At 38.1% G+C, this 144,179-nt stretch overlaps 1 protein-coding gene, 1 non-coding gene and 1 pseudogene across 3 annotated transcripts; all 3 read left to right on the top strand.

Annotated features, from left to right (window-relative positions):
* The first annotated feature begins 23,915 nt into the window (after positions 1-23,915).
* Positions 23,916-25,278, top strand: LOC101004772 (annotated as a pseudogene).
* A 30,343-nt stretch (positions 25,279-55,621) lies between these two features.
* Positions 55,622-134,017, top strand: IBTK (inhibitor of Bruton tyrosine kinase). 2 transcript variants are annotated; one of them, XM_003897844.5, is made up of 29 exons: positions 55,622-55,817; positions 62,702-63,381; positions 68,792-68,888; positions 71,131-71,255; positions 75,635-75,745; positions 77,301-77,471; positions 78,766-78,883; positions 79,326-79,506; positions 82,179-82,299; positions 84,723-84,900; positions 86,607-86,781; positions 88,326-88,928; positions 90,178-90,264; positions 91,716-91,798; positions 91,891-91,928; positions 92,391-92,487; positions 98,272-98,373; positions 100,567-100,684; positions 101,723-101,783; positions 102,498-102,619; positions 102,964-103,076; positions 106,757-106,905; positions 108,557-108,720; positions 111,346-111,438; positions 112,010-112,153; positions 122,742-122,891; positions 130,880-130,951; positions 131,796-131,928; positions 132,728-134,017. In XM_003897844.5, exons 2-29 carry the CDS (start codon positions 63,061-63,063, stop codon positions 132,857-132,859), a joined length of 4,059 nt encoding a protein of 1,352 aa, XP_003897893.2. In that variant the 5' UTR covers positions 55,622-55,817; positions 62,702-63,060; the 3' UTR covers positions 132,860-134,017. The 2 variants fall into 2 exon arrangements, with proteins under 2 accessions (XP_003897893.2, NP_001289033.1); NM_001302104.1 differs by lacking the exon at positions 55,622-55,817 and having other exon boundaries at positions 63,061-63,381; positions 132,728-132,859.
* Positions 92,864-92,966, top strand: LOC116275527. The gene has a single exon (XR_004184652.1). It is a non-coding gene; the product is annotated as a U6 spliceosomal RNA (small nuclear RNA).
* Positions 134,018-144,179: the final 10,162 nt, after the last annotated feature.

The following is a 144,179-nucleotide window of genomic DNA, read 5'->3' as shown; positions in this document are numbered from 1 at the left end:
TCCCTCCTTGCTCTTCCCCTTCCTCAGAACCAAGAAATATTTGAATTCAATACAAGGATTCTTGCTACAGACTTATATTAAAAGATTTAATTAACAGAAAATCCTGCATAGCATATCTATCAAATACAGAGATTGTTCTCCATAAAGATCTCAGGGATTCCTGAGCAACCTTGGTCTGTAGAGTTCATTCACTTTAATCAGAATCACTGACACATTGTCTTCCTGAGAAGCTGTGAGAGACCTTGGTTTGCATTCACTTTTTTTTAAAATTATTTTACTTTAAGTTCTGGGATACAAGTGCAGAACATGTAGGTTTGTTACACACACACACACACACACACACATATGTGTGTGTTGTTTGCTGCACCTATCAATCCATCATCTAGATTTTAAGACTCTCATGTATTAGTTATTTGCCCTAATGCTCTCCCTCCCCTCACCCCCCACCCCCGACTGACCCTGGTGTGTGTTGTTCCCCTCCCTGTGTCCATGTGTTCTCATTGTTCAACTCCCACTTATGAGTGAGAACATGCGGTGTTTGATTTTCTGTTTCTGTGTTAGTTTTCTGAAGATGCTGGTTTCCAGCTTCATAGATGTCCCCGCAAAGGACATGATCTCATTCATTTTTATGGCTGCATAATATAGTATTCTACGGTGTGTATGCACCACATTTTCTTTATCCAGTCTATCATTGATGGGCATTTGGTTGGTTCCATGTCTTTGCTATTGTAAATAGTGGTGCAATAAACATATGTGTGCATGTGTCTTTATAGTAGAATGATTTATAATCCTTTGGGTATATACCCAGTAATGGGATTGCTGGGTCAAATGGTATTTCTGGTTCTAGATCCTTGAGGAATCGCCACAGTATCTTCCACAATGGTTGAACTAATTTACATTCTCACCAACAGTGTAAAAGCGTTCCTATTTCTCCACATCCTCTCCAGCACCTATTGTTTCCTGACTTTTTAATGATCGCCATTATGCGAGATGGTATCTTATTGTGGTTTTGATTTGCATTTCTCTAATGATCAGTGATGTTGAGCTTTTTTCGTATATGTGTTGGCCACATAAATATTGCAATCACTTTTGTATTCAACTTTCTAGGACTTTTTGGAACTCTCCTTCATGTTATGAATTTTGAAAGTAAACAAGACTTTCCCTTTAGCTCTTAGCCTATGGAATCATCTTCTCTACTCTCTAGAAGTCCTTGCTTAATTTCTCTGAGTGTTATCTATTATTCACTTATCACCTTCTGAGAAGCCATTGAACAAGAAAAACCTGGAGAGTCATGAGAACTCTCTGCTGTTTCTAAGGGGAAGCGAACTTGAACTCTTTGCTAATGATCACCATCTTATTTCTATTATAATTTTGTTGGGCAGAATAATGTTTCCTCTCTACTGTATCTTCCAGTGGACTTACTAGTACCACCTTTCTCATTCTTCCAATGCTTTTTTATAGTATATCCCTGCATGAGAGTCTCATTTTGGGAGATGTGTTAAATCATGCACAAATGGGAAGAAAAAACTTAGCCTATTGGCTAATAATAACCTGATGTTAGTGAAGAAAGAAAGTTACACAATCCAGTCAATGTTGAATATCAATGGGGCACAAATGAATTGACCAACAACCAATCTCTGTTCTCAGCTTTCCTGGGGAGATTTCTGTCTTTGCTGTTTTCGTTGAATCCCTCTTTGTTTTCTTCCCTTTCAGGCAGCCATTTTGCTTCATTGGCCTAATCAGTTCTTAGCATCTGTGGGTTCCATATCCCTGGATTCAATCAGCTGGAGACAGAAAACATATAAAAAACAATTAAATACATACATAATGACAATATGGACTGGGCGCAGCGGCTCACACCTATAATCCCAACACTTTGGGAGGCCAAGGTGAGTGGATCCCCTGAGGTCAGGAGTTCAAGACCAGCCTGGCCAACATGGTGAAACCCCATCTCTACAAAAATACAAAAATTAGCTGGGTGTGGTGACAGATGCCTGTAACCCCAGCTACTCTGGAGGTTGAGGTAGGAGAATCGCTTGAACCTGGGAGGCAGAGGTTGAGTGAGCCAAGATCGTGCCTTTGCACCCCAGCCTGGGTGACAGAGCGAGACTCCGTCTCAAAAAAATAAAAATAAATAAATAAATAGATAAATAAATAAAGTAGGCCAGGTGCGGTGGCTCACCCCTGTAATCCCAGCACTTTGGAAGGCCGAGGCAGGCAGATCACGAAGTCAGGAGTTTGAGACCAGCCTGACCAACATAGTGAAACTCCATCTCTACTAAAAATACAAAAAAATTAGCCGGGCATGGCAGCGGGCACCTGTAATCCCAGCTACCAGGAGGCTGAGGCAAAGGGAATCTCTTGAACCTGGGAGGCGGAGGTTGCAGTGAGCTGAGATTGCACCACTGCACTCCAGTCCAGGTGACAGTGTGAGACTCCATCCCAAAAACGTAAATAAAAATAAAACAAGAATGACAATAAACAATAAAAAAAATGAATAACAACCATTTTCATAGGATTTACATTGTATTAGATATTATAATAGAAATAATGTAGAGATAACAAAGCATATGGGAAGATGTACACAGGCAATATGCAAATACTATGCCATTTTCTATAAGAGACTTGAGCATCCTTAGACGTTGGTCTCCAAAAGGGTCCTGGAACCAACTGCCTGTGCATACCAAGGGATAACTGTATTTTTTGTTGAAAGAGAAGCCATTTAATGATTGTAGGGACAAAAAACCCCTTCCTTCCTGTCCCACCTTCTAACAAGGCACTTCCTTCAAGAGTACATTTTCTCCATCAGATTTAATTTTATTATTTGAGAATATTCTTACGTATATATGTGTGGTGTGTGGATGCACATGTGTGTGTACACATCTGCATATATAGGTATATGTGGATTATAGGTATAATAGGGGTATTAGTTCGGTGAATATAAGTACTACACCATTTACTAGTTTTTTGATTTTTAACAATTTACCATGCTGTTCCTCATTTTTTAAATCTGTAAAACAGGAATAATGATAGTACTTCCCTCAGGATGGGATTGTGAAAATTCAATAAAACTTGTTAGAAAGTGCCTGATACATGGAAATACTCATTGAATCTTAGCTTAGCTATTATCATTGCCTAAAATTTCTTCTTTTACAATTTTACTAGGGAACATACAACACAATCTTAGGTCTTGAAAGATCTCAATTCTAGATGCCAACACTATTTATGCTTACCTGTAATATGCACCCTCCATTCATGTTACAGCACCCCGGTGGGTTATTTTTTATTTTATCCCAACCCCATAAGACCATTTATCTTGCTGCCTTCTGCCCATTCCACACCTTCCTTGACTGTAGGAAATAAAGATCAATATTTAGAAAAATATAAAAGAAGGTAAAGGTCTCTATAATTTCTCAAAGTTTGTGTTCAATATATATTGATCCATGAGCCTAAAATAGATTTGAAAAGGATGAGGGACTTTGCCCCCTTTTCTGTGGTCTGTTGTAAAGTGACTAAGGTCAGGCAGAGAATGTGAGGAAGTAGAGGAACACTTAAGCTCTTTGATACAGATTAATTTGAAATTGACAGGCAACTACCATAAAAATTCATCTAGTTCTTAGAAAGTTGCACTGCCCATTTCCTTACCTGATTGGTACTCTACTTGAATAAGGATAAAACAAACAAGTTAAATAAAAATGATGTATTAACCATACCAGCAGCAAAATAAATCAGAGCAACCAGGAGAAAATGCATAAGGTTAAGACAATGTTCCAGTTAACGTTTGTTCCATTCAATTTGGTTTGGTGTAGCTGGGGTTAACTATGTCTTTGTATTTTCAGTTCTTTTCAGATGAATTCTTTCTATTAGAACTCATGTTCTTTCTATCATCTTTTGATTTTTTCCTTTTCCATATTAAAAGACTTCTGGAAAACCGAAAATATAAATGTCGTTTGTAAAAATTGTTCTTGTCCTGGTATTAATGAAAATTAAACAGCTATGCCTGAGATATCAATGTCCAACTAATCTCAATACTAAAAACTCAGTCATTGTGCAGTTTTAATTAAATTGATAGCTATCTTTGGTTAACACGATTTCATTCCAGAAAAGACAAAAATGTCAAAAGTGGATATTAAACATTAAGAGAGCTTTTATTCTTAATATACTTAATACAGTATATATCAGTATGTAATTATCAAATATAGAAGGCTAATAATTTTTAAAAACCTTAGAACATAATGAATTCATTGTCAACGAAAACTCTCATGGAAATTTCTGAAGGCAAAGACTCAAAATATAATTGAATATTCTTTTTGAAATGAACAAAACTTCCATAATTATTCTATAGACTAGCGAGGTAAAATGTGTCCCTTGCCTTTCAAAAGTTTTTCTTACAGAAGTAAAGAACATGTAATCTATGGTTCTGAATCAAAACCTACAGACTTACTTATAGCCTTCCATTGCTTCTCTGGTTAAAACAAAGTCAAAAGTAGGAGCATCACATGTTATTTAAAGTCAAATTGTGTGTCCCCGATTTCCTAAATCTTTTTCTTGGACATATAGCCAACAAGCTGCATGGCAAGCACATAGAAGAGACCCATTAAATATTTACATAAATGAATTGTTTTGCTTCAGTTCATTTTCTGAAAAAAAAAAAAAAAAGAATGGGTTCCTACTCTTTTTTAAGATTGAATTTAGTGGGGGTTTGGCCAAGATGTCTGAATGGGAACAGCTCCGGTCTGCAGCTCCCAGTGAGATTGACGCAGAAAGCGGGTGATTTCTGCATTTCCAACTGAGGTACCCAGTTCATCTCATTGGGACTGGTTTGACAGTGGGTGCAGGCAGCCCACGGAGGGCGAGCTGAAACAGGGTAGGGTATCACCTCATCCAGGAAGCACAAGGGGTCAGGGATTTCATTCCCCTAGCCAAGGGAAGCCATGAGAAACTATACCCAGAGGAATGGTGAACTCTGGCCCAGATACTGCACTTTTCTCAGGGCCTTCACAATCGGCAGACCAGGCAATACCCTCCAGTGCCTGGCTCAGCCGGTCCCACCTCCATGGAGCCCAGCAAGATAGGATCCACTGGCTTGAAATTCTCGCTGACAGCACAGCAGCAGTCTGAGATCCACCTGGGACGCTGGAGCTTGGTGGGGGGAGGGGCATCCGCCAATACTGAGGCTTGAGTACCTGGTTTTATCCTCACAGTGTAAGCAAAGCCGCTGGGAACTTCAAACTGGGCAGAGCCCAGGGCAGCTCAGCAAGGCTGCTGTGACCAGACTGCCAGATTTCTCCTCTCTGGGCAGGGCATCTCTGAAAAACAGGTAGCAGCCCAATTCAGGAACTTATAGATAGAACCCCCATCTTGCCGGGACAGAGCATCTGGGGAAAGGGGCGGTTGTGGGCACAGGTTCAGCAGACTAAACGTACCTCCCTGACAGCTCTGAAGAGAGCAGCAGACTTCCCAGCACAGTGTTTGAGCTCTGCTAAGGGTCAGACTGCCTCCTCAAGTGGGTCCCTGACCCCGATGTATCCTGACTGGGAGACACTTCCCAGTAGGGGCCAACAGACACCTCATACAGGAGAGCTCTGGCTGACATCTGACAGGTGCCCCTCTGGGAGGAAGCTTCCAGAGGAAAGAACAGGCAGCAATCTTTGCTGTTCTGCAGCCTTCGCTGGTGATACCCAGGCAAACGGTCTGGAGTGGACCTCCAGCAAACTCCAGCAGACCTGCGGCAGACGGGCCTGACTATTAGAAGGAAAACTAACAAATAGAAAAAAAAATAGCTTGTCCACTCAGAGATCCCATCCAAAGGTTACCAACATCAAATACTAAAGGTAGATAAAACCATAAAGATGGGGAGAAACCGGCACAAAAAGGCTGAAAATTCCAAAAATCACTATGCCTCTTCTCCAACAAAGGATCACAACTCCTCGCCAGTAAGGGAACAAAACTGGATGGAGAATGAGTTTGACAAATTGACAGAAGTAGGCTTCAGAAGGTGAGTAATAACCAACTCCTCCAAGCTACAGGAGCATGTTCTAACACAATGCAAGGAAGCTAAGAACCTTGAAAAAAGGTTAAACAAATTGCTAACTAAAATAACCAATTTAAAGAAGAACATAAATGACCTGATGGAGCTGAAAAACACAGCACGTGAACTTCGTGAAGCACACACAAGTATCAATAGCCGAATCGATCAAGTGGAAGAAAGGATATCAGAGATTGAAGATGAACTTAATGAAATAAAAAGAGAAGAAACATAAGGGAAAAAAAAGAATAAAAAGGAACGAACAAAGCCTCCAAGAAATATGGGACTATGTGAAAGATCAAATCTACGTCTGATTGGTGTACTTGAAAGTGACGGGGAGAATGGAACCAAGTTGGAAAACACTCTTCAGGTGATTGTCCAGGAGAACTTCCCCAACCTAGCAAGACAGGCCAACATTCAAATTCAGGAAATACAGAGAACACCACAAAGATGCTCCTCGAGAAGAGCAACCCCAAGACAAATAATCGTCAGATTCACCAAGGTTAAAATTAAGGAAAAAACGTTAAGGGCAGTCAGAGAGAAAGGTCAGGTTACCTACAAAGGGAAGCCCATGAGACTAACAGCAGACCACTCTGCAAAACCCTACAAGCCAGAAGAGAATGGGGACCAATATTCAACATTCTTAAAGAAAAGAAGTTTCAACCGAGACTGAGCTTCATAAGTGAGGGAGAAATAAAATCTTCTAAATACTGAGAGATTTTGTCACCACCAGACCTGCCTTACAAGAGCTCCTGAAGGGAGCACTAATAATGGAAAGGAACAACTGGTACCAGCCACTGCAAAAACATACCAAATTGTAAAGACCATCGACACTATGAAGAAACTACATCAAGTAACGGGCAAAACAACCAGCTAGCAACATAATGACAGGATCAAATTCACACATAACAATATTAACCTTAAATGTAGAAGAGCTAAATGCCCCAATTACAAAACACAGACTGGCAAATTGGATAAAGAGTCAAGACCTATCAGTGGGCTAAATTCAGGAGACCCATCTCTCATGCAAAGACACACATAGGTTCAAAATAAAGGGATGGAGGAATATTTACCAAGCAATGGAAAGCAAAATAAAGCAGGAGTTGCAATCCTAATCTCTGATAAAGTAGACTTTAAATGAGCAAAGATCAAAAGAGACAAAGAAGGGTATTACGTAATGGTAAGGGATCAATGCATCAAGAAGAGCTAACTATCCTAAGTATATATGCACCTAATACAGGAGCACCCAGATTTATAAAGCAAGTCCTTAGAGACCTACAAAGAGACTTAGACTCTCACACAATAACATTGGGAGACTTTAACACCCCACTGTCAACATTAGAGAGATCAACAAGACAGAAAATTAACAAGGATATTCGGGACTTGAACTCAGCTCTGGACCAAGCAGACCCAAAAGACATCTACAGAACTCTCCACCCTAAATCAATAGAATATACATTCTTCTCAGCACCTCGTTGCACTTATTCTAAAATTGAAAGTAAAATTGGAGGTAAAACACTCTTCAGCAAATGAGTAAGAACGGAAATCATAACAAACAGTCTCTCAGACCACAGTGCAATCAAATTAGAACTCAAGATTAAGAAACTCCCTCAAAACCACACAATTACATGAAAACTGGACAACCTGTTCCTGAATGACTACTGCATACATAATGAAATTAAAGCAGAAATAAAGATATTCTTTGAAACCAATGAGAACAAAGACACAACATACCAGAATCTCTGAGACACATTTAAAGCAGTGTGTAGAGGGAAATTTATAGCACTAAATGCCCACAAGAGAAAGCAGGAAAGATCTAAAATTGACGCCCTAACATCACAATTAAAAGAACTGGAGAAGCAAGAGCAAACAAATTCAAAAGCTAGCAGAAGACAAGAAATAACTAAGATCAGAGCAGAACTGAAGGAGATAGAGACACACACAAAAAAAAAACCCTTCAAAAAAATCAATGAATCCAGGACTTGGTTTTTGGAAAGATCAACAAAACTGATAGACCACTAGCAAGACTAATAAAGAAGAAAAGAGAGAAGAATCAAATAGATGCAATAAAAAGTGATAAAGAAGAGATCACCACTGATCCCACAGAAATACAAACTACCATCAAAGAATACTATAAACACCTCTACGCAAATAAACTAGAAAATCTAGAAGAAATGGATGAATTCCTGGATGCATATACCCACCCAAGTCTAAAGCAGGAAGAAATTGAATCCCTGAATGGACCAATAACAAGATCTGAAATTGAGGCAGTAATTAATAGCCTAGCAACCAAAAAAATTCCAGGATTAGACAGATTTACAGCCAAATTCTACCAGAGGTACAAAGAGGAGCTAGTACCATTCCTTCTGAAACTATTCCAAACAATAGAAAAAGACAGAATCCTCCCTAACTCATTTTATGAGGCCAGCATCATCTTAATACCAAAACCTGGCAGAGACACAACAAAAAAAGAAAATTTCATGCCAATATCCTTGATGAACATTGATGTAAAAATCCTCAATAAAATACTGGCAAACCAAATCCAGCAGCACATCAAAAAGCTTATCCACCACGATGAAGTCAGCTTCATCCCTGGGATGCAAGGCTGGTTCAATATACACAATTCAATAAAAATAATCCATCACATAAACAGAATCAATGATGAAAACCACATGATTATCTCAATAGATGTAGAAAAGGTCTTTAACAAAATTCAACACAACTTCATGCTAAAAACTTTCAATAAACTAGGTATTGATGGGATGTATCTCAAAATAATAAGAGCTATTTATGACAAACCCACAGCCAATATCATACTGAATGGGCAAAAACTGGAAGCATTCCCTTTGAAAACCGGTAAAAGACAAGGATGCCCTCTCTCACCACTCCTATTTAACATGATATTGGAAGTTCTGGCCAGGGAAATCAGGCAAGAGAAAGAAATAAAGGGTATTCAAATAGGAAAATAGGAAGTCAAATTGTCTCTGTTTGCAGATGACATGATCGTATATTTAGAAAACCCCATTATCTCAGCCCTAAATCTCCTTAAGCTGATAAGCAACTTCAGCAAAGTCTTAGGATACAAAATCAATGTGCAAAAGTCACAGGCATTCCTATACACAGAGAGCCAATAAACAGAGAGCCAAATCATGAGTGAACTCCCATTCACAATTGCTACAAAGAGAATAAAATACCTAGCAATACAATTTACAAGGGATTTGAAGGACCTCTTCAAGGAGAAATACAAACCACTGCTCAAGCAAATAAGAGAGGACACAAACAATTGGAAAAATACTCCATGTTCTTGATAGGAAGAATCAATATCATGAAAATGGCCATACTGCCCGAAGTAATTTATAGATTCAATGTTATCCCCATCAAGCTACCATTGACTTTCTTTACAGAATTGGAAAAAACTACTTTAAACTTCATGTGGAACCAGAAAAGAGCCTGCATAGCCAAAACAATCCTAAGCAAAAAGAATAAAGCTGGAGGCATCACACTACCAGACTTCAAACTATACTACAAGGCTACAGTAACCAAAACAGCATGGTACTGGTACCAAAACAGATATACAGACCAAGGAACAGAACAGAGTCCTCATAAATAACACCACAACCGTCTGATCTTTGACAAACCTGACAAAAACAAGCAATGGGGAAAGGATTCCCTATTTAATAAATGGTGTTTGGAAAACTGGCTAGCCATATGCAGAAAACTGAAATGGGATCTTTTCCTTACAACTTAAACAAAAATTAACTCAAGATGAATTAAAGACTTAAATATAAGACCTAAAACCATAAAAATCCTAGAAGGAAACCTAGGCAATACCATTCAGGACATAGGCGTGGGCAAAGACTTCATGTCTAAAACACCAAAAGCAATGGCAACAAAAGTCAAAATAGACAAATGGGATCTAATTATACTAAAGAGCTTCTGCACCACAAAAGAAACTATCATCAAAGTGAACAGGCAACCCACAGAATGGGAGAAAATTTTTGCTATCTATCTATCTGACAAATGGCTAATATCCAGAATCTACATGGAACTTAAACAAATTTACAAGAAAAAAAAAAAACATCAAAAGTGGGCAAAGCATATGAACAGACACTTCTCAGAAGAAGAAATTTATGCAGCCAACAAACATGAAAAAATACTCATCATCACTGGTCATTAGAGAAATGCAGATCAAAACCTCAATGAGATACCATCTCACACCAGTTAGAATGGCGACCATTAAAAAGTCAGGAAACAACAGATGCTGGAGAGGATGTGGAGAAATAGGAACACTTTTACAGTGTTGGTGGGAGTGTAAATTAGTTCAACCATTGTGGAAGAGAGTGTGGCAATTCCTCAAGTATCTAGAACTAGAAATACCACTTGACCCAGCAATCCCATTACTGGGTATATACCCAAAGGATTATAAATTATTCTACTATAAAGACACATGCACACATATGTTTACTGCGGCACTATTAACAATAGCAAAGACTTGGAACCAACCCAAATGTCCATTAGTGATAGACTGGATAAAGAAAATGTGGCACATATACACCATGTAATACTATGCAACCATAAAAAAGGATGAGTTCATGTCCTTTGCAGGGACATGGATGAAGCTTGAAACCATCATTCTCAGCAAACTAACACAAGAACAGAAAACCAAACACCGCATGTTCTCACTCATAAGTGGGAGTTGAACAATGAGACCACATGGACACAGGGAGGGGAACATTGCACACCGGGGCCTGTTTGGGGGTAGGGGCCACAGGAGCGACAGTAGGTGATGTGTTGATGGGTGCAGCCAACCACTGTGGCACGTGTATAACTATGTAATAAAATGGCACATTCTGCACATGTGTCCCAGAACTTAAAGTATAAAAATATAAAAACAAAAAGATTGAATTTAGATAAAATCTAGTGAAGATGTTTAACAATCACTGATCTAAGGTTTTTAATTTCAAAGTTTTATTTATATATGTGACAAGAGTAATATTTTGTTTGGTCCACAGTAATTCCTCTTTTTAAGGCGCCCTTATCAAGAGCAATACCTGGCAAACGCAAATCAGTTTATTTCAACATGTGGAGAAGATAACTCATCTACCATTAAGGCTGAGCCATTCTGCTTAGTGCTACCAGGAAAAAGAAGGATATGATATAAAGGAAGTATTTTCCAGAGAGAAAGAAAACAATGTCTCTCCCCTTCCAGAAAAATATAGTCAGAAGTTGGATGTGCCACTCTTAGGGTGGAGCATTGAGGAAGGATGCTGGTAGAAACAGCCAGAGAGGCAAAATGGACTTTCCAGTTACACTTCAGTGGATACTAGTCTAGAGACCCCTTCTAACTATCCACCAGGTCACAAAGACCAATAGAAAATCATTTATGAATGCTCAGTGCCTGCACTGCTGAGAGAACTTCCCCTGCAAATGCTAACTTGAGTAGATAAACAAAGAGGGGACGAACATCCCCAGTACGGAGCTTATATGGTTTGGCTCTGTGTCCCCACACAAATCCCATCTCAAATTGTAATCCCCAAGTGTGGAGGGAGGGACCTGGTGGGAGACAATTGAATCACAGAGACAATTTCCCCATTTTGTTCTCCTGATAGTGAAGGAGTTCTCACAAGATCTGATGGTTTAAAAGTGGCCGTTTCCACTGCACTCACGCTCTCTCTCTCCTGCCACCTTGTGAAGAAGATACTTGCTTCTCCTTCGCCTTCTGCCGTGATTGTGAGTTTCCTGAGGCCTCACCAGCCATGTGGAACTGTGAGTCAATTAACCCTTTTTTGTTTATAAATTGCCCAGTCTCAGGTAGTATCTTCATAGCAGTGTGAAAATGGACTAATACAAGAGATGACCCTGGAATTGACGAAATATTTATCAGAACACAATTGTTTAATCCAGAAGTTACTTGAATTGGCAAGTTAAAGTCTTTGTTGTTCTGTCATTGAAATGTATACACTTAAAGATGGTTAAGGTGTTACATGTATATTAGCAAAATTTAAAAAAATAAGTGTCTCTTGTTTCTTCACTTTCCTCTAACACCACTGCAGGTATAGGAAGTAAAGAAGGTTTTGAAGGTTTTTGGTTTTTTTTTTTGCACATCTAATATATCTAAATCTAATCTTGAACACCTCCCCACCTACACACACACACACACACACACACTTTCTGTGAAAATTTATGACTTTCAGCCCTAGGATCCTTTTCAAACTTTCCTTTCTTTTAAGGATTCTCCTTTTCATAAGTGGCATTCCTCCAGGGTTTTGGGTTTTGGGTTTCAGATGTGATCTAAGACTGAATTTTGCGTCCCCTGAAGATCACATAATCATATTCAGTCACATCGCACTCATAAATATAAAATTACAAGCCCTGCGCATTAACTTGTCCTCCTCCAAATCTCAAAATCTATAGTACTTGAGGAAGTGAGAGCTTTGAGGAAGTCATGTGTTCTTATCATATTCCAAAGGGAATTTTGGGAGTGAGTCATTCCACCACTCTTTTAAAATAGTATTAGTAATATCCTCCTCAGTATTTCCTGCCCATCCCCTCTCTATCTCTAATGTAGGCTTGGAGCTGCTTTCCCAAACTCCTTAAAACAAGTCAAATGAAATGGAATATGAAACTAGCTTGGTCTGTGCCACTTATGAAGTATGTGACCCGTGACTGTTATTTAAGCTTTCTGATCTTTAGTGTCCTCCTTTATAAAATAAGGATAACTTGAATGTTCAGAGGTTTGTTGTTAGGATTAAATGAAATAATGAATGCAAACTGCTTACTCAATCTAAGTTGCTGTGATGAAAGTCTTCTTAAATTTAGCCCTTTCATTTGTTTCTTTCTTTCTTTTTATTTTTTGTTTTTTGTTTTCTTTGTTTTGTTGTGTTTTGTTGAGACAGGGTTTCACTCCATCCACTCAGGCTGGAGTGCAGTGGCTGATCTAGGCTCACTGCAACTTCCACCTCCTGGGATCAAGAGATTCTCCTATCTCAGCTTCCCCAGTAGCTGGGGCCACAGGTGCATGTGCCACCACGTCTGACTCATTTTTAGTATTTTTGGTAGAGACAGGACTTCACCATGTTGCCCAGGCTGGTCTCAAATTCCTGAGCTCAAGCGATCCACCGGCCTCTGCCTCCCAAAGTGCTGGGATTACAGATGTGAGCCACAGGTGCCTGGCCTCTTGTTTTATGTTTTCCCCAACTCAGTTCAGTGAAGCTCCTCTCATTTCTACCTCTGTCTTATGGAACACTTGTGAATAAATTTCCCTGTGCTTTCAACATTTTCTTTTATTCATTTAACAAGCACCTACTATAGACCAGATATAATGCCAGCTTCTGGTGATCCAAAAATGAATAAGGAACAGATGGTTCAAGATGCCCTCAGAGTAGCAGAGAAGACAGATGCTATAGAAGCCCAGAGTGGGAAGTAAATGACTCTGTCCAGAGTGGGAGGAGGGTGAAAGAAGCCTTCTCAAAAGAGAAAACATTTGAGTTGCACAAGAGAGGAGGGAGCAGGCTACTCGTGGTATGTCTCTTGGGCCTCTTCCTTATGAAGAGGATGCCAAGGTTTACCATGAACCTCTGGGCTTTAGTTTGAAACTCTGCTTTCTTCACATTGCCCTATTTTTCTGAAAACCCTCTACAATAGGATTGAGACACAGAAAGGATACATTTCTTGTCCTTGTGGGGAAATAAAGAGGAAAAATTGTAGTTGCTTTTTTTTTTTTCTTTCTTTGAGACAGGGCCTCATTCTGTCACCCAGTCTGGAGTGTGGAGTGTAGTGGTGCAATCATGGCTCACTGCAGCCTTTCTACTTCTTCTTCATGCACATATTCTTTCATTCTTTATCCACTCCACAACCATTTATAGGGTACCAGTTTGGTACTAGGCACTGTGCTAGATGCTAGAGATACAGAGATAAAAGAAACTTAGTCTAGTGAGAGACACAAACAAGAAAATCAAACATTACTCTACATTTATGAGAACTCTAACAGAAGAATATTAGAATATTCAGGGGGCTGGGGAGCAATGTTAGGGTGACCAACCATCCCAGTTTACCTGGTACTGTCTCCAATTTAGCACTGAAAAATCCCACATCCTGGAAAACTCCTTAGTTCTGCACAAATTGGGACAATTGGTCATCACAGCTCTGGGACACAGAGCAGGCTCTCCTAATGCAGCCTGGCATGGGGGCAAGAGTATAATCATGTTAGAAATGATTCCCAGCATAAATTTAATAAAATACTGATGGATGAAGACATTAGAAACATTCATCAAGTGAATGCATTTAGCACATGTGAACTAGATTACATTGGTTGATGGGGAAAATCCTAGTAATGTGCCCACAGTTCACGTGGAACGTTACTCCTAGAGCTGTATGAAGATTAAGTGATTGAAATATATTTGGGTGTCTGTTACCTGAAAAGGTATTTCTGACAAAGTCACTGCCTGCAAGGAGCTTATATTTCAATGAAGAATAAAGCTATATATACAAATTATTATGAAGTAAGTTATAGAACAACCTGAAAGCAATTCAGATAAAGGACAGTGGGATTCAGAGGATGTTATTATTCTGGCCTGGGAGCAGGGGTGTCTTAGAGGGTCCAGGAATGACTTCACGGAATAACAGTGTGGGAGAACAAAGGAGAATTACAGGAAGGATGAGAAAGAAGGTGCTCAGGTGGAGAAGCAAGAGCTCCTGCACAGAAGCAAAGCCAAAAAAACCTCTGGCACCTCGGGCTCTGGACAGAACTGTTGAAGTTGTGGGATGGAGTGACTCATTCCAAGCTTTCCTGACTTTTTCTCCCTGAAATTTTTTTTTTTTTTTTTTTTAGACAGAGTCTCGCACTGTCACCCAGGCCGGAGTGCAGTGGTGCAATCTCGGCTCACTGCAACCTCTGCCTCCCAGATTCAAGTGATTTTCCTACTTCAGCCTCCCAAGTAGCTGGGATTACAGGCGCTGGCCTCACACTTGGCTAATTTTTTGTATTTTTAGTAGAGACGGAGTTTCACTATGTTGGCCAGTCTGGTCTTGAATGCCTGACCTCATGATACGCCTGCCTCACCCTCCCAAAGTGTTGAGATTACAGGCATGAGCCACCTCACCAGGCCTCTCCCTCAAAACCCTACTTCCACAAAATATTTCCCAGGGACTCTGCAATAATGTGCCCATTTGGAGTTAGTCGGACTGTGGCTATACATTTTTTGTAATTAGAGTCAATATATCAATATTTTGTTTTCCAAAAGCTTTCTTCACAATGCTAACAGTTTAGTTGAGCAGGATGTAGACACTTCAGTGACTACTCCAATGTGCTTATTCACCACAGAGTTCATTTTTCAAGCTGAAACTGAACGATAATTGATAGCGTTGGGGCTCAGAACACAATACTCCAAAGTATGGTGCTTTGGCATGCTGAGCACATAAAACTAAAGGAGATTGCAAGGCTTCAGAAATAGCCTCAGAAGCAAAGCCTCTCTCTGACTGTCTCCCACCCTACTTTCTCTTGTCCTTTTCTCTCCCCTGAAGCGAGTCATAGAAACCAGAATTCTTCTTCTTCAAGGTGAGTCATAAAAACTAGAACCCTTCTCCCTCAAAGCAAGCCATAACACCTAGAAAGGTTACTGTCTCCCTTCTCTTTCCTTCCTTGAAGATCCTCATTTCAGAAGGGGTCCTGCCCTGTTGGCAGGGAGGAAATTTTACTACACAGTGAGGCCAAGATGAAGCTGGACAGGCCTTGCTGAGCTTTCCATCTTCATCTGTTACCATTGGGTTATACCCCTTTGTCCAGTTACCTATATATGTAGCTGTTCATTCTTCATAGAACCTAAGCATAAAAACAGACAGTTTCCCCTATGTCTTTGGGTCTTCATTTCTGAAGGCTCTTGTGTCATGTAAAACTTGGATTTTAAAAATGTGTTATGCTTTTCTCTTGTTAACCTGCCTTTTTGTTAGGAGTATCAAGTGTCGGCCGTGACCTTTATGATGAGCGAGGAAAGTATCACACCTTTCCACTCCTACAATAGCAAAATTCAAATTTCAGAATTTCGTTTTTCCATTGCTGGTGCCTCCCAGTCTCTCATTCTGAACTCCCATAAATTCACTCACACTGTTCATCCTTGTTTCTCTCTCTGCTCCCCTCCTCCAGCTCTTGGGACTATAACATGCAGTGTTCATGTCTCATTTCTCAGCAAAATTATGAAGTGTGTTGAATGAATTCACATTAATAATCTTTTAGCTAACAACACTTGGAAGAGTCTACAGATCATTTACCAAGGAAACTAAATTATTTCAAATACTTGTGTCAAAATAAATGAACCAAGCCTTCTCTGATGTAGTAGCTTAACATTTTATTGTGGGTGTAAACACAACTCCCTAATCTCCAAAATTCAGCAATCCTTATTGGGTTCTTTCTTCATTAGTGAGAGTAAAAAATGTTCTGCTATAGATTTCCCCATAACTTGTAGTGGTAGAATAAGGCATTTCTTTTCTAAGTAATTCAAACTAATATGAAACTCTTTTCTAATACAAAAGTGTCTTTAGAACACCTTGGAATTATTGCAAACGATAAGTAGAATTTATTAACGTTATGAATCAAAGAGAAATGTTGTGTGTTTTTGTTGTCCTTAAAATTTAGAGGTGAATCTTTTCTCTTTTTTTTTGGGGGGGGGGCGCTTAATAATGACTCTGTTTTTTCTCTCTCCTAGTAGGTTATCTTCCAAGGTATTCCCAGCTGCTGAGAGTCACAAATTCTGTCTGCAAAGCAGGGTGACCTTTTCAGAGAGGAGCCAATGTTTGTAAGTTAAAATACAGAGGAAGGGAGAACGTTTACTGAATGACTGTGTGCTGGAAGAGGAGAGCTCATTTAACCAGCCCTCTTCCACTTCACTCATCCCCAACCCCACCCCTACCCACATATTCCAACTCCTGCATCTCTCCATTCCTCCCTAACCTTACGGGACAAGCAGGACCGCCAGCTATAGGACTGCCAGCTACAGGGATGTGGTAGTCCACTCGGGCTCTTTGAAGTCTTTAAAATTCTCCCGCAGTGTCTGCTTCTTTCCTGGGGGCAGGAAGCAGCATATGGCACCTCAGATCCTTGGAACACGGCCCACCACTCCTGGGAAGCAGAGTCAAGGAGCAGCTGACCTGACTTGGAAGGCAGGCTAGCTGGGTTACCCCTGCCCACTGCCAGTCACACAGATGAAACATTTTGTCCGGATATGACCAGATGTCCTCAATTCCCCAGGCTTGAACACACTTACCCTTGCTTTTCCAAATTGCTTTGCATGCCTTACCCACCCCCTCATCCCCTCCATTCTTAGAAAAAAAAAAAAAAAAAAAAAAAGGTGCTGCAGTTATCATCCATCTTCTGACTTTTTATCATAGCTTTGCATACTCTTTTCAAATAGTCTTTTGTTTTCTCCCTCTTCTTTCTAACCTCACAATTTTTCTTTTTGGAGACCAATCAAAGATTTCTATGTGTGACTTCAAAGAAATATTACAAGACAAACCCTCTCCTGGTACAAGAGCTACAGAATTATTTGCATATATAATCTCTTCTTGTGCCTCCTGCTAGCATGGGCCTTTTTGTCTTCAATCCTCATGGTGTAACAAAAGAATAAATTATGGTACTACTGATAGAACATTAAACTGACAGTCTTCTGAGGCACCGGCAGTTTAATGGAAACCAAAGAAAATTCAAGATGATACATTTTATTGTAAATGTATTTCTTTTTCCTGTCTTCTCTTTCACATATTATCAGTTTTCTTGCCTTCTTGTTATTCAGTTTCCTATCTGTCAAATAGCAAACCCAAAGCTGCCTTTGAGCCAATCTCCTGTCAATGGAACTGTACTTGCTGATAGAGGATTAAGGTATTGGCAAATCTGTTTCAAGGTGTTTAGGTTTATAATTAAAGATTTAGTTAAATTAATAAACAGCAGCAATTTCATGAAGACTAAAAGGATTGCCTTACCTGATATTTTGCCTCCTTCCTGACTACTTTGGGAAGATGTGAAAAGTGAAAATGAAGGTGTTTATATAGTGCCATCTAGCGACAGATACCTAAAAAAGCTCTGCATCATTTAGTGATTGCACTTAACCACAGAAAACAAAATCTTGCTACTGGGGTCTGCTTTGGAATCTCTAGGTTTAATTCTAGTTTTTGGTTTTTGGGGTTTTTTTTTTTGTTTAACCTTCTATGGGGATAATTCAATCCTGGGGTCTCTTTGTTTTTGTTGAAAGTTTTAAGCTTAAATCTGCTTTTTGGAGAGCCAAAAACGATGAAAACTCAGTATCCAGAGGAATTGCTGCATTGGTATTTTAACTTTGAACTTTTTCTTGCTATCCCAGTTCTGTCTGTCACACTAAAATAAAACATTGATTCCTCTAGGTATAGGAAAATGTTAATAATCTAAGAAAATGGAAATGATCACGTCATCTAAACCACAATACTGCTCCCATCTTCCAAGTCTTCTCACTCAAATTTATCTTTCTCAAATTTTAAATATATGGACATGAAAAAACAAAGATGTCTTCAATTATGCATATTAAAAATATACATCTATGAGAACAATAACCATAGTTTTAGAAGTTGGCCCACTGTTAGCAAAGTTCAGAATGAATAAACAACCCCTACATATATGGAAAGAAACAAAAATTTACAAAACCATCGCTAAATCAGAAACTGCTGTCTAACTTAAATGAGTCATGTTTCCCAGAATCAGCTTGTCCTTTTAAAGGCTGATCTCTAGCTTGAGACTGGCTTTGCTCTGACTGTGAGATACTTCCAAGATCAGGTCTCCATTCTGATCCCACTCACCGGCTGCTCTATTTCCAAAGCACTTCTGTCTTCCCTAGGGGGCTCTCCTCCTGTACAGGCACTGACAAGCTGATCAAACCTGCATGTGTCAATCATTGCCTGCTTCCCAGCTGGTGACAGAGATAGATTCCTACCAAATTTACTCAGAGGACTTGACTTTCTCAGGACCTCTTCCTGTTGTGCATTGTCATGATCTTGCAGCTAAACTAATAGATGTGAAAGTGAACTGAAATGTAAAACATGCTGGGTAAGTCTAAAATGCTTTGAATGATAGGAGGTAATTAAATGAATGACTTTCAAACCTCACTTGATGTCTGCTGAGATATCATATATCTGCTGATTCAAGGGTCAAATCTCTGATTTCCCAATATCACCCATCACTTGGAAGATTCCCTTCAATACATTGATCTTCTCATGGTTGCCTGATGCTTAGTTATGAAAGGGTTTCTTTGGTCTTGATCTTTTCACCATTAAGATAGGAAAGGCTGGGCATGGTGGCTCACGCCTGTAATTCCAGCACTTTGGGAGGCCGAGGCAGGTGAATCACTTGAGGTCAGGAGTTTGAGGCCAGCCTGGCCAACATGGTGAAACCCCCGTCTCTACTAAAAGTACAAAAAGTTAGCCGGATGTGGTGGTAGGCACCTGTAGTCCCAGCTACTCCAGAGGCTGAGGCCCAAGAATAGAACTCAGGAGGCGGAGGTTGCAGTGAGCTGAGATTGCGCCACTGCACTCCAGCCTGGGTGACAGAGCAAGATTTGGTTTCAAAAAAAAAAAAAAAAGAAAAGAAAAAAAGAAACAAAAATAAACACTTTTTCAGGATGGTAGATTTTAGGACACTATACTTTCATCGTGTTAATAAGAATAAGAGTAACTGAGTGAGATGTACCTGCCTAAAGCAGTTTTAGTTAAAAAGGACTTACAACTTTTTTTTTTTTTTTTTTTTTTTTGAGATAGAGTCTTGTTCTGTCGCCCAGGCTGGAGTTCAGTGGTGCCATCTCGGCTCACTGCAATTGCCACCTCCCGATTTCAAGTGATTCTCCTGCCTCACCCTCCTGAGTAGCTGGAATTACAGGTGCCCACCACTACACCTGGCGAATTTTTGTATGTTTAGTAGAGATGGAGTTTCACCGTGTTGGTCAGGCTGGTCTCGAACTCCTGACCTTGTGATCTACCCTCCTCGGCCTCCCAAAGTGTTGGGATTACAGGTGTGAGCCACTGCGCCTGGCCAACACCTCTGATCTTAATTTCAGCTAAATTACTACAGAATTTTCTTTAAGAAACGAGATAGTGATCTCCTAATCTGTATGTTTCAGTACTCTCCCCTCATCCCCAATTCAAAGGCTCCTATTTTATTGACGGCATTAGCAGTGATTTAATAATTGTTAGTTACAATTGGCATGCAGTGAAGTTTAAGCAGTTGTTGGGATCTTTGTTGATTAAAGAGTTTTAAATTAAATACTAGTTTAGTACTTGATGTTATCTGAAAGGGCCAATCTTCCACAGCAGGAATTTTTGTGGAAGAATGCCAAGCAATGCTCACTTTATGTCTCACTTCCAATGCTCTCTAGGGGTGCCAAGTTTATTGTGGGTTAGAAACTGAACAGGATTAAGTGGCTCATTTCTAAAATGTAATCATTGAATTTTCATATAATTTTATGAAGGCAATTTAATTATTTTATAATTACCTAACTAGAACATAATATGATATAAAGTCGTGATGAATACACTCTCTTGTAACTTTAAGTATGGCAAAAAACAAAAAACAAAAAAAAACAAAAACAAAAACAAAAAACCTTAATCAAATCAAATACAGAGATTCAGTTAAAGTAACACATAATCTGTTTTGGCATCTCTCTTTTTCCTTCCTTTCTGAGTAGGTATTAACCCAGAGTTTTCCTGGGAATATGGTGTTTTTAATAAAGCCTTCCTTTTATTTATTCTGGCTTTCTAGTAGCCTGTAAGACACTATTTTGCATTGCTCTTAAGTGGCATGAGACCCAACAGTAAGACAGGAGAGTAGCTGTACGTGAGAGGAACCTCCTCTTGGAATCTGTCCACTGATGTCTGGCCTCTGCTCTTGTCAATGTCATGCAGGTAGAGCAGGCATAAATGTTGGAGGTTGGGCTTTATTCTCTGCCCCACTTAGAAACAAACAAGCAAATATGTCTGTGATGTCCAAAACCTATTTATGGAATCTAGATTGCTTATTAAAGTTTCATTCGTTTTATGGACATAATTAAGAGACCAAAGGACATTCCATCTTATAAGATAAACTCAAATGCTGCCGAGAGCTCTAAGAGACTAATGACCTCTCATATTAGAGTTCTCCTTATTTTTAAAGAAATTTTTTATGCTTCAGGTACTAAAGAGAAGGTAACTAATAGGGATGAACATAAACAGATATTTGTATTTTATCATCTAGAATTCAGGTCTATAGAAGCAATAAACCTATGTGTTCAAACATAGGGGCAGAATGATTCCTGCGTGTTAGGGACAGGGGTGAGAGGTACATTGATAGGAACTGAGAAGGACAGATATTATGGGTTCCACCAGGAAAAAGACCTGAGCCTGCTTGGACATCACACCTCTACAAGGAGAAAACTCAGTGTGGAAATGTTAGTGCTGCTGACAAACTGGGCACCAGAGCTGTGGTATGGGGAATCTAATTGAACTGTCTGAGCTGAACATAGGTAGTGGGGAGAAACTAGACTGCTAGCAGACAGTGGTCTGAGGGAAGATGTATGTAAAGGCTTGAACAGGAGCTGGACCAGAAGAGTCCATAAACTTATGTAGTGTCAATGGCAGAACAGCAGAGGACTAGCAGTGACAAATGGGTCACATGACATCAAAGAAAAATGCAGCAGCTGCAACTGTAGACTAAAACATCAAAGATGTTCTCTACTCAGAATGTGGCCACCCTCAGCAGTGAGGGTCCTGGCACAGTGGAAGAGGTATTTGAATGATAAGTAAGACTTATGCCCTAATGGGATATGTAAAAATAAACAGAGAAGTATATAGATAGATCTATACATACATATATTTATCTTTTTATATTTACATATAAAGATATTTATACATATAAAATACTTAGTTATAGAAAATTTAAAATATGGCCAGGCACAGTGGCTCACATCTGTAATCCCAGCACTTTGGGAGGCCGAGGCGGGTGGATCACCTGAGGTCAGAAGTTTAAGACCAGCCTGGTCAACGTGATGAAACTCTGTCTCTACTAAAAATACAAAAATTAGCCAGGCATGGTGGCATATGCCTGTAATCCCAGCTACTAGGGAGGCTGAGGAAAGAGAATCACTTGAACCCAGGAGGTGGAAGTTGCAGTGAGCCGAGATTGTGCCACTGCACTCCAGCTTGTGCAACAGAGTAAGACTCTGTCTCAAAAAAAAAAAAAGAAAGAAAGAAAGAAAGAAAAGAAAAAAAGAAAAAGAAAAAGAAAAAAGGAGTTCCAGACCAGCCTGGCCAACATGGTGAAACCCCATCTCTACAAAAAATACAAAAATTAGCCAAGCGTGGTGGCATGCACCTGTGATCCCATCTATTCAGGAGGCTGAAGGAAGAGAATCCCTTGAACCCAGGAGGCAGAGGTTGCAGTAAGTCAAGATTGCACCACTGCGCTCCAGCCTGGGCAACAGAGTGAGACTCCATCTCAAAAAGAAAAGAAAAGAAAAGAATAAGAAAATATAAAATATTTATACATTCTACATTTAATATGTATTTTTCAAGTAAAGGCTTTATTTTCATATAGAACCAAGGACTACAGAACAGCCTCCAGATTCAAAACTTCTGTTTCAGTAATCCTTGGTTTGCATATGAGGTAGGAAAAATTCTAGGAGTGCTAGATTTTTACAAGAAAAATTCTTAATATCATCCTTTACTTCTACCTTCATAATCCCATACATACAATATACAGTTTTAGGTCTGTATTAAGCTGTTCAAAGAGGACGGGCTCAGTGGTTCATGTCTGTAATTCCAGCGCTTCGGGAGGCTGAGGCAGGTGGATCACCTAAGGTCAGGAGTTCAAGACCAGCCTGACCAACATGGTGAAACCCCTTCTCTAATAAAAATATAAAAATTAGCCAGGCTTGGTGGCGTATGCCTATAATCCCAGCTACTCAGGAGGCTGAGGCAGGAGAATTGCTTAAATCCAGGAGGCAGAGGTTGCAGTGAGCCCAGATCATGACGCTGCACTCCAGCCTGGCCCACAGAGCCAGACTGCATTTCAAAAAGTAAATTAATTAAAAAAATAAAAAATAAATAAGGCTGGGCACAGTGGCTTATGCCTGTAATCCCAGTACTTTGGGAGGCTAAGGTCAGGGGTTCAAGACCAGCCTGGCCAACATGGTGAAACCTTGTCTCTACTAAAAATACAAAAATTAGCCAGGCATTGTGGCGGGCGCCTGTAATCCCAGCTACTCGGGAGGTTCGGGCAGGAGAATCACTTGAACCTGGGAGGTGGAGGTTGCGGTGAGCCAAGATTGTGCCACTACGTTCCAGCCTGGGTGACAGAGTAAGACTCCATCTCAAAAAATAAAATAAAACAAAATAATTAAAGTGGTCAAAGAAAGGGAAAAATGAAAAAGGTATATTAATAAAGAGTTACTCAAAATTATATGTAGATGAAATGTGTTAGTCTTAAAACATAATTTTTGGCTAGGCACGGTGGCTTACACCTGTAATTCCAACACTTTGGGAGGCCTAGGTGGGTGGCTCACAAGGTCAGGAGCTCTAGACAATCTTGGCCAAGATGGTGAAACCCCGTCTCTACTAAATATACAAAAATTAGCCAGGTGCGGTGGTGGGCGCCTGTAATCCTAGCTACTCAGGAGGCTGAGGCAGAAGAATCACTTGAACCCGGGAGGCAGAGGTTGCAGTGAGCCAGGATCACGCCACTGCACTCTAGCCTAGGTGACAGAGCAAGACTCCGTCTCAAAAAAAAGAAAGAAAAGAGAATAATTTTAAAAGTAGGATACAATCATAACTTTTATACATACATAAAATTCACACATGTCAAAGATTTTATATAGTTTTTAATTAATGAGGGAAGCAGTAACATGCTACAATTGATTCACAGGAAAATTAAAAATATCTCATATATAATAAGCAATGAGGAAACAAATGTATAAACAAATGCAAAAGGCGTTGATGTGGGGCAGCCAATAGTGAAGGTGGCTACATGGGTCGCCATGGGGACAGGGCTGTTTCTGGGGAGGCTATGAGGGGGTAACAGGTGCATGACAGTGGGAGTTACTCTCAGCACAAGCATGTACAGCAAAGGTAAGAGTAACAGCAGCATTAACCCATGTGACAGCCACACCTTGTTGAAGTTAGCACTTTACATGTATGAATATCTGCTCCATGTAGGAGTTCAGAAATCACCCCGAACATTTTTATCAGAGATAAGATGGGGGAAAAAATCACATTGGGAGAACCACCAGGCTTTTTACATTCCTGGTGTTGTGTATTTTGGGATCTCTACTCTGCAGCTCCAGAGACAAGGGAAACATGTGAACGCTCAAATGAAACAAAAAACATCCATGATTATCCTTTTATGTCACCTCGGTACCCTGGAGGTCCAAGGTTCCCATTGAGGATACCTAAACAGGCACTTAGAAGTGTCCTAGGAAGTCAGCCATTACTCCCCTGTGGAATCCAACTTGACAACAAGGACATTTAAGTATGGGTGGGCCAATTCCTCCAAGAGGAATGGTGTCCGGAGGGCCACAGTCTGACCCTTGGTTGTCAGTACAGAATGATGAAGGAGAAATGAGATGCCCAGTGAATGCTTTAGGTGGCTCTGCAATGCCTAGAATGAACATGGGTCTGGAGGGTGGCAGATCTTGGCCAAACCCAACAAATGCCAATTCAGTACCATACTCCTCAACATCTCCTGGGCTCTCCAGGAGGTGAGGTCCACAGGAACACCCGTCATGTCTAGTCTAGCAGATTTAACCAACTCTGGAAATATGAATGAATGCAGTATGTCCTAGACCTAACAGACCTAATTTTCCAGTGGGACCGGGGTCAGATGGTCCCACGGATAGATTGGGAAGAATGGAGTCACATCACATGAATGGCCTTTATGCTCAGGAAATATGGACAGTATTTCTAAAAATTCTTCTGATAAAATGAGCCTGAGTAATCAACTGGGCTCAGGGATGATGGCAAAATTTGGGAAAAATTTTTAAATCCTTTTCAGAGAGTTACTCCCCTTTCATAACAGTGAGTGTGTGATTCATTACCAAGTCCCCTCATGTAAACCACAGTGAGCCAGCCCATCACAGAATTACCACAAAGGAAAATGATTCACCACAGCGTACATTTAAACAAAGAGATCAGTCTGGGTGCGGTGGCTCACACCTGTAATCCCAGCACTTTGGGAGGCCAAGGTGGGTGAATCACTTGAGGTCAGGAGTTTGATACCAGCCTGGCAAACATGGCAAAATCCCGTCTGTACTGAAAATATAAAAGTTAGCCAGGCGTTGTGGCACATGCCTGTAATGCCAGCTACTCGGGAGGCTGAGGCAGGAGAATCGCTTGAACCCAGGAGGCAGAGGTTGCAATGAGCACAGATCGCACCACTGCATTCCAGCCTGGGCAACAGAGCGAGAATCCATCTCACAAAAATAAAATAACATAAAAATTAAAAAAAAAAAAAAACACAAGGACTCTCAATCATACCAAACCAACCTTTTGATTTCTCACCCTCTCCCCTGTTGTGTGAAGAAAGCAGGTCCAAACATAATTGGAAAAACTGTGCAAAGTGGCCTGGCCTAGTGGTTCACCTCTGTAATCCCAGCAGTTTGAAAGGCTGAGGTGGGAGGATTACTTGAGCCCAGGAGTTCAGGACCAGCCTGGGCAAAAAAGTGAGACCCTGTCTAGTACCAGCTAGTCAGGAGGCTGAAGCATGAAAATCGCTTCAACTGGAAGGCAGAGATTGCAGTGAGCCAAGATTGCACCACTGCACTCCAGCCTTGGTGACAGAGTGAGACTCTGTCCCCGACCCCAAAAGAAAAGAAAAGAAAAAGTACAAAGTGGCATATTAAAGTTGCCCTAAATTGAACTGCAAATAATTATGTTTGTATGTATATGTGTGGGAAGAAGAATGTACTGTATCTATGTGTATTACATGGACATATGCACAAACATGCATTGACCCTCAGGACATTGTAAAATATTATTACCTAACATCTTAGGTAGAAATAAGTAGGGATATTTATTCCATCCTTGTATTCACGTTAACATTTCAATTACTAAAAGTTGCTTCTGCATCCTCCCTGAACTATTTTGTGCTATCTATATCCCTGTTTTATGCAAGTTCTTTTCCTCTTTCTTTCTTTTTCTTTCTTTCTTTCTTCCTTCTTTCTTTCTTTCTCTCTTTCTCTCTTTCTTTCCTTCTTTCTTCTTTCTTTCTTTCTTTTTTTGGCAGAGTCTCACTGTCCCCCAGGCTGAAGTGCAGTGGGACAATCTGGGCACACTGCAATCTGTGCCTCCTGGGTTCAAGTGATTCTCCTGCCTCAACCTCCCAAGTAGTTGGGACTACAGGCATGAGCCACCATGCCCAGCTGAGCTCTTAAGGTGAACTCAGATGTTATGTTTTTGTAAGTGTCTGCAATCATGGACAGGAATAAAATCACTTATTTGAGAGTTTATATTAAATAAATAAATAAATACAAAACTTGCTTATTACAGGAATAGAAGTAAAGAAATCAGTTGTATTTCCACCTGACAAAATTAATTTGCATGTTTGTGAATAAAAGCTATTTGCACTGCTATTCGTTTTCTACAATTTGCAGAGTTGTAAAATATCTCAGAGACAATGAAAGGTGTAATGACCCCAGCTAAACCACCTAATTTTCTATCGAAGTCATCAGCAATCTTTTTGATGCATTTCAAAGTCTTTCATAATTTTAGCAATCATGGAAAAAATAGATTCCCTTCAGATGTTCCTATTTATCCCTCAGTTCTTTCACAAATAACTCCACTAGAAGCTTTCAATTAGCCAGGTGTGGTGGCAGGCGCCTTAATCCCAGCTACTCGGGAGTTTGAGGCAGGAGAATCCCTGAACCAGGGAGGTAGATGTTGCAGTGAGCCGAGGTCGCACCATTGCACTCTAGCCTGGGCAACAAGAGGGAAACTCCGTCTCAAAAAAAAAAAAAAAGAAGCTTTCCCTGATCCTTTCAACTGATTGTAGTCTCTCTCTCTTTTTGTAGTTCCACAATCCTGTTGTCTCTTTTATAGCAGTGTCTCACTTTACCATCAGTTATAGTTATGTATGTACCTTATTCTCCATACTAGATTTTAAATTGCTTTTCTTGAATCCTCTGCATTAACTAACAGAGTGTCTACATATATAATATGCTCAATAGATATGTTTAATTGGATTTAATGTAATTCTTATATGCATTCAACTAGTCTTAATCAGCTTCGCTTATTATAGGTAGAGATAGCATCTTCCTGGAAAGTAAGATCTGAGGAGCAATCTTTATTTGAAACAGGTCTCAGTCAATTTAGGAAGCTTATTTTACCAAAGTTAAGAATATATGCCCATGACACAGCTTCAGGAAGTCCTGAGGACATGTGCCCAAGGTGGTCGGGGCACAGCTTGATTTTTTTTTTTTTTTTTTTTTTTTGAGACGGAGTCTCGCTCTGTAGCCCAGGCTGGAGTGCAGTGGCCAGATCTCAGCTCACTGCAAGCTCCGCCTCCCGGGTTCACGCCATTCTCCGGCCTCGGCCTCCCGAGTAGCTGGGACTACAGGCGCCTGCCACCTCGCCCGGCTATTTTTTGTATTTCTTAGTAGAGACGGGGTTTCACTGTGTTAGCCAGGATGGTCTCGATCTCCTGACCTCGTGATCCGCCCATCTCGGCCTCCCAAAGTGCTGGGATTACAGGCTTGAGCCACCGCGCCCGGCCACAGCTTGATTTTATACATTTTAGAGAGACACAAGACATCAATTAATATATATAAGATGTATCTTGGTTCTGTGTGGAAAGGCGGGACAACTCAACGCGGGGAGGAGGCTTCCGGGTCATAAGTAGGAAAGAGACAAAGGGTTGCATTCTTTTGAGTTGCTGATTAGCCTTTCCAATGGAGGCAATTAGATATGCACTTATCTCAGTGAGCAGAGAGATGACCCAGTTCTCTCTGTCCTTTCTCTACAAGGAAATTTCTTGTGAGAGAGGTATGTACCTTTTTCTCTTAGTAGCTGTCTTCTTTAGGAATAGAATGGAAGGCAGGTTTGCCCTAAGCAGTTCGTAGTTTGACTTTTGCCTTTGGCTTAGTGATTTGGGGAGAAGGGGGTGGGGTCCCAAAATTTATTTTCCTTTCACAGAATCATATTCCACAGCATTAATATAAATTGAAGAACTCCAGGCAATATTTGCTTTAGATCTGGTCTGTTTCCAAATCTCTCTCTCTTGAACTACTATGAGTGCCTGCAAACATTTCCAGTACTAGATTTAATAATGAATTTAGTGAATTAATGCATCATCACTAAAAGGTAGTTACAGTGCCTCACTAGCCATTAGTTGCTATTAATAGATCAGTATGGAGTAGTTTACCTGTTTGATAGGTCTCAAAAGAATGGTAAAGAAAAGGAAGTGAGTTTTTTTCCTTTCTTTTAAATAGGAAATGAGGAAGTAGAACACTTGTAGTTGGGGATGTGTTGGGTCTACATTTAATAAAGATGAACGGAAGTCCTTCATGAAGGTCATCCTTACAAGAAGACGTTACTGGTATTTTCTCTAGTGCAATTAGAAGTTTAGAAAAAGATTTCCTTGAAAAGTGTCAGTAAAATATTTTGAAACCCTTTTAATGGATGCCTCTTATTTTTTTGAAATACAGTTTAGATCATGATCATCAGCTAATATTTATGGGTTGGCATTACATTGAAATATTTATGTTGCTGGATGTGGAAACAGATTGAAGAAGTTTAAAACACTGTCTTTAAAACTGGCAATGATTGCTGTGGCACCCAGAGACAGTTGGCATCCTTGCATAAAAGACACTCAATGTCAATTATTTATGCACTAAATGGGTCTAAAATTCCAGATTAAATTGTCCACAGTTTTGATTCAATTAGCTTTTGATTCAGTGCCTATGTCTTTAATAACAAAGCTATTCCACGAAAAGTTGCGCCCTGGAAAAGTTTTATCTAGCTAAGATCCCCCTGAAGGGAGGATGTGAGTCACACTGTACTTACACTGGCAAATAAAACCATAGTGCCTGTCTGCTCCCTGTGGATTTTAATTTGCAGCAACAATAAACTTCAAGTAATGGGCCTTAGGTTAAGTGACTGAATATCAAATTCAAGTCACAACTGGAAGGTCTTGTCTTAAAAATGGTGAGGTAGATGTCATAGGCCAAATGGTCTCAGAGGCCTTGTAGAAATGCCTCCCCCTCACAGTGAGATAGCCTGATTTTTCCTCCACCCCAGATATTGTCATGTGGTCTTTTCACTTTAATTAGTTCTGTTGTTTGTTTGTTTTCAGACAGAGTCTTGCCCTGTTGACCAGGCTGGAGTGCAGTGGTACAATCTCAGTTCACTGCAACCTCCACACACTGGATTCAAGCGATTCTCATGCCTCAGCCTCCCGAGCAGCTGGGATTACAGGTGTCTACAACCATGCCTAGCTAATTTTTGTATTTTTAATACAGACAGAGTTGCACCATGTTGGCCAGGCTGGTCTCGAACTCCTGACCTCAAGTGATTCGCCCACCTTGGTCTCTCCAAATGCTGGGATTACAGGCGTAAGCCACCACGCCCAACCTCACTTTAATTAGTTCTTTCACTTCAGATTGCACCTTGCACTCACAGCTCTAGGGGGAAAGGCTAAGAATATAACGAAGACAAAATTTTAAGTTGTCAAGGCATGAATTTCCCATCGGTGTCTCTCCTTAGGGTACACTTTAATCTGTAAATGGTCAGGCTGCTTTTCCCCTTTTGGTTATTCATTAATGTATTCTTTCATTTTTACTTTATTTTACTTATTCATTTACATTCATTTATTCATTCCTAAGGAAACACTTATTGAAAACCTATGGTGTTTCTTAATGGATGTACTATTGGCATTTTGGGTGAGATAATTCTTTGTGCAGAGCTGTCCAGTATATTGCAAAACATTTATTATTTCTGGGCTTCACCCACAAAGCAGTCCTCAATCCCTAAGCATCCTAACTCCCAACCCCCACTTCCATTTCCGGGAATAGCAGAAGAATGTCTCACATCACAGTTTATGTTCTCAAACATTGCAGGAGAAGAACTTTGAGTAGAGTCCGCTGCCAGAGAACATCGGGATGAATAACAAAATTCTAGACCTCAAGAAATTGATAACCTCATAACAAAAACAAATAAGTAAATACAGTGCAATGTGAGTATCACACACAAACTAGTGACTTCTGGGAATATTCTAGAAGGCTTCTCAATGCTTGAGTGAGAAATGCTTGAGGTTAAGTCTTTAAGAACAAGTAAAAGTTAGCTAGATGAAATTTTCTAGGCATCAGGAGAGGTCCAAAGGACATTCTAGAGTTCAGACAAATGTTTTGGAAGGGCTGCAAGCAAGTTCATCAAGGCTGGTGCATGGAACTGGAGTTAGGGAGGTGGTGGTGATTGTTAAGACTGCTGTGGCTGAGAAACTAGATCAAGGAGAATGTCACAGGCCAGGTTATTGTATCTGGACCTTATTCTTAGGAATATGGGGGCGATGAGTGACATAATCAGATCTGAGTTTTGAAAAGATCACTTTAGCAAGGAGTCTGGGAATCAATTGGAGAAAATAAGACTAGTGACAGGGAAAACCATTTGGAGGATGCTGGAATAATTCAAAGAGAAATGAAGGATACTTCAATGGATTTAAATGGATACTGCGACAAATACAGTGAGGACTGCAAACGCCCTCTAGCCAAAGACCACCGGGAATACACCTTTGGTTGAACAAGTTGGTTTTATTACTGTTGTAAATGGGAAAAACTCTTATCATGGGGAACTGAGAGGCATTTCAGTTAGAAGATGTTAGAACCTATTTAAAGGGTTTGACCTTCCATTGGATAATTTTGGGGACAGTCTGAGGAAACAGAGTTACTCACTATCAAAAAGTGAAGGCAATTCTATGATTTAGTATTTCAATAAATCTTATCTATAGAAAAGGGAGACTAAAGGAAGGATTATTAAAGAAAGTACCAGTCACTTACATTAGCTGGGAGAGAAGGTTGTTCAATGCTTTGTGGGTTGCACAGTGATCTTATTTTTGTCTCACTTTAACATGGTTTACATTGTATATAGAATGCAAGGGCTTGGCTGTGAGGTGAAGTAAACAGGATAGCAGTTAAATGGCATTGGTGACCAGGCACAGTGGCTCATGCCTGTAATCCCAGCATTTTGGGAGGCCGAGGCGGATGGATCAGCTGAGGTCAAAAGTTGGAGATCATCCCGGCCAACATTGTGAAACCTCATCTCTACTAAAAATACAAAAATCAACCGGGCATGGGGGCACACATCTGTAATCCTAGCTACTGAGGAGGCTGAGGTAGGAGAATCACTTAAACCTGGGAAGCAGAGGTTGCAGAGAGCTGAGATCACGCCACGGCACTCTAGCCTGGACAACAGAGCAAGACTCCGTCTCAAAAAAAAAAAAAAAAAAAAAAAGGCATTGGTTTTAGTGACCTTTATTTTTCATTTTTATGAAGAGAAATGCTTGATCGAGTTAATAAACTGAGGAAAAATACCTTGCAGAGAGTGAAAAGTGAGTGAGGGAAGAGTAATTAGTGTAATAATGCTGCAGACAATGGAGATCATAAACTTTCATTGGTGAATTCTACAGAGTTATTTGATTTTTTCTATTAACACCTACCAGCCAAGCTAAATAAAAATGGAGGGCATGTGTTAATTATATCTATTTCCTCCTTACCAGTAGTTACCAGTAGCTAATTTCCATTTGAAGATCCATGTGATTCTAGGGAAATTGATTCAATTTCCAGCTTTAATGTGAGACACAGAACCGAGTTTAAGCTTATCAGTTTATCCCATTTACCTGGCCTAAGGAATCAGGAAAATGGTGGGCCCATGACTTAGGGTTTTTACTGTGAATACTGGGTCACATTTTTGCTTTTCCTTTCTGGAAATGAAAGCAAAAGGATTGGGTAGCAGGCCTCTTAGGATAGTCAGGGCTTGACCTGAGAATGAAGCCAAGCCTGAAAAAAGCAGAGTGAAAAGACAAAAAGAAACTTTCTTTTACATCATTTGAGCTGCAAGATCAAGATTCATTTGAAGCCAGTTTTACCTTTGGACTTTCCAGTTCAAATATGCTTTATTATTTAAGCAAGTGTAAGTTCCATTGCTTGTAACCTTCCTTCCTTCCTTCCTTCCTTCCTTCCTTCCTTCCTTCCTTCCTTCCTTCCTTCTTGCTTGTGTGCTTGCTTGCTTGTAACCTTGTCCCTCCCTCCCTCCCTCTCTCCCTTCTTTCTTTCTTTCCCTTCCTCTCTCTCTCTTCCCTTCTTTCTCTTTCTTTCTCTCTCTCTCTTTCGCTTCCTTCTTTTCCTTCCTTTCCTTCCTTTCCTTCCTTCCTTCCTTCTTTCAACTTTCACTCTTGTTGCCCAGGCTGGAGTACAGTGGCATGATCATGGCTCACTGCAACCTCCACCTCCCGGGTTAAAGCAATTCTCCCACCTCAGCCTCCCAAGTAGCTGGGATTACAGGCGCCCACCACCATCCCCAGCTAATTTGTTGTATTTTTAATAGAGATGGGGTTTCGCCATGTTGGTCAGGATGGTCACGAACTCCTGATCTCAAGTGATCCACCCGTCTTGGCCTCCCAAAGTGCCAGGATTACAGGTGTGAGCCACCGCACCCAGTCTTGCTTGTAACCTTGTGTCTAGACTAACAAACGTAAGGAGAGAAGAAGGCTGACTTTAAGGTTGATCCAGGGTTATGGTTGAGGTGGGCATGTACAACAAGAAGAACGAGGTGTGCCAAGTGTGTTGGCAAAAGAATGGTTAAAATAATAGTGATCGACTCAATAGGCAAGAAAGTACCTGGCCTACTTCTACTAAAATTGTCCTTTTCTCTATACCTTCTTAGGGTCTATGTCTGTATTTTCCATGCTATTCTCTAATCTAATTAAATTAATATACAAATTAATTTTTTCATAAGCATGATACTGTGCTAAATTTTGTGAGAATACAAGTCTAATTTGTGTTTCTAATACTTGTACTATATAATTAGGGGGTTATGAGAGTGCACACACACACACGCACATGCACAAACACACACACACACACACACCATTTACCTATTAACTTACTAAACACTTAAAAGCAAGACAAGCCAAAATATGAGGAAGAACTCAAGTGAATTTTGCAGATGGCAAGTGCAATGGGATTTGAGAAGCAGAAAGCAATCTGTGCTATGCAGCTAATGTGGGGTGATTAGAGAAAATTCCCCAGGGCTCTCTTTTCTCTCAGTTGATGTGTTAGTATTAGAAAGGACAGCAGGCTTACTCTGTTTCTGATGTGGGAGATGAGATTTTTTTACCGCTCTGTGACCTTGAGCGAGTCACTTAACCTCTTTGAGCTTCATCTTTTTCATTAAAACATTTTTGATAATAATTTAAGTCTCTACCTCTTTCTCAGGGTTGTAACAAATCAAAATCATAATGAGAAACAAGGGATGTTATGGTAGATTCCAAACTGGAAAGTATGAAAGAAAAGTAGGGAATGATGATTAATGGTGGCCTTTGGCAGACCCAGAACTACTCCAACTTCCCTGGGAGTTTTGGTTTTGTTTTTTGTTTTTCTCAAAAGTCTTAATTTCTGATGGTGAAAATTTTAGAAGATAGACCAGAAACAATGACAAATCTATGAAGGAGAAACCATTATGCAAGTCATAGCATGTGTGTAACCACCCAGGGGGTTCATCTTTCCGGCTGCCTACACAGAGCCAGTTCAAGACAGGGGATTTGCAATAGAGAAAGAGTAATTCATGCAGAGCTGGCTGTGCGGGAGACAGGAGTTTTATTGTTACTCAAATCAGTCTTCCTGGGCATTCGGGAGCAGAGTTTTTAAGGATAACTTGGTGGGTGGGGAAGCCAGTGAGCCAGCAGTGCTGATTGGTCAGAAATGAAATCATAGGAAGTTGAAGCTGTCTTCTTGTGCTGAGTCAGTTCCTGGGTAGGGGCCACATGACCAGATGAGCCAGTTTGTTAATCCGGGTGGTGCCAGCTGATCCATTAAGTGCAGAGTCTGCAAAATAGTCAAGCACTGATCTTAGGAGCAGTCTAGGGAGGATCAGAATCTTGTAGCCTCCAACTGCATGACTCCTAAACCGTGATTTCTAATCTTGTGGCTAATGTTGGTCCTACAAAGGCAATCTAGTCCCCAGGCAAGAAGGAGATCTGCTTTGGGAAAGGGCCGCTACCGTCTTTGTTTAAATGGTAAACTATAAACTAAGTTTCTCCCAAAGTTAGTTCAGCCTACACCCAGGAATGAACAAGGACAGCTTGGAGGTTAAAAGTGAGATGGAGTCAGTTAAGTTAAATCTCTTTCACTGTCTCAGTCATAATTTTGCAAAGGCAGTTTCATGTGTACTTCTAACAATTCCCTCTATCATCTTAATTGTTTTAAAGTGTTTTTGTAGATACATTTTAATCTCAAATATAAAACTGGGATCAAGAGAAAGATGTATAATAAAACTGGCCATTTCTATTTTGGACCAAGGTAAAATTTCATTCGATCGAAGTTGTTCATGTAGTTCTGCTTCTGTAACCTTTGTAAATTAATTTCTTCGTAGTATAACTTGAATAAACTGAGTATAAAGTCCTAATACCAGCAAGGATCCCCACCCACATACACATTTAATACAAAGTCATAATAAGGGTAATAGGGGAAATAGTGACTGTGAGATCCTTAAAGATCCTGCCCTGGATCTCTTTCTCCTTCTTTTTACTTAGGCCAAAATAATTTCTGTAAATCTTATTTCTGTTATCTGAACTATATGTTTTGTTATTTTCTCTTGCTTTCTTCCCAGTCCCTTGCCTGTCCTCTTGTCTACCCCTAATCTTCCTATAACATAGGGTAGTTATAAAGCTCTCTTCAACAGCCCTCTTTCAGGTCCCTTATATAAACCACACTTAACATCAGGAGGGATTTACACACAGTAGTCTTTTCATCTGAGAACCAGTATGGGCTGTGATTAGGGGTTTTGAGGGAGGGTGGTGCATCATCATTACGATAATGAGGTATAGAAGCAGAATTTGTGTTCTAGACACAGAAGAATACAGTGAGCTGCGAGCATGTCACTGCACTCCAGCCGGAGCAACAAGAGCAAAACTCCATTTCAATAGAAAAAAAAGAAAGAAAGAAAGTGAGGAGCATTAATAATCATAAAGCAGCATAGACCCATCTCTCTGCTTCTAGAAGTGCCCAAGAGGCTATAGTCAGTGGCATAACAAAGACATTCTTGAAGTAGATTGAATATCCATTTATTAATTTCTGTCTTTATACCAATTTCTTCAGTGGCTTTAGTGTGTAGAGATACATTTTAGCTTCACTTATCACTCTCCCATATCTCTCAGGAGACAAAGACAGGTGATTGAAACTATTACAATAAAAAGTGGCCAGTATTGAAAGGTGCAAACAACAGAACACACAGTGTCTAGTTTAACTTGAAAAGGAATTTATTAATATGTTGAGCAGCTTCTCAAATCTCCAAGAGAGCCTTATAATCAGGTTTAGAGGGCACGTAGCCTGTAATAATTAGGTTACTGGGCTTCAAGTGAAGACTGTACTGCTCCTGCTCCTGGATAGAGAAAAGGAAGCTTGCACTTTTGCACTGTCAACAATGGATATAGGACTTAACTAAATTTGGATGCCCTTTTTAAAAATTTTATTTTCACTTTTTCAGAAGATGGCACCAAAGGCGAAAAGGAAGCTCCTGACCCTCCTAAAGCTGAAGCGAAAGCAAAGGCTTTGAGGCTCAGAGGTAGAGCTGAAAGGTGTCCACAGCCACAAAAAAAAAAAAAAAAAGGAAGATCCACACGTCACCCACCTTCTGGCGGCTCAAGACACTGCCACTTGGGAAGCTGACCAAATATCCCCGGAAAAGCACCCCCAAAAGAAACAAGCTTGACCACTATGCTATCATCAAGTTTCCTCTGACCACTAAGTCCTCCATGAAGAAGATAGAAGACAACAGTGAAACCACCGTTACAAAATTATAACTGAGATAGTGAAAGAGATCTGACCTAACCAACTCCATCTGACTTCTAACCTCCAAGCTGTCCTTGTTCATTCCTGGGCATAGGCTGAACTAACTTTGGGAGGAACTTAGTTTATAGTTTAAAACAAAGATGAAGCCAGGCACGGTGGCTCATGCCTGCAATCCCAGCACTCTGGGAGGCCGAGGCAAGCAGATCACCTGAGGTCAAGTGTTCAAGACCAGCCTGACCAACACGGAGAGGCCCTGTCTCCACTAAAATACAAAATTAGCCGGACGTGATGGCACATGCCTATAATCTCAGCTACTCAGGAGGCTGAGACAGGAGAATCTCTTGAACCTGGGAGGCAGAGGTTGTGGTAAGCCAAGATCGCGACATTGCACTCCAGCCTGGGCAACAAGAGCAAAACTCCATCTCAAAAAAAAAAAAAAAAAAAAAGAAAAGAAAAAAGAAAAAACAAAGTGATAACACGCCTCTCCCAAGGCAAACCCCTTCTTGCCTGGGGACTAGACTGCCTTCATGGGACTAATAAATTAGCCAAAAGATTAGAAATTATAGTTTAGGAGTCATGCAGCTGGAAGCTACGAGATTCTGATCCTTCATAAATTGTTCCTGGGTATAATATCACTGTTGTAAAGCCTAAGATCAGTGCTTGAGATAGCAGCACTTGATGAATCAGCTAGTACTATCCAGATAAATGGGCTCATCTGATCTCGTGACCCCCACCCAGGAACTGACTCAGCCCAAGAGGACAGCTTCAACTTCCCATGGTTTCATCTCCGACCTGACCAATCAGCACTCCTGACTCACTGGCTGCCCTCCACCCACCAAGTAATCCTTAAAAACTCTGATCCCCAAATGCTCAGGGAGACTGAGTTGAGCAATAATAAACTCTGGTCTCCTGCACGGCCAGCTCTGCATGAATTACTCTTTCTCTTTTGCAATTCCCCTGTATCGATAAATTGGCTTTGTCTAGACAGCAGGCAAGATGAACCCATTGGGCAGTTACAGCAACACACTTGTGTTCATTGAAGATGTTAAAGACAACAAGCACCAGATCAAACAGGCTGTGAAGAAGCTCTATGACATTGAGGTGGTCAAGGTCACCACCCTGATTAGGCCTGATGGAGAGAAGAAAGCATATGTTTGACTGGTTCCTGATTACCATGTTTTGGGTGTTGCCAACAAAATTGGGATTATCTAAAGTGAGTCTAGAGGATAAATCCTAAATATATATGTATATCTTAATCCTAAATATATATATATCTCTTCATCAGAAAAAAAAAATTTTATTTCTGTTTCTTTACTTTTAAAAGATGTTTAATTTTGAAATAATTGTCGATTCTTAGAAAGTTGCAAAAAAATGGTTTATAGCAGTCCCTTGTACCCTGCACCCACATTCCCTCAAAGGTTACATCTTACATATAGTACAAATTAAAAATACTTTTTTTTTTTTTGAGACAGGGTCTCACTGTCGCCCAGGCTGGAATGCAGTGGCACAATCACTGCTCACCACAGCCTCGAACTCACCAGGCTCAGGTGATCCTCCCACCACCTCAGTCTGTCCAGTAGCTGGGACTATAGGTGCCTGCCACCACACCTGACTAATTTTTGTATTTTTAGTAGCAATGGGGTCTCTTTACGTTGCCCAGACTGTTCTTGTACTCCTGGGCTCAAGGGATCCACCCATCTCAGTCTCCCAAAGTGTTGGGATTACAGGCATGAGTCACTGGGCCCAGCCTAAACACAGAAATTTATATTGGTACAATCCATTGATTTCATTCAGATTTTCCTTTATAGGCACTCATTGTGTGTGTGTGTGTGTGTGTGTGTGTGTGTGTGTACAGTTCTATGCAATTGTGTAGAATCATATAACCACCACCATAATCAAGAAAATGCACAAGCAATAGTCCTTGGCCAGCTGCAGTGGCTCGTGCCTGTAATCCCAGCACTTTGGGAGGCCAAGGAGGTGAATCACTTGAGCAGGAGTTCACGACCAGCCGGCCAACATGGTGAAACCCTGTCTCTACTAAAAATACAAAAAATTAGCTAGGTATGGTGGCTCATGCCTGCAATTCCAGCTACTTGGGAGGCTGAGGCCAGAGGACTTCTTGAACCCAGGAAGCAGAGGTTGCAGTGAGCCAAGATCCTGCCACTGCACTCCAGCCTGGGTGACAGAGTGAGACTCCATCTCAAAAAAAAAACAAAAACAAAAACAAAAAAACTGCATAAGATCCTTATCACAAATATCTCCTTCATGCTACCCATATATAGTCATATCTACTTCTTGCTTTCCAAGCCCCTGGCAACCATGAATCTATCTCCATCTCTATACTTTCTATTGTCATTTCAAGAATATATAAATGGGCTGAGTGTTGTGGCGCACGCCTTTAATCCCAGCACTTTGGAAGGCCAAGGTGGCCGGATGACCTGTGATCAGGAGTTCAAAACCAGCCTTGACCAACATGGTGAAACCCCGTCTCTGCAAAAATTAGCTGGGTGTCGCAGCATCTGCCTATAATCCCAGCTACTAGGGAGACTGAAGCAGGAGAATCTCTTGAACCCAGGAGGCAGAGGTTGCAGTGAGACAAGACCGCACCATTGCACTCCAGCCTGGGTAACAAGAGCAAAACTCCATCTAAAAAAATAATAATTTTATATATATATATATATATATATGGAATCACATGATCCATACCAGTGGGGAAGTGGAGGGAGTGAGACAGAAAAGGGAAGGTTCTAAGTAAGACTTTTGCAGACGGCTGAGTCTGAGTCGGGCAAGCATTACCTTCTCAGCACTTGCAGAAAGCCACAGGGGCAGGCAAACAAGACTTCAGGAGGCAAAGTCTTCAGGCAAAGAAATGCAGTTGTTGGCTGCTAAATTCAGGGTAGCATGCCCTGAAGTGGTAGGGTGAGGGACTGTGGAGCTCAGGACCAACAGCTTCTCTTACACAGGCTTAAAAACAATAAACAGGCTGGGTGCAGTGGCTCACACCTATAATCCCAGTACTTTGGGAGGCCAAGGTGGGTGGATCACGTGAGGTCAGGAGTTTGGGACCACCTTGGCAAACATGGTGAAAACCCATGTCTACTAAAAATACAAAAAATTAGCCGGGTATGGTGGTGTGTGCCTGTAATCCCAGCTACTTGGGAGGCTGAGACAGGAGAATTGCTTGAACCCGGGAGGCAGAGGTTGCAGTGAGCTGTGATGGCACTATTCCACTCCAACCTGGGTAACAGAGCAAGACTCTGTCTAAAAAAATAAAATAAAATAAAAACAATAAACAAGTAACAAGCCAGTGTTCACATTTTCCTTAGTATGTCATACTATTTGGTTTTACAGCTTCTGTGTCCAAATCATGATTCAAATCATTGTAACTGATTTACCATCACATACTGTAAAACAACACTTTGGTCAAAGACAGCACATAATACAACAGTGGTCTCAAAATATTATAATCCAATTTTTACTGTACATTTTCTATGTTTAGATATGTTTCCTCACACAAATACTTACCATTGGGTTACAATTGCTGACATTATCTAGTATAGTAACATACTGTACAAGTTTGTAGTCAAGGAACAATAGGCTATCCCACATGGCCTAGGTGTGTAGTAGGCTATACCATCTAGGTTTGTGCAAGGATACTCTATTATGTGGGCACAATGACAAAGTTGCCTAACAACACATTTCTCAGAATGTGTCTCCATTGTTAAGTGACGCATGTCTGTACATGTTTTTTAAGTCTCTTAAGTCTCTTTTTCTTTCCATTTTTTATGTAGAAATTTTGAAGCATAGAACAAACTTAGAAGAATATTATTGTGAACACCTATATGTCCACCGAGATTAAACCATTAACATTTTAAATATATTTGCCTTATCACATATCTACCCATTTGTTCATCCCTTTATGCATTTTAGATTTCTTGATGCATTTCAGAGTAAATTGCAGATATTGATCATTTATCCCTAAATACTTTTACCCTGAAACACTTCAGTATAAAAATCATTACTAAGGTTTATTTATTATTTTTTTTTTATCTTTTTTTTTTTTTTTTTTTGAGATGGAGTCTCACTCTCTCACCCAGGCTGGAGTGCAGTGGCGTGATCTTGGCTCACTGCAACCTCCACCTCCTGGGTTCAAGTGATTCTCCTGCCTCAGCTTCCCGAGTAGCTGGGACTACAGGCATGTGCCACCACCCTGGCTAATTTTTTGTCTTTTTTTTGGTCTTTTTTTTTTTTTTTAATTTTTTGTATTTTTAGTAGAGACAGGGTTTTACCGTGTTAGCCAGGATGGTCTCCATCTTCTGACCTCGTAATCCGCCTGCCTCGGCCTTCCAAAGTGTTGGGATTACAGGCATGAGCCTCTGCGCCTGGTCCATTTTTTTTTTTTAAGGTAAAATTTGCAACAATGAAATGCACAAATTTTAAGTGTATATTTGTGGAGTTATGATAAATGCATGTACCCTATGTAACCTACCCCTCCATCACGATATGGAATATTTCTACAACCTCAGAAAGTTTCCTCATTCTCCTTTTCAGTCAATCCCTATCCTCAACTTCTCAAAAGCAACTTTTTTTAACCTAATGTTGTTCACAATGTTCTCTTACTTTATTTTATTTTACTTTTTTGTTCTAATGTCTGTGGTATCTGTGGTGATAACTACTTTTTCATTCCTGATATTGGTAATTGGTACTCTTCCTGGGAACAAATTGCCTGTGGGTTCCTTCATGTTTCTGCACATTCTGTGAGTACAGGCACTGACAGCCATTGTTCTGGGTTATCTTTTAAAGATGTTTGTATTGCAAATAGCTTGGTAAATGGCCACAGTGGAGCCCTCTAGTGCAGGGGACAGGTATTTTTTTTGGGTTTTTTTTTGGTTTTTTTTTTTGTTTTTTTTACTTTCTGGTACAATAAAGATAATTTCTGCCTCAGGGGTAAAAGTCAGGCAGGTTTGCGTGCAGTCTACTGTAAAGGAATAAGTTCCTAAGCCTGGGTTTCCTTAACTGAGATGCCAACCCACTACATTTATAACACCTACCTGGGCCACTCTGTGTCTTTCTCATAGGACTTGAGGGTCTAAAAGAACTAATGCAAATGTGAAGCTCATGTTGCTTGCTGGCTGTGAGTGGTAAAGTGCTAGTCTCTAACTTAGGAATCTCATTTAGCAGGCCAGATTCCATGAAACTCTGGCAGATTAACTCGTTAGCTTTAACAGGAGGGTACAATCTCAGACTCCTCTTGAAATTCTTGATGGTTGTCAATCTTTCTTTTCTTTTTCTTTTCTTTTTTTTTTTTTGAGATGAAGTTTCACTCTTGTTGCCTAGTGCAATGGTGTGGTCTCGGCTCACTGCAACCTTCGCCTCCCAGGTATGAGCAATTCTCCTGCCTTAGCCTCCCGAGTAGCTGGGATTACAGGCACTTCCCACCACGCCCGGCTAATTTGTTTGTATTTTTAGTAGAGACAGGGTTTCACCATGTTGGCCAGGCTAGTCTCGAACTCCTGACCTCAGGTGATCTGCCCACCTCGGCCTCTTTGTAATCCCCTGCTGGGATTACAGGCATAAGCCACCGCGCTTGGCCTCTTTTTTTTTTTTTTTTTTTTTTTAAGTAACTAATTCTAGCAAGGAGTTTATCAATTTTGCTGATCTTTTCAAGGAGCAATTTTCAGCTTTGCTAATTTTTTCTATTACTTTGCTATATTTTAGTTAATTGATTTCTGTTGTTATCTTTATTTCCTCCCACTTACTTTGGGATTTACTTTGCTCTTTTTTCCCTAGCTTATTTATGTGGAACTTTTGGTCATTGATTTTTAGACATCTCTTCTTCACTAACATAAGCATTTAAAGCTATGTATTTCTGAATAGGCATTGCTTTGGATGCATCATACAAATTTTGATATGTTGTATTTTTATTCATTCAGTGTGAAATACTATCTAACTTCCTATGTGATTTCTTCTTTAACCAATGGATTATTTTAAATATCTTGTTTATTTATACATATTTGAAGTTTTCCCAGATCTTACTTTTATTGATTTCTAATGTAGTTCCATTGTGATCAGAGAACATACTCTGTATGATTCCAATTTTTAAAAATTTATTAAGACATTTTAAGATCCACTGTATGGTCTATCTTGCTGAACATACCACATGCACTTGAAAATAAAATATATTCTGGAGTTGTTGGATGTAGTGCTCTATAAACATCAATGAGGTTGTATTAGTCAGAGATCACCAGAGAAAAAGAACCAGTAGGATGTGTAGATAAGAGAGAGGGAGGGAGAGAGAGAAAAAAAGAAAGAGAAAGGGAGAGAGGTTTATTATAAATAATTGGCTCATGTCATTGTGGAGGATGATAAGTCTGAGATCTGCAGTCAGCAGGCTGGAGATCTAGGAGAGCAAATGGCATAGTTCCAGTCCTGGTCCAAAGGCCCAAGAAGTAGAGAGCTGATGTTGTAGTATCAGAATGAAAGCCAGCAGGCTCAAGACCCAGGAAGAGCCCATGGTTAATTCTGAGCCTAAAAGCAAGAAAAAAACCTGATGTCCCAGCTCTAAAGCAGTCAAGTAGGAGGAGTTCCCTTTTGTTCTATTCAGGCCTTTCCCTGATTGGATGGGGCTTATTCACCTTAAAGAAGGCAGTCTGTTTTACTCGGCCTACCAATGCAAATGTTACTTGAACCCAGAAATACCTTCACAGACACACACAGAATAATGTTTGACCAAATGTCTGGACACCTTGTGGCCTAGTCAAGTTGACACATAACATTAACCATCATAGAAGTCAAAGTGGTTTATAGTAGTGTTCAAATCACCTATGAATTTCTTGATTTTTTTTTTGTTTAACTATTCTATCTATTGCTGAGAGCAGAATGTTAAAATCTCCTGCTGTGATCATGAAATTGTCTATTTCTCCTTTTAGTTCAGTTGATTTTCACTTCATGTATTTGGAAGTTCTGTTATCAGGAATGTAAATCTTTATGATTAGGCATATACAAAGTATTTTTTTTCTTTTACTACATCTATAACAAAACTGCATACACATTACTTCTTCTGAAGAATTGAGCCGCCTTCTTCTTTTTTTTTTTCTTTTTCTTTTTCTTTTTTTTTTTTTTTTTCCGAGACAGAGTCTGGCTCTGTTGCCCAGGCTGGAGTGCAGTGACACAATCTTGGTTCACTGCAACCTCTGTTTCCTGGGTTCAAGCAATTCTCCTGCCTCAGCCTCCCGAGTATCTGAGACTACAGGCACGTGCCACCAGGCCCAGCTCATTTTTGTGTTTTTAGTAGAGACAAGGTTTCACCATGTTGGCCAGGATGGTCTCAATCTCCTGACCTCGTGATCCACCTGCCTCAGCCTCCCAAAGTGCTGGGATTACAGGCATGAGCCACCACGCCTGGCCAAGAACTGACCCTTTTATTATTATCATCAAATAACCCTCTATCTCCGGCAACATTTTTTTTTTTTTTTTTTTTTGAGACGGAGTTTTGCTCTTGTTGCCCAGGCTGGAGTGCAATGGCGCGATCTCGGCTCACCACAACCTCTGCCTCCAGCTTCAAGCAATTCTCCTGCCTCAGCCTCCTGAAAAGCTGGGATTACAGGCATGCACCACCATGCCTAGCTAATTTTGCATTTTTAGTAGAGATGGGGTTTCTCCATGTTCGTCAGGCTGGTCTCGAACTCTTGACCTCAGGTGATCCACCCGCCTTGGCCTCCCAAAGTGCTGGGATTACAGGCGTGAGCCACTGCGCCTGGCTAGTGGCAACAATTTTTGTCTCAAATCTGCTTTTCTGCTATTTTAATAGCCACTCCAGCTTTATTGTGCTTAAATCTTTTTCCATACATTTCTTTTCTTTTATTTTTTTGAGATGGTCTTGCTCTCTTGTCTAGGCTAGAGTGCAATCTTGGCTCACTGCAACCTCCACCTACCAGGCTCAAGAAATTCTCATGCCTCAGCCTCCTAAGTAGCTGGGATTACAGGAGTGTGCCACCACACCCAGCTAATTTTTTTTTGTATTTTATTTTATTATTATTATTATTTTTGAGATGGAGTGCAAAGGCTCAATCTTGGCTCACTACAACCTCTGTGGGCCTCTGCCTCCTGTGTAGCTGGAATTACAGGCACCTGCCACCATGCCAGGCTAATTTTTTGTATTGTTAGTAGCAATGGGGTTTCACCATGTTAGCTAGGCTGGTCTTGACCTCCTGACTTCAGGTGATCTACCTGGGATTACAGGCGTGAGCCACTGTGCCCTAACTCTGCATCCTATTTTATCAGCAGGTTCTTCCTGTATCTTGTGCCAGTCTCCTATCTCATCCTGAGGCTATTCTTGCCTAACCTTCTGAGGATGCAGCCCAACAGATCTCAGCCTCATTTTACCCAGCCCCTGTTCAAGATGGAGTCACTATGGTTCAAATGCCTCTGATATCCCCCTACATCAGTCAGAAGTTCAGATCTCTGGAACTCCTGACAGATCGGCTTCAAGTTGGGGTTCCCATGACTCCCTCTTTGAGTTCTATTAATTTGCTGGAGTGGCTCACAGAACTCAGGAAATACTTATATTTACTGGTATATTATAAAGGATATTGCAAAGGATATAGATGAAGAGATGCATAGGGTGAGATATGAAAGAAGGGGCATGGAGCTTCCATGTCCTCCCTGTGTGTGCCACCCTCCAGGAATTTCCACATGTTCACCTATCTGGAAGCTCATGAACTCTGTCCTCTTGGATTTTTATGACATCAGTATTCCTTCCCGCAGGGTATAGGGTGGGACTCTCTCATGGGAGGGTCTTAAGACCCAGAGTCAGAAAGGTGGGGAAACAGTAGAGTGGAAGAAGGGCAGGAGAAGGTCAGAGGCCTGTTCCTGAGGTCTAACACACCCAACTTTATAACAAATGACTGTAACAAGGGCTATGGGAATTATAAGCCAGGAGCTGTGGATGACAACCAATATGTATCATGACACCACAGGCTGTTACTTCTTCCAATCCAGCCTGTTATTCATTTTTCAAGAACTCTTCATAAGTTCTGGACCTTCAATGGCCAAGGTTCTTTTTTTACAATGCACTGATGATTTTAATTATGTTAAGTCTGTTTTCTTTTCTTTTTTTTTTTTTCTTTTTGAGACAGAGTTTCGCTCTTATGATCTTGGCTCACTGCAACTTCCATCTCCTGGGTTGAAGTGATTCTCCCACCTCAGTCTCCCGAGTAGCTGGGATTACACGTGCCTGCCACCATGCCCGGCTAATTTTTATATTTTTAGTAGAGATGGGGTTGTACCATGTTGGCCAGGCTGGTCTCAAACTCCTGACCTCAGGTGATCTGCCTGCCTTGGCCTCCCAAAATGTTAGGATTACAGGTGTGAGCCACCATGCCCAGCCTAAGTGTGTCTTTTCTATCAGTCCTAGGGATTTATGGCATGAAGAGAAGGCTCCAATCACTATGTATCAAACTCACCCTTTTTCTTTCTTCTCTCTCTCTCCCGGTCAGCGGGACTCCTTCAGGAGACCAGTCCCCTGTCCTCACCCTCACTCCATGAAGAGATTCACCTATGACCTCGGGTCCTCAGACCAACCAGCCCAAGGAACATCTCACCAATTTCAGATCGGGTAAGCATTCTTTTCACTCTCTTCTCCAGCCTCTCTTGCTACCCTTCAATCTCCCTGTCCTTCCAATTTCAGTTCTTTTTCCTCTCTAGTAGAGACAAAGGAGACACATTTTACCCGTGGACCCAGAATTCCGGTGCCAGTCATGGCCTCGGGAAGACAGCCTTCCCTTGATGTTTAATTTTTGCGGGGACACCTGCCTGATTATCCACCCACACTCCATTGGTTTCTGATCACCGCGGGGATGCCTGCCTTGGTCATTCACCCACATTCCCTTGGTGGCAAGTCAATTGCGGGGACACCTGCTTTGGCTGCTCACCCACATTGCAGCCCAGGGCTGCTCCCCACCCCACTTCTCTATGTCTCTACCCTTCTCTTTAAACTTGCCTCCTTCACTATGGGCAACCTTCCACCCTCCATTCCTCCTTCTTCTCCTTTAGCCTGTGTTCTCAAGAACTTAAAACCTCTTCAACTCTCACCTGACCTAAAATCTAAGCGTCTTATTTTTTTCTGCAACACCACTTGGCCCCAATAGAAACTCAACAATGTTTCTAAATGGCCAGAAAATGGCACTTATGATTTCTCCATCCTATGAAACCTAGACAATTTTTGTCGAAAAAATGGACAATTGGTTTGAGGTGCCAGACGTCCTGGCATTCTTTTACACATTGGTCCCTCCCTAGTCTCTCTGCTCCCAATGCGACTCGTCCCACATCTTTCTTCTCTCCTGTCTGTTCCTTCAGTCTCCACCCCAAGCTCTGAGTCCTTTGAATCCTTCTTTTCTACAGACTCATCTGACTTCTCCACTTCTCCTCAGGCTGCTCCTCACCAGGCGGAGCCAGGTCTCAATTCTTCCTCAGCCTCTGCTCCCCCACCCTATAATCTTTCTATCACCTCCCCTCCTCACACCCGGTCTGGCTTACAGTTTCATTCCGTGACTAGCCCTCCCCCACCTTCCCAACAATTTCCTCTTAGAGAGGTGGCTGGAGCTGAAGGCATAGTCAGGGTACATGTGCCTTTTTCTCTATCAGACCTTTCCCATATCAGCCAGTGTTCAGGCTCTTTCTCATCAGACCCTACTAAATATATACAGGAATTCCGATATCTAACTTTGTCCTACAATTTAACCTGGAGTGACTTAAATGTCATCCTAACTTCTACCCTCTCCCCAGATGAATAGGAAAAGTTTTTCTCTAGCGCGGTCTCACGCTGATAACCACTGGCTTCATGAGCCAGACCTCCAGGAAGGCATTAGAGCAGTTCCCTGAGAAGATCCCCAATGGAACCGTCAGGCAGATTCCCCAGGTATAGCTAGGTGAGATTACATGGTTTCCTGCCTAGTTGAAGGGCTTAAAAACGCAACTCACAAAGCTGTTAATTATGACAAACTTAAAGAAACTACCCAAGGTAAAGACGAAAACCCAGCCCAGTTCATGGCCCGCTTAGCAGCAACCTTTGGACACTTTACTGCCCTAGACCCAGAGGGGCCAGAAGGCCACCTTATTCTTAATATGCATTTTATCACCCAGTCAGCTCCTGACATTAGAAAAAAGCTTCAAAAATTGGAATCCAGCCCTCAAACCCCACAACAGGACTTAACCAAGCTCATCTTCAAGGTGTACAATAATAGAGAGGAAGTAGCCAGACAGTAATGCATTTCTTAGTTACAGCTACTTGCCTCCACTGTAAGACAACCCACAACCATGTCTCCAGCATACAAAAACTTCAGAACACCCAAGCCACAGCTCCCAGGGGCTCCTTTAAAACATCCTCGTGGACCTTGCTTCAAATGCCAAAAGCCTTGCCACTGGGCCTCAGAATGCCTGCAGCCTGGCATTCCTCCTAAGCCGTGCCCTGTCTGTGCAGGCCCCCACTGGAGGTCGGACTGTCCAACTCACATCGCTGCTGCTCCTAAAGTCCCTGGAGCCCAAACCCAACGTTCCTCGGCCGACTCCTTCCCAGATCTCCTCAGCTTAGCAGCTGAAGACTGACGCTGCCCGATTGCCTTGGAGGCCCCCTGGACCATCACGGACACTGAGCTTCGGGTAACTCTTACAGTGGAGGGTAAGTCTGTCCCCTGTTTAATCAATACGGGGGCTACCCACTCCGCATTATCTTCTTTTCAAGGGCCTGTTTCCCTTGCCCTCATAACTTTTGTGGGTATTGACAGCCAAGCTTCAAAACCCCTTAAAACTCCCCAACTCTGGTGCCAACTTGGACAACATTCTTTTATGCACTTCTTTTTAGTTATCCCCACCTGCCCAGCTCCCTTATTAGGTCGAGACATTTTAACTAAATTATCTGCTTCCCTGACTATTCCTGGGCTACAGCCACACCTCACTGCCGCCCTTTCCCCCAGTTCAAAGCCTCCTTCGCATCCTCTGCTTGTATCTCCTCACCTTAATCCACAAGTATAGGGCACCTCTACTCCCTCCTTGGCGATGGATGATGTACCCCTTATCATCCCATTAAAACTTAATCACCCTTACCCCGCTCAATGCCAATATCCCAACCCACAGCAGACTTTAAAAGGATTAAAGCCTGTTATCACTCACCTGCTACAGCATGGGCTTCTAAAACCTATAAACTCTCATTACATTTCTCCCATTTTACCCATTCAAAAACCAGACCAGTCTTACAGGTTAGTTCAGGATCTGCACCTTATCGACCAAATTGTTTTGCCTATCCACCCTGTGGTGCCCAACCTCTACACTCTTTTGTTCTCAATACCTTCCTCCACAACCCACTATTCCATTCTTGATCTTAAAGATGTTAGTTCACTATTCCCCTGCACCCCTCATCCCAGCCTCTCTTTGCTTTTACCTGAACTGACCCTGACACCCATCAGTCCCAGCAGCTTACCTGGGCTGTGCTGCTGCAAGGCTTCAGGGACAGCCCTTATTACTTCAGCCAACCTCTTTCTCATGATTTACTTTCTTTCCATCCCTCCACTTCTCACCTTATTCAATAGATTGATGACCTTCTACTTTGTAGCCCCTCCTTTGAATCTTCTCAACTAGACACCCTCCTGCTCCTTCAACATTTATTCTCCAAGGGATATTGGGTATCCCCCTCCAAAGCTCAAATTTCTTCTCCATCCATTACCTACCTTGGCATAATTCTTTATAAAAACACACATGCTCTCCCTGCTGATTGTGTCTGACTGATCTCTAAAACCCCAACCCCTTCTACAAAACAACAACTCCTTTCCTTGCTTGGCATGGTTGGATACTTTTGCCTTTGGATACCGGGTTTTGCCATCCTAACAAAACCATTATATAAACTCACAAAAGGAAACCTAGCTGACCCCATAGATCCTAAATCCTTTCCCCACTCCTCTTTCCGTTCCTTGAAGACAGCTTTAGAGACTACTCCCACACCAGCTCTCCCTGACTCATCCCAACCCTTGTCATTATACACAGCTGAAGTGCAGGGCTATGTAGTCGGAATTCTTATACAAGGAACGGGACCACACCCTATAGCCTTTTTGTCCAAACAACTTGACCTTACTGTTTTAGGCTGGCCATCATGTCTGTGTGGCGGCGGCTGCCACTCTAATAATTTTAGAGACCCTCAAAATCACAAACTATGCTCAACTCACTCTCTACAGTTCTCATAACTTCCAAAATCTATTTTGTTCCTCACACTTGACACATTTACTTTCTGCTCCCAGGCTCCTTCAGCTGTACTCATTCTTTGTTGAGTCTCACAGTTATCATTGTTCTTGGCCTGGACTTCAATCCAGCCTCCGACATTATTCCTGATACCACACCTGACCCCCATGACTGTATCTCTCTGATACACTTGACATTCCCTCCATTTCACCATATTTCCTTCTTTCCTGTTCCTCACCCTGATCACACTTGGTTTATTGATGGCAGTTCCACCAGGCTTAATCGCCACACACCAGCAAAGGCAGGCTATGCTATAGTATCTTCCACATCTATCATTGAGGCTACCTCTCTGCCTTCCTCCACTACCTCTCAGCAAGCCAAACTCATTGCCTTAACTCGAGCCCTCACTCTTGCAAAGGAATTTTGTGTCAATATTTACACTGACTCTAAATATGCCTTCCATATCCTGTACCACCATGCTGTTATATGGGCTGAAAGAGGTTTCCTTACTATGCAAGGGTTCTCCATCATTAATGCCTCTTTAATAAAAGCTCTTCTCAAGGCTGCTTTACTTCCAAATGAAGCTGGACTCATATACTTCAAAGGCCACCAAAAGGCATCAGATTCCATCGTTCAGGGCAATGCTTATGCTTATAAGGTAGTTAAAGAAGCAGCTAGCATTTGTCCCTCACGGCCAGTTTTTCTCCTTCTCATTGGTCACTCCTGCCTACTCTTCCACTGAAACTTCCACCTATCAAGCTCTTCCCACACAAGGCAAATGGTTCTTGGACCAAGGAAAATATTTCCTTCCAGCCTCACAGGCCAATTCTATTCCATCGTAATTTCATAACCTCTTCTGTGTAGGTTACAAGCTGCCAGCCCGCCTCTTAGAACCTCTCATTTCCTTTCCATCATGGAAATCTATTCTTAAGGGAATCAGTTCTTAGTGTTCCATCTGCTATTCTACTACACCTGAGGGATTGTTCAGGCCCCCTCCCTTCCCTACACATCAAGCTGCAGGATTTGCCCCTGCCCAGGACTGACAAATTGACTTTACTCACATGCCCTGAGTCAGAAAACTAAAATACCTCTTGATCTGGGTAGACACTTTCACTGGGTGGGTAGAGGCCTTTCCCACAGGGTCTGAGAAGGCCACCTTTTGTCAGACATAATTCCTTGGTTTGGCCTTCCCACCTCTATACAGTCTGATAACGGACCGGCCTTTTTTAGTCAAATCATCCAAGCAGTTTCCCAGGCTCTTGGTATTCAGTGGAACCTTCATACCTCTTACCATCCTCAATCTTCAGGAAAGGTAGAATGGATTAATGGTCTTTTAAAGACACATCTCACTAAGCTCAGGCTCCAACTTAAAAAGGACTGGACAGTACTTTTACCTCTTGCCCTTCTCAGAATTAGAGCCTGTCCTCAAGATGCTACAGGGTACAGTCCATTTGAACTTTTATATGGATGCACTTTCTTACTCGGCCGCAACCTCATCCCAGACACCAGCCCTCTAGGCGACTATCTTCCAGTCCTCCAGCAGGCTAGACAGGAAGTTTGCCAGGCTGCTAATCTTCTCTTGCCTAGTCCAGATTCCCAGCCATATGAAGACACCCTAGCTGGACGATCAATTCTTGTTAAGAATCTGACAAATGCTCCTTCTAACAATCCCACAATATCACCCCTTACCCCAAAATCTTTCTTCAGTTGAATCTCTCCCACTATAGGTTCCCACGCTGCCCCTAATCCCGCTCGAAGTAGCCCTGAGAAACATTGCCCATTATCTCTCCATACCACCCCCAAAATTTTTCGACGCTCCAACACTTCACTATTTTGTTTTGCTTTTTTTATTAATATAAGAAGACAGGAATGTCAGGCCTCTGAGCCTATGCTAAGCCATCATATCCCCTGTGACTTGCACCTATACATCCAGACAGCCTGAAGCAAGTGAAGATCCACAAAAGAAATGAAAATAGCCTTAACTGATGACATTCCACCATTGTGATTTGTTTCTTCCCCACCCTAACTGATCAAGGGTACTTTGTAATCTCCCCCACCCTTAAGAAGACTCTTTGTAATCTCTCCCACCCTTAAGAAGGTTCTTTGTAATTCTCCCCACCCTCGAGAATGCACTTTGTGAGATCCACACCCCGCCCCAAAAACATTGCTACTAACTCCACCGCCTATCCCCAAACTTATAAGAACTAATGATAATCCCACCACGCTTGCTGACTCTCTTTTCAGACTCAGCCTGCCTGCACCCAGGTGAAACAGGCTCACACAAAGCCTGTTTGGTTTTGTGTGACAACACAGATTTAATTATTATTTAGCTAAGTAGAGAAGGAATAGGAGCAATTCTCAGTAAGATAGGCTGAGAAAGGAAAATGATACATTTTTCAGTCATAGTAAAGGAAAGAGTTTTGGGAGTTCAGTGTTCTGATTATAACAGAATGCTAAGCCTGCTAAGTTTATAAGTTTGATTTATCTCAAAGTTCTGCTTATTTCATTCAGGCTTTGAATTTGCCTTGAATTTCTCCAGTATTTGCCTTGAATTTCAGAGATTTTTTTGGTGGACTATGCTTTTAAACATAAGATTCTAAAGTTATATTCAAATACTGCCACCTTGTGGGTTATTCTTTGTTTCCCCATTCCACCCTTTAATTTGGTGGAAACAGATTCATCCAGAAGTTCATTTCAGGTTATGTCAATTAAGTTGCTAAGAGTTGTACTAAGAGCTTCATATCTATAATATATATATTGTATCTACATAATCTCATTTAAACTTCTTAGGAACTTTATGAAAGCAATACTATTAACCCTATTTCAGAGATGAGGAAACTAGGCTTAAAGGGTTTATGTAACTTGTCTGACATCTCACAGCTGGTAAGCATAGCAGTAAAATTTCATATCCGGGCAGCTTGCCTCTAGAACCCTTGTCTCCATTAGTAAAACTAACAAATCTAAAAATAAAACAGTATGATACATTATATGACTAAGTGATAGAAGCAGTATAAAGGGAATAATTGTTAGGAAAGGCCATCTGGAAAGGCTTCATAGATATGTGGGGAGGTGGCCCTCTGTAAGTAAGGATTGGAAAGATAATGATTCTATAGGAAGAATGCAGCTGGGATCCTACACCTGAATCCAGAAGAACACAAACACCCTATGTGGCCTATTGTTTTGTCTGCCGCACCCTGCTTTCTTTTGGAGAATTATTCTTCACTCTGCTTTAACCGTGACTCTAATAGAGGCTGTCAATCATGGTATCCTTGATTCCTCACCTAATCCAAGCCGACATGGTGCCTAGAACTTTTGTGCTTGAGATAATAGGCTCAGTGCTATCTTCCCTAGTGGCAAACCTGAGGGGAGATATGTGATTTATGTAAGGTACTTAATTTATGTGCCAGAAAGTTGTAGTCAACCAGTGATGTCCTGTGGAAGATGGTGTGGAGTAGAAGAGAATGAGGCCAAACAATAAGGTTCCAGTAATCTCTAGGCCAGCTGCACTACTGATCATCCTCTAATAATCATTCTTGCAGACCGTAATCAGGTTTGAGTTTCTAATCAAATTCTAGTATTTTCTCTTCCGCCACCAGCACTGTCATTTCCCACTCCTATACAACTTGAAAGACAGCAAAATACACATAATGATGTTAGTACTTTTAATTATAAAGGATAGTACTACCAATTTATTTTGGAAAAATGGTATATGGGGAGTTTATTATAGATGCCATGTGGCTTAGAAACATTTCTGCAGTGCTCCACTCTTGAGGCCTGTGCTATTCTTTTTCTACTCCCTCCCCCCATCACTGCAATCTTTTAAAGCCATCTCTGGTTTTTTATTTTTTACTTTAAAAAATAAAACTACTTTAGAAACTCTAGTCAATTATTTTTCCAAACTTTGATTTTTTTAATCATTCAAGTAATATTTAAATTATTGCAATAAAAATTACAAAAGTCAAAATGATAGAAATTAAGAATCACCCATAATTCCACCACAGAAAAATCATTGTAGATATATTTTGACCTATTCTTTAATGTGTAAACACAAAATTTTTAAAAAAATCAAACAAAATGGCTCATTTTGATTTCTTCCTCCCTTAACCACATCTACAATATATTTTTCACTTAATTGTATTTCATTTTTAATATTTCCTACTTATTTTAATATTTTGTCTTGCAAATAACCAGTCAGTACTTTTGAAAGCATCTAACTTTCCTGGGAAAAGGGGAGCAATTCTATATCCCTTCGCTTAGAAGGTTATTTCTTTCCTGCTTCATCTACTTATCTCCTTGTTATCTAGTTATCTGAGTTATCTTCTACTCATTCTTTACTTCATGTGTCACATCTCTTGGAAGTCAGATTAAATCTATCACAGTATTCTTTGTAATACTTATAAATGTTGCAATTTATTATGCTTGGGAATATCTGGATCTACATGTATTTTTGTCCACTGTTGGATCCCCAATGCTTACCACAAATTGTCCGAGACCTGGTAAGTTTTACTTTTATTTATTATTATTTTTTTGAGACAGGGTCTCACCCCAGTTGCCTAGGCTTATGCAGTGGCCTGATCTTGACTCACTGCAGCCTTGATCTCCCAGGGCTCAGGGTATTCTTCCACTTCAGCTTCCTGAGTAGCTGGGATCACAGGCGTGCACCACCATGCCTGGCTAATTTTTTTTTAATTTTAGTAAAGGCAGGGTTTCACCATGTTGTCCAGGCTGGTCTTGAACTCCTGGGCTCAAGTGATCCACCGGCCTCTGCCTCCCAAAGTGGTGGTATTACAGGTGTGACTCACTTTGCTTGGCTGTCATTTTTAAATTAATGAATGCCTGCTTGGAATAATTCAGCCACTAAGGTAATACTTCATTTATTAGCACTATTTATGAAGTATTATTGTGCGCTACTAAGGCCCTCTGCTAAGTGCTATATATTATCATTACATTTTCACAACCCCAAAATAGATTATTTCTCCCATTTTGCAAATGAGGAAACTGAGGCTTCAGAAAAGTGAATTAACTTGCCCAGATACAAGAAAGAGAGAGAAAAGTTATGAACTCAGGTCAATGCGTTTATTTACACTAGCAGCTTTATTTGCTTTTATTGGCTTCTTTGTTCATGAACATGAAAGTCATTATATGTAGCTTCTTTTTTAAAAAATATCTGGAGATACAACTTAAGCTTATTTTCAAAATCACTCAATTTTTACATTACTAACTGGTTTTTGTTTTGTAGGAAGTAGGGTATTCAGAATAAAGAGCAAAGAAACAATTATGTGCTGGGAAGGGCAGCAGGAGGGCTGGGTCCTAGTCTCCCTTTCTCTTTCGCTAAGCAGCTGTGTGGCTTTGGGCTAGTAATCTACTCTTCCACAAAAAAAGCTTCAAAAGAGAGCAAGCAGAGCTCAGTGGGCATTAAGACATGCACAACTCCTTTCTTTTAGAGATGAGATGAGGCCAACTCAATGGCTTGTAAAATTCACAACGTGGCAGAGCTGTACAGCCAACTTATGATTCCTAGTGTCGTTTGTTCTGAGTCACACTACCCCTCCTTGAACAATCATTTACTGAGTGCTTACCATATTAGGCATTCAGCAGCAGTATGTTTCCCATTCAGTACCCTAGTATTGATTATTGGCTACTGTCCCTCCTAGTTTTTTCACTCGACCACTTTCTAAACGGCCTTTAGATTCAGAGTTCAAGTGGAAAAAGCCTAGTGTAAGCCTGGTGTCAGGCACTGAGTGGCGTGACCCGGGTCGGCAGCTAGTCCCACTGTGGTGATCTAAGAGGGCAGTGACGCCTTCTGACCAAAGGAGTGACTGCCAGATAATCCGGGTGTATAGCGATCCAGAGAGGGGTGAGGCTGGGTTTACTTAGACCACACCTTCGGCTTTGCAGTAACCCCACTGCTAAGGCCACGGGAGGAAACTCTTTTGTGCAAGACGCCTATGCACCTGGCTTCTGCTGCGTAGTGACCGGGTGTCCAAGGCATCCGGCCAGGTCTCCTTCTCCACTCGGGTTTAGCCTCCCCTCCGAGTCTCCAGCTGCCTGGAGAGACGTTTCTAACTAGGAGATGGCTGGCCTGGAAAGCGACACTCCCATCACCGCTATTGGCCTAGAGTCCCCCGCTGCGGCCTTTCTCCCTTCCCCGCCCCTGGCCTGAGTCAGCCGCCCCAAGGCCGGCGAGGTCAAGCTCCTTTGGGGCATCAGGGAAAAAGACCATGGCAGAGGTGCTGCCACGCGAAACCTTCTGGGCAAGCACCAGCCAATCATCAAGAGACATACAGGAGCCCTAGTCAATCAGCGCCCGCCTTATTACTGAGTACCGCCCGCTCGGGCCCTTCCTCCACATCCCCCTTCCCGATTCTTGTAGTCGCGGCTGTGTTGCAGCCGCCTGCCGAACTGACCCGGCTCTGGGGACCGGCCCCTCTGGCGCCGTTCGGTTTCTCTTATTGCCTTCACTGAGGATGAGTCCCTGTGTGGCTCTGTGTGGACCCTGCGGAATCCACCGGCGCAGTTTCATCTAGCGACTGGTGAGGGAGGGCTTGGCGCTGCCCGACTGTGCGGAGCGGCTTCCCTTCAGTCCGGGGGCAGGGGGAGAGTATTCGCCTTCCGGAGGGTGCGGGTGGCTGCGGACGGCTGCGCGGGGGGACCGTAGGGAGGGGACTCTGCGGCCCTGAGGCTGCCGGGCTTCGCGCGAGGCCGCGCGGAGAGGGCCGAGTGGCCAGGGTCCCTACCGCCCCCCTTAGCTAATGAATGGCCTGTCCCGGCGATGCGCTAAGCTCCCGTCCTGCGGGACACGCCCTCCAGCGACATTGCCTTCCTAGTTGTGATAGTTGTGTAGTGTCACTTTCCTTCGAGTCTTGGATTTGAAGCCATTCCTAGGGGCGCTCATGTTCTTATCCCCTTCCTGGAGTCACAAGTTTGAGTCCACTCTGCGGATACCGACTCTGTCGGGAAGCAGGTGGTGAACTCTGATATGTGGACATTGACTGTTATGTAAAAAGGAACTGATTCTTTTTGGAGGGTGGTGGGGGGTGGTGAGAGAGACAGAGAAGACATGCCTTTTGTTTTTGTAACAGGCAGAGCTGTCTGGCTCAAAGAGTTTTAGTTCAGCTGCGAATTAGGTAACACAGGCCGTCCTTGACTCCTATTTTCCAACGTAGTTCATAAAACTTGGCTGTGTTAGCCAGAGATTCATGTAGCACCTTGTAACTTATGCTCGAAGTAGGCCATTTGAAATTTATCAGAAATACTGAAAGGATGTGACTTTTATGAGTAGTAGTGTTTCAATGCCCACAAAGTGGTGTAAATTCACAGACTTGCCAGCCCCCTCTTGATCATTTCTCTTTTTGTATTTTGAATTCCTTAACTTTTATTTGTTTTGGAAATTGAAGGAAGGTAGATGAGGACAGAACTGATTTCTAAAAATAATTACATTTGCAAATATTTGCAGAAACCTTTAGTCAAACCAGAGTTTACTTCAAGAAATTTTTTAGGCCGGGTGCGGTGGCTCATGCCTGTAATCCCAGCTACTCGGGAGGCTGAAGCGAGAATTGCTTGAACCCGGGAGGTGGAGGTTGCAGTGAGTGGAGATCGTGCCACTGCACTCCATCCTGGGCGACAGAGTGTGGCTCCGGCCCCCCCCCCCCCCGCAAAAAAAAAGATGCCTGTAATGCCAGCAGTCTGGGAGGCCAAGGCGGGCGAATCACTTGAGGTCAGGAGTTCGAGGCCAACATGGTGAAACCCCGTCTCCACCAAAAATACAAAATAATTAGCCGGGCATGGTAGTGTGTGCCTGTAATCCCAGCTACTTGCGAGGCTGAGGCAGAATCGCTTGAATCTTAAGCTTCGGAGTCTCCAGCTACCCTACCAAACTGCTTTTGAATTCAATTATTTTGAATTGAATTCCATGGTACTTTTTTCTACTACATTATACTACTATCATTAAAAGTTTTCTAACTGCCTTTTGGGAGAGCAGTTTGGTAGCCTAGGATAGGTGGGATCAAGAGCACTTTTCTGTTGATATTATTTTAGGTAGGCTTTTAAAATTTTCATGTGAATTTCCTCATCAGAAAATGAAAGTGATCACATTTACAGGGGCAATAATAAGGCTGAAATAAGGATTATATTTATGTAGAGCACTATGTATAATGTATAAAACAAAATTTCACCTATAATTTTTGTGTTTGTTCTGTTGTTTAGTTTTGTTTTGCTTTACTGACTTCCAAAGTATTGACCCCTTACTCTTCTTTCTAGTTTCTCTATCTGTTATCCAAGCAAGAAACCTGGGAATTACTACCACATCTTGTCTTTGGATTGCCTGCCCTTTTTTTTTTTTTTAATCTCTAAGGAAGGGCACATAAGGCTGTCCAAAATCTGGTCTATCCTTGTGTGTTGTTAGGCCTCACTTCTGTCTTCTGAATTATTTAGAAATTTTGGAATGGACCAAGGTAATTCTAGTTCTTTTATATTTACTATCCCTCTGCTTCAAATGTGCTCTCACCCAGAATTTATCAGGCCATCGCATATGGTACTCTTTTTTTTTTTTCCCCAGAGAGAGTCTCGCTCAGTTGCTCGGGCTGGAGTGCAGTTGCATGATCTTGGTTCTCTGCAGGCTTGACTGACCAATTTTAAGTGATCCTCCCACCTCAGCCTCCAGAGTAGCAGGGACTACAGGGACGTGCCACCACGCCTAATTTTTGTATTTTTTTTGTAGAGACGGGTTTCACCATGTTGCCCAAGCTGATTTCAAAGTACTGGGCTCAAGTGATTTGCCTGCCTCAGCCTCCCGAAGTGTTGGGACTACAGGCATGAGCCACTGTGCCTGGCCGGTACTCATCTTTTAAGTCTTAGTTTATACATAGTTTATATATCTCCTGTAGAAAGTCTTCCCTGGACCCCTCTTCTGCACTTCTCATTCCTGTGTGTCACTTGTTTTATCTTGACCATAGGTTTATAATCATGATATGTTTTAGTTACTTGCCTAAATAAAATTACTCTCTTGAGAGCTTGTTTGGAGGTTCTAGCAGGGGAGTGCAGCTACTCGTATACCATTGACTGAAGACTGGCCCTCCTCTAGCGGGGATGGTCGTCCTCTTCGACCGTATAAAATTACTCTCTTATACCAAACTGTGACCCTTTGATAATAGGAACTGTGTAATAGATCATAAGTTTTGTTCAGTTAGTACATATGTTTAACTAGCTATGCATCCACCTGAGTATTATCCATGAACCTGTATTTTATTTTATCTAAAATATTTAGGTCCTAATTATTTTCGTATTCCCAATGCCTTGTGACCTACTGTGGATGTGCTGAAGAAGACAGTGTAGCGTAGCAGAAATAACATGGACCTCATCATTAAACAGATCTGTATTTGAAGTCTGACTCCCTCTTTTCCTGGTGGTATGATTTGGGTGGTTTACTTGACTGGTCTGATGTAAAGCATTCTGTATGTATTAGGTGTTTAAATGCTTATTTCCTTTGCTTTCTTCCCCCTTCAATAAGCAGTTTTTGAATGCATAGATAAGAAGTACAATAGACATTGGAAATATGGGCCTGGAATTTAGGACAAATATGTGAGCAAGAGACAGATTTGGGGATTTATAATCATGTGTATGGTAGAGTTAAAAGCATGAAAAGGATTGAAACTATCAGGGAGAATATGAAGTAGAGGACTGAGGATCATTTGAGAGAAGCCAGTATTTGAAGGCCAAGGGAAGCGATAATGCCCTGGGAAGAAGTGGTTAAGAGAGAGAGAGAGACCATGCTTAAATGCTTCTGTGACTTCCTGCCCTTCCAGTATCTCTTTTAGACTCCTTAAGGGAAAGAGGTTTTAAAGACATAAAAGCAGGGAAAGCAAGTAAGATAAGAATTGAAAATATCCAAAAGTGTTTGGTAATTTGGAGGTCATTAGTAACTTTAGCAATAATGGTTTCTTTGGAGAAGCGGTAACAATGATAATGAAGCTCAAACATGAATTTTGGAATTAAAATTTATTACCTTTTTGTGACTAAAGAAACAATAGTAATGAAAACTCTCATTTGTTGAATGCATATTTAGTGCCAGGTACCATGTTAGGTAGTTTCATTTATCATTATAGTAACCCTGTGAAATGGGTGAATTGTCTCTATTTTCAGATGAAGGAACAACTTGGAGAGATTATGTAATTTTTTAGTTATATAACTGATAACAGCTGACATTGCTATATTTGAATCTATATATGTGAAACTCTAAGAAATCGTAGCTCTTAATCGTTTCCATGTTTATGTTCATAGTATTCTGTAGTTGCTGCTTTCTGTGTATGATAGTATGGAATAACTTTTTAACATTCTTGTTTTCCCTTTTAAGTGTTTAAATTATATATACTAATGAATTAAGCAATTCTTTTCTGTTGCATCTTAATTCTTTAATGTAAGGTTTGAGGGATTCACCAATAAGTAGTTCCTTCCAGGTATTATGCATACACTGAAAATACAAAGATGGTGGGATTTTAGAGCTTTAGAAGAGTGAAGTTAACTGGATGAACTGTTTTGCCACATGCAATAAATAGTCACTACTTATTCAAGGACACATTCTAAAACCCCCAGTGGATGCCTGAAACTGCGGAGAGTACTGAACCCTCTATATGCTATGTTTTTACAATTTGATAACCAAGAGAGCTACTCTCAGTGACTATCGAGTTGGTAGCATGTACAGTATGGCAATGCTGGACAAATGGATGATTCATGTCTCAGGCGAGGTGGAGTGGTTTGGAGTGGGACACTATGAGACTTCATCATACTGCTCAGAATGTTATGCAATTTAAATCATAAATTATTTATTTCCAAAGTTTTCATTTAATATTTTTGGACTGTGGTTGATTGTGGGTAATAGAAATTGTAAAAAGCAAATAGATAATGGGGAACTACAGTATCATGCTTTCCATTTTTAACCTTTTAAACTACTTGAGAATTGGTACCTTTTTTTCCTCTTTGCTACCAAATACTTTTTTGTTTGTTTGTGTTTTTTTTTGAGATAGAAGTCTTGCTCGCCCAGGCTGGAGTGCAGTGGTGTGATCTTGGCTCACTGCAAGCTCCGCCCTCCTGAGTTCACATCATCCTCCTGCCTCAGCCTCCTGAGTAGCTGGGACTACAGGTGCCCGCCACCATGCCGGGCTAATATTTTTTTTTTTTTTTGTATTTTTAGTAGAGACGGGGTTTCACTGTGTTAGCCAGGATGGTCTCGATCTTCTGACCTCGTGATCCACCCGCCTCGGCCTCCCAAAGTGCTAGGATTACAGGCATGAGCCACTGTGCCCGGCTCACTTTTTTTTTTTTTTTTTTGAGACAGAGGCTTGCTTTGTCCCCAGGCTGGAGTGCAGTGGCGGGATCTCGGCTCACTGCAGTTTCCACCTCCTTGGTTCAAGCGTTTCTCCTGCCTCAGCCTCCCAAGTAGCTGGGATTAGAGGCGTGCGCCACCATGCCCAGATAATTTTTGTATTTTTAGTAGAGACGGGGTTTCACCATGTTGGCCAGGATTGTCTTGATCTCTTGCCCACCCCGGCCTCCCAAAGTGCTGGGATTACAGGCGTAAGCTACCGTGCCTGACCTCAAAACACATTTTTATTTGGTTCTGTTATTTTGTTGTTGTTCAAATCAACATTTTAAGGGGGGGATGATTTTTATGAGGACTATATCAAATTACACAATGTATAGATTAGTAGAAACAGATCTGGAGCTATTAAGTTGGTGCAAAAGTCATTGCAGGTTTTGCCATTAAAAATAATTGCCATTACTTTTAGAGGATTGGTTGTTGTGTTGGTGGTGGTGATATAGTTTTAGAGGGTATAGGTTTGGGATCGGACTCTTAAATGTAATTGCCGTTAATTTTTTTTTTTTTTTGATACAGAGTTTTGCTCTTGTTGCCCAGGTTGGAGTGCAATGGTGCGATCTTGGTTCACCACAAACTCTGCCTCCCGGGTTCAAGCGATTCTCCTGCCTCAGCCTCCTGAGTAGCTGGGATTACAGGCATGTGCCATCACGCCTGGCTAATTTTGTATTTTTAGTAGAGACAGGGTTTCTCCATGTTGGTCAGGCTGGTCTCAAACTCCCGACCTCAGGTGATCTGCCCGCCTCCGCCTCCCAAAGTGCTGGGATTACAAGCGTGAGCCACTGCGCCTGGCCATTGCCGTTATTTTTAATAGCAAAACCAGCACCTACTTTTCACCAACCTAATAGACAGAATTATAATCATCTAGTTCAATGTTTTCATTTCCAGGTGGCGAAATCAAAATAGTTTAAGATCAGAAAACTAGTTAGATCTCAGATTTCTGACTCTTGGTGTGGTATGAAGTGGGAGTGGGAAAATACAGATTTAGAATATTTCATACTTCTCTCTAATACATAGAAGCTTTCCCTGTACATATAGTAAACTCATGTATGTCCTTCTGAATAGTCTTCTTATAGCTGATTTTCTCTGCTCCCAAAGACTATACATTAAGGAAGAACTAAAAAGACCATATATATTGAGGGAAAATTTTCTCCTTTTGTCTTTAAAAATTTTTATGTAATTTTTAAACTATTGAATTAATCTTTTATGACTTTTGGATTTCAGATCCTACTTAAAAAGGTGTTTTGTACTCTGTGATTATAAAAAAAGAACCTTCTGTGTTTTCATCCAGTGCTTTCGTAGTTTCGTTTTTTTGTTTGCCTTTGAACCATCTAAAATTTATATTGGTATAAGATTTAAAGTAAGTACAGTATCTAAAGTTGTTTTTTTAAAGATAGCTATCCAGTTGTTTGAATACCTTTAATTATCTCTTCTTATGATGAAGGATCTTTCAGGCAGAAGTAACAATGTTAACACTGTGCCTGGGTACTTAGTAAAAACGGAATAACTGATGAGAGTGTTGGTTATTGTTGTGTTGGTGGTGGTGATATAGTTTTAGGGGGTATAGGTTTGGGATGGGATTCTTAGAAAGATGGTAGATTTAAGCGTATTCAAAGCTTGTGGGGACATAACTAGTAGAGTGTAAAAATACAGCATAGAAGGAATGAAGGACTGGAAGGAAAGAGAGAAACTCTAGAGTACAACCAATATAGGTTAACTAACTTTAAACATGAGAGTGGAAAAATGGAGTAAGGATGATTGATATAAATATAGGTACCATAAATATGAAAGGTCGATAGATTTAAGAAAAAAATGAATTAACCTGTTTATGCCAGAGGTTGCAGATTTTTTTGTGAAAAATGAGACCTTGGCGATGACCTTGAGCATTAGGATATAAATAACTCCCGCAACCTTAGTGTTCCAGTAATGGAACACTAAGCATAAATGGGTTAAGGGTATCTAAATATGGAGGTAGTTGTGTTCTAAAGTACTCAAGGAGAGCGAGAGACAGATTTTGAATTTTTATTTTCTCTTCTTCTCTCATAGGTCACCCTTGCAATTATGGATATTTAAAAGGATCAGACAGTGTGGAGGGGGAGTTCCCCTCCTCACTCCCCCTTGGTGCTTGACTCCAGGAATAATTTATAAACTGTGGAATTTTTTTAAATGAAGAACTTGTATTTGATATGAACTTTATAGAGCTATTTATAATTTTTTTGATTTAAGTGCCAAAAAGTTGTATAAAGATAAATAGTTTTATACTATTGTCGTGAGGATTTAAATTATCCTAAAAAGGTTATTTATTCTCGGTAACTCTTCCTCAATAGCACCTTTGTGTCCTGGCTTTTTCATTTTTTAAAATTAGTTTTCACGATTCTGAAGTAAGCGGTATAAAAACAATTAGGATGAATTCACCCATGCCTGACTGCACATCAAAGTGTCGATCCCTGAAGCATGCTTTGGATGTCCTTTCTGTGGTAACAAAGGGGAGCGAAAACCAGATTAAGGCCTTTCTCTCCAGTCATTGTTACAATGCTGCAACTATCAAGGATGTTTTTGGCCGGAATGCTCTCCACCTTGTTTCCTCCTGTGGAAAGAAAGGAGTGTTAGATTGGCTTATTCAGAAAGGAGTGGATCTGTTGGTGAAAGACAAAGAGTCTGGATGGACAGCATTGCACAGAAGCATTTTTTATGGACATATTGATTGTGTTTGGTCTCTCTTGAAGGTAAGTGTCATTTGTTTATTTTAAACATATTTAGTCTGGAATATGTTTTTCTTAATCATTTTCATACCTCCTACATGCTTTTTGGAAAAGATTTGCCTTTTTTCTTACTTGTTTGCTGTCGCTTACTACTGTAACTGATCTTTGGAATTAAAACTCCATATATCCTTTTACTTAACTTTTTTATGATGTAAAATTTTAAACATTTATCAAAGCTTACTATATATAATGAACTGTTGGCCAATTTTATGTTATTTGTACATCTCATATAATTTTGAACTAAATTCTATACATCATTTGATGAGTATTATACATTATTAAAGGAAATGCTTTACATTAAATAAGCAAAATTTATTTGAGCAAAGAATGATTTATGAATCAGGCAGCGTTCAGAACGAGAAGAGGCTCAGAGAGCTGTGCTGCAGCCTGAGCAGTGAGCTTTCATAGGCCGATGAAGAAGAAAGACAAAGAAAATATATTTAATTGGTTAGATTGGAAAGACCTTAGTTAGAGGTTAGTTGGTAGTTTCTGATTAGTAAAGACTCTAGTTTCATTTTACTGTTTACTGGTTTTCTGTTTACTTACAGATGAACTTAAAGTGCTAGAGCTGCCCCAGTCTAATGGCATCCCATTTTATATTTTCGTAACAATATTTTTTAGTATTTTAAAATGGTTTATTCTTAAATAACTATATTATTAACTTTAAAAGGGCACTAGTTGTTGAACATTATTTAGGAATTGTATTTTTGAGTAGTATGTTTCATTTCCTGTTTAGTTAGCATACGGTGTTTGTAAGTTCTAAAGAAACTGATGAGGCCAGGTGTGGTGGCTCGTGCTGTAATCCTAGCACTTTGGGAGGCTGAGGTGGGTCGATCACTTGAGGTTATGAGTTCGAGACAAGCCTGGCCAACGTAATAAAACCCTATCTCTACTAAAAATACAAAAATTAGCCAGGTGTAGTGGCGTGTGCTTGTAGTCTTAGCTACTTGGGAGGCTGAGGCATGAGAATCGGTTGAGCCCAGGAGGCAGAGGTTACCGTTTGCCAAGATTGTGTCACTGCACTCCAGCCTAGGCGACAGAGTGAGACTGTCTCAAAAAGAGAAATTGATAGCCAGGTGAGGTGACTCACACCTGTAATCCCAGCACTCTGGGAGGCCAAGGTGGGTGGATCACCTGAGGTCAAAAGTTCAAGACCATCCTGGCCAACATGGTGAAGCCCTGTCTCTTCTAAAAATACAAACATTATTAGCTGGGTGCGGTGGCACATGCCTGTAATCCTAGCTACTTGGGAGGCTGAGGCAGGAGAATCACTTGAACCTGGGAGGTGGCGGTTGTTTTGAGCTGAGATCGCACCACTGCACTTCAGCTTGGGCATCTGAGCAAGGCACCGTCTCAAAACAAAAAAAAAGAAAAAACACTAGTCTTTAAAATTGCTTAATTTATTTAAAATTTTCTTTATAGTAGATTAGGTGTGTTGTACTGACTAGGCAAATAATAAAGTATTTTGAGATGCACTCCAATGTCATTTCACTAATGAATGCAAATTAGAAACTCACTGTAAGAAGTCATAAGTTTTAAATTTAACAATTTTTTTTTTTTTTTTGAGACGGAATCCCGCTTTGTCACCCAGGCTGGAGTGCAGTGGTGTGATCTCAGCTCACTGCAACCTCCACCTCCCAGGTTCAAGTGATTCTCTTGCCCGAGCCTTCCCAGTACCTGGGATTATAGGCACGTGCCACTATGTCCACCTTATTTTTGTATTTTTAGTAGAGATGGGGTTTCCCCATGTTGGCCAGGCTGGTCTTGAACTCCTGATCTCAAGTGATTCACCTGCCTCGGCCTCCCAAAGTGCAGGGATTACAGGCGTGAGCTACCGTGTCCGGCCTTAAATTTAACAATTTTTTTGTCATGTTTGCGGAGGACCTGGAAAAGAAAAAAACATTTCTGGGCCTTAAGGAACTTCTGGTCAAATTCAGAAGCTTATCTTCAGTGTCTTCATTTAATTTTGACTTAAAAAATATTTCTATAGTGGCTTTTATGTAGTAACATTTACTGATCAGAATAATTTTTAATTATATACTAATAGTAAAATATTCTTTTTTGGAGTTAAACTCCCTACTGATCTACTACTACTACTGCTACTACTACTTCTTACTGAATCATCGTGGACACGTTATTAAATCTTGAACTTCAGTTTTGTCTATAAAAAGAGAATAATAATAGCCCTTTCCTTATTTTTTTTTTCCCCAGGGACTCTCCATGAAGAAAAGCGTTTTTAAGTTTGTTAATGGTAGAACTGATTCCTCTTATATCTGAAACCTTGGGGTATCTGTTTAATTTCCGTATTGTCATTATAGGGAAACCTAGGTTAGTAAGAGTTAAAGCATCTGTCAGCTCCATTCTTACCCTTTTCCAACTGTAAAACCTTGGGTTTTTTTTTCAGTTTCTACTGGAAAGTTGGATGACTGCCAACCCTGTTGAGCTTGAGAAGGTCCCTGGGTTTGGTTTCCTGCCATCCTAGGGGTTGCCATTTAGGTGTTAGCATTTAGGGCTACAGTTTGAAGTAGTTATGGTATGTACTGAATTTTGGTCCTTTCCTCCCTGTGGGATTTTATTGCCCCATTGAAATCCTCAATCACTCCAACCACCTTGGCTAATAGAAGCCTGGAAATTGTGCCTTTGCCACCTTGCCCTTAGCTTGACTGTCTTATTGGCGTCAGAGCCTTGCTGATCAGTGATAGATATGTAACAGTGGATGTATTCCACTGATGGTTTTCCCCTAAATCCTGTATTGACCCTTCAGCATTCTCATGTTGGTAGGCTGTCTGCTTTTGTTCAGCATATTTTTTTCCTTTGACCTTGCAACACTTCTTTAATTGGAAGGGGTGCAGTGATAGGTGTCTTCATGTCAGTTCCATCTCTGATGCCAGCTGTAGCACTTCAGGTATTATGGATTATCAGGAAGAAACCACACACATTTTAAGTGAATTTGCATTTGATAAAACTTTACAGCTATAACATTTCCAAATTGCACAGTAAATTGTCAGTTTCTTATTGCCAAAGATATAAAACCTTAGCAGAAACTTGTTGCCTACAAAAAGCTGGAATGGAGACAGATTATCTCATGCAGATTTTTGGGGGCTTCTTGATTCCATGACAGGATGCATGGCTGGTAAAGACTGTTTATGCTTGTGGAGTTCTGCTGTATCTGTTGTTGCTAAACCATTGCTCTTTTATACTGGTGCTTTACTTACTATGCTGGAAGAACTTGCTTTAATGTTTCCCATTGGTAAATAGAAGACTTAACAGAATCATAGGTTATATGTATTAAATAATATACCATCTGTGAGGTATTTGCAAGAAATATTTTTTGAGTGCCTGATATGTGCCAGGCAGTAATCCAGGTGCTAGGGATATTGCAGTGAACAAGACAGAATCCCTTCTTTAAGTTTTTATTCTACTAGGGGGAGATAAACCAAAACCAAGCAATTAAATTAATGAACAATGGCCGGGCACAGTGGCTCACATCCGTAATTCCAGCACTTTTAGAGGCCGAGGCGGGCAGATCACCTGAAGTCAGGAGTTTGAGACCAGCCTGGGCAACATGGCAAAACCTCATCTCTACTAAAAATAATAAAAGTAGCTGGGCGTGGTGGCACATACCTGTAATCCCAGCTACTGGGAAGGCTGAGGCAGGAGAATTGCTTGAACCCAGGAGATGGAGGTTGCAGTGAGCCGAGATCACACCACTGCACTTCAGCCTGGGCAACAGAACTAGACTCCGTCTCAAAAACAAAAAACAAAAAAAATTAATGAACCAATAGGAAAATGCTTGATAAATATTGATATATTCGAATTATTTTTGCATGCAGTTGGAACCAACTATGGTAACATAAACAAAAGATATTGAAGGGATATCAGATACCTCACAGAATAAACAGGTCTTAAAGAATTAACTGTCAAATAATAAATAACAAAAAATTCCTCAAACTAAAATAGAGTAAGTATAAGCTAAATATAATAAACTGATTTGAAATTTTATGTCTCTCCTTTACCAGATAGTTTTTTTTTTTTTTTTTTTTGAGATGAAGTTTTGCTCTTGTTGCCCACGCTGGAGTGCAATGGTGCGATCTTGGCTCACTGCAACCTGTGTCCTGGGTTCAAGTGATTCTCATGCCTCAGTCTCCCAAGTAGCTGGGATTATAGGCATGCACCATCACACTTGGCTAATTTTTGTATTTTTACTAGAGATGGGGTTTCACCATGTTGGCCAGGCTGATGTTGAACTCCTGATATCAGACAATCTGCCCACCTCCCAAAGTGCTGGGGTTATAGTCATGAGCTACCGCGCCCGGGAGAGTATGGCTCCTCAAACACAAAAAGAGTTAAATGTTTATGTTCACATGTAGTCCCACACAGACAGAAACCCAGAGCTAGGGACTTGTAGGGACAATGCATTTATGGGGTATTAAAGTGGTATCAGACCTGCTTTACCATCAAAAATGTTCACATGGCCGGGAGTGGTGGCTCACACCTGTAATCCCAGCACTTTAGGAGGCTGAGGTGGGCTGATCACGAGGTCAGGAGTTTGAGGCCAGCCTGGCCAACATGGTAAAACCCCATCTCTACTAAAAATACAAAATTTAGCTGGGCATGGTGGCGGGCACCTGTAATCCCAGCTACTTGGGAGGCTGAGTCAGAAGAATCGTTTGAACCCGGGAGGCGGAGGTTGCAGTGAGCTGAGATCGTGCCATTGCAATCCAGCCTGGGTGACAAGGCGGGACTCCGTCGCAAAAAAAAAAAAGTTCGCTTGTAGTTAATTTTTATTTAAAGTGTTAATTTTGTATTTCTTCACATGTTCTGGTCCTTCCTTATTCCAGCAAGAGTTGGATATGTGATTTTTCTTAATTATTCTCTGCAGTATGTGAGAGAAAAATGTGTGTGAATATGAGAGATAAGTTATTAAATTTTTTTTTCAGTGTATTTATGGGATTGATTATCTGACTTTTTGGTATATAAGAATAGGAAGATGGCCAGGCGTGGTGGCTCACACCTGTAATCCTAGCACTCTGGGAGGCCAAGGCAGGTGGATCACCTGAGGTCAGAAGGTTGAGACCATCCTGACCAACATGGAGAAACCCCGTCTCTACTAAAAATACAAAATTAGACGGGCATGGTGGCGGATGCCTGTAATCCCAGCTACTTGGGAGGCTGAGGCAGGAGAATCGCTTGAACCTGGGAGGTGGAGGTTGCAGTGAGCCAAGATCGTGCCATTGCACCACTCCAGCCTGGGCAACAAGAGCGAAACTCTTTCTCAAAAAAAAAAAAAAAAAAAAAAAAGAAAGTTACTGATTATAGGTAATTGATTTTATATATATATATATTTATGTATTTTTTTGTTTGTTTGTTTTAGCATGGTGTTAGTCTGTATATTCAAGATAAAGAAGGCTTGTCAGCTTTGGATCTTGTAATGAAGGATAGACCAAGTCATGTAGTATTCAAGAATACTGGTAAGAAAATTTCACAAATGGGTTGGGCGCTGTGGCTTACACCTGTAATCCTGGCAATTTGGTAGGCTGAGGTAGGCAGATCACTTGAGGTCAGGAGTTCGAGAATACTGGTAAGAAAATTTCACAAATGGGCTGGGCGCTGTGGCTGACACCTGTAATCCCAGTAATTTGGTAGGCTGAGGCAGGCGAATCACTTGAGGTCAGGAGTTCGAGCCTGACCAACATGGTACAACCCCGTCTTTACTAAAAATACAAAAATTAGCCGGGCGCGGTGGCAGGTAATCCAAGCTACTTGAGAGGCTGAGAAGCAGGAAGAATCGCTTGAACCGGTGAGTTGAGATCTCACCACTGCACTCCAGCCTGGGTGATAGAGCTAGACTTCGTCTCAAAAAAAAAAAAAAAAAAAAAAATTCACAAATGTATTCCATTAAGGTGCAGCTTAGCTTAGAAAATTTTAATGAAATTTTATTCTTCTTAAAGTAGTCGGGAAATTTATTTGTGTGTGGTTATCTGCAAAGAAATATATGTTGGATGTTTTTTGTTTGATATTCAGAACACATTTTGCATTTTAAAATTTGAATCCATATTTATGTCTATAAAAGTACAATCTAAAATGGGAGGACTGTTACAATCGTAACTACTGTAAAGTAATTGATATATATTCAGAAAGTAACATCAGCATTGAGGTAGAAGGAAAAAAGAATGGAAATTGTTCTTCCTTTTGTTGTTGTTAAGATAGGGTCTCTGGAAATTATCATTTTTGTGGTTGTTGTTGAGATAGGGTCTCGCTTTGTCAGTCAGGCTGGAGTGCAGTGGCATGAACACGGCTTATTGCAGCTTCAGCCTTCTGAGCTTAAGCGATCCTCTCGCTTCAGCCCTCCAAGTAGCTAGGAATACAGACCCATGCCGTCATGCTCAGTTAATTGTTTTTTTTTTTGGAGATAGAGTTTCGCTCTTGTTGCACAGGCTGGAGTGCAATGGTGCGATCTTGGCTCGCTGCAACTTCTGCCTCCCAGGTTCAAGCTGAGAGATTCTCCTCTCTCAGCCTCCCGAGTAGCTGGGATTACAGGCATGCACCACCACACCCGGCTAATTTTGTATTTTTAGTAGAGATGCAGTTTCTTCATGTTGGTCAGGTTGGTCTCGAACTCCTGACCTCAGGTGATCCGCCTGCCTTGGCCTCCCAAAGTGCTGGGATTACAGGTATGAGCCACTGCATGCGGCCAATTTTTATATTTTTTTTTTATAGAGATGAGGTTTTGCCATGTTGACTGGGGTGACCTGGAACTCCTGGACTCAAGTGATCCTCCTGCCTTGGCCTCTCAAAGTGCTGGGATTACAGGCGTATGCCACCGTGCCCAGCCCCAATTATTCTTTTATTCGCACATTCTCAGATTCACTTATCCCTCCAGTTTGTTTGCACTTTTAGATTTGGAAGTGGGAATTGGCAGAAAAGAAAAGATTTAACTGGGGCAGTGTATAGTTTGCATTTAACTAGTGAGCAAGCTGAGTAAGGACACATTCCGTATTTTCATTTCTACCCTGGATGCTGTGTTGCAGGTAACAGTGATAATTCCATTCTAGGACTTTATTCATCTTCTAAAATAAAAATGAAGATTTATATCATGAACTTAGCTGTGATTTCTATTCCAGTTTAATGGGCTTTACCCTAATCACTAATTTGATTTTGTGTCTATGAAAAACAAAGTATTGAAAATTAGTGTTCCTGTACAAACAATAAAACCACATTTGCTACATTTAGAACCTTTGTCTGCATGGATTAATAATATCTTACATTTGATATAGGTCTATATATTATTTTCATGGAAACTAAGCAGATATGACCGGTGGTATTTTACTCATTTGGCAGTTAAACTTTAGCTGCTAAAGAAACAAGGAACAGCCTGGGCAGAGTGGCTCATGCCTGTAATCCTAGCACTTTGGGGGGCCGAGGTGGAAGGATCACTTGAGCCCGGGAAGTGAAGACCAGCCTGGGCAACATAGTCAGACCTTGTCTCAATTGTTTAAAAAAAAAAAAAAGAAGCAAGGAACAAATGTTTGATTGCTTGCATTGAGACAGGCCTGTACTATGATTTGGATTTTCTATTTCTAGAATTACCTAATATCATATTAATAGATTCCTTCACAAAAGAGTGTTGGCATCTTTCAAATATTGTAGTTAAATTAGTTCTTATATTTGTTTTAAAACATAAAAAAGTATAAAAACTAATTTTTATTTTAGATCCTACAGATGTTTATACTTGGGGCGATAATACAAATTTTACCCTGGGTCATGGAAGCCAGAATAGCAAACATCATCCAGAGTTGGTGGATCTGTTCTCCAGGAGTGGGATTTATATCAAGCAGGTATTTTGAAGTACAATCTGCATACTTTTAGAGATGAGAAAGAACTTTGGTATTTGATTGTTCAGCTTTTCATGTGAGTTACATAACTTTGTTTAAGGTACGGTAACATTTTAATGTTGTAATCAATCAATAGAACTTTACTAATTTTATTTTAGATATTGTTAGCCTTAACTATATTTAGACTTTGTAAAATACCCTAAAATATAAGATATTTGTGCAATTAGTGTTAGAAATTAGAAAATGTTATACAGATAGTAGTTTAAGAGGGTAGAGCTGCTCTTGATTTTCTAGCTTTTCTATTTAACGAACATTAGAATTCTGTAAGCTGTTTCTCAAGTGAATTTGTTGTTGAAGCTCAGTGTTATTTTTGATAAGTGAACAACAGTTTTTTTTTTGGTGGCATTAAAACATAAAATAATTTCAATTTAGAAAACAACACACTTCTTTCATTTTTCTGTAACAAAATAATGTTTTTAGGTTCCAAGCTATTTATCATGAAGAGAATATGTTTAATCTGATGTGAAGTTGGATGACAGCAGTCTGGAAAGGCTATAGAGTTTTATAACTGACGGTCTGGTAAACTGCCAGTCATTCTGTTTATTTATATTCTCACTGACAAGCAATAAATAATTAAATGTCTAAGTCTCAGTTCTCAGATTGGATAGTAGATAGTAGAACTAAAATTTCATCACTTGCGGAGACAGATAAGCAATGTTTTGGAAGTGTGGAGTTCAAAAATTTGCCCTCAGGTGCTGTAGGCACGAGGGATGCTTTTTGTGAACCTGAGTTCTTAAATGTAAGTAATTGTAAAGATTTGGTCTGTGGCCTTACATCCTTATAATGCATGATATCTTCTGCTTCCCTAGATACAGCTACTGTTGACAAATCTTTCTATATAACATTGTGTATACTTGTGTATGTATGTGTATCTCTAGCCCCAGTCTTTCTCTTGAACTTTATTTGTCGTACTGTGGGTATTCTTTCAAGATATTTAAATTTAGAATATCTAAAGTGTTATTTTTGCCACTCCTAAACTACCCTATTCAATTTTTAATGCTATAAATCTCAATTTATAAATCCTGAAGATGATACCTCAGAGCATGTCTATTTAGTTCTTCTCTGTCTCATGAACCTAAGTGCCATGTCCTTTTCAAGGTCTTTTTTTGGACAGTGACAACAGTGTCCCAATTTGACTCTTTGGCTCCATTCATTTCCAACCCCGATAATATTCTTCTCCAGAATTATTTGTCTTAAAAAAGAGGTAATTATGTCTTTATAGCTAAATCACCTTTGGATAAAGTCCAAACTCTGTGACTTGGAATGTAAGAACTTTTTCAGTCTTCCTAAATTACCGTTTCAGCTTATATTTCCTACAACTTCCTAGTTATATTCTTTCTGCATTTTGAAGTTCATAAAACTTCTTTGATCCAGAATATGAGCTTGGAGTGTTTTTATCACTATAGTACTGGCTCTTTCTAACTTTCACCTATTATTCATATATGACATATATAACAATACTTAGCTTATATCCTGAGATTGAATTCTTAGACAGTTTTTAGAGCTATTTGACAACATATCCCTAGTTTGCCCAGGACAGTTCTGATTTATGATTATTTTCCTAGTGTAATTGTTAGTATCCTCTTTCATTCTCAAAAATGTTTGCATGATAAACTATATGACCACTATATTTAGGGTTCCATAGAGCACTGTTTTTTAAACTAAAAGTCGCAACCTAATGTATCACAACCACCAATTGAACAAAAAAAGCAATAGAATCCTTAAACTCTAGAGAATATTAAATTTTGAGAGAACAGGAATAAAAGCCCATATAGGAATGAAAAGTGGCCAGAGAAGTAGGGAGTAGAATGGTATCATGAAAGCTAATATTCTAGTGGGTCATCTACATAGACCTGGAAGGAACTTAAGATAATGAAAGGACTTGTAATGGGCAAGAATCAAGCTTGGTGTCCAAGTCTTTAGTGAATGTGAGGGGGGTGAGCAAGATGGTGAGAAATCAGAGCAGGGGCAGCAAGTATACAAGCTGCTCACACCTAGTCTAGAGCTTTTTGCAGACATGCTAATCAGAAAATTTTTTTAATGCTGAGCTTGAGCGGGTCCTCAGACTCCTCCTTAAAATGGTAATCCAACCATTAGCAGCCACTAATGATTGATTGGAATTGTGGCACAAGAAAGACACCTGTTTTTCCTTTTCTGAGGCAGTACGTGATATACCTTTATTTCATGAACTGTTACGGAGCAGGGATTTTAAAGACAAAAGTGAAGGAATCATGATGGCATTAGGAAACCAGAGGGTGATTGAAATGTCTGATTCTAAGAAATATGTAGTTTGGAATATTTGAGTATATTCCATTTGCGAGGGTTGTGAGTGAACTAGTGTACTCAAAGAGAAAGCCACATTTCAGGTAAGGCAAGGCAATGGGTGTATTTTGTGAAGGTATTAAGGATCTAAGGGATTTTATTTACCACAGAATGAGGGTGAAGCAAGCATAGTGGATAGGTTTGAGAGGAAAGAAATCAGTATAAATTTCAGTCAGGGAAGAGAAAGCAAGTATGGGAATATTAACTGAGTACCAGTTATATAGAGAGCCCCATTAGTTATTGAAAAGGGGCTGATTCTGTATTATGCAGTACCAAATGAATTAACTACTATGAGATAGAGATTATTAATGTTAGTATTATATATTCCAGATAATTAAAGTGAAAATCCATGTTCAGTTCTCATTTAAAAATTCAGGGGTATTAGACCGGGCGCGTTAGTTCACATCTGTAATCCCAGCGCTTTGGGAGGCCGAGGTGTGCAGATCACAAGGTCAGGAGATCGAGATCATCCTGGTAATACAGTGAAACCCCATCTGTATCAAAAATACAGAAAATTAGCCAGGCGTGGTGGTGGGCGCCTGTTCGGGAGGCTGAGGCAGGAGAATGGCGTGAACCCGGGAGGCGGAGATCACAGTGAGCCGAGATCGCACCACTGTACTCCAGCCTGGGTGACAGAGTGAGACTCTGTCTCAAAAAAAAAAAAAAAAAAAAAAAAAATTTCTGGGATTTTAAAGTTAGATGACTTAAAACTGTCTAGTATTGTAACTGTTGTTTAGTAGTAGAAGCCAGCAATTGTAGGATGGCATTCTAATATTGAATATAAAATTGAATGAAATGTATTCTTTCTCATTTCATAAAATGAATTTCACTGACAAATTGTAAATTTAAAATACAAATTTGGATTTTATTTTTAAACTTTGTAGGTATTTGTGGTACAGCTAAATCAGATAATAATCTTTGCATTACTTTTTTTTTTTTTTTTGCTAGCTATATTGTGCTTACAAAATTCCGAGTGGTCTAGGATATGTGTAAATATTTAGAGCTTGTTTAGCTTATAATTTTTTTGTTTTCCAAATCACCTTGACTTTCTGGAAATGATTTTAGGGTTTCTTTATTTCTTACTCATCTTTTTATATCCTAAGTTAGAAATATTTGCAGATGTTGTAAGAAATATGAATGCAAACAATTTTCAAAAATGAGAAGATTTAAAAAATATTATTAAGGTAAAGCGAGTATAATGAATATCAGAGCTTGGAAAATAGCAAAATGTGGCCCGGGGTTAGATATGTAAATATATATATATTTAAAACTGCTGATCATTTCCTGTATTGTGTTCTGCTGAAGCAGTTCAACTGTTTCAGTATCTTTGTCTTCTGTAGTATGTGAATGGTAAGTCTGTGTATCAGGGGCAAGGGAGGGTACTGAGATTGAGGCAGATAAGGAAAAAGGAAGTGGGAAAGGAAAGAGAAAAACTTGAAAATAAATATAAAATTATTTATTAAAATAATTATAAATGTATAATATTAAAGATGTGTTGATAAAACTAGAGATAAGGTGAAGGACATAGTGCCCCCCACACTATGTATAAATGGCATTATTGTTTTTTAAAAACACTCTGAAGATGTTTCTGTTATTTTTATTAATACCATATATCACTATTTGGTAATCTTTATGCTTCCTGTTGCACTCTGCTCATTTCTTTCTATTTGGTATTTCATGAAATTGGAAAACAATTGGCTACTAAGTTTTGGAATTGAAGATTTAAAATTATATTTTCCTTTGAGTAATCTCTTCTGTGGGTAACATGCTTAATTCTTTCTTTGTTCTGTTTTTTCATGTCAATGTTTTCAGACATAATTTTAAAACAAAGCATATATATCTTTTATTTTTATTACAGAAAACGTAAAATGTGGAAATTTAAATCTTATGAATTCCCCTTGTATCCATTATCCTGTTTAAATAATTAACAATATTCTTTCTTTTTCATAAAATATATTTTATTCAGAGACGTTTACTAATATTCTCTTGTTTTCCCTTAGGTGGTGCTTTGTAAATTTCACTCCGTGTTTCTCTCTCAGAAAGGGCAGGTTTATACCTGTGGTCATGGTCCTGGAGGGCGATTAGGACATGGAGATGAACAGACATGCTTGGTAATTGAAATGTCATTACACTGTTTAGGTAACTTTAGAAAACTGCTGATAAGCTGAAAGAAACAGTTAACTAAGTTTTTTTTTTTCAACTGTAAGGACGAAATAATACACCAATTGATAATAGATTTAAAAAAATCTGTTTCCTGGTATATCACGTTCAAATTAAGGGTTTACATACAATGCAAAAGGATTAAAAAAGTAATACTTTGGTTATAGCAAATACCGAGTCAGGAGTGTATATAAGCTTTAAAATGTTTCTACAGTTGAAATAAAAGAAGGCAGACTAGGCCAGGCGCAGTGACTCATGCCTGTAATCCCAATACTTTGGGAGGCCGAGGCAGGCGGATCACCTGAGGTCGGGAGTTCGAGGCCAGCCTGACCAACATGGAGAACCCCTGTCTCTATTAAAAATGCAAAATTAGCTGGACGTGGTGGCACATGCCTGTAATCCCAGCTACTCGGGAGGCTGAGGCAGGAGAATTGCTTGAACCTGGGAGGCAGAGGTTGTGGTAAGCCGAGATCCCACCATTGCACTCCAGCCTGGGCAACAAGAGCTAAACTCCATCTCACAACAAACAAACAACAACAACAACAACAAAAAGAAGGCATACTAATTGTAAAACACTTTTCCTGAAGTAGTTCTGGTTTTTGTTTTTAACTTTTCATTAAGATTTCTGTGGTCTAAAAACTGAGCCAGTATTTTCATTATATAGTCACAAAATTGATATTAATGCTACTGAAACTTAGTGCTAATTAGAAGAGACCTAGTACATTACCTATCAGAAAATTGGTTCACTAGGTTATTTTAATTTTTTTTTCATGTGGGGACTTCTGGTATACTTATCTATTAAATGGTGCTTTAAAAAAGGGGAAAGCTATAATGATAATAGCTTCCATTTTTGAGGGTTTATTTTGTTCTAAGTATTGTTTGTGCTTTTCATATATAATTATTACCTAAGCCTCACAACAGCCCTGTGAGGCACAAGTATTGTCTTCATTTTATGCATGATGATGATACTAGTAATAGCAATCATTTATTGACTGATTACTGTTTTCAGATGAAGAAAATGAGGTACAGAGAGGTTAAGACATTTGGTTGAGATCAAATAGGTAGTGACAGAAGTAAGATTTGAACTCAGGACATTTAAATGACTCCAAAGGAATATGATACTATATGTTTGGTTACTCCCTGAAGGGAAGCATTGATTCTGTATTTTTGTTTTTTTCAATGTACCAGTGTATACTTTGATGAGTTCCCTTTATTCATACCAAACAAATTTGCACTTGGTGTATGGTAAAGGCTCAAAAATCATTTGTTGAATTGAATTATTTCACTGAAATGTCTTACTGGGCTTTTGCATTTTGCTGATAAACTTACAACCATATTCTTTTAACTCATCTACCCTTTGCTGAAATGTAGAATTTACCTATGATCGATACAGCCATGTATCAGTCATGTCATTTCATGTCATTTTAGATGTAGCATCATCAAATTCTACTTGCATATCTGTATAAATGGTTAATGTAGTGTACTAAAGTTCATTTTATTTTGTAGGTCCCTCGGCTTGTGGAAGGACTGAATGGTCATAGTTGTTCCCAAGTGGCAGCTGCTGAGGATCATACTGTTGTGTTAACTGAAGATGGATGTGTTTATACATTTGGTCTAAACATTTTTCATCAATTGGGAATTATTCCTCCACCTTCCAGTTGTAATGTACCCAGACAGGTAAGCTTTACTCCTTTAAATAATAAGCTTTTACATTTGCAATAAAACCTATATGGACAAAAAAATGTAGGTTATTGACAGAGCAACTTATTTTATTTCTGTTATTTAGCTTTATCTTCAGTGGTATATATTGTCTTTATTATTTATTATTATTATTATTATTTTGTTTGAGACAGAGTCTTTCTCTGTTGCCCGGGCTGGAGTATAGTGGCATGATCTTGGCTGACTGCAACCTCTGCCCCTCGGGTTCAAGCGATTGTCTTGCCTCAGCCTTCTGAGTAGCTGGGATTACAGGCACACACCACCGTACCTGGCTAATTTTTATTTTATTCTTTTGTATTTTTAGTAGAGACAGGGTTTTGTCATGTTGACCAGGCTGGTCTCAAACTCCTGACCTCAGGTGATGTGCCCGCCTCAGCCTCCCAAAATGCTGGGATTACAGGCGTGAGCCACCGCACCAAGCCTGTTGTCTTTATTTTTAACGGGAGAAATTAAACATAGTACATATTAGCATTTGTTTGGAGGAAGAAAGAAAGCACTTGGGAAATTCTGCATTTGGGAGATTAGCCACCAAACTGCATCTTTTAAGTATTCATAAGCAAAGGGAGGTCCAGATATTTTGGGTTTGAAACTTAAACACTTTTAGGCCCTCCTTAAGAAAAAATATGAAATTTATCAATACCAAATGGGTTCAGGCAAGTGAGGAACCCAGAGACATAAGTTTTATTTGCTTCATTAAATCTGCCTCTGCATAGATATCACATGTGACAAGTTGATGTTAGGGGACATGGGTTCAAAAACCAGTATTCTTTATTCTACTGTTTTACTCTCATGTGCACAGCCATCTCCAGAAGGTGCACAGTAGTGCACAGGACAATCTCATGACAAAAAAATCATCTAGCCCCAAATGTCAATAATGCCACTGTTGAGAGACCGTGGAAATATCTAATTTAAAAGTACTGTTTTCTATTAAGAATGAGACTAGCTGTTTTGCATATTGCTTGTTAGAAAAAGAAAAATAGCTAAAAGTTTAATAATTTGATTCTTATACCATGCCAATTTTCTGTATGTTAAAACTGCTGACTGAAAGTGGCTGCGTCACAATGTTTTGTGTTCCGAGAAGGATTCAGGTCTTAGTACGAGTGCTGAGATCTATTAGTGACAACTGCCATTTGCACTTGAGGGGGCCACTAACAGCAAGTATACCATATATTTGCTGGTCTGCTGGATCTTTAAAAAATTGTAGTAGGTCATAGATACATAGTAAATTGCAGTTTTATTTGTCTTTGAATAGATACAGGCAAAATATCTGAAAGGAAGGACAATCATTGGCGTTGCAGCAGGCAGGTTTCATACAGTCCTATGGACTAGAGAAGCTGTTTACACTATGGGACTAAATGGTGGACAACTGGGTAAGAAATCCTTGATGACAATATCTGGAAATTAAATTGGACTCTTTAAAAAATTATCTTTTCTTTTTAATTTTTATTGATTAGAATGAGATTATGAGTGACTTTTTTTGTTTTTTTGAGACAAAGTCTCACTCTGTCATCCCAGCTGGAGTTCAGGGTGCGATCACGGCTCACTGAAGCCTTGGCCTCCTGGGCTCAAACTATCCTCCCATCTCAGCCTCCCAAGTAGCTGGGACCACAGGCCCTTACCACCATGCTGGGCTATTTTTTTGTAGAGATGGGGTTTCACCATGTTGCACAGGCTGGTCTCGAGCTCCAGGGCTCAAGCGATCTGCCTACCTTGGCCTCCCAAAGTGCTGAGATTATAGTCATGAGACACTGTGCTTGGCCAAATAGCTTAAAAGAGCTATTTTGTGATTTGCTTATTTGTATCATTTTTTAGGTTGTTTGCTAGATCCCAATGGAGAAAAGTGTGTAACTGCTCCTCGTCAGGTCTCTGCCCTTCACCATAAAGACATCGCTCTGTCTTTGGTTGCTGCAAGTGATGGAGCTACAGTCTGTGTTACCACAAGGGGAGATATTTACTTACTTGCAGACTATCAGTGTAAGAAGATGGCTTCTAAGTATGTGTATTTCTGTGAAAGAAACATAACTTTAATAATAATTCAACTCTTCCAGCAAATATCTGAGTGTCAGCTTTAGGCTATGTTCTATAAATGTCAAATGGAAAATATTGAATGAGGAGAAACATCAGGAATTTTTGTCTTTCTTTTTTGTCTTTTGGCATGGATCTAGTGAATATATATAAAATCTCTGTGTAAGTTGTAAAGTGGTATTTCTGAATTATGTTTAATATGTAGTTAAATATGAGATATATGTTTTTTCTTTTTTTATGCTTTCAGTGCACAGAAATATATTAATCTTAATTCTTGATTTGTGACACTCTTATCATTGGTTTCTCTGTAGCCTTTTTTACATTATACGTGTATTTGTCTTTAAAATATAATCATATGTCATGAGCCCTCTAACCAGACTCAGTGTTTATAACTGATAAGTATATATATATTTAAAAAATGTTATAATGGAATGCAGTAAAGTAGCAGTTGGTTGACAAGTCAAAGCAGAGAATCATAAAGTGTTTTTTTTTCTTTTTAATTGAGACAGGTTCTCGCTGTGTGGCCCAGGCTAGTCTTGAACTCCTGGGTTCAAGCGTCCCTCCTGCCTTAGCCTCCCAAAGTGCTGGGATTATAGGTGTGAGCCACTGCTTCCAGCTTTATAAAGTTTTAAGTATGGGTGGGTGCACCAACTGGAATTCCCTGTCTTTTCATATAAACCATACTCATAATGTGTCACCTGTCATTTCATTTTGAATGATTTAAGGAACCAGTGCTTAAAAACAATTGTGAAGTAATGTAAGTGCAGAATTCTACATTTTTAATACATTTTGAATCTTTTATAATTGATAATTTATTGACAGTTTTTTGCTGCGCATATTTATTGTGTCATTCCAAAGTATTCAACTTTTATAGACAGGTTTCAGACTAATATTTTGCCATTTATATAGTGTTTTACTATGAGAAATTCATTATAAATATATACATTATTAGTTTAAATAAATACAAGTACTGAAATAGGTCTTCGTGCAAATATAAATGATTCTTGGAAGTGGATAGCTCAACTAGTGGAAGCAGTTGTGTACAGGATTTCTAGAGAATAGCTGTCTAACTTTTAAAACAATTAGGGATTTAAATTTAAATGCAACAAAATACTTTTGATAATGTAAAACAGATACCATCCATGAAGGTACTCATGAACAGAAAATGTCTATCAGTTTGTAAAAACTTGCCTTCTTTGTATAACAGTTCCTTTTTTTTTTTTTTTTTGAGACATTGTCTTGCTCTGTTGCCCAGGCTGGAGTATAGTGACACGATCTCCGCTCACTGTAACCTCCACCTCTCAGGTTCAGGCGATTCTCCTGCCTCAGCCTCCCAATTAGCTGGGATTACAGGCACCTGCTGCCATGCCCAGCAAATTTTTTTGTATTTTTAGTAGAGATGGGGTTTCGCCATTTTGGCCAGGTTGGTCTCGCACTCCTGACCTTACATGATTCGTCCACCTTGGCCTCCCAAAATGCTGAGATTACAGGTGTGAGCCACTGTACCTGGCAGAAAGTTACTTTTGACTTCAATTTTAGGTTATATTTTAGTTATATAAACATGAAAATGTGAATATGTTTCTTAAAACTGAGTAAATAGATTTTTTCCTGAGTTTGAGGTGATACGTAAGATATTAAGTTGTATTTTTAGTTGACATTTATAAAACTTGCCTATATAACATTAAATCACATAAATATGTTATATCCAAGTTTACATTAAGTAAATTATTTTGTTACAGATTAAGTTATACAATATAGTAATTTTGAAAAGTTTCTTTTTCCTTTAAAAGGGAGAACAGTCATTGGAGTAGCAGCAGGCAGAGTTCATATATTGCTATGCACATCAAATGTGCAGATATAATGAAATGTGTAGCTAATGAATGAGTTATTGAATAGCAGTACAGATGATTTTCATGGTAGCCATATCTGTTTAGGATTAGCCATTTTTGAAATTAAGCATTTCTATTTTGAGGTTTAAAATTTGTCTTTTCTGTTAAAATACAGATGCACTTAGGAGCTTATAGCTATACTAGTTATTTGTTTATTATTTATTAATTTTTTAAGACAGAGTCTCTCTCTGTCACCCAGGCTGGAGTGCACTGGTGTGATCTCTGCTCACTGCAACCTCTGCCTCCCTGGTTCAAGTGATTCTTCTGCCTCAGCCTCCCAAGTAGCTGGGACTACAGGCACGCATCACCATGCCCAGCTGATTTTTGTGTCTTAGTAGAGCTCGAGTTTCACCATGTTGGCCAGACTGGTCTCGAACTTCTGGCCTCAAATGATCCACTGGCCTTGGCCTCCCAAAGTGCTGGGATTATAGGCGTGAGTCACTGCACCCAGCCCATACCAGTTATTTAAACTCCAGAGTGAATGTTTGAATTAGCAAGTGGAACTTCAGGCATTTAATATGTGTGTTTGTGTGGGTAAAGGCATTTGAGGGAAAAAGACTTGCCATAGAAAGGAACAGCCACCTTGTAGGGGAAATTTACAGAATGGAAGACTAGATATACCAAAGACCAAATCATTTTACTTCACCTTTCACAATAATTGCCTGTAGATTGTTTGAATAGTAACTTCCTTGAAGTTTAGGCATGTGTATTTTAGAGAACATATTAATCTAGAATTTTTTTTTTAATCTAGACAATTGAACTTGAAGAAAGTTCTTGTGTCTGGGGGTCATATGGAATACAAGGTTGATCCTGAACATTTGAAAGAAAATGGGGGTCGAATTTGCATTCTTGCAATGGATGGAGCTGGAAGGGTAAGTATATATTATGTAAAAGTATAATCTTACTCTCGGTTGATAGCTATGGCAGACCTGGTAACATGAAAATGTATTGCTATGTTAGTGACGATTCCTGTTGACTTTGATGATTACTGCTGGGTGCCAAAATAAGTATATTTGAGGCATCCATTACTAATTAGTATGGAGCTGGGATTTAGAGATAGTATGACAGACAACATTTAATCTAGTGTTGCACAATACTGATTTGTTAAACTGTAATCAAAAAATTTATTGTGCTTAAAATGAAAGATTTTGATGTTATTTACACTGAATACTGATAAATGATACTGAATTGCATAAATATGAGATATGTAATGTAACTATAAATTTTTTTTTTTTTTTTTTTTTGAGACAGTCTCGCTCTATTGGCCAGGCTAGATTGCAGTGTCATGATCTTGGCTCGTTGCAACCTCCACCTCCTGGGTTCAGGCGATCCTCATGTCTCAGCCTCCTGAGTAGCAGGGATTACAAGCATGTGCCACCACGCCTTGCTAGTTTTTGTATTTTTAGTAGAGATGGGATTTTGCCATGTTGGCCAGGCTGGTCTCAAACTCCTGGCCTCAAGTGATCTGCCCTCCCCGGCCCCACAGATTACTGGGATTACAGGTGTGAGCCACTGTGCCTGGCCTCACATAACTATTCTTAAAAAAGCAAAGATCAGGCAATATGATACATTTGTTGCATAGTTGGAAATTTTTTTCCAGATTTAATTTTATACAAATGTATGCATTATAATATGTGTATACATTATAACTATCCACATTATATATGAAAGATTTTCAGATCACTAGTGTGTAAGGAATTTCTTATCTCTTAAATGAAAAGTTCTAATTTTAGTTCCTTATGCAAACATACCAGTACATTTCTCTAATAAATTTATTAATTTGAAATATTAAAAAAATTTTCCAAAATATATGCTTTAATTGATGTATTTGTATATTATATAAAATATATCTCTAAATTTTTTTTGAAGGGTGGGAGAGTGGGAGCCATCTCTAAATAATACAGATTTTAAAAATTATATTTAAAAGTATATATTATACACTAATGATACTGAAAAACACACAGTGTGGGTAGAAAAACACAGATAACTTTCTGGTTTTACTTATAAAATTAAAATAATGTTTTTCAAGGTTTATAATGTGCTGTAAAGTTTGACATTTTAGAAATTGAGGAATTAATCATAAAACTCCACCTACTGGGTCGTTACAGGCATACTTTATAGGGATGGAGAATGAAGATGAGTTTAATAGTAGTAACTGGGTTTAAATATTAGAGCTCTACATCAGGAAGAATAGCTGTTGGATGGTGGGCGTAATACTTGGGTGATGTGATGCTCTGTGCAGCAAACCACCATGGCACACGTTTACCTATGTAACAAACCTGCACATCCTGCTCATGTACCCCTGAACTTAAAAGTTGAAGAAAAAAAGGAATTAGAGCTCCAATTTGTACTAGTGGAAGGAAACAAATGGGGTTACGTAAAATAGTTGAGTATAAAAAGTTATATTTGATTTTGGGATGTGTATCACTTAAAATGGATATAGCTTATACTTCTGGGTGTTTACTTCCTGCAAACTAGAGTCTCACTAAGAAAACCAAGCTCTAAAAGCATCAGTGTCAATCAGTATAGTCTTTTTGTGTGAATAACTTTTTAGTGACCTTGTCAGATAACCATTTTGTGTTCTAGTTTTCTTAACTTGATTATGAGGGAATTGAACTTTTAAAAATTAGCACTTCTAGTTTTTCAAATGAAATTGTGCTTGGAGTACCAGTATATGAAACAGATAAAACAATTGCTACTGTGGATTGGGAAGCCTGATACCCCATCTCTCATCATTCTCCATCCCTTAGCAAGTTCCCTGGAGCTACTTTTCAGGGACTCTGAGGTTTGCAGAACCATATACAACCATTGAATTCTGTAATGATTTTTCTAAGATTTTGTTTTAGTTATATAATTGAGTTATGCATACATTTACTTTTTTCTTGAGAGTAAAGTTTGGATTTTCATAGGGGGATCATTCTTCTTGTAAAGAGATAGTACTACAGGAAGCCTGACTTGTAAGTTGTAGCTTTAAGATTTTGTTTTTCTTTAGCATTATAGCAGATCAGTTTGCCCCAAACAAGTAGTACTGGAAATTGCTACTTCTTAAGAGGAGTGCCTTTGAAATAATTTCTAATGCTTCAGGCTTGCTTAATATACTTTTCTGAAAGATATTTCTTTAAAATCATCTTGATTTTTATTATAGTATTTGTCTTTTCTGTGGAAGAATGAACATTGAAACATACTAATGAGAGCTTTTATTTTAACAGCATTGTCTCTTGGTATCTTGATTTAAGGTTTTGGTTGGTCAAATGCTACTTGCTTTATATTTCAATATGATTTGGTTTTGTTTTAGGTGTTTTGCTGGAGATCAGTCAACAGTTCTATGAAGCAGTGTCGATGGGCCTATCCACGTCAGGTCTTCATTTCTGATATTGCTTTAAATAAAAATGAAATTCTGTTTGTTACGCAAGATGGAGAAGGATTTAGAGGGAGATGGTTTGAAGAAAAAAGAAAGAGTTCTGAAAAGAAAGGTCAGTTCATATATGTGAACGATACGTAAAAGTACGTTTCAATTATCCTTTAATTTGACAAGTATTAGGTTCAACTGACAAGTATTATTAGGTTTTACCTTTATGTATTTATCTTTGTGATTAGTTTTTTTAATGCCTGTTTCCAATTGTAGTGTAAGGTTAGTGATGGCAAGGGCCATGAATATTCTTCTATATCCTTAGCCTTTGGCATATTTCCTGGCACATTGTAGTCACTCATTAAATCACCTGTTGTATGAATAACTCAGTTATCGTGTGCCAAAACCAAATCAAGAATGTTTATAATTACTCAGAAAATTATAAATGTGTTCTTCAAAATCATAAAGCCACAGAGAAATGACTTTCGTAAAGTTTAATGATTTAGTTGTATTTCTTTTATTTCTTTATAGATTATTCAAGTCTGTAAACATTTAATATATATTTACTATGTGCCAGATATAGGGGAAAATTTTAAAGATGCAAAAATATATAAAATGGGCCTCTATTCTGAGGCACTCATAGGCTTGTAGGGGCAATAGACATGTATATAAATACTTGCAGTTCACTGAGACTAATGTTAATATCCACATAGTAAGTTTCTTGAGAGCATAGAAATTGGAATGACTGAGTGTCAGAGGAAGATTAGTAAAGCCCCATATGACTAAAATGGATTAATTTGTGAGAGTAACTAGAACATAGGTTCAACGTATGGAAGTCTTTAGAAGTGTGTCAGACATATTTAGTGATCTGAAACTGAATTCATGATCTCATGCTCCAACTTCTGCTTCTCAGTGTTTTCTATTTCAGTAAATTATTATCTTTGACACTCAGATTTCCCTTACGCTAGAATTAATCAGTCATCAAGTTTTGTTCTCTTTCTCAAATGTTTCTTATATCTTTCCACTTTTTTACAGATTCATTGCTACAACCTAGTCTATATCATCTTTTAATTCTTTTCCTGGATTTACAGTAATTCCTTAAATGGCCTCTTTATATCTATTCTTTGTTTACCTTAAACATTCTTCACACTACAGCCAGAATCATTTCATTCATGTAAATTTCATATCTTTGTGGAAGCACTGTATCCTTTGCCTTCATAACCTTGATTTTACTTGCAATGATATAATAATTTGTGTAATGTCTATCTTCCCTGCTAGATTGTGTACTCTATGAGAGCAGGAACATGTCTGTCTTCTTCATTACTATATCACCAGACTGATGATACCACAGTAGCCCTGTTTGGTCACTCACATATTTTCTGAATACATGCAAGAAAGGGGGAAGAGAAAGGCAGGAAGCAAATAAACAAGCAGATTATGAAGACACTAGATTTATATATTTTTAATCCAAGTTGGAGAATTTTTTTCCCTTTGGGCAACAGGAAGTTTAAGTTGAATTTTAAAAGCTAGTATGACACTAGATTTGCTTTTTAGAAGGGTAACTTCGGTTGCAGTATGGAGGATGTGTTTGTTGAAAGAGATGGAATCATGGATATTTTAGAATCGATCCACCAAAAATTTCCTATATAATACAACCAATATATTCAGTGCAAAATGTGTTGAAGAGAGGATGTAGTTCTTCAAAAACACTGAATATATATGAAAAAGATTTCCATAGTTTTCTAACTGCTTTTCTATTCCATTTACTTCTCAATCATTTTAGTGGTTTCAGTAAAGCCTTGATTAATGGTAGTTTTTTTTTTTTAACAGAGATTTTATCAAACCTTCACAATTCCTCATCAGATGTGTCTTATGTCTCTGATATAAATAGTGTGTATGAAAGAATTCGACTTGAGAAACTTACCTTTGCACATAGAGCTGTTAGTGTCAGCACAGATCCAAGTGGATGCAACTTTGCAATCCTGCAGTCAGATCCTAAAACAAGGTATACTTGTATATATTAAATTTCACTTTTTAGAAGGAACAATCACTGAATTTTCTTGCTTTCAGTAGCTCCTGGTGCAAATTTAATTGAAGAGCTGTTGCCAAGACCTATAGAGACCTTAGACATAATCATGTTTACAGGGTAAGCCAGAGGTAGAATTTGTTATCCTCAGAGTGATGAATATTTCCTTTAGTTTGTAAACTGACATTTATTGAAAATATTGAAAATATCTATACATGCACTCGCAAAGTTTATTTTTTTAGTTTTTTTAAGACGGAGTCTTGCTCTGTTGCCCAGGCTAGAGTGCAGTGGCACAATCTTGGCTCACTCTAACCTCTACCTCTCAGATTGAAGCGATTCTCCTGCCTCAGTCTCCCAAGTAGTTGGGATTACAGTTGCCTGCCACAAAACCCAACTTAATTTTTGTATTTTTAATAGAGATGGGGTTTCGCCATGTTGGCCAGGCTGGTCTTGACCACCTGACCTCAGGTGATCTGCCAGCCTCGGCCTCCCAAAGTGCTAGGATTACAGGTATGAGCCACCGCACCCTGCCTGACTTGTCTTTCATACTTTATGATGTACCCTAGGTTCTCAGATTCTGAAAAATGTATTATAAATATTTCTTAGGCAGTTTGCAAAAATTTCTGACCCTTGAATATGATGAGAATTGGCAAAAGAAGTGTTGTGGCGCCGTCTGTAAATCCCAGTGCAAATCTCCTAAGTCACATTAACAGAGAGGTATCAGGTTAAGATAAACATCAAGGGTACTGTTGAAGAGGGAGGAAATTCTGCAAGTAGGGTGATCATCCATCCTGGTTTGCCCAGGCCTGCCCCAGTTTTAGCGTTGAAAGTCTCATCTCCTGAGAAACTTTTCAATCCAAAGCAAACCACAGGAGGGTTGGTCTTCCTACTGAGAAGGGTGAAATGTTGGTTGGGACAGTGTAATTGCATTCCCATAGTACTGTAAGAACCAGGGATACGGACAACTTAGTTCTTATCATTTTTTTTTTTTTTGAGACGGAGTCTTGCTCTGTAGCCCAGGCTGGAGTGCAGTGGCCGGATCTCAGCTCACTGCAAGCTCCGCCTCCCTGGTCCACGCCATTCTCCTGCCTCAGCCTCCCAAGTAGCTGGGACTACAGGCGCTCGCCACCACGCCCAGCTAGTTTTTTTTTTGTATTTTTTAGTAGAGACGGGGTCTCACCATGTTAGCCAGGATGGTCTCAATCTCCTGACCTCGTGATCCACCCGTCTCGGCCTCCCAAAGTGCTGGGATTACAGGCTTGAGCCACCGCACCCAGCCAAGTTCTTATCATTTTAATTTGAGAGAAGAATAGAATATAAATATAAAAAGGAATAGAAAACAAATTAAAGGATGATACAGTATCTAGAGCTTTGTGCAATATTCCTGTATTTTAGGAAATGCCAAATTTAAAATTTTCTAAATACTGTTTAAAAAATTGCATTTTAAAGGAAAATTGGCTAGGTATGGAAAAGGATTTCCTTCATTTTTTTTGAAGCATAATTTGTTTTTATCTTGTTTCTAGCCTTTATGAAATTCCAGCTGTGTCCTCATCATCCTTTTTTGAAGAGTTTGGCAAACTGTTGAGGGAAACAGATGAAATGGACAGCATTCATGATGTGACATTTCAAGTTGGCAATAGACTCTTCCCTGCACACAAATATATTTTGGCAGTGCGTTCTGATTTTTTTCAGAAATTGTTTCTTTCAGATGGCAGTACTTCAGAATTTACAGATATTTACCGGAAAGATGAAGATTCTGCAGGGTGCCATCTCTTTGTGGTAGAGAAGGTTCATCCTGACATGTTTGAATACCTTTTACAATTTATATACACAGATACTTGTGACTTTTTAACTCATGGCTTCAAACCAAGAATACACTTAAACAAAAACCCAGAAGAATATCAGGGAACTCTGAATTCTCATTTGAATGAAGTGAATTTCCATGAAGATGATAACCAGAAGTCTGCATTTGAAGTTTACAAAAGTAATCAAGCTCAAACAGTTAGTGAAAGGCAGAAAAGCAAACCTAAATCTTGTAAAAAAGGACAAAATATTATGGGAGATGATCCTGTAAGAATGTTGCAAACTGTTGCAAAGAAATTTGGCTTCATTAATTTGAGTAGTAGGTATGATTTCTCCTTTATATCTGTTCCTGTACGTCATTCAGTCCTCCTTTAAAAAATTTCCCACCCTTTTTTCCTTGCTTTTCTTTTCTTTCCCCTCCCGCAGTCACCTCTCACTTGTTCCATCCCCTTCTCTTCTCTTTTCTCTCCTCTTCCTCTCTCTCCCTTTCTCCCTACCCCTCCTGTTTTGGGGGAAGTACATGGATGTGTCTTTCCTACATTTGCTGGCAGAGCTATCTCTGGGACTTCTTGGATTACATTAATGGATGGGAAAGCTGTTGTTGGGTTTGAACTCTGGTTTGGTTGGATTACATTAATGTATGGGAAAGCTGTTGGTGGGTTTGAACTCTGGTTTGTGTATGTAACAGGGATCTGGAGTGGCAGGCAGTGTGGTATGCTGGAAAGGTCTTTCAAGTTAGACATACATGTCTCTTAGCTTTATTATTCCTGGCTGGGACAATTTTCTTTCTTTTACCTCAGTTTCTCAATATAAGAAATGGGAAAGATAATATTTATCTCATATTGTTGGTATGGTTTTATCATATTTACATTGCCTAATACCATAGTATCATATTATGAATCAGATTATTTGAAATTCTCTCTCTTTTTAAGGTATTTATGTTGCTTGTGGCAGTTAAACCTTAGTTGTAGGGTGGGAACAGAGGAGGGGGCTGTATCATGTTTTCTGTTTAGAAGTAATGAAGGGGCTGGGCGCGGTGGCTCACACCTGTAATCCCAGCACTTTGGGAGGCTGAGGTGGGCAGATCACCTGAGGTCAGGAGTTTGACACCAGCCTGGCCGACATGGCAAAACCCCGTCTCTACAAAAAATTACAAAAATTAGCCCCGCATGGTGGTAAATGCCTGTTGTCCCACTTACTGGGGAAGCTGAGGGAGGAGATTTACGTGAACCTGGGAGGTGGTGGTTGCAGTGAGCTGAGATCACACCACCCCACTCCAGCCTGGGTGACACAGCGAGACTTCATCTCAAAAAAAAAAAAAAAAAAAAAAGAAAAACTTTGTGCTATGGCTTTGATTGTCTTTTGTCAGTAATATTTAATCTATTTTGAATTCTAACTAAAATAGAAGAAAAAGTATGATACTTCTTTATCTCAGAGTAGGGGTTTGTTGAGATACTTTAGGATATAGTATTATATTTAGGTGTAAGCTAATTTGTTGGATTTTTTGTTGTACGTTTATTTTTGTAAGGGAATTATATATATCAATTGTTAATTTTTATCTCTCCTTGATAGGTTAGATGGAGTCAAATTTGAAAATGAAAAAATTAATGTCATTGCCAAGAAAACTGGTAATAAACTGAAGCTAAGTCAGAAAAAATGGTAAGTAAGGAAAGGAAGATTAACATTTCATCTCTAGATTTTGGCATTTAAGTGTGGAAATAGATCTCTGCTTACCCACATATGAAGCAAAATGTATAGGTAGATACCCTCTTACCTTTTCTAGTATTCTGCATTTTTGGAAATGTTGGGGAGCTGTTGAAGTAAATTGATAAAATACTAACTGCTGAAGACATCAAAGGAGTTTTTTCTTTCTGATGACTTTCTAATAGAGAGAGGAACTTTTAATTTTTATTTTTTCTTGCCTGAATTTTGTGCCTTGTTATAGTTAGGAAATGTTGTGAGCCCTCAAACCAAATTAATTATATCTCTTCATCATTATGATTATTTCCTTTAGTATAAAAAATGTTTAATAATAAATATACTATTCTAAATATATTGTTAAAAAGTTTTATTTTGCCGGGCGCGGTGGCTCAAGCCTGTAATCCCAGCACTTTGGGAGGCCGAGGCGGGCGGATCACGAGGTCAGGAGATCGAGACCATCCTGGCTAACACAGTGAAACCCCGTCTCTACTAAAAAATACAAAAAACTAGCCAGGCGAGGTGGCGGGCGCCTGTGGTCCCAGCTACTCGGGAGGCTGAGGCAGGAGAATGGCGCAACCCGGGAGGCGGAGCTTGCAGTGAGCTGAGATCCAGCCACTGCACTCCAGCCTGGGTGACAGAGCAAGACTCCGTCTCAAAAAAAAAAAAAAAAAAGAAAAAAAAGTTTTATTTTTAGGGCCTGGCGTGGTGGCTCACGCCTGTAATCTCAGCCCTTTGAGAGGGCCGAGGCGGGTGGATCACCTGAGGTCGAGAGTTTGAGACCAGCCTGATTAACATGGTGAAACCCTCTCTCTACTAAGAAAATACAAAAATTAGCCAGGCATAGTGGCAAGTGCCTGTGATCCCGGCTACTCAGGAGGCTGAGGCAGGAAAGTTGCTTGGACTTGGGAGGCGGAGGTTGCAGTGAGCCAAGATTGCGCCATCGCACTCCAGCCTGGGTGACAGAACAAGACTCCGTCTCAAAGAAAAAAAGTTTTGCTTTTAGCTATTCATACTTTCTGTGTAAGTGGAAAGATTTTGGAGAAGGATAAACTGTGGAGTTGTTTCAACTGTAGTTGGCCCAGATTAGCTACTACAAATAAGTGAATTACAGAGACTTAAATATGATATCACTTAGTGTTATTAACAGTTTGTCTGAAATTAGAAAAAAAGGAAAATCAGAAAAATACTTTTTGAATATTTGTATTTGACTCCCTTTTCAAATACTGTCTTTAAGGCCCTTACCTTCCCTAAGGTGGAAGAAGAGGAAGTATTTTATTGTATGTATTCCTGCAAGTTATTTATTCTCTGCCACCTTTAAGTGAAAATTGAAAGTTAAGCCAAATCCTATAATCTTTTTCATTAAATATGTAAAGAAATTGCACTTGCTTCAATTAAACATTTTCTTCCAGTTCATTTCTGTGTGACGTGACCATGAAATCAGTGGATGGAAAGGAATTTCCTTGTCATAAATGTGTTCTTTGTGCTAGACTTGGTAGGTGTACTTTTTAAAGCTGCTAATTTATTTGCTCTATTATTGTTTCACTATTCTTATTGCATTGAACTCTTTTTTTTTTTTTCTTTTAGAATATTTTCATAGTATGCTGAGTAGCTCATGGATTGAGGTAAGATTTAAGTAAAAAGCGCCTAGGTTGGTAACTATGTTTCTTTATATTTTGTGGAAATTATGTAGTAAAGAAATTCAAAATGAGAACTCGATATTTTAGTTCAGTTCTTCATTTATATTAAACTTTATTTATGCTTGAGGCTGCTGGAAAATAGCAACTCTTAGAATTTAAAATTATTGCCAAGAAGCTACTTAAATAAAAATTTCCCTGTTATTATTTAGAAATGTACTAGGAACACCACTGTGTTTCTTGTTTTCTGAATTTTTTGTTCCTTTTTCATGTTGTGTTTTAAAATTAAATTTAATATTATTTTAGTCATGTGTTTTGTAAATTTTATGTTCTTTTGCATTTGATGTGATTTCCTGTTCAGAGTGTTTTGTACCAATAACCCAAATTAGAATGTAATATTTTATTGTTTACAATGAATTATTTTACTTTATTTTGTCTTATTTTATTTAGGCTTCCAGTTGTGCAGCTCTGGAAATGCCAATACATTCTGATATATTAAAAGTTATTTTGGACTACCTCTATACTGATGAAGCTGTGGTGATAAAAGGTATTAATAAGAGTTAGGACATTGTAGATACTTCAGATATAATGGAATAATGGTAAAATCAACATGAATCTTAATTTCTAATGAACAAAAGCCATCAATAAAGGCTTAATTTGTTTTATTTTTAAAATATTTAATTTATTTTTTATTATTTGTGGAGACCAGGGTCTTACTATGTTGCCCAGGCTGGTCTCAAACTCGTAGGCTCAAGGGATTATTCCACCTCAGTCTTCCAAAGTGCTAGGATTATAGCATGAGCCACTATGCCTGGCCAATAAAGGCTTAATTTAGAATAAGCAATAGGAATGATTGCTAATAGTAGAGGAGCAGAAAAAGAAGGTTTTCAATACCCGTGTGGAAATGAACTCTTTGAGAATTAGTGCTCACTTCGGCAGCAAGTATACTAAAACTGGAATGATACAGAGATTACATGGCCCCTGTACAAGGATGACATGCAAATTTGTGAAGCGTTTCATTAAAAAAAAAAAAAAGGAATTGTATGTGATGGTTGAAATTAGATTTAGCAGTTCAATTTCCAACTACTTCTATGATGGAGGTGAATGAATTGACAACAGGGATAGTTTTGACAAATACTTGGATAAGTTCTTTCTTACTTGTTTTTCCCCTTTGTGGTTACACATCTTGAAAGAAACAGATTAAAAATTTTACCAAAATTTATGAAGAGAGGTGATTTATATACTTTGTTAGGCAAAACACTAACTTTTAGTTACAAAGTATGTTTAGTCATTGGAGTGGTACCGGATGTTCTGTCATATTCCATTAGTTTTTTTAACCCCAGCTGTATATTGGGGATTATAAAAAAGTGAATAGACCTTTTTCTATGTTCAAGAAACTCAATTTAGTGGAGAAGACAAACGTATAGAAAACAAATATAATCCAACAGAGTAATTCTCTAAAAAGCTGGTGCATTTTTAAGAAGCTAGCCTCTGAGTCTGCCTAGGAAATCTGGGTAGTCTTGTAAAGGAGATAGAGTTTAACCGAGGACAAGATTTCTGAAGATTTGTATACTTAAGAGTAAGATAACTGAGACATGGTATGTTTTTCTCTACTTCTTTCATTTCTTTTTAAGAATCGAGAAATTATTTGCATGATAAAACTTATACTTTTAAAGCATACAATAAGTAGTTTTTAGTATGTTTACAAATTTGTGCAACTATCATCACTATATAATTCTAGAACATTTTCATCACCCCAGAAAGATACCTTGTACCCATTAGCAGACACTTTCCACTCTCTCTTATCCCCAGTCCCTAGAAAACCCCTGTTATGTTTTCTGTCTCTATGGATTTGCCTATTCTGGACATTTCATATAAATGTAATCAAACAACATGCGGCCTTTTGTATGTATATGATGTTTTAAAATTTTTTCCGTGTTGTAGCAGGTACCAACACTTCATTCTTTTTTATTGCCAAGTAATATTTATTATGTGGATATAACACATTTATTCTTCAGTTGATGGATGTTGGGGTTGTTTTTACCTCTTGTCTATTAGGAATCATGCTGCTGTGAACACTCATGCCTGTTTTTGTGTGGGCCTATGTTTTCATTTCTCTTGGGCATATACCTAGAAGCGGAAATGCTGGGTCACATGTTTAATTTTTTAGGAACTGCCAAACTGCACAGTGGCTAGCTGTACCATTTAACTTTACCACTGACAGTGTGAGGGTTCCAGTTTCTCCATATCCTTGCCAACACTTATATATCAACTTTTTTTATTATAGCCATCCTAATGGGTGTGAAGCTATACAACATTGTGGTTTTGATTTGTATTTCACTAATGACTCATGATGTTGAACATCTTTTCATATGCTTTTTGGTCATTTGCATATCTTCTTTGGATACATACTCACGTCCTTTGAACACTTTTTTTTCTCAATTATTTGTTTTTTTAAGATGCTGCAAGAGTTCTTTGTATAGTCTGGATATTAGTCCCTTATGGGATATATGATTTGCGAATGTTTTCTCTCCTCTGGCTTGTTTTCATTTCCTTGATAAAGTGTCCTTTAAAACACAAAAACTTTTATTTTTATTTTATTTTTGAGACAGGGTCTTATTCCATTGGCCAAGCTGGAGTGCAGTGGCATGGTCATGGCTCACTGCAGCATTGGCCTCCTGAGCTTAAGTGATCCTTCCCACCTCAGCATCCCAAGTAACTGGGACTACAGCTGTGCACCACCATGCCTGGTTAATTTATAAACAGTTTTTGTAGAGACGGAGCCTCCCTATATTTCCCAGGCTGGTCTGGAACTCCTGGCTCAAGTGATCCTCCTGCCTCAGCCTCCCAAAGTGCTGGGATTACAGGCATTTGATGATACCCAAATTATCTATGTTGACTTGTTACTTATGTTTTGGTGTCATATCTAGGAATTCATTGTCAAATCCAAGGTCATGATGATTACCCTATATGTTTTCTCCTAAGAGTTTTATAGTTCTGTCTCTCACATGTAGGTCTTTGGTCCATTTTGAGTTAATTTCTCCCCCTAGTCTTATTAAGGTGTAATTAACAAGTAAAGATTATGTATAGTCACTGTGTATAACATGATGCTTTGAGATATATATATAATATCTATGTTTATATAGAGAGAGATAATTACCACAATCAAGCTAATTAGCATATCCATCACCTCACATAGTTACCTTTTTTTTTTTGTGGTGAAAGTACTTGAGATCTAGTCTTTCAGCAAATCTCAAGTATGCAGTACATTAGTATCAGTGTAGTCACCATGCTGTATATAAGGTCTAGATCCTATTCATTCATCTTATAACTGTAATTTTGTACTCTTTGACCAGTATCTCACCATTACCCTAATCCCCTGTCCTCTAGTAACCACCATTCTTATTAAGTTAATTTTTGCATTTGTTGTGAGGTATGGGTCCAAGTTTATTCTTTTACATCTGTATGTCCTATTTTTTCAGTACCATTTGTTGAAAATATGTTTGTTTTCCCATTGAATTGTTTTAGCACCTTTGTCAAAAATCAGCTGACAATAAATTTAAAGTTTTTTTTCTGTACTCTTCAATTCTATTTCAGTGAACTCTGTTTATGCCAATATAGCACTCTCTTGATTACCATTGTTGTAAGTTGTGAAATTGGGAAATGTATGTTTTCTTACTATGTTCTGCTATTTCAAGATTGTATTGGCTATTTTGGGTTTCTTGAATTTTCATGTGAATTTTAGGATTAGTTTGCCAATTTCTGCAACAAAGGCAGCTGGGATTTTAATACGAATCACATTCAATTTGTAGATCAGCTTGGGGATTATTGCCATTTTAATATTTAAGTCTTATAATCCATTAACACTGGCTGTCTTTCCATTTATTTGTCTATTTATTTAAGTCTTTTATTTCTTTTAATGATTTATGTAGTTTTCAGTGTACAAACCTTGCTCTTTCTTAGTTAAAATTATTAAGAATTTTTAATGCCATTTTAAATGGAACTTTTTTAAATTTTATTTTTGGATTGTCCTTTGCTGGTGTTTAGAATTACAATTGATTTTTGTATATTGATCTTATATCCTGCAACCTTGCTGAACTTGTTCACTAATTCTCGTAGTTTTTTTAGTGGATTCCTTAGGATTTTCTATATGCAATATCATGTCATCTGCAAATGGAGATGGTTTTACGTATGCCTTTCCAATTTGGGTGTGCTTTATTTCTTTTTCTTGCTTAATTGCCCTGATTAGATGAATCTCTAGTACTCAGTTGAATAGAAGTGGCAACAGTGGTCATCCTTGTCTTGTTTCTGATCTTAGGAAAAAGCATTCAGCCTTTTTACTTGTGGGTTTTTTGTTGTTGCCATTTATCAGGTTGAAGAAGATTATTTCTATTCCTGGTTTATTGAGTGTTTTTATCATGAAAGGATGTGGGATTTTTGTCAAATGTTTTTCTGTTTCTTAAGATGGTCATGTGTTTATTATGCTTTATTTTTGTGTATTATATTGATTGATTTTTCATATGTTGAATCATCCTTTCATTTTGGATTTATTCTGCTAGGTCATATTATATAATTCCTTATTATATGTTACTGGATTTAGTTTTGTAGCATTTTTTGAGGATTTTCACATCTTTAATTGTAAGGGATATTGGTTTAGTTTTCCTGTGATGTCCCTGTCTGTTTTTAGTATCAGCATAATATTGGCCTCCTTGTCTAAGTTGGAAAGTGTTCTTCATCTTCTACTTTTTGAAGAGTTTGTGGAGAATTGTATTAATTTATCTTGTAATAATGCATCAATTATATTATTCATCTTTAAATATTCAGTCAGATTAACCAATTAAGCCATCTAGTCTTGGAGTCTTCTTTGTAGAAGTTTTTTGATCACTAATTCTATATCTTTACTTTACTTACTGCTAATTGTTTGCCCCCAGATAAAAGGCTGTTGTCACTGGGCAAGCTTTGAGTCAGGTCAAATAAAGATAAGCATTCTAGTGGGATTTTCCGGGAACTAGCAGACAGGTCAAATAAGGATACTATTGCTCTACAACTGTTCTGTCTTCTTCTGTGGCTACTAGGCTGTCAATGTGATTCACTATGATTATGGAGCTGTTGGTTTTCAGTACTGCTGTGGAGGAGGGGAGAGGAAGATCTGAATAGGAAAGGCTGCAGTGTCCCAGATCCCACTGTTCTTAACAAGATTCAATTGCTTTTCTTAAGTAAACACTTCCTAGATTATTATAAGCTTTTGGCTGATTTCAGAATTCTGACAAAGTTGATTATGACAATTTTCCACAGTTGTCTTACTGTTTTTTTTTTTTTTTTTAGAGGAGAGAATTACAAGTTCTTAGTCTGTCATTCCTAGTGACTTCATCTTTGCCTTGTATTTTAAAGCTCTTTTCTATTTCAGATTTTTTTCTTGTTAATCTTTTTTTCCCTTTCTTCTCTTTCTCTGTTGTTGTTATTTTTTTCTTTCAATTTATGTTATTTTGGCAGTGGCTCAGGGGTAAAAAGCCATTAGTAGTACTTAGGACCAAGAAAGTTGTTTTATTTTTTATTATTTTTTATTTTTTTGAGATGGTGTCTCACTGTGTTGCCCATTCTGGAGTGCAGTGGTGTGATCTCGGCTCATTGCAACCTCTGCCTCCCATATTCAAGCAATTCTCATGCCTCAGCCTCCCCAGTAACTGGGACTACAGGCATGTGCCACCACACCTAGCCAATATTTGTATTGTTAGTAGAGATGTGTTCACCGTGTTGGCCAGACTGGTCTCAAACTCCTGGTCTTAAGTGGTACATCTGCCTCCACCTCCCGTAGTGCTGAGTTTACAGGCATGAGCCACTGCACCTGGCCCAACAAAGTTGTTTTAAATTAAGGAACTCCTATAGTTACAAAAAAGCACTCTTAGACGACAAATTTTATTTTAAATAAGAAAGCATAAGAGCATTATTTCCCCACCCTATATATATTAAGTATGATGCTGAGATTTGAGTTTTCCCTCTTTGTATTAGTTTGAGAAGTGTTTTTCTAACAACATGGGAGATTATAAACAAGTCAGGCATTCTCGTAGCCTTCTAGACTGAAATGATCAACTTTAGTTGGCCATTTTGTGGTCCTAGTGTGAGACCAAGACATTTTGGTGTAATTTTGTCAGCTTTCTACCTAAAAGGTAGAAATATATTTTGATGTATTTACTTTTTATTATAGTTGCTCTTTCAACATTTAGAAAATAATCTTAAATTTCTTTTCTAGTGTCCTCATTACTTCAAATTTTTTTTTCCAGATATAATGTATGCAAAGAAAGAGTGATGTGTGCTTTCTTCTTCTTTTTAGAATCTCAAAATGTAGATTTTATTTGTAGTGTTCTTGTGGTGGCTGATCAACTTCTCATAACCCGGTTGAAAGAGATTTGTGAAGTAGCATTAACTGAAAAACGTGAGTAATTTTGAATTTGAGTATTAGTATGTTTTCAGGTTCATCAAGGATTACTTTACTTTATTGACTTTATGATTCCATGTATGGTAAAATAGACCATTTTTTGGGTACCATGAAAACCTGCCAAAATATGTAAATTACTACATGCCATCATTTGTAAGTGAACTTTTATTGTAGAAATATGTGAAAGTATATACGACTTAGAATTGAAATGTAATATTTTTACTGAAATGTCATAAAACCTTGAAGAATAAAGATGGTGTCAAGTTTATTTGCTAATTTCCAGGGTGAGAGTTTGAAAGTGAAATTTTCGTACTCTTGCCCTGATCTTGCCTTTAGGTGTTTTTAGCTACCCATTTTCTACTATTTGCAACGATTTTTAAAATTTAACTTTCCCATTATATATCTGAACAAAGCACATCTCTTTTTTTCTTGAACTCTTCTTTCTTACTCTCTTCATTATTTTAGTTAATTTCATGGCTGTCCTCCTGGACACTCTGCTTTGAAATCCAAAATTAGTTTTTCTTTGTTATTTTGGTCCTGACACTCAAATTCATTCAGCTGTCAAAACTTACTCCTCTTAACTGTGATGGTCACATTTCGCCTACCTTTGGGTTCTTACTGTCACTATGCAGTTGAGGTCACTGTTATCTGTTCCTTCTGTGTAGTGTCACAGTAGTGTTTTAAATGCAAATCCTGTCTACTTCTGTTTCTTTAAGGAGGTAGTTACGTCTTCCCCTGTTTACATATTTATAATTGCTTACTCTAGAGTAAAGGTTAACTTTCCTTAGCTTCCACATGACAGCCTTTCTGGCTTTCTAATCTTCTATCTGTTCTGCTTCATTGCTACTTCAGGAAGTGTAAAGGGAATTCCTGTCAGTTTTTTTCTAGTTCATTCTTGCTAGGAGTTTGTCTTGGCTTTGGCATTTTAGTTCTCACTTTTCTTGAGCTCTATGGACTGTCTACTCCTTGGTTATTAAATAGAGAGCAACAGCCCTGATCTTTTAAACAACAAAAGAAAAATATTTTAAAATAAAGGACACAGCATACAACAGGTATAAGACGTACATATAAGTGGTATTTTATACTTGTACAGTTTTTCTTCCTCAATGTTCTTTCATGGCTCTGCTTGCACAGTTGCTTTTATTAATTCCTTGATGTTCCTAGAACCTAGGAAAAGAAGGCTACCACTTCTTTGGTCTCTGACTATTAGGAATATGTGGATACTTGTTCCCAAGTGAACAACTCTAAAGAAGTTTTTATATGATCTGACTTTATCATTCCTTCCATTTCTGTGTTCATCATTAGTTGAAAATGTAGGTTGGTCAGGAGTGAGACAGAGACCATTATTGACTGCAGCAGTTGCAACTTTTGATAGAATTACAGGGGAGAAAGAAAAAGAAATGCAAGAAGCCAGATGTAGAAAACAGCTGTGTTCCCCTATTGGCTGGTACTGATAGAGTAATAAAGAAAAATAGTGGAGGGAACAGGAAGCTGGAAGTTACCTGTTACATAGGTAGAATATTCTGGGAGAGTCTCTAGGAAAATGGGTACTTTATATATAATATTACTAGGATTGTAACTAAATCCAGAATCTTTTGCACAGTATATCAGATTTTTCACTGGCATGAAAAATATTATGGTATGATTGTGATGTACATATTTTCAAAATATGTATATATTTATATACTTCATATATATATATAAATATACCCACATAAATTCTGATAGATAACTCAATGTTAATATATTTTATAGAATTATTTCATCAGTTTTTCTTAGTTTTATATCTTTTTTAGTTTTATGGAAGAGGGAATAACTGCTATGTAAATGAAAAGGAAAGTTGTTCATTAATGAAAGCTTTTTAATAATATTCAGAAAATGTTAGGTGGAAGATTGTCAGTTCTTATGTGTTTGCTTTTGGGTGGCACTATGCCCCTTCTGTATTTTGTTTTGCTTAGAATATTCTTGTGTGTGAGCTTATTTTTCCTCATAGCCAATCTTTTGAAATTATTTTGGCATATTGGGATGGAAGAGTTACATATTTGCCCCAGAATTGACTTATTTTTGGCAAGAATTTTTTTTTCTTTATTCCAGATGTTCAAATCTTAGAGCTTTAGACATAAATGTATTTTATTTTGCTGTGGTAATGTGCCTTTTATCTAATTTTGCAAATCTTGTCTTTCTTTGTAGTTACCCTGAAGAATGCTGCTATGCTACTGGAATTTGCAGCAATGTATAATGCAAAACAGTTGAAACTGTCTTGTTTGCAGTTTATAGGATTGAATATGGCAGCTTTACTTGAAGCAAGGTAAGTAAGGTACATATATTGTATGATTGTTGCAAAAGGAGATATTTATATATAATAGCAGATATTATTAGTGATTTAAATGTGAACAATGATGTTTACCTGGATGGAAAGAATTTGATAAATGCTGATGATTTAGAAGTTATGTACATTTTAGAATTAGAGAGCTCTTGAAAACTTTTGAAAGTTTTTAACAGTGATCTTTTTAAAATGAAATAAATTTATACTTTTTAAAAAATATAAGGTCAGAGTATTTTACTTGCTATAAAATCATTGACGAGAACAGGAGAATACGGAAGTTTGAGATTAGAGTTCCTGGTGTTGGTTTTTATTTTAAAGCTTCATTGTGTAGTTTGTTTTTATATTTTACTTTCATAGTAATGACTATTAACTGTATGCTAGACAGTGTTCTAAAAGCATTACATAGATTCATTTAAGTTGATTTTTATGAAAACTTTCTCAAGTAGAGAAGATTCTTTGTACATTAATTTATAATAGTTGCTTGAGGCCGCGTGTGGTGGCTTATGCTTGTAATCCCAGCACTTTGGGAGGCTGAGGCAGGTGGATCATCTGAGGTCAGGAGTTCAAGACTGGCCTGGCCAAGATGGTGAAAACCCTATCTCTAATAAAAATACAAACATTAGCCAGGTGTGGTGGTGTGTGCCTGGTAGTCTTAGCCACTTGGGAGGCTGAGGCAGAAGAATCACTTGAACTCAGGAGGCAGCAGTTGCAGTGAGCTGAGATTGCACCACTGCACTCCAGCCTGGATGACAGAGTGAGACTGTCCCCCTGCCCCCCCCAAAAAAAACGTTGCTTGAGTTTTATTCAAGATATTTGTGTAATATGTTTGCTTTGCTGTTTATTTGAAATACGTAATATATAACCACATCTATTTCCAAGTTTGTAGCAACTGCTATATATAATGCTTAAAAAACAACTTTGTTACTTATCTGGCAATATGAAATATCTACATATGTGAACATCTTGACGGTTATCAAGTAACTTCAATCTTAAGATAGAATTTTGTATCCTTTATTTTAGGTCTCTTGATGTTTTAAGTGATGGGGTTTTGAAGGATCTTTCTGAGTTTTACCGGAAAATGGTAAGGTTTATGTTTTAATTTTTTTGTGGCTATAATATTACCAGCTTAAGCAGTATATTAGGTTAGACTTATCAATGGAATAGTTTCCTAATGACTTCAAGTACATTAAGATCTTTTAAAACTGAGGATATAGGATTCCTTTACAGATCTCACAGATAAGTATGATAATCAAAATTCAAGATATTTAATAATAAAGTTAATATTTATTAATTTATTTATAAATGAAAGTTACTGAAAGCTTCAGAGTGAGTCTTCTGTTATTTACCAAAGGTCAGGACAGTACAAAAAGATGAATTCATATGATCCTTAAGAAATGGATTACTCTATGTTTAATAATAAAGTGGAGCTTTTTCTAAAGTTTCTTTTTTTGGCAGGTTTATGGAATAAAGTTTTTATTAAATTGAATCAAAATTCAACCCACTCTTGTAAATTTCGGAAGTTATTGAGCATTTAAGGCTGTTCTAGTCAATGTCACCAAATATGAAAGATAGAATATCTTACATAATTTAAAAAACATCCTTAGGCTGGGTGTGGTGGCTTATGCCTGGAATCCCAGCATTTTGGAAGGCCAAGACGGGAGGTTCGCTTGGGACCAGGTGTTCCAAACCAGTCTGGCCAACATGACAAGAGCCCTGTCTGCACAAAAAGGAAAAACAAAAACAAAAACAACTTCACAGATTTTGTATTTGAAAAGTGATATCTTCAATTCTGCAGATTCCAGCAATGGATAGAAGAGTCATTACACCATATCAAGATGGACCAGATATTAGCTATTTGGAAGTAGAAGATGGAGATATCTTCTTGAAAGAAGAAATAAATATGGAACAAAATCATTCGTAAGCTCTGTTTCCTTGTTTTTTTTTTTTTTTTTTTTTCTTTTTCCCTCCTCCTTTCTTTTCTCTACTGTGTCCCTTTACTCTCATCTTGGGCATGTGATGCTTTTGTGTTGGTATTGGAAGACGAAATTGAGAAATTCTGACATAAGAAATACATATTTATGTTCATTCTTAACTTTGGTATAATACAAAATAAATACATAATTAATATCTGTAGGTCTAACAAATTTAAAATATAAATATTTTAATAAGTAGCCTTCAGGTTAAACATGTTGGGTTAAATAAGTGCATTTATCTTAGTTACATCCCTAAACTCTGCTGAAAGTATATTTGCTTTTTCCTAGGGAAACTATGTTCAAGAAGGCAAAAACTAAAGCTAAAAAGAAGCCACGTAAACGTTCAGATAGTTCTGGAGGTTATAACCTTTCAGATATTATTCAGAGTCCATCATCTACAGGTTCGTGGAAAGTGAGCATGTATTTCCAGTTCTAATCTTCTGTGTCTCTATTCATATATGTCATCTGCTGGGGCTACTGAAATAAACAGTCCTTATGGAGGTACCAAAAGTGATAGTTTATCATAAGTACTCCAGTTGAAGTTTGCTCTGGGAGCACAAAAAGAGGTACCCAAACCAATCTGAGATCAGGGAAGTCCTCTTAGAGGAAAGCAGTGCTGAGCTGGGTCTTGAAGAATGAAGTTATCTAAGAAAAGGAGGCAGATAGATATATTAAGCAAAGGGGGCAATGCATTCCCAAGCTTAGTAGTGAGAGAAAGAGTTGCACATTTCTTGTGTATATAGTTCAGTATAGGAGATATGTTGGATAGGATCAGATTTTGGAGACTTATATGCCAAACTAAGGAATTTGTGTTTTAGTCTAAAGGCTATGGGTGGCCGTTGATGATTTAAAACAGGATGTGACTGGATGAGATTTGTTTTTAGAAAGACCACTCTTTCCAGTGGCATAGGGGTTTAGAGGTTGGCAAAACATGACAGAGATAACTATTATCATGTTGATTCAATTTAAATATGTCAGTACTCCAAGTAAGATGCCATTTGTATGCATAAGGAGGTTATAATCTGGTAGTAGAATATAAAATATATTTAGGCATTATGTGAGCCTGTTTGAAAGTAAAGGTCAGGTTATGTAGTTTTTCTAAAATATTTTTCCCCAGTTTTTTATTTTGAGAATATTTAACTTACTGAAAAGATGAAAGAAAAATACCACGAACACCTATGTACAGTTTATTCAGATTTATTGTTAACTTCCCATCACATTTGCATTTTCTTGCAGACTCTTTGTCGCTTACTGTCTGCTCTTTCCTCCATATGTTACACACACACACACACACACAGACAATACAGAGACTTAAAAAAAATTATTCCACTTGGAATAAGTTGTAGGCATGATCCTTTTCCCGTAAATACTTGAATATGAATCTTTTAAGATGGGAATACTCTTATACACAACCACGATACCATTATCATACCTAAGACAATTGACATTAATTAGTGTTAACTAGTATTACACTCCATATCCACATTTTCCTAATTGTTGACAAATGTTTTTATAGTCTTTTTTTTTTTTTTTTTTTTAACATTAACAACAAAAAAAATAGTATTCTATCAAGGTTCATATTGTCTTTGCTTATTAGTATCTCTTTAGTCTCTTTAGTATAGTACCCCTGTACTTTTTTGTTTTTTGTTTTCTGTTTTCCAAAAGGTCAGTCCAGTTGTGTTATAGATTGTCTCACATTCCAGATTCATCTGATCTAGATTAAACTATATACATTTTAGTAGTTTCTTTAGATAAAACATGAAGTGTGACTATAAAATTATGAGACTACAGTATGGCTTTCAGAAATGGTAGGTTACTCTTGTCTATAGCACTAAGACATAACGTAGTATAGTTTCTACCAACAGTACTTCATAGTCAATCAGTTGTATACAAACAACTTTGAAAAACAGAAGAGTACATTGTTTTGTGTTCCTTTGGGAAAAAAAGCTGTTAGGCAGGGCAAAGAAGAAGGATTTTTTTTTATGCTTACTGAGATGCTTCAAATTAAATGCTTGATATGTTCACTAAAGCTCAAAAGAATGTCAAGAATAGTTTTAGGTAACATAAATATATAAAAAGGATAGTTAATATGCCTAAAATTTATTTATGAAGCACTGAAAATAGGAATCAGGAGACCTAGTAAATGGGAAAGCTGTATCTTAGGACTTTTCTAAATTAAAAATTCTGTGATTTTGTGTTCTCTGTGTTTTATGAATTACCATTAGTGTTTAGAAGGAGGCAGGGGTGGATTGATGGAAGGATGAATAATGGATAGACAGTCTTGAAAGTAATGATTTGCCAGTCACCTAAATGACTTAGGGAAAAGCAGATATTTGCTTTGTTTTAAATAATGTTATTGTTACCATTTGTGTTAGAATCTTAGAATTTCAGAGCTAGAAGTGACATTAGTAATGAAATAATTTATGTCCCTTACTTTAAACCTAAGGAAACAAGCTCAAAAAACATAAGTGATTTGAAGTAGTGACCAAAAGAAATAAAATTTGTTCTCTTGGTTCCAGGTCCATATTTTCCTGGTGTACTGTTCTTTCTGTGGCCAAGATATCTGTAGTCAAAGATAACTAAAAGGTCAAATTTAATTGGAGGCCAAAAAAAACCTGTTAAGGAAGAAAATTTGAGTATGATGCCAATTTCATCAAAGACAGTTGCGTAATAGCTTAATGTTTGTGTCGATCTTAAAGTTAGACAAACGACATTTGGCGAAACTGTTTTTGACCAGAAGTAATTGTTGGCCACATTAATTGTCCTCTTTTTTTCTGGATTTATTTCTAACTGACTTTTGAAAGTGTTCTAATATTAGATGTATTCTCTTAGTTGAAAATTTGCCAGCCTCAAAAATATTCAAAAAGAGGCAAGACGTGATGCCTCCCGCCTGTAATCCCAGCACTTTGGGAGGCCAAGGCAGGCGGACCACAAAGTCAGGAGTTCCAGACCAGCCTGGCCAATATGGTGAAACCCCATCTCTAGTAAAAATACAAAAAAAATTAGCCGGGTGTGATGGTGCGTGCCTGTAATCCTAGCTACTTGGGAGGCTGAGGCAGGAGAATCACTGAAACCTGGAGGCAGATATTGCAGTGAGCTGAGATCACGCCACTGCACTCCAGCTTGAGCAATAGAGTGACACTCCGTCTCAAAAAAAAAAAAAAAATTCAAAAGATTATGTGGAAAAAAATGTTTAAATGTTCTTTCCAAATTGCAGTGATAACAATGAAAGGGACATTTAGCTTGTGAAGGTGATTTACTTTAAAGAGAACAATGTATAAGAGACAGTAGGTTTTAAATCAATTATACAACTTTTAGTTACAACTGAGATAACATCTTTATTTTATAGCTTATTTTGGTGCTTCATTTAGATTCTAATAAATTTGAAATGTGCGGAAATGAACATGTGAATCTAAGCAAAAGTTTGAACCTGGATATCAGGTGTGGCATGAGGCCAGGCATTTAGCTTGCCTAAGAGAAGAAATGATACATACATTTCATAACAACCCTCTTGCTTCAAGCGAGCTGAATCGCCAGAGATTTCAGGGAAGAACACACTTCAAACAGGCCACAGTCGTCTTCTGTGGGAGCCTCTGCTATTGGGTCAGTCAGCTGGCTAAGTGAGAGGCAAAAAGGCCACAGGTTTCCTCCCAGATAGAATGAAGCTACCCTCCTCGCTTGGGTGCAGAGACCACTGTACCAAGAGACAGATGAGAAAAGGAAAAGAGGTCTGGACTTTAATTATTTTCCCTTTCTCCTTTGTCTCTTAGGCGGACAAAAATATTTTCAATCACTTTTTAAAGCAGATCCAAAGAACTATCTTCCTCAGGTTCATTACACAGTTGGTGTGTGATTGTAATGAATAAAACTATTGTTTTATAATCTCTTCCATTTCAGTTTTTCACTTAAACTGATTTCTTTCTCCAGTTAACTTAAATTATTAAGATTTTTATACCATAAATATAATTTGAATGTTATTAAGTCTGGATAAATGAAAGTTTTTAGCTGTCTGATTCACTGAATGTAATGCATATATGTTTAATACATATGTGTTTAATTTTTTTTTAATTTCATGTTTTAGGATTATTAAAGTCTGGTAAGACCAATTCTGTGGAATCTCTTCTAGAACTATTGACATCAGACTCTGAAGGAAGCTATGCAGGAGTGGGTAGTCCTAGAGATTTACAGTCCCCTGATTTCACCACAGGATTTCATTCAGATAAGATTGAGGTTTGTTTTTTGAAGCGCTGACTCCTTACCTTCAGATTTTAGGTTTATAGATAGTTTATCTTTAATATTTCCTTATTTTTGCCCTAATTTTAAAACAGTCTCCAGGTTGGTATATAAGAATCACACAATATAGTGTTAGTTTTCTTAAATTTGCATAACATTTCTAGTTTTAGAGATTTTAATGGCAGTTTTAAGCCCTTTATGATGTTATTTCTAATCTTTTTGCAACTAAAATATGTTATGTAAAATATAATAATACTGTACAGACATACTGAAAAAATATATTCATAGCTAAATTATTGAAATTTGTCTTGTGAAGTGTCAGTTAACATCAGTTAAAAATTGTCAAGGCAAATGATTTCAAAAATAAGCCTGCTTTCAAATTTTGCAGTCTCTTTCCTCCAAGGTATTAACTGGAGCAAAACAATTTGGAAATGATTGAGTTCTTCTCCTAATCTAGCACATTAAGCTGCAGGATTCCTAGCGTGATCAACTCTGGGGAGGACAGTTCTTAGACACTCCTTAAAATTTGATTCCGTAGTTGTTAACCTATTAGAGAAAAATGTGTAACTGAATAGAGATAGAGTCACTTTTCCCTAACCCCTACGCATCCACAAAACATATCAGAATTCCTAGGAATTCATGAGACAACAGAAGTTAACCCTTTCTTCTTAGAGTCTTTTAGGCCTCAAGGATTGATTTAATGTTTTTTTTTTTGTGGGGGGGACAGGGTCTCTCACTCTGGTTGCCCAGGCTGTAGTGCAGTGGTATAGTATCAGCTCACTGCAGCTTTGATTTCCTGGGCTTAGGTGATTCTTCCATCTAAGCCTCCAGAGTAGCTAGGATTATAGGTGCGCACCATCACGTCCAGCTAATTTTTTTATATTTTTGGTAGAGATGGAGTTTTGCCATGTTGCTCAGGCTCGTCTTGAACTCCTGGACTCAAGCAATCCATCCACCTCAGCCTCCTAGAGTGCTGGCATTACAGGTGTGAGCAACCTCACCCCAGCAGGATTGATTTTTTTTAAAATATAGAATAGAAGTTTGGGGGAATTTATATTCACACTAAGGTTGTTCTGTAAGACAACTGAGGTTTAAAGGAAGGCTCAGGGCATATTGTGAGTGATTTGCAATAACAGAAGAATCTATCCTGGAAGTAGACATACCATTTTAATAACTTCCTTGACGTATTACAATAGCAGTAGTTTTAGGGTTCCTTTCAAGGTGTCAGTATTATTTGACTTTAATTTTATTCACAGTACTTTACATCAGAGTGAGTTATATGACATTTATACAAAACTTTCATTTTGTTTCGTACTCAAGCCATGGATATTAATTTTAAAATTACTACTTCATGTCTTATTTGTACAACTATTACATGTTTACTATTTGTGTAGAGATTTAATATGCTAACTAGTTCCCCTAGAAATTATTCTCAAAGCTCATAATAATTCGGTTATAGTCAACAATGTGATTTGAGAGTAGGCTAAGGCACAAAACTGTAGAAGAACATGATTTGAAAATACTAGATGGCTTATTGTCATAAGATTTTACTCTTCATTATAATGTAACTAATACTTATTAGGTACCAGCTATGTGTTACTGTTCTAGGTGCTCATTAACTTCTTTTATTTTTTTTTTCTCTCCCCAGACGAAAGTCAACCCGTATGTTAATGGTGCATCTCCTATGTATGCTAAGGAAGATTTAAAACCATGGGAAAAGTCACCAACACTTAAAATATCTGCTCCACAGCCCATTCCCAATAACAGAATTGATACTACCAACTCTGCCAGTTGGGTTGCTGGTTCCTTCAGGTAGGGTTTTTATTTTATTCTGTAACTATTAGTTTGAGAAATATCATTCATTTTTAATGCAATTTAATTTTTTAATGATGAACATTTAAGAAATATTAATATAAATTTCTAATGTACAGAAAATTGCCTAAATGCCTACGAATTGCTAACCAACTATATAATAGACTTCCCCTCCGCCACCAACCCCAGGCAAAATTTAGTTGCCTTTGTATTATCATCAGTGAATAGTAGCAAATACTATGTTTTACATATATAGAGAGAAACTTAATATCAGCAGTTATTTCTTAGATAATATATATATTGGTTAAAAATGCCACACAGGAAGACCGTTTTGTCAATCATAGACTTTATCTCTTAGAGTATGTGAAGGGGTATTTAAAATTTCACAAAATGTGTAACTATTCAGTTAATTTTCAGATGATATTAATTTAACGTTATACTATCCTTTTAACTTGCCTATATTATATATATATTTTTCTTTTATTTAGAAAAATGAAATGAAGGCTGGGCACGGTGGCTCATGCCTGTAATCCTAGCACTTTGGGAAGCCAAGGTGGGCAGATTACCTGAGCTCAGGAGTTTGACACCAGCCTGGGCAACATGGTGAAACCCCATCTCTACTAAAATACAAAAAACTAGCCAGGTGTGGTAATACACACTTGTAATCTGAGCTACTTGAGAGGCTAAGGTGGGAGAATTGTTTGAACCTGGGAGGCGGAGTTTACAGTGAATCCAGATCATGCCACTGCACTCCAACCTGGGCAACAGAGCAGACTCCATCTCAAAAAAAGAAAAAAGAAAAGTCAAATGAAGGTGCAGGTGTAATTAGAATGTAGTATTCTTTCAAAATGTTAATTGAGCTTGTGCTTCATGTTTATATGCCTACAATGATTGATAAAGTCTAAAACTGTTAGTTGACTTATGGATTATCTTATCATCTGGACTATTTAATTCTTTTGAAATAGGCTATATGTTGCAGAGTTGGAACAAAGATTATGATGTTCCATTTTATGTGCTTCATGGTTTAAAGTTTAGTTCAGAAATTAGTTTGTTTTTTTTTTTTTTTTTGCTTAAGTACACAAATTGGTACATATTTAATATGTGGGAACATCTGGCAGCATCTTCTGATTGCTAATGTTAGGATATTTTGTTAAACATGTTTTAAAAATAGCTTGGTCCACAAGATAGATTAGGCTGTTTCAGTACTATGCTCATTGACAAAATGCTTAGCAATAGGCAATAAACATTCTCAATATTAACATATACACAAACATTTCTACATTCATTCTAAAGTATTGCCTAGTATAAATAATAAGTAGAATTTGTTTTTGATGAAAGAAAAAAAGTACAGGAAACAGGTTCCCCTTTAATATGAAATAATACGACTTTTTTTTTTTGAGGCAGAGTCTTGCTCTGTTGCCCAGGCTAGAGTGCAGTGGCATGATCTCAGCTCACTGCAACCTCCACCTCCTGGGTTCAAATGATTCTCCTACCTCAGCCTCCCGAGTAGCTGGGACTACAGGCGCGTGCCACTGTGCCCGGCTAATTTTTGTATTTTTAGTAGAGATGGGGGTTCACCATGTTGGCCAGACTGGTGTTGAACTCCTGATCTCGTGATCTGCCCACCTCGGCCTCCCAAAGTGCTGGGATTTCAGGCGTGAGCCACTGTGCCTGGCTGACTTATTTTTATCTGTAGTGTAGATTTCATTTAGATCAAAAATCATCTATTTCTTTTTTTTTTTCTTTTGAGGCAAAGTTTCGCCCTCATTGCCCAGGCTGTAGTGCAGTGGTATGATCTCAGCTCACTGCAACCTCTGCCTCCCAAGTTTAAGCGATTCCCCTGCCTCAGCCTCCCAAGTAGCTGGGATTACATGCACCTGCCACCACCCCTGACTAATGTTTATATTTTTAGTAGTGATGGGGTTCCACCATGTTGGCCAGGCTGGTCTTGAACTCCTGACCTCAGGTGATCCACCCACCTCGGCCTCCCAAAGTACTGGGATTACAGGCGTGAGCCACCACACCTGGCCAGAAACCATCTATTTATAATGATTGTAGAATTTTTTCCTTATTATGGTATAACTCCCTCTGGTGGGTCTCCAATATTGTTTAGTATCCCCAAGTTTTTCTATTAAATGTTTGTTTTTGTTAATATTAAACAGTAGAATGAGTTTTGTTTGTTAAAAATAGAAAGGAAAGAGTATAATTTTCAAGCTTCATTCAACCTAAAAGTAAGAATTTAATTAGAACTTTGGTGAGGTTTTCTGCCTAATTTAGTTAAGAATCTTTCTATTGCTTGGCTTTTTAAAAAAATGTTTTTTTTTAAATATAGGAATTTCAGTTATATCACAACATTATGACTTTGGATACATATTAGTTGTTGTTTGTATATGTGCTGTATCACTTAACATTATGACTTTGGATATATGTTAGTTAATATTTATATGTGTATATATAAAAGTAACTTTTACTCAAAATATCCTTTTTGAAGCTGGCTCACAGCTGATAATTCTAAATTATACTCTGACTGTTAATCTCACATTTCACTTATGGTTTCAGTGAAGTTGGGGGTTGGGCTTTATAGGTAAATGAATGCCTTGCAAAGTAACCTTTTATGTCTTTTAGTCCAGTCAGCCCTCCTGTTGTGGATCTCAGAACCATCATGGAAATAGAAGAAAGCAGACAAAAATGTGGAGCTACACCAAAGTCACATTTAGGGTTGGTTAAAAAATTATAAAAGATCGTTTCATGTTATATTTCTGCCCTAAGAATTGGACAGACTTACTGCATCTTTCCTATTATTTTTCTGCATTTGATGTTATAGTTAATTATACATCCTTTTCTGGGCAATTTAGCCTCCATAATATTATTTCTTAAGTATGTGCTGAAGATAGAGTTGAGCTGATAGTCCAGCTCTTGTAGAATACAGTATTACATCCCAGAAACTTGACTCTAAAATGATCATTGTGGACTATTGGCTACAAAAGCCAAAGAGTTAAGGCTTGTCATGCAAGTTCTTGAAGTTTGTAATATGTTGGAGGGCTCATATGTAGCTATTACTTGATCATTGTTAGTATAAACTGATATTTTCATTGTTGAAACTTGTGAGCATTTTGATCCAATAATGGCAAAATAACATCAAATAAATAGAAAACATTATTATTACCAGTAACCTTTATTAAGCAGAAATTAATGTTAATTGATTTAATTTCTAGCAAAATCATTTCTCATGGAATTAAACTTTGTCAGAAGAAACCACTGAAACTAATTGTTTTAATTTAATTTCTAGCAAAACAGTTTCTCATGGAGTTAAACTTTCTCAGAAGCAACGAAAAATGATTGCATTGACTACCAAGGAAAACAATTCAGGAATGAATAGCATGGAAACTGTTTTATCTACTCCTTCGAAAGCCCCCAAACCAGTGAATGCATGGTATGCTCCTATTTTTATTAAAATTAATATAGATCTGTGCATTTGCTTTTAAGGTAGTACTTGACTTTTGAGTTCCTTCCTACTTCTAGTGTTTCTAAAGTCTTTTCAAATATTTCATCTCCCCTTCTGTTTTCAAGTTAAAAATTGAAACTTGGGAAGCAAACACTTTTTTTGTTGTGTTTATTTTCTTTTAATTTGGGGTGTTTTGGCGTACACATCATGATGACGTACATCATCATACACTTCAAAATGTGGATATATTTTTCATATATAGATATAATTTCTTCTTGATATTCTAATTAGATTTTCTTGCTAAAGTGATTTAAAATTTAATTTTTTAAATTTTTTATAAGAAATTAAATATATCAGACACATATAAAAAGAAAACTTTATTTATACTACACTAATTTTTTTGTCCTTCTGCATGCTGCATAAATATCTTTACATGATTATAATCATAGCTTGTTATTTTTCACTTTGTAAAACAGTGCTCCTTACTTAATGTTGTGTTTACATTTTCTCCATTGGAATTTACACATAGTGGCAGCATTGGAATAGTCTCCAAAGAGGTCAGATATAATTTTGAGATGTGTAAAATAGGTTGTACTCCAGCTTCCCTTCCATCCTTCCTTTTCTTTGTAACTTAAAATATCTGGAAACCAGTACTGGAGAAGTACCTGGAGAATGTGAAGCCTTATGAAGAAATAAGTAGAACTCTCTTTCTCTCACAAGAATTGGGGAGGATCTTGGCAACTACCCATGGTTTAGGGGAATCCCTTCAATGTTTCTAAGGCCACATTATTCTGTTTGTAAGAAGGAATATTTTTCTCAATTAAAATGTTAATTATTTTGAAGAAAGTAGCAAATAATTTTATTCTAAGTGTTACCAGTGGAACTAAATCAGTGCCTGTTATGGTTACTAGTAGGTCCAAAGCATGGTTACTGAAAAAGTAAAATAAGAGGTAAGAATACCCAAGGAAAAGAGAAAAGAGTGCAAAACTGGAGAGGATGAGCTTAGCAGAATTTTAAAATTTATCAGTATTTTTTAAGCCCCTTCTAAATGTAAGGAACTGTGCTAGTTTCTGTTGATAAGGCAATGAACAAGACAGATTTGACCATTACCCTTGTAGGGTTTATGATATGACTGCTACAACACTGAGATGTACTTTCTTTAAACAAAAGTATGGAAAATCCAAAAAGGGGGAAAAGTTATTGGAACCACTGTCATGTACTAAATTGCAGTTTGAGAGAATTAACTAAGCTCATGATGAAGCCTTGGACTTGGTAATATAGCTATAACCATGCCATCAATCACTTTCCTTAAGCAAAAAGTGAATGAGTGAAAATTGTTTCACTTATTTTTTTGGAGGCATATTCTTTAGAGTCCCGTGTTCTTTTGAGATCTGAACTGGGTCTTTTCCAGGCTTGCTGAATATCTGTCATCGTGAGATTTTCTTTAACTGTTGTCTTGCAGATCTTCCCTTCTCTCCAGTGTTTGATCCCCAGTTTTCTTGATCTTGTGGCTTTGTATTTCTTGATACACTCCTTGTTTTGATGAATCACAACCCAGTAGGTTTCTGATAAAGAATGGATAGGACATGTATTTTTGAAGCTCGTATATTCATGAAAATGTTTTTATTCTAGCCTTCATTCTTCTTGACTGATAGATGGGAACGAGATTCTAAATTGGAAATCATTTGGAGAACTTATTCAATGCCATTTAATTCCTAAATCATCTTATGTTACCTCCTGTTTTCTTCTCCACTTTTTTTTTTCTCTGAAAGTTTATAGGGTCTTTTCTTTATCTCTAATGTTCTGATATTTTACAGTAATATAATGTAGGTCTTTTTTGATACATGCTGGATACTTGGGCTTTTTTAATTGGCAACAGCATGTCTTTAAGTTCTAGGGAAATCTTATGTAATGTTATATTACTTTGATACTTTTTCTTCTCACTGTTTTCTCTACAAATCACATTAGTGAGATATTGGTCCTCCTAGGCCTCTCTAAATTTCTTACTTTTTCTTTTTTTTTTTTTTGAGATGGAGTCTCACTCTGTTGTTAGGTTTGAGTGCAGTGGTGGGATCTCAGTTCACTGCAACCTCTGCCTCCCAGGTTCAAGTGATTCTTCTGCCTCAGCCTCCTGAATAGCTGGGATTACAGGTGCCTACCATCATACCCGACTGATTTTTATATTTTCAGTAGAAACATGGTTTCACCATGTTGGCCAGGCTGGTCTCGACCTCAAGTGATCTGCCTGCCTCAGCCTTCCAAAGTGCTGGAATTACAGGTGTGAGCCACCACACTTTTTCTTTTCTATTGTCCACATATATGCCTTCCAATTCTACTTTCTGGAATATTTGCCTGACTTTTTTCAACCATTAAAATCTTTATCAAGAGGTTTTTTTGGTTTGTTTGTTGATGATATCTTTTTTTTATAGTATTCTGTTTAATATTCTAATGTTGAAGATCTCTGCACTCTGTAGACATTTTCAGTCTTCAGTATATACCCAACAGAAACATACACACATATGTACCACAAAACATGTATAAGAATGTTCATAATTTATTATTTGTAATAGCCCAAAATGAAAACAACCTAGATGTCTATCAGCAGTCAATGGATAAATTATTTTTATAGTAGAATACTACAGAGTAATGACAAAGAATAAATCATGACTAAATACAACAGTGTGGATGAATCTTACCAATATGATATTGAACAAAAGAAACCACTCAACCGAAAAAAAAAAAGAAAGCTAAGATTGATTTACACTCTTGTTTTATTCATTCTACCTTATATATATTTTATTTTATTTCATTTTGTCAATTGATTGATTGATTGATTTCTCTTAAGTTCTGATTGGAAGCTCTGTGTGCCTGTGTGCTACAAGTAGACTGATAGATGTGATTATAGGGTAACGTATCAGTTTCCTTAGGGACCCCCGAATCTCCCCATATGTTGATTATCTCCATATCTTTTCTCCTTGGTCTCTTTAGTCTGTCAGTTTTTCTAAAGAGCAGCCTTTTAATTTTTTTTTGCTGGTAAGGTGTACATTTGGTTGCTAGCATTCTAGAAACATATCTCAGTGTAGGGAGGTTAGAGCTGGGACTGAGCTTGTCACCATTTGTAATAGGTTTTCACATTTAGTATATAGACTTTGTACACAACAGTTCACTCCCGCCGTCTTCTATTACTAGTGACTTTGAATCAAATTTTCCTTCTGCCAGAGTAGAGGAGATATAGTCATGTGACCATACAGCAATAGGGAGTACATCTGGCACTCTGAGCCCCTCCTTAAATAAACTGAAACAATTTTCACACTTTCATCCTCATGTCAACTTCAGGATTCGATACATACTCTGTCTCCAGTATATGCCCCTTTCCAGAGTTCTCAGCTTCCCTCCTTACCATCACCCACCTGATGACTGTTAGTTTTTCTTTTTGTCCACTCAGTGACATCAGTTTTATCATTCTATCTCTTTTGCTATCCTTCAAAAATGTGTTGCTTTTTAGACTGCCATTGTCCTAATAGTTTATTATTTTTGCCCTTGTGGGTTTATACCTTTCTGATTACTTTGCTGTACATTTTAGGATTTCAGAGGAAGGTATTCAACTGGTCATTTATCTGAAACTTCTGACTAATTTTCAAACATAGGAAAAATTTTTCCTTGGTAATTATTAGCAACATGAGCTTAGAGTGCCACATTGAAGGGACTATCTATCCAAATTTTAAAAGGAGTCTATTATGGCATATTAAGGAGAATTCTAGGAAGATGGGAGGAAAGATGCCATAAATTTTGACCCAAAACATAGGGTATTTTTCTTTGAAAAGAATTTGATAATTATCTGGGTGGGCATGATGGCTCACGACTATAATCTGAGCTCTTTGGGAGGCCAAGGCAGGCAGATCACCTGAGGTCAGGAGTTTGAGAACAGCCTGGCCAACATGGAAAAACCCCGTTTCTACTAAAAATATAAAAATTAGCTGGGCGTGGTGGTGCATGCCTGTAATCCCAGCTACTTGGGAGGCTGAGACAGGAGAATCACTTGAACCCAGGAGGTGGAAGTTGCAGTGAGTTGAGATCATGCCACCACACTCCAGCCTGGGCAACAGAGCAAGACTCCTTCTCAAAAAAAAAACCAAAAAACAGAATTTGATAATTATCAAATAAAAGTGATATTTGTTATACATTTATTTTACGAAAACGTGATTGGAAAACTTAAGTACAAACATGAGTAATGAGTTTTATGTATCTTAGGACACCAAGAAAATTTAACTGACCAATTATAGATAATTTAGATAATTATAGATGTTATAGGTATTCTGAATTATTATCATCAAGGTGAGAGGTGTCTGAATTGTCTACAATTAGTAGTTTATGCTCTTTTTATGGCTTCTTAAGACTATACAGGCATACTTTGGAGATACTGCAGGTTTGGTTCCAGACTACCTCAATAAAGCAAACATCGCAATAAAGCAAGTCACAAGAAATTTTTGGTTTCCTGGTGCCTATAAAAGTAATGTTTATACTATACTGTAGTTTGCTAAGTGTGCAATAGCATAATATCTACAAAAAAAACCTTAATGTAAAAATATTTTATTGCTAAAAAATGCTAATGGTCATCTGAACCTTCAGTGAATCACGTTTTTATAGTGGAGGATCTTGCCTTGATGTTGATGACTGCTGAGTGATCAGGGTGGTGCTTTCGTCACTAAGCTTAATCGTTTCTAGCTTTTGATTTAAAGTGAGAGACATGTGACTTTTTCTTTCTCTTGAACACACAGAGGCCACTGTAGGGTTATTAGTTGGTCTAATGTCAATATTGTTGTTTCTTAGGAAATAGGGAGGCCTAAGGAGGAGAGAGAGAGAGATGGGAGAACTGCCAATTGGTGTAACAGTCAGAAAACAAACATTTATCAATGACGCTTGCCACCTTGTGTGGATGTGGTTCATGGTGCTCCAAAACAATTATAATAGTAACATCAAAGATCACCATAGATACAATAATAATGAAAAAGTTTGAAATACCAGGAGAATTACCAAAATGTGACACAGAGACACAAAGTGAGCATGTATTGTTAGAAAAATGGCAGGATATACTTGTTCCATGCAAGGTAGCCACAAACCTTCAACCTGTTTAGAAACACAGTTAACTATGAAGCACAGCAAAGCACAGCAAAGCAAAACACTTCAGTATAAATTGAAATTATTATTATTAAATTGTTGAATAATTTTCTTTCTTGAATTCTTACGAGACTACAAAGTATTTATTTATTTATTTATTTTTTATTGCATTTTAAGTTCTAGGGTACATGTGCACAATGTTCAGGTTTGTTACATATGTATACATGTGCCATGTTGGTGTGCTGTACCCATTAACTTGTCATTTACATTAGGTATATCTCCTAATGCTATCCCTTACCCCCGCCCCACAGCAGGCCCCAGTGTGTAATGTTCACCTTCCTGTGTACAAGTGATCTCATTGTTCAATTCGCACCTATGAGTGAGAACATGTGGTGTTTGGTTTTCTGTTCTTGCAATAGTTTGCTGAGAATGATGGTTTCCAGCCTTATCCATGTCCCTACAAAGGACATTAACTCATCCTTTTTTACGGCTGCATAGTATTCCATGGTGTATATGTGCCACATTTTCTTAATCCAGTCTGTCATTGATGGACATTTGGGTGGGTTCCAAGTCTTTGCTATTGTGAATAGTGCCGCAGTAAACATACGTGTGCATGTGTCTTTATGGCAGCATGATTTATACTCCTTTGGGTATATATCCAGTAATGGGATGGCTGGGTCAAATGGTATTTCTAGTTCTAGATCCTTGAGGAATCGCCAAACTGTCTTGCACAATGGTTGAACTAGTTTACAGTCCCACCAACAGTGTAAAAGTGTTCCTATTTGTCCACATCCTCTCCAGCACCTGTTAGAAAATTCTGGACTTTTTAACGATCACCATTCTAACTGGTGTGAGATGGTATCTCATTGTGGTTTAACTGGTTCAGCATACACAAATCAATAAACATAATCCAGCATATAAACAGAACCAAAGACAAAAACCACATGATTATCTCAATAGATGCAGAAAAGGCCTTTGACAAAATTCAACAGCCCTTCATGCTAAAAACTCTCAATAAATTCGGTATAGATGCAACATATCTCAAAATAATAAGAGCTATTTATAACAAACCCACAGCCAATATCATACTGAACGGGCAAAAACTAGAAGCATTCCCTTTGAAAACTGGCACAAGACAGGGATGCCCTCTCTCACCACTCCTATTCAACATAGTGTTGGAAGTTCTGGCCAGGGCAATCAGGCAGGAGAAAGAAATAAAGGGTATTCAATTAGGAAAAGAAGAAGTCAAATTGTCCCTGTTTGTAGATGACATGATTGTATATTTAGAAAACTCCATTGTCTCAGCCCAAAGTCTCCTTAAGCTGATAAGCAACTTCAGCAAAGTCTCAGGATACAAAAATCAATGTGCAAAAATCACAAGCGTTCCTATACACCAATAACAGACAAACAGAGAGCCAAATCATGAATGAACTCCCATTCACAATTGCTTCAAAGAGAATAAAATACCTAGGAATCCAACTTACAAGGGATGTGAAGGACCTCTTCAAGGAGAACTACAAACCACTGCTCAGTGAAATAAAAGAGGACACAAACAAATGGAAGAACATTCCATGCTCATGGATAGGAAGAATCAATATTGTGAAAATGGCCGTACTGCCCAAGGTAATTTATAGATTCAGTGCCATCCCCATTAAGCTACCAATGACTTTCTCCACAGAATTGGAAAAGACTACAAAGTATTTTAACCTGAACTGTAGATAAAACATTAATCATTGAGTGAATATAATGTGATATAATTTTTCATGTCATTTTAAAATTATGAGATAACCACATAATTCAGCATATCACTTGATTTTTAATCAGATACACATAGAATGTAAATACTTGTAAATATATGCTTGAAGTAAAAATGGAATAGATTGTTTTCCTGAGGACATATCTCGTATGCATTGGTTTTAAAAAAAAATTGGAACTTTTTTTTTGTTTTTGAGACAGGATCTCATTCTGTTGCCCAAGCTGGAGTGCAGTGGTACAATCTTGGCTCACTGCATCCTTGACTTCCTAGGCTGAAGCAATCCTTCCACCTCAGCCTCCTTTGTAGCTGGGATCACAGGTGTGCATCACCATGCTCAGCTAATTTTTTATTTGTTGTAGAGATGGGTCTTCCTGTGTATCCCCGGCTGGTCTTGAACTCCTGGGCTCAGCAGTCCTCTTGTCTCCACCTCCGAAAGTGATGGGAATACAGGCGTGAGCCACTGTTCCTGGCTGAAGTTAACTTTTAATCAGATTTACAGATTGTTATTTACAGAATATATTCATGACTATGGTGATTTATCTTTTTTTTTTTTTTTTTTTTTTTTCCTGAGACGGAGTTTTGCTCTGTCGTCCAGGCTGCAGTGCTGTGGCACAATCTTGGCTCACTGCAGCCTCCGCCTCCTGGGTTCAAGCACTTCTCCTGCCTCAGCCTCCCGAGTAGCTGGGATTACAGGCGCACACCACCATGCCCAGCTAATTTTGTATTTTTAGTAGAGATGGGATTTCACCATGTTGGACAGGCTAGTCTCAAGCTCCTGACCTCGTGATCCATCCACCTGGGCCTCCCAAAGTGCTGAGATTACAGGTGTGAGCCACCGTGCCCAGCCAATTTAACTGTTTTTAAAATCCTTCTTAAAGGTACATCATTACCTGAAGTATCATCTAATGAGATTTTACTTCTTCAAAAGATTTTTAAAAATATGTTTATGTTAATATTAAGGTTAATGTGCAATTCATTAGCAAATCACAAATTAGCACTCTAAATGTACTTGTGGTTGTGGTAGGATTTTCACTAGTTTGTTCACGCATTCATTCACCTAGTCTGTACAAATTCCCAGTGTATATAGTTGTACTCCTGCTGCTGGCAGTTAGGTGTGGCAATGGAAAGTATTAGAGATAACTGGGTTTTTGCATTAGATTGAAGTTCCAACCAGGCAAATTTTAAATTTAATGTGAAAACACTAAGTATGTATGGGATTTGGCTACTTCTCAAAATTAAATGTTTTACTTGGAGAAATAATAGAACATTTCTCATCAGTCATCTTCAGTGGAAGAATACATGGTCTTTGTGGCCTGGCTTGATGTTTGAAAGTAAATTCTTTCAAATTCCATTTAGAGCTAACACATGCAATATAAAACAATTTCAATTATTTAACATTTTAAAGCTAAAAATATTATTTAGAGTAAAATTACAGGACTTCTTTAGCTGAGGAACAAAATTCTGGTTAATTTTTATTTAGGTTCAAATGTCTAAAATGCTTCTCCATAAATTTTCTGTGGCTGTAAAGGTAGAAAATAGCTGGAGCTTGTGAGTTAGGAAGGTAAAATTGTGGGAAATCAGACACTCTTTCAAATTATGGCATAGTCGGTGGAAAGAACAATAGAACATATTTGAAGAAATCTGTTTGTCAATCCTTATGCCAGTATCACACGGTCTTAGTTCATTTTGTGCTGCTGTAACAGAGCGGGTAATTTATAATGAACAGATATTTATTGGCTCACAGTTCTAGAGGCTGGGATGTCCAATATAAAGGTGCTGGCATCTGGCGGAAGCCTTGTTGCTACTTCATAGCATAGTGGAAGGCATATGCCAGCAGGGTGAGAGAGCACAAAAAGGGTTGACCACTCTCAGTGATAATGGCATTAGTCGGTTTGTGAGGCACCCTCATAACTTAAACACCTCTTAAAGGTGTCATCTCACAATACAAGCACCGTGACATTTACATTTCAACATGAGTTTTTGGAGGAAATACATTCAGGCCTAGCATATACTATCCTGATTACCGTAATTGGTTTTGTCTTCTTCCAACTTTGTATTTTTTTTTAAAGAATACTTTGGCTAATCTGGGATTTTTTATTCTCATATAAATTTTGGAATCAGTTTGTCAATTTTTGCAGTTAAAAAACCTGGTGAGATTAATTCAATTTTTAAAATAGCTACAGTCTATATAGATTTTCTGTTATTTTCAGTAATTTGGTTTTTTAAAAATGGTATTTGTCTATTCCATGTAAATTGTCAAATTTATTTGTGTTAAGTTGTTTATAACATTTCTATCTTTTTTTTTTTTTTTCTGTTTTGTTTTTCATTTTTTGAGACAGAGTCTTGCTCTATCACCCAGCCTGGAATGCAGTGGCTCAGTCTCAGTTCACTGCAACCTCTGCCTCCCAGGTTCAAACGATTCTCATGCCTCAGCCTCCTGAGTAGCTGGGATTACAGGTGTGCGCCACCATGCCCAGCTAATTTTTGTGTTTTTAGTAAAGACAGAGTTTCACCATTTGGCCAGGCTGGTCTCAAACTCCTGGGCTCGAGCGATCCACCTGCCTTGGCCTCCCAAAGTGTTGGGATTACGGTAGAGCCACTGTACCCTGCTCTATAAGATTTCTTTATTACCCTTTTAATTTCTGTAATTATTTATTGCTTCCTAACAGATTATGCTTGAACAACATCTTAAAACAACCAACATTTATTATCATAATTCCTTTGGGTCAGGAATCTCAGCTGAGTGCCTCTGACTCAGGATCTTCCACAGTGCTGCAGTCAAGGTTTGGCCAGGGCTATAGTCATTTCAAGGCATGACTTGAAGAGGACCTACTTTCAAGATTACTCACATAGATATAGAATTCTGGATTGACATTCTTTACCTCTTTCATCATATTAAAGATTCCCTTCCATCGTCTTTTGGGCTTCATTGTTTCAAATAACAAGCTACTCATTTTCATTCTGTGTTGCATTTCTCTGGCTGCTTTCAAGATTTTCTATTTAGCTTTGGACATTTCAGCTGTTTATTTATTATGTGCCTAAGTATGGTTTTCTTTGTTTTATCTTTTTTCGGGTTTGCCAAAATTCTAGAGTCTTTAAATTTATATCTTCTACCAAATTTGGGGAAATTTTGGCCATTGTTTCTTTTTCTCTGCCATATCTCTCTTCTTTATTTCTGGGACTTCAGTTACACATATGGCAGACCTTTTGATTTTATCTTATAATTCATTATGGGATAATTTTCTTCAACTTCTCTTTTTTGTTTTTCAGATTCAAAAATTTCTTTTGGTTTATCTTCAAGTTTACCAACTCTTCAATCTATACAGTGAATTTAAAAAAATATATTAAAAATTCTTGAATTTTCGTTTTGTTCTTTTTTTAATAGCTTCTTTTGCTGAGCTTACCTATTTTTAATGAACTTTTGTTGTCATTATCTGATGCATAATTATAATATCTATTTTAATATTATTGCTGATTTTAACATCTAAGTTATCTCTAGACTTGGTCTTCATTGATTGCTTTTTCTTATGGAATAGTTTTGGATATTTCACAATTGGCATCAAGAATCCAACATCACACTGAAAACTGTAATTGTATATTGTAAAATTTTTAGTATACATTCTCTTATTGTTCTCTTATGACTTCCAGCAATGCCCTTTTACAAAATGGATATTTTAACATGATCTTTGCTTTCTTTTGCAGGGCATCTTCTCTACATTCAGTTTCATCCAAGTCATTCCGGGATTTCTTACTAGAAGAAAAAAAGTCTGTTACTAGCCATAGTTCAGGCGATCATGTCAAAAAAGTTTCTTTTAAAGGAATTGAAAATTCTCAGGCACCAAAAATTGTCAGGTAATAAAACATACTTAAAACTAATACAGTTTCTACTTTAAAATAGTCTGTGGTGGTTTTATGTTCTGAAATAATATTTAAAACTTTATGAGGCAGATTTTTTTGTACACTCTTTTACATTCAGAATTAAAATTAGCATGTGTAAATTCCTTCCCTACTTAAAAAAATTGAAACAGTTATTGAGATATAATTGACTTAAAATCAATTGCATCTATTTAAAGTACACATTCTGTAGTTTCAGCATATATATACACCTATGACACCACTACAACATTCAAAATAGTGAACATAAGCATCATTTTCAGATGTTTTGTCATGACCCTTTGTAATCCCTTCCTCTCTTCCTTCTGTTTCCCGCTCCCAAGCAGCTACTAATCTGCCAATACAGACTGGCTTGTACATTTTAGAGGTTTATATCAGCAGGGTCGTGCAGTATGTACCCGTAGTAAAAAGTCTTCTTTTACTCAGCATAATTATTTTGAGATTTATTCATGCTGTTATGGGTATCCATTGATTCTGTTTCATCGCTGAATAGTATTTCATTGTAGGGGCATACCACATACAATGTGTTTATCTGTGCATCTGTTGATGAACCTTTGGGTATTTGCAGTTTTTTCTCTAACTATTTTTTAATTTTAATTTTCATGAAAGTAGAGATGGGGCTCTCATTATGTTGCCCAGGCTGGTCTCGAACTTCTGGCCTCAAGCAGTTCTCCCACCTCAGCCTTCCAAAGTGCTAGGATTACAGGCATGAGCTGCCACACCTGGCCTAGCTATTTTTAATACTGCTTTAGAAAGTCCAATGTATTTTAAAGAAAAAAGTTTCATATTTTAAATGCCTACATGAAGCATCAAAATCTATAATTTAAAAGCAGTATTTTCAGTGAGCTGTGATCGAACCACTGCACTCCAGCATGGGTGACAGAGTGAGACCTGGTCTCAAACAAACAAAACAAAATAAGTAAGGTATGTTATGTCCAATTCAAGTGCATCAAACAGATAATATAAACTTTTCTGACTGAAGCACGGAATGGAGACTGGGGAGTTATACTAGTTTAATGTCACTTTACCTGCCCTAAGGCGCTATCAGAGTCTTCTGACAACAGTGTTTGGAAACTCCTGATTTAGATTAAATGTTTAGGCATATTTTCACTGTTAGTATTGTGACTGTCTTCTTTTTTACAGATATTTACTTTTAGGAGGAAAGTTCTTGAGCCTTAAAAGATCTGAAGTCATCTCCCTAACTTGTCTAATACTTCTAGCATTAAAATACTATTTTAAAATAAAAATCTTAGGCTGAGTTCGGTGGCTTAATGCCTGTAATCCTAGCACTTTGGGAGGCCGAGGTGGGCAGATCACTTCAGTCCAGGAGTTTGAGACCAGCCTAGCAACATGATGAAACCCTGTCTCTACAAAAAATAGCAAGAAAAATAAATTAGCTCGGCTTGGTGGCATGTGCCCATAGTCCCATCTATTCAGGAGGCTGGGTTGGGAGGATTGCTTGAGCCTGGGAGGTAAAGGCTGCAGTTAGCCTTGATTGTGCCACTGCACTCCAGCCTGAGCAACAGAGGGAGACCCCATCTCAAAAACAAACAAACAAACAAAACAAAACAAAACAAAACCTTAAATGGAATACTAACACATGAAGCAGATTAAATCTTTTTGCATATTAATTTATACAATTATAATTATGATAGGCTTATAAATATAAAACTAGGTACATAGTCTTCAAATTGGCTATCAAACATTTATTGATTATGAACTTTGTATCAGACATTATGCTAAGTACTAGAGTTACAGTGGTGAACAAATTAGCCCCTGCCTATATAGAACTATGCTCCTTTCTTGTTTTGCTGTAGAAAAGTTCTCTCTCTTAGGCCAATACCTGTCCTTTTATCTTAATGCTTCCCACTTCAGAAGCCTGAAAACTATTAATTATCCTTTTCCTTTCTTGTGTAAGATTCAACCTTTTCCTTTTAACTAGATTTTTCCCCTCTGGTTTTGAATGTGCTCAGGTCTCTCATGTGGTCTGGGCACACTTTCTTCTATCAGTTGTCCTGTCATTACCAATTCTCCATCTCCTTCACAGCCAGATTTCTCAAAAGAGTTGTCACATCTCACTCAGTCCGTAATTCATTCTGTCTCCCAGCCCCATTACTAATATCTCTTGCCCGTATGTATCATCTGGGCTTTAGACTTAATTATCTCTTACTGACCCTACCATTCTATCTGCATGTTCAGAAACACCGCAAACTTCATGTCCAAAACGAAACTTAATGTTTTCCTCATACCCCTCTCATAAAACCAAAATCAAACAAAAATATAGAAAAACATAGCATAGCCTATTCTTTCGGAATTTTCTTCCTCAGTAAATAGGAAGAATTTGTGTCTTTGGCACTTCCATTTTCTTCACAAGTATTCAGTCTACTGTTAGAGCATTCCAGTTTTATCTCTTAAATATTTCTCAAGTCCATATACTAAATTTTATCTCCAGTGCTATCACCTCTGATTCAGTTTACTGTGATACTTCACCCGGGCCACCAGAGTTGCCCTACTGACTGGTCTTGCCTTTCTTTCCTCCAATATATTAAGCCAGTGTGTTCTTTTTTAAAATTTGGAGTTTACTGCTTTTAAGAAAAAAGCTATAGCATTCTTAATATGGCCTTCAAGGCCTACATAGTCTGGCTCCTGCCTACTGTCTTTAACTTGATTTTGTAACCTGATCTCTGTGTTCTAGTCATCTTGGCCTTCTCTTAGTTCTCAAATGCACTTTCCGTCTTTCTACCTCCTTACCCTTTGACAGAGTGACTCTGACTCTTCTTTCAATATCTCTTCAGTTATATTCTTTGGAGAAGTCTGACTTACTGGGGCAGTTTACTGTCGTATGTTCTCATGGCACTTTTTTATTGTACGTTTATTAGTGTGATTCTTTAATATTTGTCTACTCTATTTTCATGTCTGTATGTTTAATTATATGTTCAATGAGAGCAAGGAGGTTTGTCATTGCTCATCATTTTACTACCAGTGTTCAGACTGGCTCCTGGCATGTAGTAGGTGCTCCGTGAGTCTGGTGAATGACTGAATGAGTAAATTAATTAAAATTGTTACCCTGTTTGAAGTAACATTTGTTTCTAATGTAGTGATTTGTATTGCATGTCTTAGATATATCAATTTAAAGGTATGAAAATTAAGATAATTTTTGTATTTTTATATTTTAAATATTAATATTCATTGAAACTTTTAAAAAATGTCTTTAGATATATAACGATTTGTCATGGAACTTAAAATATGGATCTGTGGTTTCATAGTTGATCACTAGAGTGTGCTATAACATCAGGGCTCTTTATAAGTGTGCCCTGTTATACTGCTTTGGAAGTTTGACTTAATGGAGTTTATGACAGTATGACATATCCATAGCTTCAGTATTTTTGGTATGGGAGTTAATGTTTTAAATAATTGTGGCTATCACTGATAGTGGTTCTGAGAAAGAAAACATATAGCTTTGAGTTTCAGGGTTTTTTTCTATCATAGAAAACATAATAAGTATGCTTTTTTAAAAAGGAAATATAAAACATTACAGACAAACTAAAATATTCATTAATTTGCAAATTATGGGCTACCTGGTACTGGCCTCTGTTGGGTATATATAAAAGTAGAATGTATAGGCGCAGCCTTTCATGTGTCTGAAACCTAGTTGATAAATATTAATGTACATACATGGACGTTAAATGACAGAATAAGAATGAAATTACGATACAAGGTCCAGGCGCTGTAGCTCACGCCTGTAATCTCAGCACTTTGGGAGGCCGAGGCAGGTTGGATCACCTGAGGTCGGGAGTTCAAGACCAGCCTGACCAACATGGAGAAAGCCCATCTCTACTAAAAATACAAAATTAGCCAGGCCTGGGGTGGCACATGCCTGTAATCCCAGCTACTTGGGAGGCTGAGGCAGGAAAATTGCTCGAACCCAGGAGTCAGAGGCGGAGGTTGCGGTGACCCGAGATTGCGCCATTGCACTCCAGCCTGGGCAACAAGAGCGAAACTCCATCTCAAAATAATAATAATAATAATAATAAAGCCAGGCATAGTGGTGCATGTCTGTAATTCCAGCTACTAGGGAGGCTGAGGCAGGAGAATTGCTTGAACTGGGAGGTGGAAGTTGCAGTGAGCCAGGATCATGCCACCATACGCCAGCCTGAGCAACAGAGTGAGACTCTGTCTCCAAAAATAACAGCAGCAACAACAAAAAAAAAAAAAAAGAAAAAAGAAAAAAATTACGATACAATATAGAAGTATTAAAGAGATTACAAAATGATGAAGTACCAAATGAGTGGTTCTGAGAAGGAAAACCGAGCATGGGCTGGTGTCAGGAAGACTTCATTGCAGAAGAGCTTGAGCTGTGTTAGTTCATAAGCACTTTTTATATTCATTTCTAAATATTATTATATTTATAAGCATGTGAATAATATTAGAAAAAAAGAGATCACTTAATTCTTGATCCCTTTCATTGTCATAAGCTTTTGAATACAGGATGGGATTTTTAAAAGAAGAAGTAAGAGAAGATGGGGCAGTATAAACAGGAAATCGTAGGAGTTAAGAAGATAGGAATGCTTATGGTCCTTTGGGGAGTTAGGGTGCCAGGGGTTGGGGACTCATCTCAGGAAATTCCACAAATTATACATTCTTGTTTAAGTTGTAGAAAATTTAGTTTTTTCCAAGATTAGGGCAAGAATGACAATGTTATTTGAGGGTGTTAACATCTAAAAGTGAGCAATTTGTACAATTTTTATTTGTTTATTGTTGCTTAGGTATTCTTTTTCATTTCATGTGCTTTTATTTCCTATTTTCCTTTCACTGAAATGTCCCCTTACGTAATTCTGGAAAGAAAATGTAAGCTGTGTTTCTTTTTTTTTTCTCGAGACGGAGTCTTGCTCTTGTCGCCCAGGCTAGAGTGCAAGGGTGTGATTTCTACTCACTGCAACCTCTGCCTCCAGGTTCAAGTGATTCTCCTGCCTCAGCCACCCCAGTAGCTACAACTACAGGCGCCTGCCACTGCACCCGGCTGATGTTTGTATTTTTAATAGAGATAGGGTTTCACCATGTTGGTCAGACTAGTCTCGAACTCCTGACCTCAGGTGATCTGCCCACCTCAGCCTCCCAAAGTGCTGGGATTACAGGTGTGAGCCACTGCACCCAGCTGAGCTTGTTTCTAATTAGTGAGAAAAACTACTTGTAAGGCAAAAATTATTCTATGATTATATCAGCTCTAATCTTATATAAAAATCTTTCTAATTAAGCTAGTACAATTTTTTTTAAGGCCAACTGAGCAAAGAATAATTTAGTTCCTTTAAAGTGTAAATGTAACAATATTAATGTTTTTTGGTTTGAACAAAAATCTTTTTTTTTTTGAGACGGAGTTTTGTTCTTGTTGCCCAGACTGGAGTGCAATGGCGTGATCTCGGCTCACCGCAACCTCTGCCTTCTGGGTTCAAGCGATTCTCCTGCCTCCGCTTCCTGAGTAGCTGGGATTACAGGCATGCGCCACCAAGCCCAGCTAATTTTGTATTTTTAGTAGAGATGGAGTTTCTCCATGTTGGTCAGGCTGGTCTCAAACTCCCTACCCCAGGTGATCCTCCTGCCTTGGCCTCCCAAAGTGCTGGGATTACAGGCATGAGCCACCGCGCCCGGCCTGAACAAAAATCTTTTAAGGAAAATGTCAGTTAACCTTTTTATGTTACTGTTTATTTTCAGAAGGCTAAATTTTATACAAATTGTCTCTTGAGATATCTACTTTTATGTTGCTAATGTCGAAAACTCAATAATGCTATATTTATTATTTGAAAGTGTAGAATGTTTTTGATATTTGTTTAATCATAGCTCTATTTTATTTGACAAATTTGGTTCATTTTAAGACATTTAAGACACACTACGCGTTGTTTGGATAAATTTGTAATTAATGAAATTATCCACTGAAAAATCAGTGGAAAAAGTTATGGAATTGTAGTCTTAGGAAACATATTTGAGATTCAGTATAACATTATACAGCTCTTTCTGAATCTTTCTGTATCTCAGTTTCATCATATGGAAATGAGAGCAGTAATACCATGCAGGTTTACTACAGGGCTTATATCAGTTTGTAATTCAGTAGCTATATCTCTAAGAAAAGTTATCAGTAATTTAAAGCAATAAAGAACCTAAAAACCTCTGCTTTTCATTATTGTATACTAAAAAAATCCTTTGAATTTCTGTTTCAGTCATTAATTTTCTAATTAATTTTTCATAAACAAGTATTTCCAAGTATTCTGCTGGACACTGAGATACAAAGATGAATGAAGCAGTCCTGCTCCTCAAGAGACTAGTCTAGCAATTAAGGTTGACATGTAAACGATAATAACAGTGTGTGATGCTTTATCATAATGATTGAAGTTTTGTAGGAGGAGAGAGAAAATGACATTTGAGCCAACAGTATAACAATGAGAAGACATTTGAAGTGGAATGTATTCCAGAATAAGGGGGATAGTAGAAATAAAGGCAGCTGTGTGATCATGGAAAAGACACTGTACTCTAAATCAAAAAGACCAGATTTTTGTTATCTCTCTGCTACTTATCTAATTTGTGAATCAGACAAATTATTTAATATTCTTTGAGTTTGTTTTTTCATCTCTATAATGGGTTAATATATGCTTTCTTCACAGGGTATTGCAAAGATTAAATGGGATAATACACATGAAGTACTTAGGCGCTTAGTAAATTTGTTTGTCCACACATCAGGGCTTAACATTTTAGCTTTCAGTGCATTTTGTACTCTGGCCCTACTGTTTCTTTTAAACTTTATTTCTCTTTAAGTTTCTTCCTTGCCCTGAATTCAGACATTCTTTGCTTATTGAAGAGAACAGCCTGCCTTTACTTAAAGCACTGAAATCTTTTATAGGTCTATGTATTTGTACAACCAAAATTCTTTTTAATTGTCCCTCTCCTCAGCTTTAATGTCATTTCCTTAGTGAAGCCATCAGTGTATGCCATCTTCCATATTTTAGTTTTTCTCCTGTGCATCCATAGTACTGTATACATTGTTTTATCATTGTTTAAGTATATTTTTAAATCTTTCCCATCAGAATTTTTTGAGGGGAGAAGATTGGGTTTTAATCAGCTTGATTTTCAGCACCTACAATAATCCTGACATGCTCAATAAATGTGTATACATGAGTCATGAAGTCAATATTTTAGGTCCTGTTAATTTACTCTCTGACTTTGTGTTGTTAAACCTGTCTAGTCCTCAGTTTGCTGCTCATTGCTGAAAGAGAGCATTGGAGTGATCTAGATAAGCTCTAGATCTAATTTCTAACTGTAAAATTCCACAATTAGCTCATCTGCATTATACCTTTTTAAGTTTTTCTCCTTACTGGAATGCTTCTTATTGCTTTCATCATATACCTCTTTTTTATTACCTTCTCAAGTTCATTCTTCTCTATGAGGCCCTCTCAAATGATTAAATATTGTGATTTGTATAGTTCTTATAGCCAGTATAACTCAATTTGTTATACTGTCTTAAATTCTGTTCTATTATTTTATATGTCATTTTGTATGTTGTTTCCTCAACTGGCTTGTGAATTCTTAGAAGGTAAAGATCATATTTTGTATTTCTGTCCTATCTGTAATTCTTTGCTCATAAAGTATATTAGTTCCTCACAAAATTTGGCTGTTAATTATCTGATTTAGAGATTATTGGTTTATCTGGTATATATGTAATATTATTAGAAATAGGCTATTTCTTGCAATATCTTTCTCTATGATATTTTATACAGAAGGTTTTATAAATATATATAGATTATTTTGTTTACTTATAATTTTAAAGGTAAGCTTGACTGCACTTATTTAATTTGCCTCTGGAGTCGGGAGTTTACAGTTTTTCCTCTGTATATATTAATAAGCAGTTTGACTAATATTACTAGAAGCTTTAATCTTTAATTTTGGCATTTGTTTTGCAGATGCTCTACCCATGGTGCCCCAGGACCAGAAGGCAACCATATTTCAGATTTACCACTTCTAGACAGTCCCAAGTAAGGTTAATTGATAAGTTATGGGCCTCCAAAGCTAAGTTGCTGCTTAGCATTGAAAACATTAAGGCCGAGTGCAGTGGCTCACACCTATAATCCCAGCACTTTAGGAGACTGAGGCGGGTGGATCATCTGAGGTCAGGAGTTCAAGACCAGCCTGGCCAACATGGTGAAACCCTGTCTCTACTAAAAATACAAAACTTAGCTGGGCATGGTGGCGCACGCCTGTGATCCCAGCTACTCATGAGGCTAGGGCAGGAGAATCGCTTGAACCTGGGAGGCAGAGGTTGCAGTGAGCCAAGATCATGCCATTGCACTCCAGCCTGGGTGACACAGTGAGACTCCGTCTCAAAAAAAAAAAGAGAATAAGAGAATGTTAAGAAATTGGGAATAGTATGGTGTTGAGTAGAATGTATTACTTGAATCCTCTCTGTACTGTAGTTGGAGTTACCTTTCTGTTCAGTTATGTGGTTTCTGCTCCCTCCCCATTTCCTGGTACTTTCCAAAATCTTTTCTCTAACACTGGTCCAAATAAAACGTTAGTTCTCCTGTTTTTCTGTTTCTCACCTCATCATTCTGTAATCTTTGTGAAAGCTTCCAGGTTCGCTCATTGTAGGTCACTGGAAAAAATTGTAGCATTGCTAAAGAGTATTTCAGAGAAAATTTTGCAGGCAAAAATTTAGGAAGATGAGTGAAACTCATCATTCTGTAATCTGCGAAAGCTTCCAGGTTCGCTCATTGTAGATCACTGGAAAAAATTGTAGCATTGCTAAAGAGTATTTCAGAGAAAATTTTGCGTGCAAAAATTTAGGAAGATGAGTGAAACTCATTATTATTATTCTTTCAGTCCCTGGCTATCTTCTTCAGTGACTGCTCCATCCATGGTAGCCCCAGTCACTTTTGCATCTATTGTAGAAGAAGAACTACAACAGGAAGCAGCTCTTATTAGAAGTCGAGAAAAACCCTTGGCTCTGATTCAGGTAAATAACACACTTAGTAGGGTTTAATTTAGAGAACAACTATATTTCCTACTTAGGTTTTAAGAAAATCATGTTTGTTTGCTTTGAAAAGGTGCCTGTATCTATGAAATTAAAATGTAAATGCCAGGTAAAATTGAACTGAGGCATCTAGCAGTGTATGTATTAGTTGTAGATATTCAGGACAATTAATTTATGACTAATAAATTATGATAAAGCTTATATTTTTGCTTTGGTGATACTTTGGATTATTTGTTTTTAAAAATGACCAGTAGAGAATTTGGCAGTATTCTCTACTGCTACACTTGGCTTCTGTATCAGTAAGAATTCTGAGATTGTAAGCAACAGAAGCCTACTCTGGCTAACTTAAGGAAAACATAATTTATTTGAGGGCTATTAAGATTCCATAGACTTAGCTGAAAGACCAGACAGCCAGGCTTGGAAACAGAAAAGACCCATAGTAGCACTGGAAAGCTCAGAAGCAAGATTTAGACGACTTGTACGATAGCAGAAAGTATCTCACAGAATAAAGCTATTGGAATGAATGAATTTCAGCAATCATTTTCAGTTTCTTTTTCCTTCTGCTCAAGATTCAAATTCAAGAGCCCATGGGTATCTCATGATTCTACCTCAGGCCCCAAGCTTTCTCCTTGCCACAGAGATAGCAGGATACTTGATTTAATTTCACTGTATTGTATCCATGGAAAGTGGTAGTACCTCAAAAGGAAATTGGAAGGCAAATACATCCTGCTTAGTTTATAATTAAAAGAGTAAAAAGTCTTCTTTCCCTTCTTCCTTTCAGATTGAGGAGCATGCCATACAAGATTTATTGGTTTTCTATGAGGCATTTGGCAACCCTGAAGAGTTTGTCATTGTTGAAAGGACACCACAGGGACCACTGGCAGTACCTATGTGGAATAAGCATGGATGCTAGTTCACCGTGGAGTTGAGATGCATTTTTCCTAATTATGAGTTTGTTCATATAAAGAAAAGCTGTGGAAAAGAGTCTTAGAGATTTTATAATATCATTCTAAATAGATTAAGAAAGGATATAATTTCTTTACTGCAGTTAAATCATATGTTTGTATGATTAAAAATAAATTTCTGAGAATTGTGATTTTAGTAACTTTATATAAAATGTGTGAGACAAAAACTTATTAAGGTTAAGTAGAATTGTTTCTTCTGAATAATCTAACAAAGGAAAATATAAGTGATTGAATCATAAGATATAAGGGGAGTGAAGTATTAAAAATAACTTTTTTGTTTGAGAACTTGAGAATTTAGAAGATTTTGCCAATTATGTGTTGTTGCTTGACTTTTTAAGTATGGCATTGATGAATTTAAAGTAGGAGCATCAGTTATTACTTCTGATTCATTAATGGCCAGAATTTTGTGTTTGGTCTAATAGTTGTGTCAACATTCTTGTTGCTTTTTAAAAATCAGGCTATGCCTGTGGTCCATGTCTATTCAAAGCTTGGCCTGCACAAATGCCGTATTTCTGTTTGGACCACATATTCTCCATTTTGCATTAAGCAGTAGAGTACAGTGGAAAGGGAATAAGAATACTGATTATTCTGGGGAAAAAAAAAAAAGATTTGGAATCATTGTGGGTTATTTATTTTTAGTGGGATGGAGGATCTTAAAAACACCTAGTTGTGAGAGAATCAATTTCTGAAAGTATTAAAATTTCTGAAAATAAATGCTTAATTACACATACAGGAATTAAACAGTTTGGAAGAGGGTTGGACTGTCATTACCTTTATAATATTGTATAGTCAGAAGTTCTCTGAACCTCAGTTATACATCTAGACATAAAAATTGTTTTCTTTATAGGATGTTGTTTGGTTTGTTTCTGAGTGTTTAAATTTTTGAAAAACAAATGTTAAATTTGTGCTTCAGTACCTAGATAAATTGGAAAGGTTAATGTTCTAGTTTCTGGAAGATAAGTCTGGAAGATACATAAGCAATTCACTGCTATAATTTAGTTGATGTAAAATGGCGGAAACTGACTCAATATTTCAGGTTTAGCTCTACCCAAAAGCAGCAGACATGTAAGCAGATGTGCAATAAAAAATGATCTTGATCCATTTCACTAATGTGTGCTTCACATTTTTTACCATATTGACATTTATTATGGAAAGAGTTAATATTTTTTCTGATGTGCTACACTAATAGCCAGTACATGGTTAAGTTGATGCTGCATTTATTCTAAGACAGATTTAAAAAGGCAGTTTTCTAAATATGATGATGTGAATTTTTATGTGTGTTTGAGTAAATTGAGAAGTGAATTTTATAAATGTTTTATCGTTGTTGCTGTAAAGAAGCCTTTGAAGTAATTGATTTCATTTGAAACTTTGATTCTGCTGTATATATTGACATCTTTAATATTTACAGATGCTATAAAGTGATGATTTTCTTGCTGTCTTCCATGCTGCCTGGGAAGCAGTCTTGGGGGTCTTTGTTGGATGGGGTGTGAAAGAGGGGCATGAACTGAACCGAGTCTGTGAGGCTTTAGGCCGTTACAAACCACAACCAGAGCAGTTGCACTTCATGGTCTGTATTATGTAGTGAGGTATTATATATAATTTTATTGGGAAAAAAGGAGTCCTTTTGCTAGTAAAGTTAAAGAGAAACACTGCCATAAACTGTATTTCTTCATAAATAATTCCATGAAGGTAGCTGTCTGACACATTGCTGTCAAAAAGCCCAGGAAAGTGATAGGGGTTTTCTTTCTCCCCTAACAAAATAACATTATTCTGCTACAGTATTCATCTCTAATTCCATAACCTCAAAAATACTTGATATAATTGAAGAAATACTGGAAATGACAAATTTAAAAGATCAGTGGGATAGAGAGATCTTTAAGATTTATGGAAACACTTACAGAACTTTTTTTTTTTTTTTTTTTCCTTGAGGCACAATCTCACTCCATCACTCAGACTGGAGTGCAGTGGCACGATTTTGGCTGACTGCAACCTTCGCCTCCTGGCAGAACTGTTCAGCCTGAAAAAGTGATGGTTCCGTAGCACATTGGGATAAGGGCATGTCAGAGGCAGAATATGCTTAAAATTTGCAAAATCAAGAAGACTGCAATGTCAAATTTGTTGACAAGATATTGAGATTCAGGACTCTTCTTCAGGTCCTAAAGAGATGGTTTTTAAAATAAATTTAAGAAAACTTGGCTTTATATAGGAGCAATATCCAGTCATTTGAGAAAGTTATTGCTAGTTATGTCTGGGTTGATTCCCTATAGCTGTTTTGGAGGCCAGGGTGTATATATTTGTTCATGATAAGGTGTAAGTAGCTCTTTCATATAATTTTAGATCTGAAGCCTTATTGATTCATTTTATGTGTATTCTCTTCATTTTATAAATTGAAGAAAGCTGACCAGGCGTGGTGCTCATGCCTATAATTATAGCACTTTGGGAGACCAACACTGGTGGATCACTTGAGACCAGGAGTTCAAGACCAGGCTGACCAACATGGTGAAACACCATCTTTACTAAAAATACAAAAATTAGCTGAATGTGGTAGTGGGCACCTGTAATCCCAGCTACTTGGGAGGCTGAGGTGGGAGGATCACCTGAGTCTGGAAGACAGAGGTTGCAGTGAACAGACATCATGCCACTGTGCTCCAGCCTGGGTGACAGAGTGAGACCCCATCTCAAAAAAAAAAAAAAAAAAAAAAACCGTACGTATAGTGGTGGAGCCAAACTAGACCTAATGTTTCTCCCAAATATGCTTCAAGCTTTGCTCATGCAGATCTCTACCTAAATTTTTCTTTCTCTTCAGATAAAAGTCTACCTATCCATAATTAAGGCAATCAAAATTCTCTTTACTTTATAGTTTTTCTGGTTTCCCTCCATACACCCTCAAACATAAAGTAACATAAAAATAGTAGCATACATGAATCACCTATGTTCTCATTTCCTTGTAACCGTATACCTTTTAGGGTACTTGTCATATTCTGCCATTACTTTTGTTTTTCTATTGATCTGGTCTTTATTACTAAATTACTTGTACTTTGGGGACATAGACTAGGCATTTTTTTTCTTTCTTGTATATGTGTATGTTTAAATCTTTTAAAATCTTGAACCATAACATAAAGAGATAAGTGCACAAGACAAAAATATTTAGCTAAGTAATTTACCAGTAAGTGGACCATGACAGCACTTCAGAAAGAGGTCCTGGATTTGATTTGCTAACATTTCAACGAAGACTTTTGCATCTGTATTCATGAGGGATATTGGTCTGTGGTTTTCTTTCTCTTTTCCTTTTTTTCCCCTATCTTTTACTCTGATATCTCTTTAATACTAGCCTTATAGAGTGAATTGGGAAGGATTCACTTTTATAGAAGTGTTCATAAATGATTGGTATTATTTCTTATTTACATTTTGATAGAATTAACTAGTGGAATCATCCAGGTATGGGCTTTTCTTTGTGGGAAGACTTTAAATTATTATTATTTTTTCCTATTCCTTTACATATTACAGGCCTGTTGAGATTTTTTATATGTTCTTTATTCAGTTTCAATAATTTATTTATTTCTAGGAATTTATCCAGTTCATCTCAGTTGTCTAGTTTGTTCATAGTAGTGCCTTACAGTCCTTTTAATTTCATAAGGTTTGGTAGTCAAGTTCCTCCCCACTTTTGTAATTTTGGTAATCCTTATTTTCTTTCTCTCTCTCTCTATTTTTTTTTCCTTAATCATATCACTCAACATTGAAGTTGTCAAAGAAGTTATTGAAGTCAAAGAACCAACTTGGGGTTCATTGATTTTTCTCTATTTTTCATTGGTTTTCATTGATTCTGTTCTCTTTATTATTATTTTCTGCTTCCTTTAGCTTTAATTTGCTGTTCTTTTTCTATGTGTTTAGGCTTAGAGAGTTCTCTTTTTCTCAAGTACAGGAATGTAGAACTATAGATTTCCCTCTAAGCACTGCTTTAGCTGCATCTCATAAATTTATATATGTCATGTTTTTATTTTCATTCGGTTCAAATTATTTTTAAATTTCATGTTGATTTCTTCTTTGAATTACTTAAAAGTATATTGGTTAATTTTCAAATATTTGGGAATTCTTACCAAATATCCGTTTGTTATTGATTGCTAATTTAATTTTGTTAAATTTGGAGAACATATTTTGTATTGTTTCAGTCCTTTTAAGTTTGTTGAAATATCTTTTATAGTCTAATATATGATCTGTCTTGGAGAATGTTCCATGTGTACAGGAGAAGAATATGACTAAATTGACATCAATCTTATGAAATAGTAGCTTGTAGAACTTTGTATGTTTGTATGTTTCCTGTGTTGAGGACATAAATGTGTCTACCTAAATAAAGGACAAGAATCTGAGGAACAAGAAAGATGGACCATACGGTAAGAGATATTGCTTATTTGCAGATCCATTCTTTGTTCTCCACTATATCTTGTGAGAGTAATCTCTAGGACTTTACCAACCAGCTTATTTTCCCTCTGACAGCCAGTTATTGCCCTCCAGGTGATTCTGATGTGTACTAAAGTAGGTATTTTGAGTCATAAGAGAAGGAAAGATATGCACAGGCTTGATAGCCATTTGGAGCACTAGCAGAATATTGGCATGTTGGCAGGAGAAAGAGAATGAAGCTTTTTTTTTCTGCCCTCTCTCATGATGTTGTTATGAGCCACAATCATAGGAAGGTCACAGCTCCTGTTGAGCAGCTGTCTCCATACAACAATCTCTCCAGCTTCTGGGGATGTTGCTTTCCCTCACCCTCAGGCCTAAGAATGGCAAAGGATCCCGTGTTATGTCTAGTCCAACTAACTGCAGTATCCATTGTGGTTTTCCTACATCCTGCCCACACTTTTATAAAGAATTTGACAATAATTCTCCCCAGTTGAGAGTGTTGTCTGTTTCCAGCTTGGACTCTAATTGATTGAAATATGACCTAAGTAATGGAGAGAAGTAATAGAATGTGGAGATTTTGTTGATTTTTTTTGAGACGGAGTTTCACTCTTGTTACCCGGGCTGGAGTGCAGTGGCACAGTCTCACCTCACTGCAACCTCTGCCTCCTGGGTTCAAGGATTCTCCTGCCTCAGCCTCCCAAGTAGTTGGGATTACAAGCATGTGCCACCACGCCTGGTTAATTTTTGGTATTATTATTTTTTTTAGTAGAGATGGGGTTTCACCATGTTGAACAGGCTGGTCTCGAACTCCTGGCCTCAAGTGATCCACCTGCCTCAGCCTCCCAAAGCACTGGGATTACAGGTGTGAGCCACTGCACCTGGCTGAATGTAGAGGTTTTGGTTCAAGGATATTTTACCTAGAAATTTGGCAGTGAACAGATTTATGAGAGACATATAACTTTAAAATAGATGGTGCATTTGTTTTATATATATTTTTAAAAAGAGGTCTGTGCATCTAGAAGGCAGAAAGGGAGGAGTCAATGCACATAGAAAGAGACTGCGATGCTGGAAAGACAGAAATAATGGTAGAATGAGAATGAAGATAAAACCAAGAGTGCAAAGTTAAACTTGTAGGAAAGGAAAGAAGTGCTACTTAATTTTCTTAAACTGAAGGAAAGAAATTGAGGATAATTTTATTGATTCCTGGAGTAGCAACATCAACATCACTGGGAACATGTGATAAATACAAATTCATGGACTTCGCCTGTGCTGAATTGGAAACAAGAAGGGGTGCCTAGCAATCTGTTTTAACAAGCCCTCCAGGTGATTCGGATGCGTGCTAAAGCAGATATTTTGAGGCAAAAGAGAAAGGAAGATACGTACAGGCTTGGTAGTCTAGAAATGTTTTCTATTGCATAGCGAGGGTTGGTAACTGGAAGAAAATGGAAAACATTTGCTATACAAATTTAAAAGCCTCAATTTTGTTTATTAGGAATGGGAGGCTTTTCCTTAATTGATAGTGAAAGGGAGATGTTTGTAAGTTGCTTACTTTTAAAATCTCAAACATTTAGTACAGCTTTAAAAGATTTTGAGATTTCCTTGGGTGCCCTAGAGTTCACTGATTTTAATTATTTATAACTTCTGTGAAGAAAACAAAAGTTTTTCCAGCTACATGGTCTGTTAGAAAATGAAAATTAAATGGCTCAGACTAAGAAGTTGTGGAAGAAATTATAGGGCCAGACTCATTTTCAGATACTCACACGATCAATTGCCAAGTAATGAAGTACCTTTTTTACATTCTCTCACCTCACCCATTCTTTATATATTTAATTATGTGTGTATGTGCTTTTTAGATCCCATACCTGTATAATTATTTTTAATTTTTAGTTTAATTTGGATAGGAAATGAAGAACTGGATACATTTAAAAAATTTTGTTTTGAATATGAATTTATACTGCAGGTATTTTTCAAAATACTTACAATGTACTTTAGCTATGGTGCTCAACTTAGAATGTATTTGGAACCCCTAAACGATAAAATCTGATGAATATGCTCCCTTTAAAACAAAAGCCATATGAAATAGAACATATCTATAATACCCTTTTAAAAGACTGAAAAAATTAAGGGAATTTCCAACCCCTTCATCTTCATGTGAAAAGGTGAAAGAATTGGAGGCAATACACCTTTTTCCTTTTTAGTAGAGACTTTGAGGCACAATTTAATGTGCAGTAGGATTTATTTTTTTCTTTCTTTTTTTATTTTATTTTATTTTTTGAGACAGAGCCTCACTCTTCTTCAGGCTGGAGTGCAGTGGCACAACCTTGGCTCACTGCAGCCTCCACCTCCTGTGTTCAAGCAATTCTCCTGCCTCAGCCTCCCAAGTAGCTGGGATTACAGGTGCCCACCACCACACCCAGCTAATTTTTTGTATTTTTTTAAGTAGAGACAGGGTTTCACCACGTTGGCCAGGCTGGTCTTGAACTCCTGATCCACCCACCTCAGCCTCCCAAAGTTCTAGGATTACAGGCGTGAGCCACTGCGTCCGGCCACAGAGCTCTCTATTAAGTACAAAGATAGAATAAAGGTGTTTTCAAATAAAGTCTCTAATAAACCTACCATATGCCCTTTCTTAGAGGCTACTGGAGAATGTACTCCACTAAACGAAGAAATAGATTGAGAGGAAGACATTATATCCAGGAAATAGGGTAACCAACAATGAAGAGGGGGAGATACAAGTGGAAATCTCAGGTTAATGGTGAAGGGAAAGTTTGTCAGACCCAGAGAGCAAACCATTCTGGTGAACTGGAGAGGATGGCAGGCCCTAGAAGGTGACTGGAAAAGTGACAGTTGGGTTATCTGACAGGTTTGACAGATGGAAAAATGTGGAGAGAAGCTTTACAGAACTGTCAAAGGTTGGCTAAATATTTTATCCAAAGAGTTAACAAAAAGCAACATACTAAATTATCTAGAGATAGCAGAAAACAAAGCACAAAGAAGAAACGTTTAAAGAGTGGAAGTTGATTGGTTCTGGGCTGAAGTCAGGGGACAACTATATTGGTTTAATTTTTTTTTTTTTTTTTTTTTTTTTGAGACCGAGTCTCACTCTGTCACCCAGGCTGGAGTGCATTAGCACCAATCTCGGCTCACTGCAAGCTCCGCCTCCCGAGTTCATGCCATTGTCCTGCCTCAGCCTCCTGAGTAGCTGGGACTACAGGTGCCTGCCACCAGACCCGGCTAAATTTTTTTTGTATTTTTAGTAGAGACGGGGTTTCACTGTGTTAGCCAGGATGGTCTCGATCTCCTGACCTCGTGATCCGCCCGCCTTGGCCTCCCAAAGTGCTGGGATTACAGGCGTGAGCCATCGCTCCCGGCCACGACTGCAGTCTTTGTTAACACAGCAGTATAAATTCATATTCAAAACAAAATTTTTTAATGTATCCAGCTCTTCATTTCCTATGCAAATTAAACCAAAAATTAAAGATAATTATACAGGTATGGGATCTAAAAAGCACATACACATAATTAAATGTACAAAGAATGGGTGAGGTGAGAGAATGTAAAAAAGGTACTTCATTACTTGGCAACTGATCGTTTGTTTTGAGCATCTGAAAATGAGTCTGGCCCTATAATTTCTTCCACATCTTCTTAGTCTAAGTCATTTAATTTTTATTTTCTAGCAGACCACGTAGCTGGAAAAACTTTTGTTTTCTTCACAGAAGTTATAATAATACCACGCCCAGCTGGTTTAAATCTTTTAAAACAAGGTTTGACTTTTTCAAGCTCTGCAAATATATCACTTTTATAATTAAAAAAATTTAAAGTATAAGCTCTAAAATGTAAATAGATGGCCTTATAGAAAAGAGAACCAGACATAACTCTTACTCATATAAATTTTAACTTTATATTTTTAATATTTTAAAATTTGAGACTATAAAGCAATCGCCTTGAGCTTAGTTAACATGAAAGCTCTAATTATTATTTTTTTTGAGATGGAGTCTCGCTCTGTCGCCCAGGCTGGAGTGCAGTGGCACGATCTCGGCTCACTGCAAGCTCCGACTCGTGGATTCATGCCATTCTCCTGCCTCAGCCTCCTGAGTAGCTGGGACTACAGGTGCCCACCACCAGGCCCGGCTAATTTTTTTTTGTATTTTGATTAGAGACGGGGTTTCACCGTGTTAGCCAGAATGGTCTGGATCTCATGACCTCGTGATCCGCCCGCCTTGGCCTCCCAAAGTGCTGAGATTACAGGCATGAGCCACCACGCCCAGCTGAAAGCTCAAATTATTAAGCCAAATTTCCTTCATGAAATAAGCCCCAGTTTTTGAAAATGCATCTATCTTCACCCTGTCCTATAACTACCAGATATTTTAAGACAAAGTCTGTGGTGGAATATAAAGTAAGCCTTTAGGTTATTTACATATATTAACTCTTGTTTTATAGGATTTAAACTTGTTTCATATTTAAAACCTATTTAAGTTTCAAATTAAACTTATTAAAGGTAAACTTTTGAATCCATTATGATGTGTTAATGCGAAGAGTCAAGTTGTGTATTCTGATAAATGACCAATGTAGGCCATATAGTTATAGCACATTTGAAGAAATCCGATCCTAATACACATTAATTGCTGAGTTGTCTTAGCAGCTGGACTTATTAACTGGCAACTTAGCAATTAGTAACTTAGCAACTTACTAACTGGACTATCAGGTAAATAAATTGATTTGAAAGAGGATAACAAAATTAGTTAAGATTTATGAATGCTTGTGCCAATTTCTATTAAAGTTTAATACTTTTTAAATTGGTTTTAATTTTGTGCTTCACTGGACCTCAAATTCTTTGGAATCACAAGAACATATGAATCCTAAACGTATTCTGAAAGTAGAAATTAGAGCTTTTTTACAAGTTACTGGTTGTTCAGAAATCCAAATTTTCATGCTTTAATGTAATAAAAGTTTCCAAATATGGCAACATTTTTAGATTCATAGCAACAGATGGCATGTTAGTTTAGAATTTTAAGTTGTGAATTGTATTACAGTTATTAGCTTAAGATTGGAAAGGTAATGGCATTTTTGTATTCTATATGAAAACCTCTAGAGTTTCTAGGTGGACAAGTGTTTAAACAGAATTAACACAAAGTACATTTGTCAGTTGTCTTTCATTTTCATTGTATCATGACCTGAATAAGCTTTAAAATGTTACAAAGTTAGAAGGCAAAGTAAACTTTGGGTTATTTTTAAACCAAATCATGAACTTCAGATTAAACTAAATTTTGTTCCACTCAAGTGTGTAGCATACTCTAATGACTCAGTCTTAAAGTTTTGGGAAATGGTAAGTTCTAGTATATTATAAAAGTATATTTTATGTACTTTAAGTCGTTTAGGACACAGAAAAAGTAGTATTCACCCATTGAAAAAAATTAGTAATAAAATAGCAAATAAAAACCTCTTACTTTAGTTTGTTTGATTAGTAACAATTTGTGCCTGACAAATGTCTTAGTTTAGAACATTTAAAAGTATTCTATAGGTAGAAAATATAGATGGTTCTATTAAAGATAAGTGTTGTCTTAGTTATTATAGCTCAGTTTTGCATTTCTTATATTTAGATAAAATAATTTTAATTAATTTTTGGAGAAAATGAGTTTTAGCCATTGCGTCTCTAACGTGCTGTTTGTTACATAGCTTACTGACCTCAAATCATTTAAAGGATTTAAAAATATCTTTAAACAAAGTACTAATTACACTTATCACTAGAAAGAGAAAAACATTCAAGTTTTTTAACTCTAGTATTCGTTTTATTTATAGCCTAGTGAAATGGAAATACCAGGTAAGCTGGAATGGAAAGATGAATTTTCTTTTTCCTTATAAGAATAACATAGCAGTGACCAGCCGAGGTTTGCTCATTACTCTATGCTGTGACTATAAAATAGAACAGTATATTTGACTCATTTTGCAATTGTATTAAAAATGAAAAACTGATATGATTAGGCTTTGTGTCTTTACCCAGATCTCATCTTGAATTATAAACTCCGTAATCCGCACGTGAGGGAAAGACCAGGTTGAAGTAATTGGATCATGGAGGCGGTTTCCCCCATGCTGTCCTCGTGATAGTGAGTTCGTACTCATGAGATATGTTGGTTTTACAGGGGACTCTTCCCGCTTTGCTCGGCACTTCTCCTTCTTGCCACCTTGTGAAGAAGGTGCCTTGTTTCCCCTTTGGCTTCCACCATAATTGTAAGTCTCCTGAGGCCTCCCCAGCCATGCTGAACTGTGAGTCAATGAAACCTCTTTCTTTTTACAAATTACCCAGTCTCAGGCAGTTGTTTATAGCAATATGAAAGGGGACTAATACTAATACAAAGACATTTAGAAAAAAAAGGCACTTAGTATGACATTATGTTAGGTGTATGTCCATAACTTTGCATCTAAAACTATTGTTGTCATTATCATCACACCCATTACCAAGCATTTGTTTAAATATCTAGTTGACAGAGGGTAGAGTTCAAGGACAGGGAATAGAAAGTGTAGGCTCTGTCTAGAAACTGACTTTTGAGCTGAGAGTGGTAGGTAATAACATAATGTAGTATGTTACATGAACCGTGTACAGACACAGGTAATAAGTACTAAAATTAAAACCAGCAACTGAGATTTAAAGAAAGTAAATTCTTTAGTATATGTTAAATCCTATTTTGCACTAGTTAAATAGACACCCCCCAACCAATGACCTTGTTTTCTTAAACTTTTCACAATAGTATGCTATTCAAGGTGAAAATCAAGCTCATTAAGGAGATGTTTGGTTTTTTTAACAGCACTTGCCTTCAGACTTGGTGTAAACTTTCTACTTCTCTAGGGTTATCTTCAGAAACCAAAGGAACA

The sequence above is a fragment of the Papio anubis genome, chromosome 6 (genome assembly GCF_008728515.1).
Source record: "Papio anubis isolate 15944 chromosome 6, Panubis1.0, whole genome shotgun sequence".
NCBI lineage: Eukaryota > Metazoa > Chordata > Mammalia > Primates > Cercopithecidae > Papio > Papio anubis.
This window is presented reverse-complemented; position numbering and strand designations above follow the sequence as displayed.

Coding starts and splice junctions, on each gene's coding strand:
- IBTK (XM_003897844.5), top strand. CDS start 63,061: ATGAATTCACCCATGCCTGACTGCACATCAAAGTGTCGATCCCTGAAG. Junction 101,784..102,497: donor CTGAGTTTTACCGGAAAATG/GTAAGGTTTATG, acceptor TCAATTCTGCAG/ATTCCAGCAATGGATAGAAG. Junction 106,906..108,556: donor TTCATTCAGATAAGATTGAG/GTTTGTTTTTTG, acceptor TTCTCTCCCCAG/ACGAAAGTCAACCCGTATGT.